Below are 144,179 nucleotides of genomic sequence, written 5' to 3'. Positions count from 1 at the left end.
GCCATCAATACTATCAGAGATCCCAGAGGGATAAATTAAAAATGACAGAAAACAGTCCATACTCATTAGCCATATTCAGGTCTCTATAGCTTTGGAGGCAGAAGTATCAGCAATATAGCATCAGTCTTTGGCAGGCCCATGAGGTGAGAGTTGCTTTTTTTTAAATTAATTCTGTGAAAGAGGGACATGGGGAAGACTGACCTTATTTTGTTTAGGCAAAAGTAGTACAATCACTTCTCAAGTGTCCTGTTGCTTGTCCACAGTCCAGGCCAGGTCCTGGCAACAGGTGTTAATAGGGGCATCTAGCCCAGTGACCAACATTGCCCTAATCCAGGTGGAGACATCATGCTGTCCCATAATCTTCTTTGGAGACCTTTGATTACTTCCAGGATCTAGGAGTCTCTGTCTGATATAATAAGCTTTTTAATCAACATTTTAAATGCCATATTCTACATATCTCTGAAGTATTTGAGGTCTTCCCAGGTTATCCAAATAGATAACTTTGTTTCTAGCTACTTGTTTTAAGATGAACTTTTGAAAACATATACAGGGGGCTAAGTAAGGTATTTCCCTGTAATTAATATATCAGTAGTATTTAGCATATCTACAGTTAACAAACTTGATCACTTATAAGGATGGCTATTAACTTGTCTTTTATAAGACTAGTACTTTACATTACATTTCTGTCAAGTTTATCTTTAAAAATAATGATTTTGAATTGAAGCTAACAAAGAAACTAAATTAGCCATTCTAAGGATAAAATAAGAACAATTTTATATTCAACTATTAATTCTGTCTCACAGGAAGGCAAGGAAAATGTTTCAGGGTGAAATAAGAACAGGAGGGAGACTAAGGGTTAATATTGACCTTGATAAGTTTTTAGGTACCACAGCCATGTATTAATGGAAAGGTCACAAGTTTTTTTGCCAGAGAGAAGGAGGGTGACTCCCTTTTTAGCAAGCAAGGATATTTTTCCAAGCCCCTTAAGGTAATGGGAACTTTATCTGAATACCTGACTTTGGGAAAAGGACTTTGTTGTTTTATCTCTGTTAAGTATTAGCCTTAAAGAACAAGAATCTCTCAATTGCAGCTCTTTTTAGTATCAATATAAAGCATTTTATATGACTCAGTTTATCAAAATAACTTAAGCTTAACAAAGTTAGCAAAGATAATGTTGGTAGACATATATTTTAAGCCTGATTAGACCTTAAGCAAGGAGATACATTCTCTAAGCCATTGGTTCTCAATATGTTTTAATGCTTTGACCTTGCAGTATAGTTTCCCATGTTGTGGTAACCCCCCATTATAAAATTTTTCCATTGTTATTTTACAAATGCAGTTATGCCAATGCTATTGGATCTCAATTCCAACATCTGAAATGCAGATGATCCTAGGCTACCCCTGTATAAGCCCCAAAGGATTGATACCCACATGCTTAGAAACTGTTCCAAACCCTTTGTCAGACTGCTTATGTCATTGTCTTGCTTCATCACAAGAAATGAACATCCCAGTTTCTGGTTAGTATTTGAGGCTTATGGCTGTGATCCTAATTTTTAGCTTTTTATTTTAAGTTCAAATATTAACAACATAAAACCTTTTATAAGCACAAATATCCCACAGTCTTATAAATTTAAATATTTTAAAAGCTGTTCTTAAAAAATGTAAGATCTCTCAAATGTTTTCCTGAAATATCAAAAATAAAGTACCTTTTTCTTACTTCTAGAAGGAGAAAACATGGCATAGCCACAATCTATATAAGTCCAAATCAAGCTCCAATAGTATAAATAATCCAAGGTTCACTATCTGGGGATTCATTCAATTCATAATCCTTTTAATTTTTTTTTCTTTTTGAGAGGCTTGAATCACCTCTTTGGCCCCACACTAGGCAGCATATACATAGCATGCTTTCTAGATCTCAGGCTGCTATATTTCACTATGACTGGTGCTTCTGGTGACTATCACCAGGCACTGGCATTTTGAAAACAGTTAAGTTTCATCCTTGCAACTGGACTATCTTTGGGACTCTAGCCCTGCCATAAATTTGCAAACCTCAGCTATTCCCTATGATCCCTTCATATCTTTCACCTGGGTGACTCTTAAATTACAAAGTTTAGCTACCAGAGCAAAGTACACTTTTGTGTATAAAAGCATTGAGATGTAGCTTTAATACCTGATTAAACAAGTGTGGTTTTCAAATCTTATATGTTATAAACCTTATTTTTAGGACAGGACATTGTCATACAAAAATTTATCTCAGTACAAACTATCTTAAAGACCTGTTGTTGTCTCCTAGGTAGGCCCATTCTACATGGTCACCTGGTGGTGAAATTATATGACATCTATCTTTTTAAACTTTAGCAAAATGGATTCAGCCATGTAGCTGACTGAAAATGATTGCTATCCAAAATCCAAAACGTAATCATACCTTATGGTTTCTTTAAAATTACCCACACATAGATTTTAAGTTATCAATTCCTGTTGTACTTTTAAACTGTTTTAGAATAGCTTTTAAACCATAGCCAATAAAATAAATTTACAAATTTCAATACACAGAATATTCACATAAACCAAGTCCAAATTTTTGCCTGTTCTGCTTTGTTTTCTTCTCCTTGTCACTGTGTCAGGAGCTCAGATTGACAGAGTGACAGAGGAAATTTGAATAAGTGTGTCTGGATCTAGCAAAGGAAGGGACATAATCCAACTCTAGAGCTAGATTTTTTTTTAATAAAGAACAGCATAAAGCAGTTTTTACATTATCTACATCAAAAAGTCATCTGTATTCCTGCTAATCCAAATCTAGTGACCAGAGATCAGAGATAAATTCTGAGCCATGCCCATAAATGTGGCTATGGCAGCAGTAGATGGTGGCTGGCTATTGTCAGCAGCAGAGACAGAAAAAAATATTCAAACCATTTGTGTTTCACCTCCATGCTTGCAACTTGTGAACATGCCAGAAAACATAGGCAAAACCTTCCAACAAAGCAAGCATACACAGCTTTCTTGAGAAATATACAAAACTTTCCAACAAGACAAACAAAACTTTCCAACCAGAATTAACCTAATAGGGTCAAATTTCCAACTAATTTTACAGTTTCCTTTCAAATTTAGTATTTGCAGGTATGAAAAAGCACAGCAAACATAGTTCCTTTCCAGCCTTTCACAACTTTCTATATACCCTCAGTCTATTCCTGATTTTTCAGACATTTTTGCTTCAGACAAATTCCTCTTTCCTTTTCCCGCTCTTCATTACTCCAGTTCCCGCCTTCTTTTTCACTTTCCAGACAGCATATAAACTTTTACCAAAGTCTTTCTTGTGGTTTCCCTCAATAGTTTATAACACATTGTATGACTACAATATTTTAACAAAACAAAGAGAACCATGTATATGCCATAACAAAAATAACTCTAAATTTGCATCAACACATAAAAACTTGTGCCGGCATGAAACATCTATGACCAACCATAGATTTTTTTCTTACCCTAACCAATAATAATTTGTAACCAACGTCTCTAAGTAGTGACAGATATTTATAACTCATTGGTGGCCAAAATGACCAAAGCAACTGTTATTCTTTTTAAAAAATGCTGCAAGATCCTCGCGGCAGTAGGCAGCCGAAATGCTGTAGGTCCCAAATGGTGGTAGCGGGCCATGTGGTGGCAGGCAGCGGGCTCTGGGAGCAGCCAGTCCCAGGCAGAGACGGCTGCTGGTCCCAGAGCGGTGGCCTGAGCAGTGGTGGTGGCGGGCCATGTGGTGGCAGACAGCAGGCCCTGGGAGCAGCCAGTCCCAGGCAGAGACAGCTGCTGGTCTCAGAGCAGTGGTGGCGGGCCATGTGGCAGCAGGCAGTGGGCCCCAGGCAGAGACGGCTGCTGGTCCCTGAGCAATGGCAGGTCCCAGGCAGGGAGACACATGGCCGGCGGGCAGAAGACAGAAACAAGGATAGACACGACATGCAGGGTGAGGTTGAATGTTTATTCAGGGGGTTATGGAGGAGGAAGGGTGAAGGGGGACAAAGAGAGAGAGAGAGAGAGAGAGAGAGAGAGAGAGAGAGAGAGAGAGAGAGAGAGAGAGAGGGAGGGAGGGAGAGAAGAGGAGAAAGAGACAGAGAAGGGGGGAAGCAGAGAAGTGGAGAGGGAGGCAGAAGCGAAGCTGCCTCTCTGAGAGGAAGATGGAAAAGAGAATGAACGAGCTCAGGCCGGAAGCTGAAGATCAGCCTGCCTCAGCGGATTGGGAGGGGAATGGGTGTGGCTTGTCTCTTAAAGGGACCAAAACCATAACATTTTCAGGTCTTCCTTATAATAAAAAGCACACACGTCAAGGAAGCAGAAAAGGAAGGGCCCAAGATGGCGGTGGGCAGGTCAGAGGTAATGGGAGTGGGCGTGGCTTGTCCCTTAAAGGCACAGGAAAGCACAACAGCAGCCCTTGTACAGGGAAGTCTGGCTACAGCGTTACATCACAGCTGCCACAGCTTAACACCTATAGGCAGTGATTCCTTGCCTTTGGCCCTCAGCCAGGTTTGGTGGATCAACCCCAGGGCAGGCCACAGGAACCCCATGAACCAGCAATGGGGGGCAGTGTGCAGCATGGGGGCAAAAGATCGCTGACTTCTCCAGCCATAGCGATTAAACCCAGATTCTCTGTTCAGCATTTGAAATCATATTGGGGCACACCATCCCTTGCAAGATATGTCTAATAGCCCTCCTGCAGGTCACAAGGCTGTGTAGCCCAGCTGTCCCACCCACATGAGTATGCTGCCGTGCAGCCCAACCCATGTTTGTAGAGCTTGCCCGTGGCCCTGCCTGCCGGTGTTGCCCCCAAGCTAGGGGTCAAGGCTATCTCTTTTTAATAAAATGTTGAAGGCAAATGTTGCTTGTCTTATCTTTTTTAGAAAAACATACCACTTTTTAAATCTCAAACCCTACACTTCTGGTCCCACCAGGCAACGGTCCTGGTGGGTTTGAGGATCCTGGATGAGCTCCCAAATGTTATGTCCAGTTCACAGAGTCCACTCCCCTGTACCCTAACCACCAAGGAGTCTGCACTCACACGTAAAATCAAAGAGTCTTTATTCAAGCTTAATCTTGGACTCTCTGTCCAATGCAGAGGTTGAGTGCAGAGTGTGCCCAGCACTGTTAGGGTAGGGTTTTTTTCTGTCATAGTAGAGGTTAAGATGAGGGGATTTTCAGTGTTCAGGGCCCTAATTGGCTGACATTTGTCTAGGGGTCTTGGCAAAAAGGGAATAGGTGAGTCCAGGTTCAGGGACATCTGTTGATCTTATCTAATCTGATCTAATGTTTGGAATGTCAGGCACTTCCCTTTAGTTGATGGCCCTCCCTGGGTGGTGCCCACTTTTGGCTTTCCCTGGAACCCAGTGCTGCCTGCCAGTAAACTGAAATTCAGGCCTACTTTTTAGTTGGTTTTTATTAAGTGTCAAGACAGCAGTGTGGCCAAGCTCTTCTCGGCCCATGTGGCCAAGTTGTTCTGGGTCCCACATCCCCACTTGAACTAGTCTAGTTTATACCTCTTTCATTTGATATTTAACACCAATTTAGTGGACCAGAATGGTTGCTAATCTGGTGTGGACCACCTAGTGACCATTACTGCTTGACAAATTTTCAGCATTTTGGCTTTGTTGATCACAATTTACCAGCACCCTTTTACTTTCATTTTTAATGATTCTGACTATGGGTTGTAGGAGTTCCCTTATGCTTCTTTCTGTGGGAAATTTTATGGGAGCTTTAGTGAAGGATGAAAATGTATACAATCGTAGTCTCTTTAAACAAAATAATTTTTTGGAAAAAAATTCTGCTACTGTGTGATAACTCTGCCTGTTATTTTTTTTAACATATGGGGTGGGAGGATGGTCCCCTGAAGGCAGCAGAGCGGTCAGCCACCTGAGGCCTCGGCAGGACTGCGGCAGGTCACCTGAGGCCTCAGTGGGTGCCCAGAGGTCTCTGTGGATCCCCTTGGTGGGAGAGACCACGAGGGTGAGAGACAGACAGATATACCATGCAGAGAGAGAGTTTGGGTATAGAGTTTATTTAGTGGGTTATGGAGGGAAAGGGAATGGGGAAAGGAGAAGAAGAGAGAGGCAGACAAAGAGAGAGGGAGAGAGATAGGGCTAAAGGCAGTAGTTACCTCTTCAGAAGAAAGACAGGAAGAGAGAGTATACAGGAGAGGAGGCAGGAGATCTGCTTGCCTTGGCATGCAGGAGGTTGGGAGTGGGTGGAGTTTGTCTCCTAAAGGGACAGGTGACAGGGAAAGTCGGCAAAATAATAACACTGCCTACTCACATGCAAGCTATTAGGAAATTTAGATAAGTAACATATGCTTGATAAATATATTTGATAGTCAAAATTTATAAATTTCTAAAGTCTACTTAGGTTCACAATAGTATTTGTCTAGTTTCTTCTTTGCTCATTTTAAGTTTTAGCTATTTGAATAAACTAAGTTATACTATAAGCTACAATACTCTATAATGGAGTGTCTGGTCCCCTGAGAAAGTCGTTTTCCCAAGGTCAAACATTTAGACAAAAGCCTGCAGTCCTTAGAGGATTGAAGAAAGTTCCTGCTTGCTAAAAAGGGAGTCATTCTTATCTCTGGCAAGTGTAAAGAGTGGCCCTCCATTAACATGATTGTGGTGCCTATTGACACCTTGTCAAGTGTCAAGTGTGGTGCCTTGTCAAGATCAATGCTAGCTTCCTCAATTCCTGATCACAAATCACACCCCAACTCACATGTCCCTTTTCTCACATTTAATCCATTGTGTGATTAGAGAGTATAAAAGGTATAACACCGTCCCCCCAATAAAGTGGCAGCCATATATATTCACTCTCAGATCCTATCAGTCTTCTCCTTCCCCTTCCTGACTCCACACATCCTCTTTGGGACTGAACCCTGCTGGAGCTGGACTCTGGCATTAATCCCCACATGATAGATTTTCATGAAGGAATCACATGTGTGAGCATATAATCTAAAATAGGAGCAGAAAGAAAATAGATAAGGCCAGGCTTGCTACTTCAGAAAAACCTTCCACAAGAAATGCCAAAGGAGTCACAGGAGCAATACTTATCTCCACTGACCTAAGGAATCCTGTGAGATTCCACATCTTGAAGTTTTTACCAGTTCTTTCTAGAGCCCACCCAAGAGACAAGTAACTAGTCACAATTGATATTTGTAGGATTCTTCAACACCCAAGCCTCTATGTACCAGTGTGTATGTGTGTGTGTGTGCGTGTGCTGTATACATGCAAGGAGTATTCATCCATGGAGGTGTGTACACATTGCATACAAATAAATACAAAAGCCAAAGGAGGTTTATTCTATTGCTCTACAAAAGCCAGAGGAGGATGTCAGGAGGTTTATTCTATTATTGCTGTTTAGCTTAAGACAGAGCCTTTCATTGAGCCAAAAGCTCACTGTTTTAGCTAGTATGGCTGGCCATCAAGTTCCTGGGATCCACCTGTCTTAACTCTCTAGCACTGATGTTAAAAGCACATATAGTCACGCCTGGTTTTTTATATGAGTGCTGGGGATTTGAACTCTCATCTGTAATGCTCTGTCCTGTCCCTTTAAGAGAAAAGCCCTGCCCACTCCCTTCCCTGTTCACTGAGGTAAATGGATCTTCCTTCTGCTTCCAGCCTGAGCTCCTTCCTTTTCCATCTCTCTCCTGAAGAGGTGGCTGCTGCCATGGCACCTCTCCTCTCCCCATTTCCTCTCCCCCCTACTCTACTCCCTATTTCTCTTTCTCTCTGCCTCTCTCTCCTCCTCCCCTTCTCCTCCTCCCCTTTCTCCTTTCCTTCCATAACTCCCTAAATAAATACCCACTTTCTTTATATGGCATGCCTATCCATCTCTGTCTCTCACTCGCTGCAAGGCTCCCTGCCTGGGACCAGCTGCCTTTGTGGCCTGCCAGGCCTCGTAGCCCACTGCCCACTGCTGCCACTAGGGGAACAGTGCCATTTTATTTAAACAATTACATTTGATGCTTCGTGACTTGGCCAGGCTCTCTCCACGTTCCCTCCCACCCACAGGCATGCCAGCTGAGGACATGTGGAACCCTGGGCTCGGGAACCAGGTTTCTTTACAACAGCTCTGGTTCTATCTGCCAAAACGCTGGTGTCTACACACACCAGCAGCTTCAATGGTATGTTTTCCCCCTCCAGTCAGCCAATCACAGCCTTCATGGCTACAGTTGAGCCCTTCACTGACATTCATCTCTGGTTGCTTCCCATAGCTAAAATGCAGGTTCTCCTGCACTAGCACTGCAAATGCTGTGCAGTCATTTGATTTGGGGCTCAGGGTCCCTCAGATTTTTCTTTCTCCTTTCCTTTCCTTTCCTTTCCTTTCCTTTCCTTTCCTTTCCTTTCCTTTTCTTTCCTTTCCTTTCATTTTCTTTTCTTCTGAACGACTCGTAAGTGGTCCCTGCCATGAGAGATTGCATGGAGCAGCCTCTAGCTTCTGGCTTCTGAGTTCCCCAGACTCGGAGCCAGTCAGGCTTCATCCACACCCTGCCTGTAGAGAAAAGACCTTTTCCTATAGGCTTTGTGGTGTCACTGTTTCATTAACACCCCTCCTGTAGAGAGGAGACATCCTCCTATAGGCCCTATGGTGTCATGGGTTTTCACGTTTTTAGCTATGGAATATAGCCCTCAAACCATCAGCCACTGGCCTGTGAATACTCTGTTGGTATCGCACCAGCTCCACTTTTTCTCAAACTATCCGTGCCACTACTACTGCTGGTCCCGCAGAACCAACAAGATTACTTGGATTTGTGAGGCAGCTGTTTTCAATTTCAGGCTTTGCTCCCCACCGCGGCTTGTGGTGCAGCAGCTCATCAACAGGGCAGATCATGCCTCTAGGTCTCTCTTGTTGTTATGTTTAAAATTCCCACAGCTCAAAAAATCATGGCTTTTCCATACAACACGTGAACACTGTCATTTTTACTGAAGTCAGGTGATCTTACTGCCATATTAACGGAGGTCAAGTGACTTCACCACCATGTTAACTGAGAACTTGGTCAGGTGACCAAGTCCTGCCATCTTTACTGAGAACCCTGCTTGGTTCCCCAGTGCTGACTCTGTTGCATATGTGTTTTGAGCAGTGGCATGCTTTTGATAGGGTCCAACAAAAGCATCCCTTTTGCCTAATTCCTGTTCACTCTGTGTGTGTGCATACATTTAACTTAAATACACCTATGTTTACAGTTAAATGTTATAATTGTTCACTGTATCTCATTCCGGACTACAAAAACAATGTCTCATGTTTTAAATTGGTATGTACTTTTAAGTCTCTTACAAAAAATACTATATATGTAATCCAACCCTGATTTAAAATATATTAAGCTGTTCTAACTATTGTTAGCTCTGTGGTGTAAGAGTTTCTTTTGTATTTGTGTTGCTTTTATTGGTTAATAAAGACACTGCCTTGGCCTAGTTGATAGGGCAGAACTTAGGTAGGTGGAGAAGAGAAGTCAAAACTCAATTCTGAAAGGAAGAAGCAGAATCAAGAAGAAACACCATGGATCCACGGCCAGATATAGACGTGCTGAAACTTTTCTGGTAGGCCACGACCTTGTGGTGATATACAGATTAATAGAAATGGGTTAAATTAAGATTTAAGAATTAGCCAATAAAAAGCTAGAGCTAATGGACCAAGCAGTGATTTAATTAACAGTTTCTGTGTGGTTATTTTAAGGCTAAGCTAGCCAGGTGGCCAGGATGAACAAGCAGCCCCTCCTTGCAACAACTGGCACCCAGTAAGGACAAAACTGTGCCCATATTCCCAGATATTGTTTATAAATGTTTCTTTGCATTTAAAGGGGGATATGATATAGATATGAATAATTTGCATTGGTATGGATCTTGGCTTATTGATGCAAATTTAAGGTAAATTTTGTTATATTGTATTTGTATATTGTATTTCTGCTCTTGATTGGGGTATTGTGATTGTGTAGCTTATTTGAAAATGTAATGTATAATTAAGAAATATAGCATACTAGATAGTCATCTATAATAGTCAAAATTGTAGTCATGTTAGTTAGATTTTCTAGATGTATAGAGATATTTCAGTTAGTTAGGTATTCTTCAGATCTTTCAGAGACCTTCAGAATATGCCATTTAAAATGTTTTAAAAATTTCGGACTTTTCATGACAATGAGACACATCTGCTCCTGGCAGCATCAAGCTACTTCAAGAGGAAGATGGGCATCAAAGAGGCTCCTTATGGAGTTGGTTAGCCATTGGGCAAGAAACTGCTCTTGCCTGGACTGTTGAATAAACTGAACATGAAGAACCTACAGAGAGATGACTGCTGAACTTGCCTAAAGGTGAGATGATCCTTCGGGATTCCTGCTTCATGAAAGAGTCTGCGAGACATTCTGCAGAATACAGAAGTGGCTGAACTGTCTTTGTAATTTCCTGCTTCATGGAAAAGTCTGCTGGATGTTATGGGCCTGTAGGCTGAAAATGGATGCCTCAATGCTACAGAAAAACTTTGGGTGACTGTCCCGGCAGCAAGATGTCTCTGTCAATTCTAGAAGTTTGGAAGTTGCTTGCAATCTACTTCCTGTTTACTTAGGTAATGTTATATCCTTCTGGAGTCTTGATGGAGTTAAAAATAGTTATTATTATATTTTTCCTTGGTTATGACACAAGATAAAATAGATATGAATATTGTAACTGCAGTTTTTGCTTGATACTTGTTTTGTTATATGTAATTTTACTATGTTAAAGTTAAAGCCTTTCTTTTTGTTTAAACAGAAAAAGGGGAAATAGTGTAGGAGTTCCTTCTGTCTTTGTGTTGCTTTCATTGGTTAATAAAGAAATTGCCTTGGCCTAGTTGATAGGGCAGAACTTAGGTAGGCAGAAAAGACAAAACTGAATTCTGGGAGGAAGAAAAAGAGTCAAGAAGGGAAGCCATGGATACATAACCAGAGGTAAACATTCTGAAACTTTTCTGGTAGGCCACGACCTCATGTTGATACACAGATTAATAGAAATGGGTTAAATTAAGATTTAAGAATTAGCCAATAAAAAGCTAGAGCTAATGGGCCAAGCAGTGATTTAATTAATACAGTTTCTGTGTGGATATTTCGGGGCTAAGCCAGCTGGGTGGCTGGGAAGAACAAGCAGCCCCTCCTTGCAACAGTTCTGCCATTAACCTTCTATTGCAAGAAGTTTTTTCTTCTTTCTGTCTTTTTACAAGTATAAGTCTTACCTGCTAAGTTAAGAGTCTGAACAGTCAAGCTCAGATCCAGCTCTCTAGGCAGATTCTATACTGTAGTTATATCACATCTATACTCAGTAAACAGCCCTCACCTGTTCAGAGATCTGGGGAATAGGGTATTTAAATATTTAATTATTAAAAACTTTTCCTAACAAAAAGAGACAGGTTGGCTCCTAGCAGCAACACTCTGTTTCCTCCAAAGAAGACAGAAGACAAATGGTCACAAAACATCGTCCATCTGCAATTCATTTCAACTGCCAAGTGCTGACCACTGGGAAAAACTGCCTTTCTTTCAAACTGAAAATTTCCAGACAGTGGACAGAATCACTCGAATCAATGGTCTAGCTGCTCAGTTCAAGGTAGGCTTGTCTTCCTGCAGATTTCTTAGCACAGGATCTTCTGGATCCTGGCAGGCCCTGCGCTAAACAGCAAAAGAAAAATACGACCCTCAGCGACCATGGAGAACCCTGAGGAGTAGCTCTATGTGCTAACCAAGTAAGTTCTCTGTTGTTTTTAAATCACTAACTCAAATAAAATTTTATCCTTCTCAAAGATCTCTGATGCTCTTTGACAGCTCAAAGGTTTTGTCAGTTTAAAAGGACAACCTCACCAAACAAATTTTAGTAAAATACAAATACAAGTTATTAAGGCATATACCTGCAAGTTATAAAAGTGTGAGGACATGTGCATGCTATCAAATTTCTCTCTCACACTGCCTTTCATAGTCTTAAAGATACTTTTTATTATGTAAAAATATCTGTCACCATCATTCTGATATAAATATACTGCTATTTAAAACTTATGTTATTATAAAACCAAAAAATTCTTGTGAGTTCCAAGGAGCCAAATTGAAGGATCCACTTTAAACAAGTCAGATACACCCCTCTCAATACTCTGATCCTAATTTTTTTTCCTAAACTTAACTTTGCCCTCTGTTCTGCCAATACCTTAAACAGGTGTAAGAGACACCATACATTTTTCCATACCACAAACACCCAACAGAAGCAGAGACCCCAGGATGTGACCAGAACCCAGCTTTCTCAGCCTCCCCCCCAAGACAAAACCCACAAATAAGCAGGAAGAAGTCTTGAGAATCTGCCATCCCAATTCCTTTAACCTGCTTTGCCTAACCTTCCCCTTTTTATTATAAAAAAGAGATGAGAGTGTAATGGTCTGTCCTGTCCCTTTAAGAGATAAGCCCTACCTACTCCCTCCCCTGTTCCCTGAGGCAAGTGGATCTTCCACTTGCAGCCTGAGTGCCTTCCTTTTCCATCTATTTCCTGAAGAGGTAGCTGCAGCCATGGCTCCTCTTCTCTCCTCTCCCCCCTCCTCTCTTCCTCCTCTGTTTCTCTTTCTCTCTCTCCTTGTCCCCCTTCTCCCTCCCTCTCCCCTTCCCTTCCATAACTTACTAAATAAATACCCACTTTCTCTGCATGGCATGCCTATCCATCTCTGTCTTTCACCAGCTGCCCGGCTCCCTGCCTGAGACCAACTGCCTTTGTGGCCTGCCATGGTCTTGTTGCCCACTGCTGCCACTCAGGGAACGGCACCATTTTATTTAAATCATTAAGCCATCCTCATGCTTATATGAAATGTTCTTAGTCAGGGAGGCATTTCCTCAGTCCCAGTACCAGTTTGAGGAACCTGTCTGACTCCATTTCAAAGGCAAGAACCATTATGCTGTATTTTAGAAAATAAGTTTTTATTTTCTGTGAGAGTTGAGTGGCTCTGTTTCCTGGTACCTGACCTTCCCCAACTCATGACCTTTATTTGTTTTTGAGAATACCTTGACCCTCCCTGACTCTTCCTGGCCTTCTCTGACCCCTCCTAATCATATGATGGGTGACCATGTGATGTTTTTCTAAGATTTTTGTATTTTCTTATTGTCCAATTGTCTCCCTTCTGTAAACTACTCTGTAAAACCCATTAAAAGGGGCCAAAGACGTGAATTTGGGGCTTTTCTCTTTAACCCAACATAGGAGGCAGTAACTGACCAGCTTGGGTGCGCCACAATAAAAATTAAGCTTGCTTCAAATTCAGCTCAAATTGTGGTAAGTGGTATTTTTCTCATTTGACATTTTCTGGAGAACCCGAGAGAGATTCAGGCCACCCACCCAAATTTTAATCCCAGACCTTGTGTCTGGCATGATGGGGGCTGAGGGGCACTGCCTCAGGAGATATTCCAAAGTCCTGAGACTGCCTTCAGTTCAATGCAAGGAAAGCAGTAAGCATCTAAGGAGGCCTCCTGGTGAGTTATAGTCTGGTTCTGTTTTATGGAATCCCTATCTAGGATATGGAGGGGGTTCAATGGGGCCCCAATATTCTCCCATTCAGAGCAAAAAGTGAGACATAACACCACCTACCTGAGGTTCTTGGTCTGTTTTTACGACCTGTTTATCTTGTCTGTGTATGTCTTGTCTTGACTTTGGCTTCATTTTTACTATCCTCTTTCTGCCATTTGTACTTTCTGTGTTAATTGGTTTATTTTGGATTTGTGGCAACTGAACTTGTGGATAGTACGGATAATAAGACTAACAAGCCTAGTAGCCCTCTAACCTGCCTAACTGCATCAGAGATCTTTGAGAAGGCTAAAATTTTACTTGAGTTATTGATTTAAAAATGATAGAGAACTTACTCGATTGTTAGACCCAGGGCCTGTCAGGCTTTAGAAGATCCCGTGGGTTAGGAAATCTGTAGGAAGACAAGCCTACCTTGCCCTGAGCAGCTAGGCAAGTCGATTTCACTTATCTTTTGTCCACTGTCTAGAGATCATCAGGAGTTTAGATGAAAGGCAATTCTGCCAAGTGGTTAGTGCTTTCACTTGAAGAAGCTAATTTTGGATGGACATTGTTCTGTGCCCACTTTGTGCCCATTTGTCTTCTGTCTTCTTTGGAAGAGAAGGGGTGCTGCAGCTAGGAGTCAACCTGTTTCTCTGTTGTGAAAAGTCTTTTAATAATTAAACATTTAAATGACATATTTCCCAGATCTCTGAGCACTTGAGGGCTGTTTATTGGGTATAGATAAGTTATAACTGCAGCACAGGATCTGCCTGGAGAGCTGGGTCCAAGCCTAACTATACTGGCTTTTAACTTAACAGGTGAGATTTATACTTGTGAAAGACAAAGAAGAAAATATTGTTTGCACTAGAAGCTTAACATTAGAACTGACAATAGTGGAGAACAGCTTACAGAAAAGCCTGTAGGTTAGCTTTAAAACATTTTTAACAGTAAGTATATGTACAGATATTCATAGTTGAATTTCAGTTTTATACACATATACACACAGAGTTAAAGCTAACTTATATTAATACATAGTTAACTCAAAAGTCACATGCATGCATATACACATATATTAAACAGGAGTTGAATGATATGGATGCTTTGGTGGGCCCTGCCAAAAGCATGCCACTGTGCAAAACACACATGTAACAGAGTCAGTAAGAAGAATTTAGAGACAAAAACGTAAGTAAACGGCAAGACTAGGCAAGGAATACCTCAGTAAAGATGGCAACTTGGTTACCTGACCTGTCCTTAGTCAAGATGGCGGCAGTCATGATTTTCACAGAGAAACCATGTTTTCGGAGCCATGGTGGGAATTTTATACAGATATGAATAACAAGAGAGACATAGAGGCCATATAGAACACACATTTAAAAATAGAATCACATCTGTGTGTCCACACCATTTACACATACTTTCATACATGAAGTAGACAGGAAAATTACCCAGTGCTGCCAGATACCACAGGGAGCAAGGGCTAGGACTGGAACAGCTGCCTTGGATCTGGCCAGTTTTGCTGGTTCTTATGGGCCCAGCAACTATAGTGGTTACAGATACAGAATAGGAGAAAGATAAGGAATAGGAGGAAGATAAGGAACACTTATAGGCAGGTAAGTGGTGCTACCTAGCTAAAGGAAAAGCGGGCAGGCATGGGATGCTGATGGGACATTGGCAGCATGGAGCATGGGTGGATAGAAAATTTCATCTGCCAGTGTGCTGATAGTAATTAGAAAGTTTCTGTGTTTGGGTCTGCTTATAGGTCACTTTAGATAGTTAATTAAGGGGTGAGGAGGCCATTTGTTAGTGCAAAGGTAAGGTTAAAAATCTGTAAGGCATTAAGCTTAGAGATATTAGGGTCTGTAAACGACATGGACAGATAGTATTTTACGTGGCCAAGGATGTGAAAAAGAGATGAGACCAATGGCTGGCTGGCTGGCTGTGAATGTCTTTGAGACAGAGTGAGAGTCAAGTGAGTGGTAATGTCAATCTGAGGCTCATCAACACAGGGATTTAGGACAAATGATGACCACTCCGAGTAGCCCAAGACTAGGACAACAGACCACACTGAAAAACAAGATCTCAGTCCTCAGCCATGGGGAATCACCAGAGATGAACGTCAGTGAGAGCTGACTTGGAAAAAGGGACCTTACCATTTGCCATGATGGAGAGGGCACAGAAAGCTGGAAAGTGGTCCAGGTCCAGGGTCCCCATGTGCCTCAGGCCACCCACCCATGGGCAGAATGTACTGCAGAGAGAGCCTGGCCAAGTCACACAACAATATTGTAAAAGTAAATCTGCTGGCCTAGCCTGTCACCTGGGTGTCTTGTCCCTTTAAGAGACAAGCCTCACCCACTTCCAATCTCCATCTTTCTGCCTAGGCAAGCAGATCTCCCTCCTCTTCTCCAGCCTGCTTTCTCTCTGTCCACCCTTCTTCTGAAGAGGCAGCTTCTGGCTCTCTCTTCTCCCCCTTTCCCCTCCCCCTCCTTTTTTTCTCTTTCCCTCTCTTTTCTTCTCTCCCTCCCCCACTAAATAACTTCTATACCCAAGCTTTCTCTGCATGGCATATCTGTGTCTCTCCTGCCTGCAGTGGCCTTCGATCACCAACCACCACCCCTCATGGGACTGGCCTCCAGTGACTCTCATGAATGATAACACAATTATTTCCCCATGTGGAACAACTGTCAGCAGATCCTCTGTACCTACCCTCTTCACTACTGAAGAAAGGGAATGGATTCTTATGAAAGCAAATGAAGCGCTCCCTGGATTAGCTTCAATGGCTGATGCCCAGAGGGCAGAGGTAATTGACCATGCTCTGCCAAGAAGGAGACCCCCAATGGGACTACAACACAGAGAGAGGTAGAAAATCACTCAGTGAGCACCACCAAGTCTGCTAGAAGGAAGGAAACAGGCATACCAGAAGCTTGTTAACTTATCTAGAGTAGCAGATGTGAAACTGGGCTCTGATGAATAGCCTTCGGCTTTTCTGGAGTGCTTCCTGGATGCCTATTGGTTATACACTCCTATAGACCCAGAGGACCTGGAAAATCTCAAGGCAGTTAGTCTGGCCTTTGTTACTCAGTCAGCCCCTCACGTACATAAACAGATACAAAACATGGATGGGTTTGTAGGAAAGAACAGGTCAGAGCAATTAGAAATAGCCCAAAAATTATTTGATGGCAGAGATAGCAAAGAAGATCTTCCAATAAGGAAGATGGGGCATGCTACTGTAGCTGTACTACAAGTCCCAGCCACTCTTAACTCTGCCCATTCACACCATGATAAAAGGAGGAGACCTTTACTAAAGAACCAATTCACTTACTGCAAAGAAATGGATTGTTGGGAAAATGAATGTCCATACCAGAAACAGGTAGCTTATCCCGCATACCCAAGCCAATCCTAACTATGGGGAATTCATGAAGCTGAAGTTCCTTCAAATTAGTAACTCAGGAGCCTATGGTAACTTTTATCATTGGGGGCCAACCTGTAAAATTTTTGGTGGACACAGAGGCTACTCATTCGGTATTACATGAGTCCCTGGGCCCCTTACCAACCAAACAATGAATTATGGGAGGTGGGGCAACAGGGACATCAAAGAATACAAATGGACCCCTGACTGGACTGTTAACCTAGGACAAGGAACTGATACTCACTCTTTTATTGTTATTCCTGAATGTCCCTTTTACTGGGGAAATACTTCTTGAACAAACTGCAGGCAACATATTGTTCTCAGGAAACTCTCCTAGGTTACAATTGGGAGGAGCTGCTAAGGCTTTAAGTATAAACTGCCCAATAAGTGAGGAATATCTTCTCTCCAAAATCCAACCCATTCCTTGGAAGGGGAATGGAAAATTTGCTGATCCAGGTAATTCCTACAGTTTGATCAGAAGGCAATCCTCCTGGCTCGGCAAAATGTGCCACCATCGTAGTGCAACTAACATCTGGAGCAATGCCCATTCAAGTCAAGCAGTAACCCATCAGTTCAAAAACCAGGGAAGGGATTAAGATTCTCACCAGGTGCCTCCTTTGTTGTAGGAAGTCTTACAGGAAGTGGTTACCCACCCACTGGGGCATGGCCTCTTATACTATATAAGCCAATGTAGAGCATGTGTCTGCTCTCTTTTTCTGGCTGCAGGATTCGGTTTCTGATCTCTGTTCAAGCAGAGGATTCTGATTTGTGAGTCTACCCCTAAATAAATAACCATCTATTACTCAATTCTGAGCTAGTGTGGTATTTCTTTTAAGCCTCCTTCTTTATTTGGTGCCCATGTGGATTTGGACTCCATTCCTACCAGGTGTACAGCCTAGTGGCCTAGCAGGTCCACAGCCCAGACAGTCTCCCAACCCTGCCTGCTTGGCTTGCTTTTACCTAAATGGAATAGGTTAGTATGAGCTTACTCACACTAATAATAATAATGAGTAATAGAGTGAATTCTTTTGAGTTATTATTTATAGGCAATTACATTGGTACAGATTCTTGTATATTGATACAAATTTAAATTATGTTAAATATTGTATGCATGTATGCTTCTACCTCTACTTAAAACATTTTTATATATTGATATATATTTATTATATTGCAATGTACATTTCTATGCCTGATCAAGATACTTATACATTGTTTACATTTGTTTATTGTATAATATCCTAATATGAAGTCTTAGTCTTTAAGTTATATAGGTATTAAGAATAATAGATCAATAGTCATCTATGTTTTTCATACTTATAGTTAGACTAATCAGGTTCTTTAGATACATAGAGATTATATTCTGCATAGATAAGTAATCTTCACCACTTCAAAGAGCTGTAAAATATGGCGTTTAAGTAACTCAGGGTTCTGTTGAAGTGAGACACAATTGCTCCTTGCAACACCAATCTATTCCCAAGGAATGTTGAGCACCGAAGACACTCAAGCTTGTTTTCTTCTTGGCAAAACTAGCCTTTGGGAAAAGAAATGCCTATTTCTCAACCACTGACAAGATACATGGTATCCAGAAATGGATAAGCAGAACTGTCAAATCTTGCCAAGACAGGGTAAGGTGGTTTTGAAAAATTTCCTGCCTCTAAAAATGATCTGTCAGTCATTTTAGGCCTTTGCCAAAGTTGGTTGCTTTAATGTTGCAAATGAAATTTTGGGTGATTGCCCAGGTAGCCAGTTGTCTCTGTCATTTGTTACACATTTTGGAAGTTGCTTAATTGCACTTCTTGCTTAATATTATTTCCCTTCTTGGGTCTTTGGTGGGGTTGAAGACTAGATAGTTGTAGTTACTTTCCTCTTATGACTTGGCCAACTTATTTATTACACAAGACTTAAACTAGTTAGGATAGGATAATTATTGAATATATTTATTCTTATTGTATATAATTTTGTATTAGGCTTAGAACTCTCTTATTTAAACAAAAGGTGGAGGTGCTGTAGGAAGTCTTACAGCCAGTGGTTACCTGCCCACTGGAGCATGGCTCTTTTATACTATATTAGCCAATGTAGAACATGCATCTGCTCTCTTTTTTTCTGGCTATGGGATTCAGTTTCTGATCTCAGTCCCTGATCTCTGTTCAAGCAGAGGATTCTGATTTGTGAGTCTACCCTTAAATAAATAACCATCTATTTCTCAATTCTGAGCTAGTGTGACATTTCTTTTAAGCATCCTTCTTCATTTCTTGAAGCAGGCATACGTATTCCTTGACAGCCAGCTGGAAATACCCCCTTGTTGCCTGTCCAAATGCCTGGAACTTGAGACTATAGACAAGTTCAAGACTTGAGGGAAGTGAAAAGGAGGGTAGAATCCATTTATACAAGTGCCCAAATCCCTATACTTTGCTCAGTTTATTACCACTAGAGAATAAAGTCTACAATGTGTTGTACTTAAAAGTTGCATTCTTCTCCATTTTTTTTGTTGAAATTAAGTTAGCCTATGTTCACATTTGAATGGGTTGAACCTGGACCGAGGATATAATGGCAACTAACCTGTAGTAGACTGCCTCAAGGGTTCAAAAGTTCTCCCACCATCTTCAATGAAGCAGTCAACCAGGATTTAAGGATATTTCATAGTAAGTACCCTGAGGTAACCTTGGTCAAATATTTGGATGATTTATTATTAGCTGCTTAAGATGAGGAGGACTGTTTGAGAACCCCCAGAGGCCTTTTGGAAACTATAGAATTTCAAAAAGAAAAGCTCAAATTTGTTCACCAAGGTTCCTTACTTGGTATAAGAACTGAGAAAAGAAAAAAGACTGGTCCCAGGCCCACATAGTAGTCATATAGTAAATCCCAACTCCAACCACTAAGAAACAATATTAGGGAATTTCTGGGAGTTGTTGGATATAGCCATCTTTGGATACAAAGATTCACTGAAATTGCCAAACTCTTGTACTCTTCTATGGTCAGAGGCAACACCCTTTTGGAATTTCCCATGAGTATCAATAAAACATGACATATCGAGTTGCAGTAAGACTACGCACCTCCCTTGTATTAAGGCTGGGCAAATTGACTCATTACAGAATCAATAATAATTTTAAATATATATTTGCTTTATCAATATTTAAGTGTTATACTAAAACCATTATTCTAAATGCTGTGCCAACTTTTTAAGGGTCTACTCAAAAGACTATGAGTGCACAGAGTATACAGAAAAAAAGGAACAAATTTCTACAGTTTCAAACTATTCTGGTGGCTTTTTAAGCAATAGTCATAAAAAAAACCAGAGTCCCAGTACAGTAGCTCTTCTAAAATATATTACTCAGCCTATTAAAAAACATTACTAGATCTTATATTATAAAAATACCCTAACATTTTCACTAAAAAATGTGGTCACATTAGCACCCTCCACCAAGTGGTACAAGCTCTAACTGCTACCATCAATTACCAACAGTCTTATATTAACACTTAACTGATCAATATGGGAGTCTATGCTGTTATTAATAAATGTTTCTCTGGTCAACAATTCAATAATACTACAGATTGGATTTTAGAACATTATCCTCAAGTCTAACCTACACAAATCTCTTCAAAGTGATAGTTGTCATTCTTTTAGTTTTATTATAGATTGCTCACCTTGTAGCTAAGCCTCTGGGACTTAGTTATTATCCTCATTCTGCTTATAGACTTAAGTCCTCTTAGAAGGTCAAATGTGTTAATCAGACCCTAAGATCACGCATTAGAAAGCTTTGCCAGGAGACTCATCTTACCTGAAGGAAAGTCTTATAAATAACCCAAGTTAGAATCCATGTAAACCCCCATTCAGCTCCTAGCCCTAGTACTTTGGAAGCTGCTTCAAGATACTCTTTTCTGTATTTAGGTCTATTTATAGATTACAAAGTGTTTTTATAACTTACTATTCACTTTTTGATGTGGAAGAATTGTCTGTATTCTGTCAATCATGTTATAAATAAACACTGATTGGCCAGATAGGAAATATAGGCGGGAAAACCAGACAGGAAGTAGAAATGATGTAATGAAAACAGGAGAATTCTGGGAAGGAAGAAGTTGATTCCTCCCACTCCTGCCCAGACCACCAAAGCAGCAGGATGTGATCTGCCCCACTGAAAAAAGGTAGTGAGCCACATGGCTAACATAGATCAGAAAAATGGGTTAATCAAGATATGAGAGTTAGCCAATGAGAGGCTAGAGCTAATGGGCCAATCAGCTTATAATTTATGGAAACCTATGTGTGATTTTCTTTGGGGCTAAACACTTGTGGGGTACTGGGCAGGACAAAAACCCCAACAACAATCAAGCCAGCCCTTCATGTTACAACTTTTCAAATTTTTTATTTTATTATTTCATTTGTATTTGTGTTTTTCTTGCAGTTATGGCTGAGTATTGGATCCTATGGAACTGGAGTTACAGTCGTGAGCTGCCATGTGGGTGCTGGAAATTGAACCTAGGTCCTTAGAATGACAGCTACTGCTCCTAACCACTGAGCTATCTCTCTGGCTCCCAAAGTTTTTTGTTTAATTTTTTTTTCATTTTACATAACAACACCAGTTCACCCTCCTTCCCCTCCTCCCACCCCCCTTTCTTCCCCCATCCACGCCTCAGAGGGAGTAAGGCCTCCCTTGAAGGGGGGGTATCAACAAAGTCTGACTTACCAAGTTAAGGCAGGACCAAGCCCCTCTCCCCATATAAAGACTAAGCAAGGTATCCCACCATAGGGAATGGGCTCCAAAAAAGCCAGGTCATGTACACGGGATAAGTCCTTGTTCCACTTCCAGGGACACCCCAACAGATCAAGCCATGTAACTGTCACCCACATTTAGAGGGTCTAATTCAGTCCCATGCAGGTTCCCCAGCTGTCAGTCCAGAGTCTGTGAGATCCTACTAGTTTGGGTCAGCTCATGTTTTCCCCATCATGATTTTGCTCCCCATTGCTCCTATGATTCCTCCTCTCTCTCTTCAACTGAACTCCAGGAGCTCTGCTCAGTGCTTGGCTGTGAGTCACTGCATCTGCTTCCATCAGTTACTAAATGTAGGTTCTATGATGACAGTTAGGTTAGTCCCTAATCTGATTATAAGGGAAGGCCTGTTCAGGCACCCTCTCCACTATTGCTAGGAGTCTTAGTTGGGGTCATTCTTGTGAATTCTTGGGAATTTCCTTAGCATCAGTTTTCTCACTAACCCCAATAATGGCTCCTCCTATCAAGATATCTCTTTCATTGCTCTCCCCCTCTCCCAACACAATCTTCTTAATCCCTCCTGTTCCTTTTCCTAATAACCCCCATCCCAGTATACCCAGGAGATATTAACTATTCCTCTTCCTGGGACACTCCATGTGTGTCACTTCTGGGGTCCTTCTTTTTACCTAACTTCTCTGGGGTTGTGGATTGTAGTCTGTTTATCTTTGTTTTACATCTAATATATATGAGTGAATACATACTGTTTTTATTTTTCTGGGTCTAGGTTACCTCACTCAGGATGGTTTTTTCTAGTTCCATCCATTTGCCTGCAAATTTATGGTGCTGGCACAACTGGATGTTGACATGTAGAAGAATGAAATTAGATCCATATCTTTCCCCAGGCACAAAACTCAAGTACAAATGGATCAAATATCTCAATATCAATCCAGTTCCACTAAGCCTGATAGAAGAGAAAGTGGGAACTAGCCTTGAATGCATGGACACAGGAGACCACTTCATAAATATCACACCAGTAGCACAGCTTCTATAAGGCAAAGAACTCGGTCAACAAGACAAAATGGCAACCTATAGAATGGAAAAAGATCTTCACCAACCCCACATTTGACAGAGGGAAGATCTCCAAAATATATAAAGAACTCAAGTAACTAGACACTAAGGTACCAAGTAATCCAATTTAAAAAAAATGGGATAAAGATCTAAACAGAGAATCTGGTTTTATCCCATGCTTTTACAGTCCCTGTCCAGCTGGCCTCAGTGAGCTCCCAATAGACCAGCCCCATTGTCTCAGTGGGTGGGTGCACCCCTTGTGGTCCTGACTTCCTTATTCATGTTCTCCCTCCTTCTGCTCCTCATTGGGACCTTGGGAGCTCATTCCGGTGCTCCAATGTGGGTCTCTGTCTCTATCTCCATTCATCGCCAGATGAAGGTTCTATTGTGATATGCAAGATATTCATCAGTATGGCTATAGGATAGGGCCATTTCAGGTTCCCTATCCTCAGCAGCCCAAGGAACTAACTGGGGACATGGCCCTGGGCACCTGGGAGCCCCTCTAGGTTCAAGTCTCTTGCCAACCCTAAGATGGCTCCCTTAATTAAGATATATACTTCCCTGCGCCCATATCCACCCTTCCTTTATCCCAACCATCCCATTTCCCCAAGTGCCCACCATCCTCCCCTTCTCACTTTTCTCTCCCCATCTCCCCTTACCCCCATCCCACCCCACCCCCAAGATCCCAATTTTTTGCCCGGTAATCTTGTCTACTTCCAATATCCAGGAGGATAACTGTATGTTTTTCTTTGGGTTCACCTTCTTATTTAGCTTCTTTAGGATCACAAATTATAGACTCAATGTCCTTTATTTATGGCTAGAAACATGGCGGACAATGAGGGCTGATGAGAAGCCAAGGACAATGGCACAGGGTTTTGATCCTACTTCATGTTCTGGCTTCGTGGGAGCCTAGCCAGTTTGGATGCTCATCTTCCTAGACCTGGATGGAGGGGGAAGGACCTTGGACTTTCCACAGGGCAGGGAACCTTGACTGCTCTTCGGACTGGAGAGCGAGGGAGAGAGGAGTGGGGGGAGGGGGAGGGAAATGGGAGGCTGGGAGGAGGCAAAAATTTTTTTTCAATAAAAAAAAAAGGATCTAAACAGAGAATTCTCAATAGAAGAAATTCAAAGGGCCAGAAGACCTTTAAGGAATTGTTCAACATCCTTAGCTATCAGGGACATGCAAATCAAAATCACTCCAAGATGCCATCTTACACCTATCAGAATGACTAAGATCAAAAGTACTGATGATAGTTTATGCTGGAGAGGACATGGAGTAAGGGAAACACTCCTTCATTGCTGGTAGGAGTGCAAGGTACAGCCACTTTGGAAATCAGTATAGTGGTTTCTCAGAAAATTGGCAATCAATCTAACTCAGGGTCCAGCAATACCAATCTTGGGCATATACCCAAAGGACGCACAATCATACCACAAGGACATTTGCCCAGCTATTCTCATAGCCACTTTATTTGTAATAGCCAGGACCTGGAAACAACCTAGATGCTTTTCAATCAAAAAATGGATAAAGAAAATGTGGTACATTTGCACAATGGAGTATTAGTGGTAAAAGCAAAGTTTGTTTTTTAAGTCAGAAACATGAGACTTGAGTCATAGTTTTGGCCCTGGGAGGACACATGAATCCTAAAGTACCCATAACATAATGGATAATAATCTAAACCTAGGTTCTAGAACTCTAAAACTTTTTTTTTTATTATTTTTTTTATTGATAAAAGAATAAAGAAAAAAAAACAAATTTCCACCTCCTCCCAGCCTCCCCTTTCCCTCCCCCTCCTCCCACTCTTCTCCCCCTCCTCCCACTCTTCTCCCCCTCCTCCCACCCCTCTCCCCTTCCCCCCACTCCTCTCCCCCTCCCTCTCCAGTCCAAAGAGCAGTCAGGGTTCCCTGCCCTGTGGTAAGTCCAAGGTCCTCCCCCCTCCGTCCATATCTAGGAAGGTGAACATCCAAACTGGCTAGGCTCCCACCAAGCCAGCAGATTGCGTAGGATCAAAACTGCGTGCCATTGTCCTTGGCTTCTCATCAGCCCTCATTGTAGAACTCTAAAACTTTTAAAGTTATTATTTAGCAGGAGCCTTTATGATATAAAAATAAAGGCATGGTTTGTGAAGCAATTTCCTCCAAGGTAAAATATTCGATCTTGGAGAGAAGTTCATTAAGAGAGAAGATGTAAGTCTGGCGGTGGTGGCACACACCTTTAACCCCAGCACTCAGGAGGCAGAGGCAGGCAGATCTCTGTGAGATCGAGGCCAGCCTGATCTACAAAAGTGAGTTCCAAGACAGGCTCCAAAGTTACAGAGAAACTCTGTCTTGAAAAACCAAAAAACAAACAAACAAAAAAAAGAGTGAAGATGTTCCAAAGGGGCATGAAGCATTCTAATAAAGCATTCTATCCTGCAGGGAAGCTGGTTAAGACCAAATAAGTAAACAGTTCCAAATTTTTGGAAAGTCCCTGAATCTGAACAGATGCACTAGGCCCCCACTTCCCCAAGCATATATGAGCAGCAAGGACTGCTGGAATGCTCTCAGACCAGAAGAACTTCCTGGAAGTGACACTCTCTAAACTATGGAGCTGCCTTCAAGTTGTGCAGTGTATTTCAGATTCCCAGCTTTAGTGAGCTATCATCCATGGGTGGGCTTTTGGTGATACAGCAGCTTTCATGTCACCTCTTTGCTGTAAGTAACTCTGATACAATTCATTGGTTCACCATGTTGAACTTAGGAGGTATCCTTAGTTTGATCTGTTGTTGGTTCCCTGTGTGGCATAAGTGGGTATTTGTCCAATTTTCTCTAGGAAAAGTGTCATACAACAACATACCCATGATCCCTCCTGTAAGAGTTAATGCAAAAAGCCTGTCAATCACTTGGAAAAGATAAAGTCCCTTAGGATAAGCTGTTTGTTCTAGGTACATAGATATAGCGTAAAGCCATTGTTCACTTTCACCTGCTGAGACTCCACTCTCCTCTGCAATGTCCCCTTTGGCCTTTGGCCATCCTTACCTCTTGATACTGGATTTTGCTCTACAATGGCCCCTTTGGCAACTGTCTACTTTCACCCTTTTGAGAATGCCCTTTGCTCTGCAATGATTTCTTTAGCCATCTGCTCTGATCTTTTGAGAGGTATTTCTACAGTGTAATAAACTGCCCATCTTCTACACTGTACTCTATCAATCTCATCTGAATTCTTTCAACAGTGATCACAAGGACCAAGGAGCTAAGGGGCATCCAGAGAGAGAGATACTGCTGACATTGTTGAGATCTGCTTTTGCAGTAATAGTGAATATAATTTGTAGGGTTTTGATTTTTTTAAATCTATTTCACCGTTGCGTCTAAAGTGAGTTTCTTATTTTTTCCCACCAAAATGGAAACTCTGTGAAGTGATACATATGTTAATTAGCTTGATTACATTATTCCAACATGTATATGTATATCAAAACATTGCATTAAGGTCTGGCTATGGTTTAGTGACAGACAAATCCCTTAGTATTGATGAGGCCCTGGGGTCTATCCTTAGTAGTATAAAAGAAATTGAACACCACACTAAATATTTACAACTTTTATTTGTCAATTATATCTCAATACATGTGTTATGGTATATCTGTTTTCTTTTCTTATAATTTATCTTATTTTTTTAAAAAGAAAACAAGTTATCTTTTTTTTTTTCATTTTACATACCAATCCCAGTTCCCACTCCCTCCCCTCCTCCCATTCCTTCCACCTTACTCCCACTCCAACCCCATCCACTCCTCAGAGAGGGTAAGGCACATTGCTTTGGGGAAGGTCCAAGGCTCTCCCTAATATATCTAGGCTGAGTAAGGTATCCATCCAAAGAGAATGAATTCCCAAAAAGCCAGTACAAACAGTAGGGATAAATCCTGGTGCCACTGCCAGTGGTCCCACAGTCTGCCCCAGTCATATAACTGTCACCCACATTCAGAGGGTCTAGTTTAGTGCTATGTTGGTTCCTTCTGTGTCTGACTGAAGTTGGTGAGCTTCCATTAGCTCAGGTAAACTGCTTCAGTGGGTGTCCCCATTATGGTCTTGACCTCTTTGCTCATATTCTCACTCATCCCACTCTTCAACTGGACTTTGGGAGCTCAGCCCACAGCCCCACTGTGGGTTCTGCCTCTGTTTCTGTCAGTTGCTGGATGAAGGTTCTATGGTGACATTTAACATATTCATCAGTCTGACTACAGGGCAAGGCCAGATCCTAGAGAAGCTAAGTAACAAGGTGAACCCTAAGAAAAATACACATAAATCAACCTGGAAAGGAGAAATAGATAAGACTGCCTGACAAAATTGGGAGCATGAAGATGGGGGGAGAAGAGAAAGCAGAAAAGGAAGAGGAGGGGAGAAGGGGAGGAGAACTTGAGGGAAAAGGATACATGAGATGGAGGAAGGACAGAGACGCGATCAAGGAAAGAGATATTTTGATTGAGGGAGCCATTATGGGCCTAGAAAGAAACCTGGCCCTAGAGAATTTCCCAAGAATCCACAAAGATGACCCCAGTTAAGCCCCTAAGCAATAGAGAAGAGGGTACAGCTGTTTTGTACAAGTACAACATGACTATCACCTTCATAAAGCCTAGATTGTTGTGACGACCTATCGAATACTTTAACTCCACAGTCATAGTAATAAAATAATCAAACTAACATATTAATAGCTAGGTTAATAATAATTATAATTGGATTGTTAGCATTAACTCTTAGAAGGAAGGTAACTACACCTTAACCCACTATTCCATACCTCTTGCCTGTATGTGGTCTTGGGAAGTTCTAGAGAATATAGGAAGGGAAAGGATGACTAAAGGCAAAACTCCAGCTATGAAGCATCTGTGAGTGGTCACACATGCTAGAGTGGATTCTTCAGTGAAATCAGTTGCACAAATAACCCATGCAGTGGTGACTCATGTTGGGATTGGACTTTGTTGATGATGCAGCTGCCCAATCACCCATGTTCCTGTAAGTAACTCCAATAAATCCATTGATATACCAAACTGAACTTAGGTGGAGTCAGGCTTTTACTTTCTAAGGGATACCCTATGTGGAATGAATAGTCATTTCTTTATCCCCACCCCACCCCAGGAAAAGTCACACAACAATGTAGTTTGATGTTTAATCCATTTTTTTCCAGTCACTTCATTTTTAGGGTCAGTGATGAATTTAACGTATGTATAAAACATCTTTGATGCTTTAAAATGAATAACACTAATGTTAACAGTATTCACATTATGGGAACATGGAATTTCTTAGAAAAGTTTAATGGTGTCCCCTCCACTTCTTTTTATGAGATTGTTTAAGAAGTGCTGATGCTAGACTTCCTTAAAGATTTATTAGAATTCAATAGTGAATCCATTCAGCCCTGTCTTTCCTTTCCTCTTTTTCTTTTCTTTTCTTTCTTTCTCTCTTTCTTTCTTTCTTTCTTTTTCTTTTTCTTTTAGTTTTTCAAGACAGGTTTTCTCTGTAGCTTTTGGAGCCTGTCCTGAAACTTGCTGTGTAGACCAGGGACTGGCCTTGAACTCATAGAGCTCCTCCTTTCTCTGCCTCTCAAGTGCTGGGATTAAAGACATGCACCAGTACCACCCAGCATCGCCTGACTTTCTATGTGGAAAGACTACAAACTCATTGCTTATTTTGAATTTCTTGAAGTTGTTCGTATTTCCTTGAATTCATGTTGGCAGGTCACATGGGTTCAGGAATATATCCATTTCTTTTAAGTTTTCTAACATTTTTTTAACAGTGCTAGGAATCAAATTTAGGGTTTTGAACACGCCAAACAAGCAGTCTACCACAGATCTACATCTCCAGTCCCAGTTTTCTAGCTTTTTTAGAATGTAAGGTAATAAAGTATCCCCTAAAGTCTCTCTGGATTTTATTAGAGTCTACTGTGAATTCAGAAATATATTGCTCAGTACTAAGTATTTTTGTAACTTCTTTTATTATACCATTATCTGATAAAATGTAAGTAATTCGATCTTTGCTTTGTTCCTGAATAGTTTTAGATAAAGGCCCCTGTGCTGCTGAGATTAATGCGTAGTTTCTATTAGTTGGATGGAATACTTTGTAAGTATCTGGAAAATGCGACTGCTCTATGGTGTTATTTACTCACGCCATTTCTTTGTAGATTTTTAGTTTGAAATGTGTCTAAAGATAAGAGTATTGAAATTTCTCACTGACTGGATCTAATATTTGGTGCAAAAAAATTGATAACATTCTAATATTCTTGACAAATTGTTCCTTCTATTAATGAGTAGTGATCTTTAGGTTGTCAAACCACATTTTCACTACTCACAGCCTGTTTTATATAAGGGATTTTTACCCATTCAGTTGAGTTTACACAGCCCAGGCCTTCTCTCCTGCGTTTTCATGGTGAGAATCCGTGGCTGGCAGCTACAGTTAGTAGGAGTAGTACCACAACTGGTTTCTGCTGGACCTGGCTCCTTCATTGTAGAGAAGTTTAGACTTGGCCTTTTTAGTTTTTTAGTCTTTCTTGCACATAAATAGGATGTATTATGTTTTTATCATGACATTTTTTTACTCACTGGCTCAGATATAGTGTTTAATCCACTATTTTACTTGTAAATTCTAATCCACCAATCTTACATAACTTAACGGAAAAGATATACACTGAACCATCAGTATACTACAAATAACAATATCAGTCTAAAATGGCACAAATATTATCTCATCACGCACATACATAAAAGTATTTCACCTATTACAAAAGTTCACTCAAGAATGCGTGTTATTAAGAATGAGTATTTTGATGGCTTAAATAATAAAATACAATTAATATAAAATATTAATGGCATTATCCCTTAACATTTAGCAATACAATCCTTTTCCTCAGCAAGCTCACTAAAAAGTTTATGAATATCTTTTCTGGAGTTTGGTTGGTTTTGATTTGAAATAAGGTTATACTGTGTTGTTCAGGATGGTCAACTTGTTTCTTTGACTCAAGTCTCCCAAGCAGCATGGATTACAAGCACAACCAAACTAGCATTTATGGAAATATGAAGAAATGACTCTTGATGTCCAGATGGTCTTGGGACTTCAGCTTGTCGCCAGATCCTAGGCAAGTTTTTCCAGTGTGGTGACATGTTGAATGTTGTTCCTCTTGACAGAGCTAATGGGCGGCATTTCTGGTTAAAATCACCTGATAGAAACAAACAAGTGTTACGATATGGCAGTCATAAGCCAAAAATAATGATTTCACTCCAATTGAGAAAATATCTTCCCACATACTATAGAATAAGCAGGACCACGTCTCTAAATAAACACCTCCTTCAGTCGTCAAGTTTCTAGAAATACCAGCTTTTCAGAGGCACACTTTATGAATTTGAGTTTTACTAGTTCTTTGAGACTTTGATCACATTTATCCCTCCTCCCCTAATTATTCCCACACATACCCACACATTTATCCCTCCCCCAACTATTCCAATATTACTCGAATATTTATTGCCTCCCAGAACTATCTCACACCTTTTCTCTCCACCTGACTTTTTGTCTTTTCAAAAGCACCTTAAGACCAGCTTATGCTACTCAAGTAGTTTCGGATATGAGGTCTTCCGATGGATCATGGTCAACTTATCAGGGGCTCCAGTCCTAAAAGAAAACTGTCCTTTCCTCGCCCAGAAGCTAACAATTGCCAATAGTTCCAAGTAATAGAGATTAATACCCACATATTTTCAACTGCATAGTATTTGTAGTACTTAATAAAGATGCCAGTCCATAGGATATCCCAGTTTTCTTTCCTGTGAGCTAGAGCTAGACATTGAAAGTATTGTAGTGGGTTTACGAGAAGCTAATGGAGAAGATGGATTGGTTCTAGCTCTCTTTGATCTGGCAATAAGTGTGTATTTCCACAGTTAGGTTAGTATTATCCCTGCTTTGTGCAGTATATCCATGCTTTTTTGGTAGGTATTTTAGGCAAAAAGACAGGCCAGACAGTTTGGTAGAAGTCACGAAAACTACTTACCTGTAATTACGGTGTGGAGGTCTATAAGGAATACCAAACGTCAAGCCTGAAGGAAATCCAGGTACAAATGTCCCAAGATGTTTCTCAGAGTATAAGACGACATAATGTTGAGTAAAGTGGAGTTCAGAGATCCAGGGATATTTTAAAGAAAAAAGAGCAAGTATGAATAAAAGTAATACATAATAGTCATTTTTAGACAGATTCTTATCATGCAACCTACACTGGGCTGTAGTCCTATTGCTGTGGTCTTTTTAGTGCTAAGATGACAGGAGTATACCACCAAGGTGAGCACTCATAGTATTCATATGAAAAGAGTATTTCAGCCACAGGTGACTTTTTACAAGGTATAAGCCGCAGTTTTCTTGGTAGGTTTGGTCTGATGAGGGGGCTGGGTTGAGACAGACAGACATCCCCAGATCCTTTATCCTAGGCAGTCATTGGCTTTGCCCCCAGAAAGCCTCACTCTACTCTAATGAATTCCTGATATTTTAAGGGGGGAGGTTGATGATTGTTTCTGCGATCTCTTCACCTTTTAGAGAATAGTTCCTGACTTGGCCATTGTCTTACCACAATTACAATATGTTCTCCATGCTACACTTGCAGTCCTCTTCTCGGCTTGAATACAGTCAGGATACAGAGTAAAAAGCCAAAACATACAGCATGAAAAGGGGATACATACATATAAATAGGCGTAGGTAGAAATGCAAAACCCCACAGAAGAGAACAAAGTGGGTTCATCTACTTGGCTGTCCTTGCCTAGAACTTTGTTCCAATTAGTGTATTCTTTATGTTTCTCTATATTCTCTCAAGCCATGGGTGAAGCTAGAAAAGTGGGAAGCAGCAGGATAGAATCGCACTTTCACTACAAGGAAACCTTCCCTGTACTGAAGTGGTGAGAACTGTTGTAAAGGAATCCTGAGGTAGAAGAGGTGTAGGAGGAGCAAGTGCAGAGACTTTATGTATGGCAGCATAAGTACTAGAGTTAATAAGACCATATTGTATTTAGTTTTTTTATGAAATAAGTGGATTTTAGCTGCTTTCATCACAAAAAAGCAGGTATGCAAGATAATATATCTATTAATTCATCTTGCTGTAAAGATTTATTTATTATGTGAATGTCATAACGCTCAGATACATGTATCAAAGAGCTGCTAGCTAGCACTGTAGTAGGATAGTGAGTTCAAGACCACCCTGACTGATGAGATAATATCTCAGTACAAACACACAAAGAGCTGCTATGGTCAAATAAGATACACAATCAAAAAAATCTTCAGTGATCAGAGCAGAAATGGCCAGAGAGGGAAGAGAAAACTTTCTGTGGTCACCAAAACAGACACACTGACAGCAAATCTAACAGGAGAAATCCTAGATTTAAAATCATTGTTTACTTGACAAAGTAGCTATGGATGCAGAAACTGAGGAAACCAAAACTAGAATGTGACAAAAATAAATAAGACTGAACAGGAACGGAGTAAGAAGTTTTCCTAAATCGTAAACAGCAAGGACTGTTCTGTGGGAAGTCTGCTCTCATGATCAAAGCTGCCATGATTTGAAAAGCTATGATAACAGGGAAAAAAAACCAATTCTGTAACAAAGACAGCTGTAGTTTTGGGGATACAAAAAGGTATATGGTTTTTTATGGAAGGAACTATAGCATATAGCATTCAAAGGTCAAGCTCATAACCAGAGCAGAGAGCCTTTGAAAGGCACGAGCAAGGAATGGCTTTTTACATTATCAAAGTAGATGCGCACGAGAAAAGCATGAAAATGAAGAACTTATTTCTTGGCCAGAGATGGAAACTTTTTTCTGACCAACTTTGTTGAGCCTATGGAAGAGGAGAAGCAGGAAAAATTCCTTAAGGAGAGTGGATACAAACTGGGAAGCTATGGTAATGGAAAACTTCTTGTTTTACCAATCAACTTTAGCTCATGATGAAATAGATTTGGAAGGCATTTCACAGCTACAACCTTGCACTGAATGACACAACATAGAAGTTGAGCATCACTTTCTTGTCAACAGCATCTATATCTAGGGAAAGACATAGTGATAGATGACTTATTCCAGTACTAAAGCAGCAACAGGGAGGATGTGACTGCAGAGAATGCACTTTATTGCCAGAGTAGTTGTGAGTTAGAAACATATAGGCATGGAAAATTATAACATAATTTTTAAAACCCGTATGAGTGAACAAGTCATGTTCTCTTTGCAACTAGAATTTTTAATGATTATACAAGAGTGAGGATTGGATTCTTTCTCTTATGGATACTCATTTTGAGTAATAAATTGATATGAAAAATGCACCAAGGAGCTGTGGTTAGTAAAGACATGAGATAGAAGGTTTATTTCCTAACAATACTATCTATGGTAGAAAATATAACATGCAGAATATATTTCATGGTGCAGATAGGAAAATGGTAGCTGCTTTTCATCACCAAATAGTTATTGCTGTGGTAAGGGAACATTAAAAAAATATGGCATTGAAAGATGTGGATATTGAAGATTTCCATAGGTATCAGAGAAATTTATCTGGGAAAGACAAGAATATGGAGTAGATATTATTATTTGAAGTCAGCTATAACTTGAGAAGACATAAATATTGAAGATTGTTGTGCAGCCAAAATGAATACAGCCAAGGAAGACATATAAATACAATAATTCCTTCCTGACTAGAATAAATAATGATGGTGAAGATGCAGAAATGGTAAACTTCCTTTGGAACCTACATGACATGACCTCTTTGGAAGTGGCTGAGTTTAGAGATTTACTTCCTGGCCAGAGCAGATAAAAGCTGGCTACGGAACACTTTTTTAATAATCAAAGCAGAAAGAGCTGGAATAGTAAAATGCAGAGACTATCTTTCATGATTAATACAGCTTTTAATGTGGAAAACATCACATGGAAACCTTTTTCTTTAAAAATAGAGTAAAAAAGAGATGAAGGGGTCATGGAGATCAGACCAGCAATGCCTATGAAAAACATGACAGAGGAACCATTAAACACCAAACAGGTAATCATTATGTCCAAGGAAACTTTGTAATAGCAAAGACACACAGCTGAAATGTGTCTTTCATTGTTAGACCAGACAATGTAGGGAAAAACATGGAAATGAAAGATATCCTTCGGTCAAGAATTTATAGTTGAAAAACATACAAAGCTGGAACAACTAGAAAATTCTATTCCTACACAGGAGTGTTAAGACAGAAAACTTGGAAACTGTCTGGCAGATACTGGAAAAATAATTTCACAGGAACCAAGCAAATGCTAACCAACAAAAAAGACCTGGTGATGGACCCCAAATAATTAGCTACCACAATTAGCCATATACACTAACCTCAGCATGGCCATGTATCTGGCATCTGCCTAACCTGAAGAGTGATCCAGATGTTCACCCACCTGTTCGGCCTAAAAGTCCCAGGTCTATTCTGGTTCTCATAGCTTGTCAATCAAATGAGCCAGGTAAGTGCTCCTGAACCCAGCATGACCCTGTCCTTCATATTCCCAGGCATAGAAAACAGCAATCAGCACACTACCACAGCAGACTGAGAGACTCCTACAAAACTGACCAATCTTTATATGCCTATGATTAGCTGGTATCTTGCACTCTGCACACTAGACAATCAATGAGACTGATCCAGCATCCTGCTTTCCAACAAATAACCATCCACCATCATTGACCTCATTCACTAGGACAGAGACCTTGCTGTGGGCATAGACCTTACACTTTCCATTCATGGAGAGTAATTCAGGCCCTGACCTACATACTGTCTGATGACCATAACAGAGTAGGTTTTAACCCTCCTCATGCTGAGACCATTTAGCAAAATTTCTCGTGTTCTAGTGAACACAGACAGTAAAATCATTTCCATTGGATCGTCCTAACATCAGTTTTGCTGGTGTTATGAATCGTCATGTAAATTGCATTGCTTCAGATGGTCTTTGGGAGGGTGACTTCCCACAGGTTGAGTATAACTGCCCTAAGAAAAGGTCTCTATAGGATTTCACAGCACCAAGCCAGGTGAATGTCCAGATCAGATGATTTCGCAATCAGTCACTTTGACACTGAGTTGATGTAGTCTGAACACCAACACAGTCTAGAGAGAAATCAATAACCCTGTGACTGCCCCGGTACCTTGAACTCCTAGGCCGAACTGGAGTATTGGAGTCTGCATGGATGCATCTGGCATATTTTCACCCACGGTCTGGCCTTCTTAGAATGTGACCATAACACACATGTATGTGGCACCAAAAGAACTGTGCAAAATGCTGTCCGGGTGACTGTCAAACATGTCACAGTCACTCTACTATATGGGAATTTTTAGAAAGTGCTGCTGTAATACAGACTGCATGCGAGCTTAGCCATGGAGTCTTCTAGTAATGGATCCTCCCTCAATGGCTCACTCTCTTAGGTGTAGCTGGGCTGTCCTCTATTCATTTTTGTCCACAAAATGAATTTTGCTCATTTAAGCCATGAGCAGTGAGTGCCACATGTCCACAGCTTCTCACAGTGCCATAGGCCCACATCTCACAGATCCTCAAAATCCTGTGATCCATTCCAGCAAAGTGAGGATCCTAGAACTGCCTTCATAGGCCATGTTCCCATTCTCCCAGTCTAGATGGCTATGCACACCATGGGCACTAGACCAGCAAGGGGAGAGCTCTAGTCACATACATGGCTTTCCCTGAACACAACACAAAGCAGAGTTGAGGACCCAGGTTCTGTAGGCCAGTCCAGTATGATGAGACCAGGACACATGATTGCAGGCCACCAGCACAGGGCAGGGCCTTTCCTTGGTCTCACAACATGTGCATCAGTCAAGCCAGATTTGAACCTGGTTCCTCTCATGCTCATGAATTTTCCCCTCAGTAGGTTGTGTTGAGACCCACAATTCCTCCTGCATCCCAAAACCCAGACAAATTTTCATCCTCCATGTACCCATCCTCACTAGGTGTCCCAGCTGGTATGGCATAGTTTTTGAACCTTACCATTGAGTTGGGGTATTTTGGTCCTCACCTTTCTCAAATTTGAATCATTTAAAATCAGCTGGGATCCTTTGGTTCCCAGTCAGACAGGCCTCAATCATTGTCTGAAGCTTTAACCTTAGTCATTTTATCCATATCCTCTCGGGATACCTGTCTATGGTCCAGGAACGTGTGCAACACCAAAGCCTCCTGTGTGACCCAAATAACCATCACCCACATTGACCTGACTATCCCAGGACAGAGACCTTACTGTGGGAATAGGCCTTACACTTTCCATTCATGGAGAACGACCCAGACCCTAACCTATCAACTATATGAAGACCATAAGACAGTGGGTTTCAACACTCCTCATGCTGCTACCCTTTAGCAAAATTTCTCGTGTTCTGGTGAACACAGAGAGTAAAATGATTTCCATTGGTACATCCTAACTGCAGTTTTGCTGCTGTTATGAATCGTCATGTAAATAGTCATTGCATTGCTTCAGATGGTCATTAGGAGGGACGCTTCCCATAGGTTGAGAACACATCCCTAAGAAAATGTCTCTGTAGGATTTCAGAGCACCTAGCCATGTGAGGGTCAAGATCCCATGATTTCTCAATCATTCTCTTTGACACCAAGCTGATGTAGTTTGCACACCAACATAGTAAAGAGAGGGACCAATAAGCCAGTGTCTCCCTGACTACCTTAAACTCCTAGGCCAAGCTTGAATATTGAAGTCTGCATGGCTGCATCTTGTGGATTCTTGCCCACAGTCTAAACTTCTTAGAATGTGACCTTAGCCCACATGTTTGTGGAACCAAAAAAACTGTGCAAAATCCTGTCTGGGTGACTGTCAAATATGCCACAATCACCCTACTTACTGTATAGGGATTTCTAGCAAGTGCTGTTGTCATACAAATTGCATCCCAGCTCAACCATAGAGTTTTCTAGTAATGGATCCTCCCACACTGGCTCACACCCTTAAATCTATATGGGGCTATGCTCTAGACATTCAGGCCATGAGCAGTGAGGGCCATATGTCCACAGCTAATCAATGTGCCATAGGCCCAGGTGTCAGTGATGGCCCATATTGTGCAATCCATTCCAGCAAGGTGAAGATCCCAGAACTGCCTTCACAGGTCATGTTCCCATTCTCCCAGTCTAGATGGCCATGCACACCTTGTGCACTAGACCAACAAGTGGAGAGCTCTAGTCACAAACATGGCTTCCCCTGAACAGAACACAAAGCAGAGCTGAGGACCCAGGTTCTGTAGGCCAGTCCAGTATGATGAGACCAGGACACATGATTGCAGGCCACCAGCACAGGGCAGGGCCTTTCCTTGGTCTCACAACATGTGCATTATCCAAGCCAGATTTGAACCTGGTTCCTCTCATGCTCATGCATTTCCCCTCAGCAGGCTGTGTGGGGACCCACAACTCCTCCCAGACACATTTTCACCTCCCATTTTTCTGTCCATCATGAGGTACCCCAAGGATGTTGCACAATTTTTTGAACCTGACCACTTAGTTGGGGGCATTTTGGCTCTCATCCCCAAATTTTAATCATATAGCATCACCTGAGATCCTTTGGATCCCAGTAAGACCAACGTCAGAGTTTGTTTGAAGCTTTGCCTTCACCCATAAAATCCACATCCTCTAGGGATGCTCGTGTGTGGTCCAGAAGTTTGTGCACACCAATGCTTCTCGATTGACCAAGAAATTCAACCACCATCATTATCCCCACTCTCCCAGGACAGAGAACTTGAGGAGGCATAGGCCTTACACTTTCAATTCATAGAGAGCGTTTCAGCCTGTAAACCACCTACTTCATAAAGAACTAAAGACAGTGGCTTTCAACCCTCCTCATGCTACAACCCTTTAGCAAAGTTTCTCATGTTCTGGTGACCACCAACTGTAAAATTACTTTCATTGAAACATCCTAACTACAATTTTGCAGTTGTTATGAATCATAACAGACATATCCTAACTGAAATTTTGCTGGTGCTATGATTCATACCAGACATATCTTTACTTCAGATAGTCTTTGGGAGGGTAGCTTCCCACTGGTTGACAGAAATTGTCATAAAAAGGGCTCTGTAGGATTTCACAGCAGCGAGCCAGGTGAGTGTACAGATCCCATGATTTCTCAGTCTCTGTTAAACATACTCCATGCACATGTATTCTGCACACCAGAAGAGTTCTGAGAGGGACCAATATGCCCTCGACTCTGCCACTAGCGTAAACTCTTAGGCCAAGCTGAAATCTTGGAGTCTAACTGCCAGCATTTCGAGGATTCTCGTCCCTGCTTTGGCTTTGTTACAGTGTGACATTACCACATATGTTTGTGGCTTCAAAATTACTATGCAAACTCTTGTCCTGTAATGGCCTTATGTGCCACAGTCAACATTCAATGTGGGGACTTCAAGGAAAGGCTGGTGTCATACAGACTTCATTCCAGCTCAGCCTTGGAGTTTTCTGGATACATAACTTCCTACACTGGCTCATGCTCTTAGGCCTAGCTGGCACAGTTCACCAGGCATTCAGGCTCTGAGCAGTGAAATCTGTGTGTGCATAGCTCCTCATATAATTCCCTAGACCCAGTTCTCACAGATCACCCTTATCCTGAGATCCATTCCAGCAAAGTGAGGATCCCAGAGCTGACTTCACAGGCCATGTTCCCATTCTCCCAGTCTAGATGGCTATGCACACCGTGTGCTCTAGACCATCAAAGGGGAGAGTTCCAGTAACAAACATGGCTTCCCCTGAACACAACACAAAGCAGAGCTGAGGACCCAGGTTCTGTAGGCCAGTCCAGTATGATGAGACCAGGACACATGATTGCAGGCCACCAGCACAGGGCAGGGCCTTTCCTTGGTCTCACAACATGTGCATCAGCCAAGCCAGCTTTAAACCTGGTTCCTCTCATGCTCATGTATTCTCCCCTCAGCAAGCTGTGTGGGGACCCACAATTCTCCCCCATAACAAAACCCAGACACATTTTCATCCTCCATGTACGCATCCTTCACTAGGTGGCTCAGCTGGTGTTGCACAGTTTTGAACCTTAACATTGAGTTGGGGCATTTTGGTCCTCACTTTTCTCAGATTTGAATCATTTGAAATAAGATGGGATCCTTTGGTTTCAAGTCAGACAGGCCTCAATCATTGTCTGAAGCTTTAACCTTAGCCATGTCATCTACATCTTCTTGGGATGCCTGTCTATGGTCCAGGAGCCTGTGCAACACCAAAGCCTCCTGTGTGACCCAAATAACTGTCCACCACTATTGACCTCATCCACTAGGACAGAGACCTTGCTATGGGCATAGACCTTACACTTTCCATTCATGGAGAGTGACCCAGGTCCTAACCTATGTACAATCTACTGTCCATAAGATAGTGGGTTTTAATCCTCCTCATGTTGAGACCATTTAGCAAAATTTCTCATGTTCTGGTGAACACAGACAGTAAAATCATTTTAACTGGATCGTCCTAACATCAGTTTTGCTGGTGTTATGAATTGTCATATAAATTGCATTGCTTCAGATGGTCTTTGGGAGGGTGGCTTCCCACAGGTTAAGTATAACTGCCCTAAGAAAAGGTCTCTATAGTATTTCATAGCACCAAGCCAGGTGAATGTACAGATCCCATGATTAGGCAATCAGTTACTTTGACACCAAGTTGATGTAGTCTGAACACCAACACAGTCTAGAGAGGAATCAATAAGCCGGTTATTATCCCACTACCTTAAACTCCGGGTTCAAGCTGGAATATTTGAGTCTGCATGGATACATCTCATGGAATCTCACCTACGGTCCTGAATTCTTAGAATGGGACGATTACCCAAATGTATGTGGAACCAAAGAACTGTGCAAAATACTGTCAGGGTGATTGTCGAAAATGTCACAGCCACCCTAATTTATAGAAGTTTCTAGAAAGTACCGCTGTCATATAGACTGCATGCCAGCTTAGCCATGGAGTCTTATACTAATGGATCCTCTCACATTGGCTCACACACTTATACGTAGCTGAACAGTACTCTATTCATTTTTGCCTACAAAAATGACTTTTGCTCATTCTAACCATGAGAGTGAGTGCCACATGTCCACACCTTCTCACAGTGCAGTAAGCCCAGGTTACACAGATTTCCAATATCCTGTGATCTATTCCATCAAATTGAGGATGCCAGAACTACCATCAAAGGCCATGTTCCCATTCTCCCAGACAGGATGGCTATGCACAACTTGTGAACTAGACGAGCAAGGGAGGAGCTCTGGTTACAAACATGGCTTCCCCTGAATAACACACAAAACAGAGCTGAGGACCCAGGTTCTGTCTGCCAGTCCAATGTGATGAGACCAGGACATATGATTGCAGGCCACCAGCACAGGGCAGGGCCTTTCTCTGGTCTCACATCATGTGCTCATGCAGGCCAGTTTTAAACCTGGTTCCTCTCATGCTCATGCATTCTCCCCACAACAGACTGTGTGGGGACCCACAATGCCTCCCCGATCCCCAAACAGGCACAGACACATTTTCACCCCCCACATACCCATCCGGCACTCGGTGGTCCACTGGTGTTGCACAGATTAATTTTGAAACAGACCACTGTATTTAGGCATTTCTGGCCTCACTGTCACCAAATTTGACAATTTAGAATCAGCTGGTTTCCTTTGTTTCACAATCAGACAGTCCTCAGAGGTTGTCTGAAGATTTGCTCTCACCCATGGCATCCACATCCTCTAGGGATGCCTGTCCATGGTCCAGAAGTCTGTGCAACACCAAAACCTTCTGAGTGACCAGGATATTCAACCACCACCGTTGTCCCCACTCTCCCAGGACAGAGTCCTTGATTACGGCATTGGGCTTACACTTTTATTCATAGAAAGCGTTCCAGTCTGTAATCCACCGAACTAACGACAGTGTGTTTCAACCCTCCTCATGCTGTGACCCTTTAGCAAAGTTTCTCATGTTCTGGTGACCACTAGCCGTAAAATTATTTTCATTGGAAAGTCCTTACCGCAATTTTGCAATTGTTATGAATCATAACAGACATATCATAACTGCAATTTTGTTGGTGCTATGAATTGTCACAGGCATGTCTTTGCTGCAGATGGTTTTTTGGGAGGGTTGATTCCCACTGTTTGACAGCAACTGCCATAAAAGGGCTCTGTAGGATTTCACAGCACTGAGTCAGGTATGTGTCCAGATCCCATTATTTCTATCTCTGTAACAGATACACCTTGTACATGTATTCTGCACACCAGAGAGTCCTGAGATTGTCCATTATCCTCTCAGTCCCCAACTAGCCTAAACTCCTAGGCCAAGCTGGAATCTTATAGTCTATATAGCAGCATTTCAAGGATTCTTGTCCTTGCTTTGGTTTGGTTACAGGGTGAGTATACCACACATGTTGGTGGCTTCAAAAGGACTATGCAAAAGACTGTCCTGTAATGGCCTTATGAGCCATAGTAACCTACAATGTGGGGATTTCAAGGAACGGTTGGTGTCACACAGTCCTCATACCAGCTCAGCCTAGAAGTTTTCTAGATATACAACTTCCTACACAGGCTCACGCTCTTAGGCCTGGATGGCACAGTTTACCAGGCACTCGGGCTATGAGCAGTGAGATCCAGGTGTCCACATCTCCTCATATAATCCCCTAGTTCCAGGTCTCACAGATCACTCTTAACCTGAGATCCACTTCATCAAAGTGAGGATCCCAGAACTGCCTTCACAGGCCATGTTTCCATTCTCCCAAGTCTAGATGGCTATGCACACCATGTGCACTAGACCAGCAAGGGGAGAGCTTAGTCAACAACATGGCTTCCCCTGAACACAACACAAAGAAAAGCTGAGGACACAGGTTCTATAGGCCAGTCCAATATGATGAGACCAGGACATATAATTGCTGGCCACCAGCACAGGGCAGGGCCTTTCTCTGGTCTCACATCATGTACATCAACCAAGCCAGATTTGAACCTGGTTCCACACATGCTCATGCATTCTCCCCTCAACAGGCTGTGTGGGGACCCAAACTCCTCCCCGATCTCTAAACAGGCAAAGACACATTTTCACCCCCCACATACCCATCCGGCACTAGGAGGTCCACTGGTGTGGCACAGTTTAATTTTGAAACAGACCACTGTATTTAGGCATTCATGGCCCCACTGTCACTAAATTTGACAATTTAGAATCTGCTGGTTTCCTTTGTTTCACAGTCAGACAATCCTCAGAGGTTGTCTGAAGATTTGCCCTCACCCATGGCATCCACATCCTCTAGGGATGCCTGTCCATGGTCCAGAAGTCTGTGCAACACCAAAACCTCCTGAGTGACCAAGATATTCAACAACCACCATTGTCCCCACTCTCCCTGGCCAGAGACCTTGATGAAGGCATCTGGCTTATACTTTTATTGTTCCAGTTTGTAATCCACCTACTTCATAAAGAACCAAAGACAGTGGGTTTCAACCCTCCTTCTGTTGCGACCCCTTAGCAAAGTTTCTCATGTTCTGGTGACCACCAGCCGTTAAACTATTTCCATTGGAAAGGCCTTACCGCAATTTTGCTGATGCTATGAATCATAACAGACATATCTTAACTGCAATTTTGTTGGTGCTATGAATTGTCACAGACATGTCTTTGCTGCAGATGGTCTTTGGGAGGGTTGATTCCCACTGTTTGACAACAACTGCCATAAAAGGGCTCTGTGGGATTTCACAGCACCGAGCCAGGTGAGTGTCCAGATCCCATGATTTCTCAGTCTCTGTTACACAAACACCATGTACATGTATTCTGCACACAAGCAGAGTCCTGAGAGGGACCAATATCTTCACGACTCACCCACTACCGTAAACTCCTAAGTCAAGCTGGAATATTGGAATTTAACTGCCAGCATTTTGAGGATTCTCATCCCTTCTTTGGTTTTGTTATAGGGTGAGTATACCACACATGTTGGTGGCTTCAAAAGGACTATGCAAATTTATGTCCTGTAACTGCCTTATGTGCCACAGTCCACCTTCAATGTGAGACTTTAAAGAAAAGCTGGTGTTGCACAAATTTCATACCAGTTCAGCCTAGGAGTTTTCTGGAAACACAACTTACTACACTGGCTCACGCTCTTAGACCCGGATGGTACAGTTCATCAGGAACTCAGGCTATGAGCAGTGAGATCTATGTGTCCGCATCGCCTCATATAATCCCCTCATCCCAGTTCTCACAGATCACCCTTATCCTGAGATCCACTTCATCTCAGAACTGCCTTCACAGGCCATGTTTCCATTCTTCCAATCTAGATAGACATGCACACCTTGTACACTAGACCAACAAGTGCAGATTTCCAGTAACTAACATGGCTTCTCCTGAACACAACACAAAGCAGGGCTGAGGACCCAGGTTCTGTAGGCCAGTCCAGTATGATGAGACCAGGACATATGATTGCAGGCCACCAGCGTAGGGCAGGGTCTTTCCTTGGTCTCACAACATGTGCATCAGCCAAGCCAGATTTGAACCTGGTTCCTCTCATGTTCATGCGTTCTCCCCTCAGCATGCTCTACTGGGGACCCACAATTCCTCCCCCATCCCAAAACAGGCACAAACACATTTTCATCCTCCATTTCTCTGTCCATCACTAGGTGACCCAAAAGTGTTGTACAATTTTTAAACCTGACCACTTAATGGGACATTCTGGTTCTCAACCCCAAATTTTAATCATATAGAATTACCTAGGATCCTATGGTTCACATTAAGACATCCTCAGATATTTTCAGAAGCTTTGCCCTCAAGGAAGGAATCCACATCCTCTAGGGATGCCCGCGTATGGCACAGAAGAATGTACAAGACCAAAGCCTCTTGAGTGACCACCACTGTTGTCCCCACTTTCTCAGGACAGAGACCACGATGAAGGCATTGGACATACAATTTCTATTCATGCAGAGCATTCCAGCCTTTATACCACATACTTCATAACGAATCAAAGACAACAGCTTCTAACCCTCCTCATGCTGCAACCCTTTAGCAAAGTTTCTCATGTTCTGGTGAACAAAATTCAAAAAATTATTTTCATTGAGACATCCTAACTACAATTTGTGGTTGTTATGAATCTGAACAGAAATATGCTAACTGAATTTTTTCTGGTGCTGTGAATTGTCACAGACATAACTTTGCTGCAAATGGTCTTTGGGATGGTTGCTTCCCACTGTTTGAAAACAACTGCCATAAAAGGGCTCTGTAGGATTTCACAGCACCGAGCCAGGTGAATGTCCAGATCCCATGATTTCTCAGTCTCTGTTACACATTCTCCATGTAGATTTTTCTACATTCCATCAGAGTACTGAGAGGGACCAATATCTCCTCGAGTCCCCCACTAGCCTAACTCCTAGGACAAGCTGGAATCTTGTAGTCTATATTCCAGCATTTGGAGGATTCTCATCCCCGCTTTGGCTTTGTTACAGGGTGAGTATACCACACATGTTTATGGCTTCCAAAGGACTATAAAAAATCCTGTCTGTAACGGCCTTATGAGCCACAGTCACCATACAATGTGAAAATTTTAAGGAAAGGCTGATGTCACACAGACTTCATTCCAGCTCAGCCATGGAGTTTTCTGGACACATAACTTCCTACACTGGCTCATGCTCTTAGGCCTAGCTGACACAGATCCCCAGACATTCAGGCTATGAGAAGTGAGATCCATGTATCCACATTTCCTCATATAATCACATCGTTCAGGGTCTCACAGATCACCCAGGCCCTGAATCCACTCCAGTAAGGTGAGGATCCCAGAACTGCCTTCATTGGACATGATCCCATTCTTCCAGTCCAGATGGCTATACACACCATGTTCACTAGACTAGCAATGGGAGATTTCGAGTAACAAGCATGGCTTCCCCTGAACACAACACAACACAGAGCTGAGGACCAAGGTTCTGTATGCCAGTCAAATATAATGAGACCAGTACATATGTTTGCAGAAACGAGAGAAGAGCAGGGCCTTTCCTTAGTTTCACAACATATGTTCAGCCAGGTCAGTTTTAAACCTTGTTCCTCTCATTTTCGTGCATTATCCCCAAAACAGGCTGTGTGGGGACCCAAACTCCTCCCCGATCTCTAAACAGGCACAGACACATTTTCACCCCCCACATACCCATCCGGCACTAGGAGGTCCACTGGTGTTGCACACTTTAATTTTGAAACAGACCACTGTATTTAGGCATTCATGGCCCCACTGTCACTAAATTTGACACTTTAGAATCAGCTGGTTTCCTTTGTTTCACAGTCAGACAATCCTCAGAGGTTGTCTGAAGATTTGTCCTCACCCATAACATCCACATCCTCTAGGGATGCCTGTCCATGGTCCAGAAGTCTGTGCAACACCAAAACCTCCTGAGTGAACAAGATATACAACCACCATCATTGTCCCCACTCTCCCAGGACAGAGACCTTGATGAATGCATCGGGATTACACTCTTATTCATAGAAAGTGTTCCAGTTTGTAATCCACCCACTTCATAAAGAACCAAAGACAGTTGGTTTCAACCCTCCTTCTGTTGCGACCCCTTAGCAAAGTTTCTCATGTTCTGGTAACCACCAGACATAAAATTATTTTCATTGGAAAGGCCTTAGTGAAATTTTGCAGACGCTATGAATCATAACAGACATATCCTAACTGAAATTTGTTGGTGCTATGAATTGTCACAGACATGTCTTTGCTGAAGATTGTCATTGGGAGGGTTGATTCCCACTGTTTGACAACAAGTGCCATAAAAAACCTCAGTAGGATTTCACAGCACCGAGTCAGGTGAGTGTCCAGATCCCATGATTTCTCAGTCTCTGTTACACATACTCCATGTAGATGTTTTCTACATACCATCAGAGTACTGAGAGGGACCAATATCTCCTCGAGTCCCCCACTAGACTAAACTCCTAGGCCAAGCTGGAATCATGGACCTATATTCTAGCATTTTGATTATTTTTGTACCTGCTTTGGTTTTTTACAGGGTCAGTATACCACACATGTTGGTGGCTTCAAATGGACTTTGTAAAATTCTGTCCTCTAATGGCCTTATGAGCCACAGTTACCCTACAATGTGGGGATTTCAAGGAAAGCCTGGTGTCACACAGTCCTCATACCAGCTCAGTCTAGGAGTTTGCTAGATACACAAATTCCTACACTGGCTCACGCTCTTAGGCCTGGATGGCACAGTTCATCAGGCACTCAGGCCATGAGCAGTGAGATCCATGTGTTCACATCTCCTCATATAATCCCACCCGTTTCTCACTGATCACGCTTATCCTGAGATCCACTTCAACTCAGAACTGCCTTCACAGGCCATGTTTCCATTCTCCCAGTCTAGATGGCTATGCAAAATTTGTGCAGTCGACAAGCAAAGGGAGATTTCCAGTAACTAACATGTCTTCCCATGAAGACAACACACAACACAGCTGAGGACCCAGGTTCTGTAGGCCAGTCCAATATAATGAGATCAGAACATATGTTTGCAGGCCACCAGCACAGGGCAGGGCCTTTCTCTGGTCTCACATCATGTGCTCATGCAGGCCAGTTTTAAACCTGGTTCCTCTCACGCTCATGCATTCTCCCCTCAACAGGCTGTGTGGGGACCCAGAACTCCTCCCCGATCCCCAAACAGGCACAGACACATTTTCACCCCCCACATACCCATCCGGCACTAGGAGGTCCACTGGTGTGGCACAGTTTAATTTTGAAACAGACCGCTGTATTTAGGCATTTATGGCCCCACTGTCACTAAATTTGACAATTTAGAATCAGCTGGTTTCCTTTGTTTCACAGTCAGACAATCCTCAGAGGTTGTCTGAAGATTTGACCTCACCCATAACATCCACATCCTCTTGGGATGCCTGTCCATGGTCCAGAAGTCTGTGCAACACCAAAACCTCCTGAGTGACCAAGATATTCAACAACCACCATTGTTCCCAATGTCCCAGGACAGGGACATTGATGAATGCATCGGGCTTACATTCTTATTCATAGAAAGTGTTCCAGTTTGTAATCCACCTACTTCATAAAGAACCAAAGACAGTGGGTTTCAACCCTCCTTCTGTTGCGACCCCTTAGCAAAGTTTCTCATGTTCTGGGGACCACCAGACATAAAATTATTTTCATTGGAAAGGCCTTAGGGAAATTTTGCAGATGCTATGAATCATAACAGACATATCCTTACTGCAAATTTGGTGGTGCCATGAATTGTCACAGACATGTCTTTGCTGAAGATTGTCATTGGGAGGGTTGAATCCCACTGCTTGACAACAAGTGCCATAAAAAACCTCAGTAGGATTTCACAGCACCGAGTCAGGTGAGTGTCCAGATCCCATGATTTCTCAGTCTCTGTTACACATACTCCATGTAGATGTTTTCTACATTCCATCAGAGTACTGAGAGGGACCAATATTGCCTCGACTCTCCAAAAGCGTAAAGTCCTAGGCCAAGCTGGAATTATGGACCTATATTCTAGCATTTTGATTATTCTTGTCCCTGCTTAGGTTTGTTACAGGGTCAGTATACCACACATGTTGGTGGCTTCAAATGGACTTTGTAAAATTCTGTCCTCTAATGGCCTTGTGAGCCACAGTTACCCTACAATGTGGGGATTTCAAGGAAAGCCTGGTGTCACACAGTCCTCATACCAGCTCAGTCTAGGAGTTTGCTAGATACACAACTTCCTACACTGGCTCACGCTCTTAGCCTGGATGGCACAGTTCATCAGGCACTCAGGCCATGAGCAGTGAGATCCATGTGTTCACATCTCCTCATAATCCCACAAGTTTCTCACTGATCACGGATATCCAGAGGTCCACTATATCTCAGACCTGCCTTCACAGGCCATGTTTCCATTCTCCCAGTCTAGATGGCTACGCAAAATTTGTGCAGTAGACCAGCAAAGGGAGATTTCCAGTAACTAAAATGTCTTCCCATGAACACAACACAAAACACAGCTGAGGACCCAGGTTCTGTAGGCCAGTCCAGTATAATGAGACCAGGACATATGTTTGCAGGCCACCAGCACAGGGCAGGGCCTTTCTCTGGTCTCACATCATGTGCTCATGCAGGCCAGTTTTAAACCTGGTTCCTCTCATGCTGATGCATTCTCCCCTCAACAGGCTGTGTGGGGACCCACAACTCCTCCCCGATCCCGGAACATGCACAGACACATTTTCACCCCCCACATACCCATCCGGCACTAGGAGGTCCACTGGTGTTGCACAGTTTAATTTTGAAACAGACCACTGTATTTAGGCATTTATGGCCCCACTGTCACTAAATTTGACAATTTAGAATCTGCTGGTTTCCTTTGTTTCACAGTCAGACAATCCTCAGAGGTTGTCTGAAGATTTGACCTCACCCATAGCATCCACATCCTGTGGGATGCCTGTCCATGGTCCAGAAGTCTGTGCAACACCAAAACCTCCTGAGTGACCGAGATATTCAACCACCACCGTTGTCCCCACTCTCCCAGGACAGATACCTTGATGAAGACATCGGGCTTACACTCTTATTCATAGAAAGTGTTCCAGTCTATAATCCACCTACTTCATAAAGAACCAAAGGCAGTGGGTTTCAACCCTCCTTCTGTTGCGACCCCTTAGCAAAGTTTCTCATGTTCTGGGGACCACCAGACATAAAATTGTTTTCATTGGAAAGGCCTTAGGGAAATTTTGCAGATGCTATGAATCATAACAGACATATCCTTACTGCAAATTTGGTGGTGCCATGAATTGTCACAGACATGTCTTTGCTAAAGATTGTCATTGGGAGGGTTGAATCCCACTGTTTGACAACAAGTGCCATAAAAAACCTCAGTAGGATTTCACAGCACCGAGTCAGGTGAGTGTCCAGATCCCATGATTTCTCAGTCTCTGTTACACATACTCCATGTAGATGTTTTCTACATACCATCAGAGTACTGAGAGGGACCAATATCGCCTCGACTCTCCAAAAGCGTAAAGTCCTAGGCCAAGCTGGAATCATGGACCTATATTCTAGAATTTTGATTATTCTTGTCCCTGCTTTGGTTTTTTACAGGGTCAGTATACTACACATGTTGGTGGCTTCAAATGGACTTTGTAAAATTTTTTCCACTAATGACCTTATGAGCCACAGTTACCCTACAATGTGGGGGTTTCAAGGAAAGCCTGGTGTACACAGTCCTCATACCAGCTCAGTCTAGGAGTTTGCTAGATACACAACTTCCTACACTGGCTCACGCTCTTAGCCTGGATGGTAAAGTTCATCAGGCACTCAGGCCATGAGCAGTGAGATCCATGTGTTCACATCTCCTCATATAATCCCACAAGTTTCTCACAGATCACGCTTATCCTGAGATCCACTTGATCTCAGAACTGCCTTCACAGGCCATGTTTCCATTCTCCCAGTCTAGATGGCTATGCAAAATTTGTGCAGTCGACAAGCAAAGGGAGATTTCCAGTAACTAACATGTCTTCCCATGAACACAACACAAAACACAGCTGAGGACCCAGGTTCTGTAGGCCAGTCCAATATAATGAGACCAGGAGATATGTTTGCAGGCCACCAGCACAGGGCAGGGCCTTTCTCTGGTCTCACATCATGTGCTCATTCAGGCCAGATTTAAACCTGGTTCCTCTCACGCTCATGCATTCTCCCCTCAACAGACTGTGTGGGGACCCACAATGCCTCCCTCATCCCAAAAGAGGCACAGACACATTTTCACCCCCCACATACCCATCCGGCACTCGGTGGTCCACTGGTGTTGCACAGTTTAATTTTGAAACAGACCACTGTATTTAGGCATTCATGGCCCCACTGTCACTAAATTTGACAATTTAGAATCAGCTGGTTTCCTTTGTTTCACAGTCAGACAATCCTCAGAGGTTGTCTGAAGATTTGTCCTCACCCATAACATCCACATCCTCTAGGGATGCCTGTCCATGGTCCAGAAGTCTGTGCAACACCAAAACCTCCTGAGTGACCGAGATATTCAACCACCACCATTGTCCCCACTCTCCCTGGCCAGAGACCTTGATGAAGGCATCGGGATTACACTCTTATTCATAGAAAGTGTTCCAGTTTGTAATCCACCTACTTCATAAAGAACCAAAGACAGTTGGTTTCAACCCTCCTTCTGTTGCGACCCCTTAGCAAAGTTTCTCATGTTCTGGTAACCACCAGACATAAAATTATTTTCATTGGAAAGGCCTTAGTGAAATTTTGCAGATGCTTTGAATCATAACAGACATATCCTTACTGCAAATTTGGTGGTGCTATAAATTGTCACAGACATGTCTTTGCTGAAGATTGTCATTGTGAGGGTTGATTCCCACTGCCTGACAACAAGTGCCATAAAAAACCTCAGTAGGATTTCACAGCACCGAGTCAGGTGAGTGTCCAGATCCCATGATTTCTCAGTCTCTGTTACACATACTCCATGTAGATGTTTTCTACATTCCATCAGAGTACTGAGAGGGACCAATATCTCCTCGAGTCCCCCACTAGACTAAACTCCTAGGCCAAGCTGGAATCATGGACCTATATTCTTGCATTTTGATTATTTTTGTCCCTGCTTTGGTTTTTTACAGGGTCAGTATACCACACATGTTGGTGGCTTCAAATGGACTTTGTTAAATTCTGTCCTCTAATGGCCTTGTGAGCCACAGTTACCCTACAATGTGGGGATTTCAAGGAAAGCCTGGTGTCACACAGTCCTCATACCAGCTCTGTCTAGTAGTTTGCTAGATACACAACTTCCTACACTGGCTCACGCTCTTAGGCCTGGATGGCACAGTTCATCAGGCACTCAGGCCATGAGCAGTGAGATCCATGTGTTCACACCTACTTCATAAAAACCAAAGACAGTGGGTTTCAACCCTCCTTCTGTTGCGACCCCTTAGCAAAGTTTCTCATGTTGTGGTGACCACCAGACATAAAATTATTTTCATTGGAAAGGCCTTAGTGAAATTTTGCAGACGGTATGAATCATAACAGACATATCCTAACTGAAATTTGTTGGTGCTATGAATTGTCACAGACATGTCTTTGCTGAAGATTGTCATTGTGAGGGTTGATTCCCACTGCCTGACAACAAGTGCCATAAAAAACCTCAGTAGGATTTCACAGCACCGAGTCAGGTGAGTGTCCAGATCCCATGATTTCTCAGTCTCTGTTACACATACTCCATGTAGATGTTTTCTACATACCATCAGAGTACTGAGAGGGACCAATATCGTCTCGACTCTCCAACTGCGTAAAGTCCTAGGCCAAGCTGGAATAATGGACTTATATTCTAGCATTTTGAGAATTAATGTCCCTGCTTTGGTTTTTTTACAGGGTCAGTATACCACACATGTTGGTGGCTTCAAAAGAACTTTGTAAAATTCTGTCCTCTAATGGCCTTGTGAGCCACAGTTACCCTACAATGTGGGGATTTCAAGGAAAGCCTGGTGTCACACAGTCCTCATACCAGCTCAGTCTAGGAGCTTGCTAGATACACAACTTCCTACACTGGCTCACGCTCTTAGGCCTGGATGGCACAGTTCATCAGGCACTCAGGCCATGAGCAGTGAGATCCATGTGTTTCATCTCCTCATAGTCCCACCCGTTTCTCACTGATCACGGATATCCAGAAGTCCACTATATCTCAGACCTGCCTTCACAGGCCATGTTTCCATTCTCCCAGTCAAGACGGCTATGCAAAATTTGTGCAGTAGACCAGCAAAGGGAGATTTCCAGTAACTAAAATGTCTTCCCATGAACACACACAAAACACAGCTGAGGACCCAGGTTCTGTAGGCCAGTCCAATATAATGAGACCAGGACATATGTTTGCAGGCCACCAGCACAGTGCAGGGCCTTACTCTGGTCTCACATCATGTGCATCAGCCAAGCCAGTTTTAAACCTGGTTCCTCTCATGCTCATGCATTCTCCCCTCAACAGGCTGTGTGGGGACCCGCAACTCCTCCCCGATCCCCAAACAGGCAAAGACACATTTTCACCCCCCACATACCCATCCGGCACTAGGAGGTCCACGGGTGTTGCAGAGTTTAATTTTGAAACAGACCACTGTATTTAGGCATTCATGGCCCCACTGTCACTAAATTTGACAATTTAGAATCTGCTGGTTTCCTTTGTTTCACAGTCAGACAATCCTCAGAGGTTGTCTGAAGATTTGTCCTCACCCATAACATCCACATCCTGTGGGATGCCTGTCCATGGTCCAGAAGTCTGTGCAACACCAAAACCTCCTGAGTGACCGAGATATTCAACCACCACCGTTGTCCCCACTCTCCCAGGACAGAGACCTTGATGAATGCATCGGGATTACACTTTTATTCATAGAAAGTGTTCCAGTTTGTAATCCACCTACTTCATAAAGAACCAAAGACAGTGGGTTTCAACCCTCCTTCTGTTGCGACCCCTTAGCAAAGTTTCTCATGTTCTGGTGACCACCAGCTGTATAACTATTTTCATTGGAAAGGCCTTAGTGAAATTTTGCAGATGCTATGAATAATAACAGACATATCCTAACTGAAATTTGTTGGTGCTATGAATTGTCACAGACATGTCTTTGCTGAAGATTGTCATTGGGAGGGTTGATTCCCACTGCTTGACCACAACTGCCATAAAAAACCTCAGTAGGATTTCACAGCATGGAGCAGTTAAGTGTCCAGATCCCATGATTTCTCAGTCTCTGTTACACATACTCCATGTAGATGTTTTCTACATACCATCAGAGTACTGAGAGGGACCAATATCTCCTCGAGTCCCCCACTAGACTAAACTCCTAGGCCAAGCTGGAATCATGGACCTATATTCTAGCATTTTGATTATTTTTGTCCCTGCTTTGGTTTTTTACAGGGTCAGTATACCACACATGTTGGTGGCTTCAAACGGACTTTGTAAAATTCTGTCCTCTAATGGCCTTGTGAGCCACAGTTACCCTACAATGTGGGGATTTCAAGGAAAGCCTGGTGTCACACAGTCCTCATACCAGCTCAGTCTAGGAGTTTGCTAGATACACAACTTCCTACACTGGCTCACGCTCTTAGGCCTGGATGGCACAGTTCATCAGGCACTCAGGCCATGAGCAGTGAGATCCATGTGTTCACATCTCCTCATAATCCCACAAGTTTCTCACTGATCACGGATATCCAGAGGTCCACTATATCTCAGACCTGTCTTCACAGGCCATGTTTCCATTCTCCCAGTCTAGATGGCTATGCAAAATTTGTGCAGTAGACCAGCAAAGGGAGATTTCCAGTAACTAACATGTCTTCCCATGAACACACACAAAACACAGCTGAGGACCCAGGTTCTGTAGGCCAGTCCAATATAATGAGACCAGGACATATGTTTGCAGGCCACCAGCACAGGGCAGGGCCTTACTCTGGTCTCACATCATGTGCTCATGCGGCCAGTTTTAAACCTGGTTCCTCTCACGCTCATGCATTCTCCCCTCAACAGGCTGTGTGGGGACCCACAACTCCTCCCCGATCTCTAAACAGGCAAAGACACATTTTCACCCCCCACATACCCATCCGGCACTCGGTGGTCCACTGGTGTTGTACAGTTTAATTTTGAAACAGACCACTGTAATTAGGCATTTATGGCCACACTGTCACTAAATTTGACAATTTAGAATCAGCTGGTTTCCTTTGTTTCACAGTCAGACAATCCTCAGAGGTTGTCTGAAGATTTGACCTCACCCATGGCATCCACATCCTCTAGGGATGCCTGTCCATGGTCCAGAAGTCTGTGCAACACCAAAACCTCCTGAGTGACCAAGATTTTCAACCACCACCGTTGTCCCCACTCTCCCAGGACAGAGACCTTGATGAAGACATCGGGCTTACACTCTTATTCATAGAAAGTTTTCCAGTCTGTAATCCACCTACTTCATAAAAAACTAAAGACAGTGTGTTTCAACCCTCCTTCTGTTGCGACCCCTTAGCAAAGTTTCTCATGTTCTGGTGACCACTATGCATGAAACTATTTTCATTGGATAGGCCTTAGTGAAATTTTGCAGATGCTATGATTCATAACAGACATATCCTAACTGCAAATTTGGTGGTGCTATGAATTGTCACAGACATGTCTTTGCTGAAGATTGTCATTGGGAGGGTTGATTCCCACTGCTTGACAACAAGTGCCATAAAAAACCTCAGTAGGATTTCACAGCACCGAGTCAGGTGAGTGTCCAGATCCCATGATTTCTCAGTCTCTGTTACACATACTCCATGTAGATGTTTTCTACATTCCATCAGAGTACTGAGAGGGACCAATATCGCCTCGACTCTCCAAAAGCGTAAAGTCCTAGGCCAAGCTGGAATCATGGACCTATATTCTAGAATTTTGATTATTCTTGTCCCTGCTTTGGTTTTTTACAGGGTCAGTATACCACACATGTTGGTGGCTTCAAATGGACTTTGTAAAATTCTGTCCTCTAATGGCCTTATGAGCCACAGTTACCCTACAATATGGGGGTTTCAAGGAAAGCCTGGTGTCACACAGTCCTCATACCAGCTCAGTCTAGTAGCTTGCCAGATACACAACTTCCTACACTGGCTCACGCTCTTAGTTCTGGATGGCACAGTTCATCAGGCACTCAGGCCATGAGCAGTGAGATCCATGTGTTCACATCTCCTCATATAATCCCACAAGTTTCTCACAGATCACGCTTATCCTGAGATCCACTTGATCTCAGAACTGCCTTCACAGGCCATGTTTCCATTCTCCTAGTCTAGATGGCTATGAAAAGTTTGTGCAGTAGACCAGCAAAGGGAGATTTCCAGTAACTAACATGTCTTCCCATGAACACAACACAAAACACAGCTGAGGACCCAGGTTCTGTAGGCCAGTCCAATATAATGAGACCAGGACATATGTTTGCAGGCCACCAGCACAGGGCAGGGCCTTACTCTGGTCTCACATCATGTGCTCATGCAGGCCAGTTTTAAACCTGGTTCCTCTCATGCTCATGTATTGTCCCCTCAACAGGCTGTGTGGGGACCCACAACTCCTTCCTGATCCCCAAACAGGCACAGACACATTTTCACCCCCCACATATCCATCTGGCACTAGGTTGTCCAATGGTGTTGCACAGTTTAATTTTGAAACAGACCACCTACTTCATAAAGAACTAAAGACAGTGGGTTCCAACCTTCCTCTTTCTGCGACTCTTTAGCAAAGTTTCTCATGTTCTGGAGACCAAACGCCATAAAATTATTTTCAATGAGACATCTTAACTACATTTTTGTGGTTGTTATGAACATGAACAGACATATGCTAACTGAAATTTTTCTCGTGCTATGTATTGTACCAGACATATCTCTGCTGCAGATGGTCTTTGCGAGGGTTGCTTCCCACTGTTTGACAACAACTGCCATAAATAGTCTCTGTAGGTTACAGAGCACCGAGTCAGGTGAGTGTCCAGATCCCATGATTTCTCCGTCTACACATACTCCATGTAGATTTTTTCTACATTCCATCAGAGTCCAGAGAGGGACCAATATTTCCTTGAGTCCCCCACTAGCCTAAACTCCTAGGCCAAGCTGGTATCTTGTAGTCTAACTGCCAGCATTTGGAGGATTCTCATCCCCGCTTTGGCTTTGTTACAGGGTGAGTATACCACACATGTTTATGGCTTCAAAAAACTATACAAACTCCTGTCTGTAACGGCCTTATATGCCACAGTCAACATACAATGTGGGGATTTTAAGGAAAGGCTGGTGTCACACAGACTTCATTCCAGCTCAGGCTTGGAGTTTTCTGGACACATAACTTCCTACACTGGCTCATGGTCTTACGCCTAGCTGGCACAGTTCCCCAGACATTCAGGCTATGAGCAGTGAGATCCGTATGTCCACATTTCCTCATATGCTCCCATTGTTTCATATCTCACAGTTTACCCTGACCCTGAGATTCATTCCAGCACCGTGAGTATCCAAGTACTGCCTTCACAGGCCTTGTTCCCATTCCCACAGTCTAGATGGCTATGCACACCTTGTGTACTTGGAAAGGGGGAGAACTCTAGTCACAAACATGGCAGAATACAAAGCAGAGCTGAGGACCCAGGTTCTGTAGGCCAGTCTCACAACATGTGCATCAGCCAAGCCAGATTTGAACCTGGTTCTTCTCATTCCCATGAATTCTCCCCTCAGTAGGCTGTTTGGGTACCCACAAATCAATCCCCAATCCAAAAAAGGAACAGACATGTTTTAATCCTCCATTTCCCTTTCTGACACTAGGTAGCCGACCGGTGTTGCACAGTTTTTTGAACTTGACCACTTAGTTGGGGCATTTTGGTTCTCATCCACAAATTTGAATGATTTAGAATTACCTGGGATCCTATGGATCCCAGTCAGACCATCTTTAGATGTTGTCTGAAGCCCTGCCCTCACCCATGGCAACCACAACCTCTAGAGATGCCTGTCTATGACCGAGAAGTCTATGCAAATCCAATGCCTCCTGAGTAACCAAGATATTCAACCATCATTGTAGTCCCAACCCTCCCAGTACAGAGATCGTGATGAGGACATAGGCCTTACATTTTCAATTCCCAGAGAGCATTCCACTGTATTCAAGCACCTACTGCATGATGTACCAAAGACAGTGGCTTTCAACCCTCCTTATGCTGCGACCCTTTAGCAAAGTTTCTCATGTTCTGGTGACCACCGTCCGTAAAATTATTTTGATTGGAAAGGCTTTAGTACAAATTTGCAGATGTTATGAATCATAAGCGACATATCCTTACAGAAATTTTGTTGGTGCTATGAATTGTCACAGGCATGTCTTTGCTGCAGATGGTCTTTGGGAGGATTGATTCCCACTGTTTGACAACAACTGCCATAAAAGCTCTCTGTAGGATTTCACAGCACTGAGTCAGGTGAATGTCCAGATCCCATGATTTGTCCGTCTCTGTTACAGATACACCATGTACATGTATTCTGCTCACCAGCAGAGTCCTGAGGTTGTCTATTATCATCTCAGTCTGCCACTAGCCTAAACTCCTAGGCCAACCTGGAATCTTGTGAACTATATGCCTGCAATTCGAGGATTCTCACCCTTGCTTTGGTTTTGTTACAGGGTGGGTATACCACACATGTTGGTGGCTTCAAATGGACTATGTAAAATCCTGTCCTGTAACAGCCTTATGAGCCACAGTCAACCTATAATGTGGGGATTTCAAGAAAAGGGTGGGTCACACAGACTTCATACCAGGTCAGCCTAGGAGTTTGCTAGATACCTAACTTCCAACACTGGCTCATGCCCTTAGCCTGAATGGCACAGTTCACAAGGCACACAGACTATGAGCAGTGAGATCCAGTTGTCCACATCTCCTCATATAATCCCCTAGTCCCAGGTCTCACAGATCACCCTTATCATGAAATCCATTTCATCAAATTGAGCATCCCAGAACTGCCTTCACAGGCCATGTTTCCATTCTCCCAGGCTAGATGGCTATGCAAAATTAGTACACTAGATTAGCAAGGGGAGAGTGCCAGTAACAAACATGGCTTCCCCTGAACAAAACACAGGGCAGACATGAGGACTCAGGTTCTGTAGGCCATTCCAATATGATGAGACCAGGACATATGATTGCAGGCCACCAGCATAGGGAAGGGCCTTTCCTTGGTCTCACAACATGTGCATCAGCCAAGCCAGATTTAAACCTGGTTCCTCTCATGCTCATGTATTTTCCCTCAACAGGCTGTGCGGAGACTCACAACTAATCCTGGATCCCAAAACATGCACAGACACATTTTCACCCCCCACATACCCATCCGGCACTAGGTGGTCCACTGGTGTTGCACAGTTTAGTTTTGAAACAGACCACTGTATTTAGGCATTTATGGCCCCACTGTCACTAAATTTGACAATTTAGAATCTGCTGGTTTCCTTTGTTTCACAGTCAGACAATCCTCAGAGGTTGTCTGAAGATTTGCCCTCACCCATTGCATCCACATCCTCTAGGGATGCCTGTCCATGGTCCAGAAGTCTGTGCAACACCAAAACCTCCTGAGTGAACAAGATATTCAACAACCACCATTGTCCCCACTCTCCCAGGACAGAGACCTTGATGAGGGCATTGGCCTTACACTTTTATTCATGTAGAGCTTTCCAGTCTGTAATCCACCTACTTCATAAAGAACCAAAGACAGTGGGTTTCAACCCTCCTCATGCTGCGACCCTTTAACAAGTTTCTCATGTTTTGGTGACCACCAGCTGTAAAAATTATTTTCATTGGAAAATCCTTACTGCAATTTTGCAGATGCTATGAATAATAACAGACATATCCTAACTGCAATTTTTTTGGTGCTATGAATTGTCACAGACATATCTTTGCAGCAGATGATCTTTGTGAGGGTTGATTTCCACTAATTGACAACAACTGCCATAAAAGGGCTCTGTAGGATTTCACAGCACCGAGTCAGGTGAGTGTCCAGATCCCATTATTTCTCAGTCTCTGTACACATACTCCATGTGATGTTTTTTGCATTCTAGCAGAGTATTGACATGGACCAATATCTCCTCGAGTCCCCCACTAGCCTAAACTCCTAGGCCAACCTGGAATCTTGTAGTCTATATAGCAACATTTCAAGGATTCTCATCCCTGCTTTGGTTTTTTTTACAGGGTGAGTATACCACACATGTTGGTGGCTTCAAATGGACTAGGTAAAATTCTGTCCTGTAATGGCCTTTTGAGCAACTGTCAACCTACAATGTTGGGATTTCATGGAAAGGCTGCTGTCACACAGTCTTCATACCAGCTCAGCCTAGGAGTTTTCTAGATACACAACTTCCTACCCTGCCTATGCTCTTAGGCCTGGATGGCACAGTTCATCAGGCACTCAGGCCATGCGCAGTGAGATCAATGTGTTCACATCTCCTCATAGTCCCAGTTCTCACAGATCACGCTTATCCTGAGATCCAATTCATCAAAGTGAGGATCCCAGAACTGCCTTCACAGGACAACGTTTCCATTCTCCCAGTCTAGATGGCTATGCATACCGTGTGGACTAGACAAGCAAGGGGAGATTTCCAGTAACAAACATGGCTTCCTATGAACACAACACAAAGCAGAGCTGAGGACCCAGGTTCTGTAGGCCAGTCCAGTATGATGAGACCAGGACACATGATTGCAGGCCACCAGCCTAGGGCAGGGCCTTTCCTTGGTCTCACAACATGTGCATCAGCCAAGCCAGATTTGAACCTGGTTCCTCTCATGCTCATGCATTTCCCCTCAGCAGGCTGTGTGGGGACCCACAACTCCTCCCCCATACCAAAACAGGCACAGACACATTTCATCCCTCATGTCTCTGTCCATCAGTAGGTGGCCAAATGGTATTGCACAGTTTTTTTTAACTTGACCTCTTAGTTGGGGGATTTTGGTTCTCATCCTAAAATTTTAATCATTTAGAATTACCTGGGATCCTATGATTTCCAGTCAGACCATCCTCAGATGTTGTCTGAAGCATTGCCCTCACGCATGACATCTACATCCTCTAGAGATGCCTGTCTATGATCCAGAAATCTGTGCCAAAGCAATGCCTCCTGTGTGACCAAGATATTTAACCACCGTCGTTAGCCCCACTCTTTCCGGACAGAGACTATGATGGGGACATAGGCCTTACATTTTCAATTCATAGAGAGCGTTCCAGCCTGTATTAAAACCTACTACATGATGTACCAAAGACAGTGGCTTTCAACCCTATTCATGCTGTGACCCTTTAGCAAAGTTTCTCATGTTCTGGTGACCAAAAGTCATAAAATTATTTTCATTGAGGCATCCTAACTACAGTTTCACAGTTGTTATGAATCTTAACTGACATATTCTAACTGAAATTTTTCTAGTGCTATGAATTTTCACAGACATATCTTTGCTGCAGATGGTCTTTGGGAGGGCTGATTTACACTAATTGACAACAACTGCCATATAAGGGCTCTGTAGGTTACAGAGCACCGAGCCAGGTGAGTGTCCAGATCTCATGATTTCTCAGTCTCTGTTACACATACTCCATGTAGATTTTTCTACATTCCATCAAAGTCCTGAAATGGAACAATATCTCCTCAAGTCCCCCACGAGTGTAAACTCCTAGGCCAAGCTGGAATCTTGTAGTCTAACTGCCAGCATTTCGAGGATTCTCATCCCCGCTTTGGCTTTGTTACCGGGTGAGTATACCACACATGTTTATGGATTCAAAAGGACTATACAAAATCCTGTCTGTAACGGCCTTATGAGCCACAGTCACCATACAATGTGGGGATTTCAAGGAAAGGCTGGTGTCACACAGATTCATTCCAGCTTAGCCTTGGAGTTTTCTGGACACATAACTTCCTACACTGGCTCACGCACTTAGGCCTAGCTGGCACAGTTCCCCAGACATTTAGGCAATGAGCAGTGAGATCCATGTGTTCACATCTCCTCATATAATCGCATCGTTCCAGTTCTCACAGATCACACTTTTCCTGAGATCCATTCCAACAAGGTGAGGATCCCAGAACTGCCTTCACTGGACATGATCCCATTCTTCCAGTCCAGATGGCTATGAGCACCATGTTCACTAGACTAGCAAGGGGAGATTTCCAGTAACAAACAGGGCTTCCCCTGAACACAACACAAAGCAGACATGAGGACCCAGGTTCTGTAGGCCAGTCCAATATGATGAGACCAGGACATATGATTGCAGGCCACCAGCACAGGCAGGGCCTTTCTCTGGTCTCACATCATGTGCTCATGCAGGCCAGTTTTAAACCTGGTTCCTCTCATGCTCTTGCATTCTCCCCTAAACAGGGGACCTTGATGAAGGCATTGGCCTTACACTTTTATTCATACAAAGCGTTCAGTTTGTAATCTAACTACTTCATAAAGAACTAAAGGCAGTGGGTTCCAACCCTTCGACTGCTGCGACCCTTTAGCAAAGTTTCTCATGTTCTGGTGACCACCAGTCATAAAATTATTTTCATTGAGACATCCTAACTACAATATTGTGGTTGTTATGAATCTGAACAGACATATGCTAACTGAAATTTTTCTGGTGCTATGTATTGTACTAGTCATATCTCTGCTGCAGATGGTCTTTGCGAGGTTTGCTTCCCACTGTTTGACATCAACTGCCAAAAGGGCTCTGTAAGATTTCACAGCACCGAGTCAGGTGAGTGTCCAGATCACATGATTTCTCAGTCTCTGTTACATAAAAACCATGTACATGTATTCTGCACACCAGCAGAGTCCTGAGAGGGACCAATATCTCCTCAACTCTTCCACTAGCCTAACTCCTAGGCCAAGCTGGAATCTTGTAGTCTAACTGCCAGCATTTCGAGAATTCCCGTTCCTGCTTTGGCTTTGTTACGGGGTGAGTATACCACACATGTTTATGGCTTCAAAAAGACTATACAAAATCCTGTCTGTAACGGCCATATGTGCAGTCAACCTACGATGTGGGAATTTTAAGGAAAGGCTGGTGTCACAGAGACTTCATCCCAGCTTAGCCTTGGAGTTTTCTGGACACATAATTTCCTAAACTGGCTCACGCTCTTAGGCCTAGCTGGCACAGTTCACCAGACATTTAGGCTATGAGCAGTGAGATCCATGTGTTCACATCTCCTCATATAATCCCATCGTTCCAGGTCTGAAAGATCATCTGACCCCGAGATTCATTCCAAGAAAATGAGGGTCCCAGAACTTTCTTCACAGGCCATGTTCCCATTCTCCCAGTCTAGATGGCTATGCACACCATGTGCACTAGACCAGCAAGGGGAGAGTACTAGTCACAAACATGGCTTCCCCTGAACACAACACAAAGCAGAGCTGAGGACCCAGGTTCTGTAGGCCAGTCCAATGTGATGAGACCAGGACACATGATTGCAGGCCACCAGCACAGGGCAGGGCCTTTCCTTGGTCTCACAACATGTGCATCAGTCAAGCCAGATTTGAACCTGGTTCCTCTCATGCTCATTCATTCTCCCCTTAGTAGGCTGTGTGGGGACCCACAAATCATCCCCAAACCCAAAACAGGCACAGACAAGTTTTAATCCATTTCCCTCTCTGTCACTAGGTGGCCGACTAGTGTTGCACTGGTTTTTGAACTTGACCACTTAGTTTGGGCATTTTGGTTCTCCTCCACAAATCTGAATCATTTTGAAATTCCTGGGATCTTATTGTTCCCAGTCAGACCATCTTTAGATGTTGTCTGAAGCCTTGCCCTCACCATTGCATCCACATCCTCTAGGGATGCCTATTTATGATCCAGAAGTCTGTGCAAAACCAACGCCTCCTGAGTTACCAGGATATTTAACCATCATTGTAGTCCCAACTCTCCCAGTCTCTTGATGAGGACATAGGCCTTATGCGCCACAGTCAACCCATAATATGGGGATATTAAGGAAAGGGTGGGTCACACAGACTCCATACCAGTTCAGCTTAGGAGTTTGCTAGATACCTAACTTCCAACATTGGCTCATGCCCTTAGCTTGGATGGCACAGTTCACCAGGCACACAGACTATGAGCAGTGAGATCCATGTGTCCACATCTCCTTATATAATCTTGTAGTTCCAGGTCTCATAGATCACCCTTATCCTGAAATCCACTTCATCAAATTTAGGATCCCAGAACTGCCTTCACAGGCCATGTTTCCATTCTCCCAGTCTAGATGGCTATGCAAAATTTGTGCACTATACCATCAAACAGAGAGTTCCAGTAACAAACATGGCTTCCCTTGAACAAACCCCAAAGCCGAGATGAGGACCTAGGTTCTGTAGGCCAGTCCAATATGATGAGACTAGGACATATGATTGCAGGCCACCATCATAGAGAAAGGGCTTTTCCTTGGTCTCACAACATATGCATCAGCCAAGCCAGATTTAAACCTGGTTTCTCTCATGCTCATGCATTCTCCCCTCAACAGGCTGTGTGGGGACCCACAACTCCTCCCCGATCCCCAAACAGGCACAGACACATTTTCACCCCCCACATACCCATCCGGCACTCGGTGGTCCACTGGTGTTGCACAGTTTAATTTTGAAACAGACCGCTGTATTTAGGCATTTATGGCCCCACTGTCACTAAATTTGACAATTTAGAATCTGCTGGTTTCCTTTGTTTCACAGTCAGACAATCCTCAGAGGTTGTCTGAAGATTTGCCCTCACCCATAACATCCACATCCTCTAGGGATGCCTGTCCATGGTCCAGAAGTCTGTGCAACACCAAAACCTCCTGAGTGACCAAGATATTCAACCACCACCATTGTCCCCACTCTCCCTGGCCAGAGACCTTGATGAAGGCATCAGGCTTACACTTTTATTCATGGAGAACATTCCAGCCTGTAATCCATGTACTTCATAAAGAACCAAAGCCAGTGGGTTTCAACCCTCCTTCTGTTGCGACCCTTTAGCAAAGTTTCTCATGTTCTGGTGACCACCACCCGTTAAATTATTTTCATTGGAATGGCCTTAGTGAAATTTTGCAGATGCTATGAATCATAACAGACATATCCTAACTGCAATTTTGTTGGTGTTATGAATTGTCACAGACATGTCGTTGCTGCAGATGGTCTTTGGGAGGGTCTCATGGTCATGCATTCTCCCCTCAGCAGGCTGTGTGGGTACCCTCAATTCCTCCCTCATCCCAAAACCCAGGCACATTTTCCTCCTCTATGTACCTGTCCTTCACTTGGTGGCCCAGCTTGTGTTGCACAGTTTTTGAACCTTACCAATGAGTTGGGGTATTTTGGTCCCCACCATTCCCAAATTTTAATCATTTAAAATCAGCTGGGATCCTTTGGTTCCCAGTCCTACGGGCCTCAGACATTGTTTGAAGCTTTGACCTTACCCATGAAATTCACATCATCTAGGGATACCTATCTATGACCCAGGAGCCTGTGCAACACCAAAGCTTCCTTTGTGAACTATATAACTATCCCCCCATTGACCACACTCTTGCAGGACAGAGACCTTGTGAAAATAGGCCTTACACTTTCCATTCAAGGAGAGTGACCCAGACCCTAACATACCAACTATTTGAAAACAATATGACAGTGGTTTTTAACCCTGCTCATGTTGTGACCATTAGGCAAAATTTCTAGAGTTCTAGTGAACATAGAATGTAACATTATTTCCATTGGTACATCCTAACTGCAGTTTTGCTGCTGGTATTAATCGTCATTTAAATTGCATTGCATCAGGTGGTCTTTGGAAGCATTGTTTCCCACAGGTTGAGAACACCTTCCCTAAGAAAATGTCTCCATAGGATTTCACAACACCAAACCACGTGAGAGTCCAGATCCCAAGATTTCTCACTGAGTCTCTTTGACACAGAGCTGATGTAGTCTGCACATCAACACAGTCAAGGGAAGGACCAATAACCCCGTTTCTCCAAGACTACCTTAAACTCCTAGGCCAAGCTGGAATATTGAAGTCTGCATGGCTTCAACTAGTAGGTTCTCACTCACAATCTGAACTTCTTAGAATGTGACCATAAGCAACACTTATTTGTCATAAAAAGGACTGTGCAAAATACTGTCTCGTTTACTCTCAAATGTGCCACAGTCACCCTACCCTATGGGGAATTCTAGAATGTGCTGGTGTCATACAAACTGCATCCCAGCTCTGCCATGGAGTCTGCTAGTATTGTATCTGCCCACTCTGGCTCACACTCTTAGGCATATTTGGGACAGTCTTCTATTTATCCAAGCCACTAACAGTGAGTTCCATATATCCACAGCTTCTCACAGTGCCATAGGCCCAGGTCTCACAGATTGCAATACCCTGTGGTCCATTCCAGCAAATTGAGGATCCCAGAATTTCCTTTACAGGCCATGATCCCATTCTCCCAGTCTGGATGGCCATGCACACCATGTTCACTAGACTAGCAAGGGGAGAGCACTAGTCACAAACATGGCTTCCCTTGAACACAACACAAAGCAGAGCTGAGGACCCAGGTTCTGTAGGCCAGTCCAATATGATGAGACCAGGACACATGACTGCAGACCACCAGCATAGGGCAGGGGCTTTCCTTGGTCACTCAACATGTGCATCAACCAAGCCAGATTTGAAACTGGTTCCTCTCATGCTCATGCATTTTCTCCTCAGCAAGCTGTGTGGGGACCCACAATTCCTCCCCCATCCCAAAACAGGCACAGACATATTTTCATCCTCCATTTCCCTGTCCATCACTAGGTGGCCCAATGGTATTGCACAGTTTTTTGAATTTGACCACTTAGTTGGGGCATTTTGGTTCTCATCCCAAAGTTTTAATCATATAGAATTACTTGGGATAATTTGGTTCCCACTCAGACCATCCTCAGAGATTGTCAGAAGCTTTGACCTCACGTATGGCATCCACATCCTCTAGTGATGCCCGTGTATGGCCCAGAAGAATGTGTAACACCATGCCTCTGAGTAACCAAATATTCAACCACCACCGTTGTCACCACTTTCCCAGGACAGAGACCATGATGAGGGCATTGGCCTTACACTTTCAATTCATAGAGAGCGTTCCAGCCTGTATACCACCTACTTCATGATGAACCAAAGACAGTGGCTTTCAACCCTCCTCATGCTGCAACCCTTTAGCAAAGTTTCTCGTGTTCTGGTGACCACCAGTCATAAAATTATTTTCATTGAGACATCCCATCTGTAATTTTACAGATGCTATGAATCCTAACAGAAAAATCATAATTTCAATTTTGCTCTTGCTATGAATTGTATCAGACATATCTTTGCTTCAGATTGTCATTGGGAGGGTTGATTCCCACTGTTTGACAACAACTGCCATAAAAGGGCTCTGTAGGATTTCACAGCACTGAGTCAGGTACGTGTCCAGATCCCATTATTTCTGTCTCTGTTACAGATATACCATGTATATGTATTCTGCACACTAGCAGAGTCCTGAGATTGTCCATTATCATCTCAGTCTGCCACTAGCCTAAACTACCAGGCCAAGCTCGAATCTTGTGAACTATATGCCCGCATTTCAAGGACTCTTGTCCCTGCTTAGGATTTGTTACAGGGTGGGTATACCACACATGTTGGTGGCTTCAAATGGACTATGTAAAATCCTGTCCTGTAATGGCCTTATGAGCCACAGTCAACCTACAATGTGGGGATTTCAAGGTAAGGCTGGTGTCACACAGACTTCATACCAGCTCAGCCTAGGAGTTTTCTAGATACCTAACTTCCAACACAGGCTCGTGCTCTTAGGCCTAGCTGACACAGTTTGCCAGGTATTCAAGCTATGAACAGTGAGATCCATGTGTCCACATCTCCTCATATAATCCCATTGTTGAAGGTCTCACAGATCACCCTTATCCTGAGATTCATTCCAGGAAGGTGAGGATCCCAGAACTCCCTTCACAGGCCATGTTCCCATTCTTCCAGTCTAGATGGCTATGCACACCATGTTCACTAGACCAGCAAGGAGAGAGCTCTAGTCACAAACATAGTTTCCCATGAACACAACACAATGAAGAGCTGAGGACCCAGGTTCTGTAGGCCAGTCCAGTATGATGAAACCAGGACATATGATTACAGGCCACCAGCTCAGGGCAGGATCTTTCCTTCGTCTCACAACACATGCATCAGCCAAGCCAGCTTTAAACCTGTTTCCTCTTATGCTCATGTATTCTCCCTTCTGCAGGCTGGGTGGGGACCCAAAATTTCTCCCTCATCCCAAAACCCAGACACATTTTAATCCTCCAGGTACCCGTACTTCACTAGATGTGCCAGGCGGTGTTGCACAGGTATATTTTTAAAGATTTACTTATCTCTTTATTATGTATTCAGATTTGGCATCAGAGCTCATTACATATGGTTTTGAGCCACCATGTGTTTGCTAGGAATTGAACTCAGGACCTCTGGAAGAACAAGCAGTGCTCTTAACCTCTGAGCCATCTTGCCAGCAATATTCTACAGTTTTTGAACCTTATCATTAAGTTGGGGTATTTTGGTCCCCACCTTTCACAAATTTGAATCATTAAAAATAAGCTGGGATCTTTTGGTTCCCAGTCAGACAGGCCTCAATCATTGTCTGAAACTTTGCTCTTACATATGTCATCCACATCCTCTCGGGATGCCTGTCTATGATCCAGATGCCTGTGCAATGCCAAGCTTCCCTTGGGACACAGATAACCATCCGCCACCATTGACCTCACTCTCCCAGGAGAGAGAGCTTACTGTGGGCATAGGTCATGCACTTTTCATTCAAGGAGAATGACCCAGACCGTAACATATCTACTATTTGAAAACAATACCAGAGTTGGTTTCTACCCTTGTCATGCTGCAAACACTTACAATAATTTCTCGTGGTCTGGTGGACACAAGCCATAAAATTGTTTTCATTGGCTCATCCTAACTGCAGCTTTGCTGGTGTTATGAATCGCAATATAAATTGTGTTGCATCAGATGGTGTTTGGGAGTTTGCCTCCCACAGGTTGAGAACACACCTTTAAGCAAATGTCTCCATAAGATTATAGCACGGAGCCAGGTGAAGGGCAAGATCCCATAATTTCTCATTCATTCTCTTTGACGCTGACCTGACATAGTCTGCATACCAATACAGTAAAGAAGGGGGCCAATAACAATGTGTCTGCCCAACTAACGTAAACTCATAGGTCAAGCTGGAACATTGAAGTCTACATGGTTGAATTTCGTGGATTCTTGCCCACGGTCTAGACATCTTAGAATGTGACCATAGCCTATATAAATGTGGCACAAAAAGAACTATGCAAAATCCTGTCTGGTTGACTGTCAAAGATATGTAAGTCACCATCCTTAAGTAGAGGGAATTCTAGCAAGTGCTGCTATCATACAGATTGTATTCCAGCTCAACCAGAGAGTCTTCTAGTAATAGATCCTACTACACTATCTCACACCTTCAGGTCTACCTGGAACTGTCCTCTAACATTCAAGCCATGAGCAGTGGGGGCCACATGTCCACAGCTTCTCATAGTGGTATTGGCACAGATCTCAGAGTACACCCTAGTCCTGTGATTCTTTGCAGCAAAGTGAGGGTCCCAGAACTGCCTTCACAGGCCATGTTCCCATTCTCTCAGTCTAGATGGTTATGCATACCGTGTGCACAAGAAAAGCAAGGGAGGAGCACTAGTCACAAATATGGCTTCCCATGAACACAACACAAAGTATAGATGAGGACCAAGGTTCTGTAGGCCAGTCCAGTATGATGAGCCCAGGACACACGATTGCAGGCCACCCGCCCAGGGCAGGGCCTTTCCTTGGTCTCTCAACATGTTCATTATCCAAGCCAGATTTGAACCTGGTTCCTCTCGTGCTCATGCATTATCTCCTCAGCAGGCTGTGCTGTGTCCCACAACTCATCTCTCATTTCAAAATAGGCACAGACACATTTTCATCCTCCATTTCCCTGTCCATTACGAGGTGGCCCAATGGTTTTGCACAATTTTTTGAATTTGACTACTTGATTGAAGCATTTTTGTTCTCACCCCAAATTTTAATTAGATAGAATTACTTGGGATAATTTGGTTCCTACTCAGATCATCCTCAGAGATTGTCAGAAGTTTTGACCTCACGTATGGCATCCACATCCTCTAGTGATGCCCGTGTATGGCCCAGAAGAATGTGTAACACCATGCCTCAGAGTAACCAAATATTCAACCACCACCGTTGTCACCACTTTCCCAGGACAGAGACCATGATGAGGGCATTGGCTATACACTTTCAATTCACACAGAGCGTCACAGCCTGTATACCACGAACTTCATGATGAACCAAAGACAGTGGCTTTCAACCCTCCTCATGCTGCAACCCTTTAGCAAAGTTTCTCGTGTTCTGGTGACCACCAGTCATAAAATTATTTTCATTGAGACATCCTAACTACAATTTCGCAGTTGTTATGAATTTTAACAGACAAATTATAACTGAAATTGTTTTAGTGCTATGAATAGTCACAGACATATCTTTGCAGCAGATGATCTTTGTGAGGGTTGCTTCCCACTGTTTGACAATAACTGCCATATAAGGGCTCTGTAGGTTACAGAGCACCGAGCTTGGTGAGCGTCCAGATCCCATGATTTCTCAGTCTCTGTTACACATACTCCATGTAGATTTTTCTACATTCCATCAGAGTACTGAGAGGGACCAATATCTCCTCGAGTCCCCCACTAGCCTAAACTCCTAGGCCAAGCTGGAATCTTGTAGTCTATATAGCAACATTTCAAGGATTCTCGTCCCTGCTTTGGTTTTGTTACATGGTGAGTATACCACACATGTTGGTGGCTTCAAATGGACTATGTAAAATCCTGTCCTGTAATGGCTTTATGAGCCACAGTCAACCTACAATGTGGGGATTTCATGGTAAGGCTGGTGTCACACAGACTTCATACCAGCTCAGCCTAGGAGTTTGCTAGATACACAACTTCCTACACTGGCTGACGCTCTCAGGCCTGGTTGGCACAGTTCACCAGGCACTCAGGCCACGAGCAGTGAGATCCAGTTGTCCACATCTCCTCATATAATCCCCTAGTCCCAGGTCTCACAGATTACCCTTATCCTGAGATCCACTTCATCAAATTGATGATCCCAGAACTGTCTAAACAGGCCATGTTCCCATTCTCCCAGTCTAGATGGCCATGCACACCATGTGCACTAGACCAGCAAGGGGAGAACACTAGTCACAAATATGGCTTTCCCTGAACACAACACAAAGCAGGGCTGAGGACCCAGGTTCTGTAGGCCAGTCCAGTATGATGAGACCAGGACATATGATTGCAGGCCACCAGCACAGGGCAGGATCTTTCCTTGGTCTCACAACATGTGCATCAGCCAAGCCAGCTTTAAACCTGGTTCCTCTCATGCTCTAGTATTCTCCCCTCAGCAGGCTGTGTGGCCACCCAATTCCGCCCTCTTCACAAAACCCAGACACATTTTCATCCTCCACATACCCACCCTTCACTATGGGGTCCAGGTGGTGTTGTACAGATTTTGAACTTTAACGTTGAGTTGGGGTATTTTGGGCCCCACCATTCACAAATTTGAATGAGTTAGAATCAGCCGGGACCCTTCAGTTCTCAGTCAGTCCGGCCTCAGACATTGTCTGAAGCTTTGACCTTATCAATGGAATCCCCATCCTCTAAAGTTGCCTGTCCATGGTCCAGAAGTCTGTCCAACACCAAATCGTCCTTTGTGACCCAGATAACCATCCACCACCATTGATTTCACTCTCTCAGGACAGAGACCTTGCTGTGGGCATAGGCCTTACACTTTCCATTCAAGGAGAGTGACCCAGACTCTATTGTATCTACGATTTGAAAACCATAGGACAGTAGGTTTCAACCCTCCTCATGCTGCGACCATTTAGCAAAATTTCTCGTGTTCTGGTGAACACTGATGGTAAAATTCCATTCATTGGGAGATCCTAACTGCAGTTTTCCTGGTGATATGATTCGCCATATAAATTTCATTACTTCAGGTGGTCTTTAGGAGGGTTGCTTCCCACTGCCTGAGAACACCTTCCCTAAGAAAATGTCTCTATAGGATTTTACAGCACCAAGCCAGGTGAGAGTCCAGATCCCATGATTCCTGCGTCATTCTTTTTGACACCGAGCTGATGTAATCTGTACACCAACACAGTAAAGAGAGGGACCAACAACCCGGCAGTTATGCCACTACCTTAAACTCCCAGGCCAAGCTGGAATATTGAAGTCTTCATGGCTGCATCTGTGGATTTTTGCCCTCAGTCTGGACTTCTTAGAATGTGACCATACTCCACATGTATGAGGCAGCAAAAGGACTGTGCAAAATTCTGCCTGGGTGATTGTCCAATATAATGGAGTCAACATCCTTAAGTAGAGGGATTTCTAGCAAGTGCTGCTGTCATACAGATTGCATTCCAGTTTAACCATAGAGTCTTCAAGTAATCGATCCTCCTACACTGGCTTACACCTTTAGGTCTACCTGAGACTGTCCTCTACATTGAAGAAATGAGCAGTGAGGGCCACATGTCCACAGCTTCTCATAGTGGTATTGGTCCATTTCTCACAGTACACCCTAGTCCCATGATCCTTTGCAGCAAAGTGAAGATCCCAGAACTGCCTTCACAGGCCATGTTCCCATTCTCTCAATCTAAATAACTATGCATAGCGTGTGTACTAGAAGAACTAGAGGAGAGCGCTAGTCACAAACATGGCTTCCTCTGAACACAACACAAAGCAGAGATGAGGACCCAGGTTCTGTAGGCCAGTCCAGAATGATGAGCCCAGGACACACGATTGCAGGCCACCCGCTCAGGGCAGGGGCTTTCCTTGGTCTCAAAACATGTTCATTATCCAAGCCAGATTTGAACCTGGTTCCTCTCATGCTCATGCATTCTCTCCTCAGCAGGCTGTGCTGTGTCCCACAACTCATCCCTCATCCCAAAATAGGCACAGACACATTTTCATCCTCCATTTCCCTCTCAATCACTATGTAGTCCAATGGTTTTGCACAATTTTTTGAACCTGACCACTTGGTTGGGCATTTTTGTTCTCACCCCCAAGTTTTAATCATATAGAAATACCTGGGATCATTTGGTTCCCAGTCAGAACATCCTCAAGGAGTGTCAGACGCTTTGCCCTCATGCATGGAATCCACATTCTCTAGTGATGCCCGTGTATGGCCCAGAAGAATGTGTAACAAACACCATGCCTCTTGAGTGACCAAGATATTCAACCACCACCGTTGTCACCACTTTCCCAGGACAGAGACCATCATGAGGGCATTGGCCATACACTTTCTATTCACACAGAGCGTTCCAGCCTGTATACCACCTACTACATGATGAACCAAAGACAGTGGCTTTCAACCCTCCTCATGCTGCAACCCTTTAGCAAAGTTTCTCGTGTTCTGGTGACCACCAGTCATAAAATTATTTTCATTGAGACATCCTAACTACAATTTCGCAGTTGTTATGAATTTTAACAGACAAATTATAACTGAAATTGTTTTAGTGCTATGAATAGTCACAGACATATCTTTGCAGCAGATGATCTTTGTGAGGGTTGCTTCCCACTGTTTGACAATAACTGCCATATAAGGGCTCTGTAGGTTACAGAGCACCGAGCTTGGTGAGCGTCCAGATCCCATGATTTCTCAGTCTCTGTTACACATACTCCATGTAGATGTTTTCTACATTCCATCAGAGTACTGAGAGGGACCAATATCTCCTCGAGTCCCCCACTAGCCTAAACTCCTAGGCCAAGCTGGAATCTTGTAGTCTATATAGCAACATTTCAAGGATTCTCGTCCCTACTTTGGTTTTGTTACATGGTGAGTATACCACACATGTTGGTGGCTTCAAAAGGACGATGTAAAATTCTGTCCTGTAATGGCATTATGAGCCACAGTTACCCTTCAATGTGGGGATTTCAAGGAACGGTTGGTGTCACACAGTATTCATACCAGCTCAGCCTAGGAGTTTGCTAGATACCCAACTTCCTACACTGGCTGACGCTCTCAGGCCTGGTTGGCACAGTTCACCAGGCACTCAGGCCACGAGCAGTGAGATCCAGTTGTCCACATCTCCTCATATAATCCCCTAGTCCCAGGTCTCACAGATTACCCTTATCCTGAGATCCACTTCATCAAATTGATGATCCCAGAACTGTCTAAACAGGCCATGTTCCCATTCTCCCAGTCTAGATGGCTATGCACACCATGTGCACTAGACCAGCAAGGGGAGAACACTAGTCACAAATATGGCTTTCCCTGAACACAACACAAAGCAGGGCTGAGGACCCAGGTTCTGTAGGCCAGTCCAGTATGATGAGACCAGGACACATGATTGCGGGCCACCAGCACAGGGCAGGATCTTTCCTTGGTCTCACAACATGTGCATCAGCCAAGCCAGCTTTAAACCTGGTTCCTCTCATGCTCTAGTATTCTCCCCTCAGCAGGCTGTGTGGCTACCCACAATTCCGCCCTCTTCACAAAACCCAGACACATTTTCATCCTCCACATACCCACCCTTCACTATGGGGTCCAGGTGGTGTTGTACAGATTTTGAACTTTAACGTTGAGTTGGGGTATTTTGGGCCCCACCATTCACAAATTTGAATGAGTTAGAATCAGCCGGGACCCTTCAGTTCTCAGTCAGTCCAGCCTCAGACATTGTCTGAAGCTTTGACCTTATCAATGGAATCTCTATCCTCTAAAGTTGCCCGTCCATGGTCCAGAAGTCTGTCCAACACCAAATCGTTCTTTGTGACCCAGATAACCATCCACCACCATTGATTTCACTCTCTCAGGACAGAGACCTTGCTGTGGGCATAGGCCTTACACTTTCCATTCAAGGAGAGTGACCCAGACTCTATTGTATCTACGATTTGAAAACCATAGGACAGTAGGTTTCAACCCTCCTCATGCTGCGACCATTTAGCAAAATTTCTCGTGTTCTGGTGAACACTGATGGTAAAATTCCATTCATTGGGAGATCCTAACTGCAGTTTTCCTGGTGATATGATTCGCCATATAAATTTCATTACTTCAGGTGGTCTTTAGGAGGGTTGCTTCCCACTGCCTGAGAACACCTTCCCTAAGAAAATGTCTCTATAGGATTTTACAGCACCAAGCCAGGTGAGAGTCCAGATCCCATGATTCCTGCGTCATTCTTTTTGACACCGAGCTGATGTAATCTGTACACCAACATAGTAAAGAGAGGGACCAACAACCCGGCAGTTATGCCACTACCTTAAACTCCCAGGCCAAGCTGGAATATTGAAGTCTTCATGGCTGCATCTGTGGATTTTTGCCCTCAGCCTGGACTTCTTAGAATGTGACCCTACCCCACATGTATGAGGCAGCAAAAGGACTGTGCAAAATTCTGCCTGGGTGATTGTCCAATATAATGGAGTCAACATCCTTAAGTAGAGGGATTTCTAGCAAGTGCTGCTGTCATACAGATTGCATTCCAGTTTAACCATAGAGTCTTCAAGTAATGGATCCTCCTATACTGGCTTACACCTTTAGGTCTACCTGAGACTGTCCTCTACATTGAAGAAATGAGCAGTGAGGGCCACATGTCCACAGCTTCTCATAGTGGTATTGGTCCATTTCTCACAGTACACCCTAGTCCCATGATCCTTTGCAGCAAAGTGAAGATCCCAGAAATGCCTTCACAGGCCATGTTCCCATTCTCCCAGTCTAGATGTCTATGCACACCATGTGCACTAGACCAGCAAGGGGAGAGCACTAGTCACAAACATGGCTTCCTCTGAACACAACACAAAGTAGAGATGAGGACCCAGGTTCTGTAGGCCAGCCCAGTATAATGAGCCCAGTACACATGATTGCAGGCCACCAGCCCAGGGCAGAGCCTTTCCTTGGTCTCACAACATGTGCATTATCCAAGCCAGATTTCAACCTGGTTCCTCTCATGCTCATGCGTTCTCTCCTCAGCAGGCTGTGCTGTGTCCCACAACTCATCCCTCATTTCAAAACAGGCACAGACACATTTTCATCCTCCATTTCCCTGTCTGTCACTAGGTGGCCCAGCTAGAGTTGCACAGTTTTTTGAACCTGACCACTTTGTTGGGGCATTTTTGTTCTCACCCCCAATTTTAATCATATAGTATTACCTGGGATACTTTTGTTCCCAATCAGACCATCCTCAGAGATTGTCAGAAGCTTTGCCCTTACCCATGGCAGCCACATATTCTAGGGATGCCCGTGTGTGGTCCAGAAATCTGTGCAACACCAATGCTTATTTAGTGACCAAGATATTCAACCACCACCGTTCTCACCACTTTGCCAGTACAAAGACCTTGATGAGGGCATAGGCCTTACACTTTCCATTCATGCAGAGTGTTTCAGCCTGCATACCACCTACTTCCTGATGAACCAAAGACAGTGGCTTTCAACCTTCCTCATGCTGCGACCCTTTAGCAAAGTTTCTCGTGTTCTGGTTACCACAGCCATTAAATTATTTTTATTTGGAAGTCTTTACTGCAATTTTGCTCATGCTATGAATCGTCACAGACATCCTAATTTTAATTTGTCTGGTGCTTTCAATTGTCACAGGCATATCTTTGCCTCAATTGGTCTTTGGGAGGGTTGCTTGCCACTGCCTGACAACAACTGCCATAAAAGGGCTCTGTATGATTTCACAGCACTGAGCCAGGTGAGTGTCCAGATCCCACGATTTCTCAGTCATTGTTACACATACACCATGTACATGTATTCTCAAAACCAACAAAGTCCTGATAAAGACCAATATCTCCTCGACTCCCCCACTAGACTAAACTCCTAGGCCAAGTTGGAATCTTGTCACCTAACTGCCAGCCTTTTGAGCATTCTCATCCCTGCTTTGATTTTGTTATATGGTAAGTATACCACACATGTTTCTGGCTTCAGAAGGACTATGCAAAATCCTGTCCTCTAACTTCCTTTTGTGCCACAGTCAACCTACAATGTGGGGATTTCAAGGAAAGGCTGCTGTCACACAGACTTCATACCAGCTTAACCTAGGAGTTTTCTAGATACCTAACTTCCAACACTGGCTCATGCTCTTAGGCCTTGCTGACACAGTTTGCTAGTTATTCAAGTTATGAGCAGTGAGATCTATGTGTCCGCAGCTCTTCATATAATCCCCTAGTCCCAGTTCTCACAGATCACTCTTATCCTGTATTCGACTTTCAAAGTTAGCATCGAGTACTGCCTTCACAGGCCGTGTCCCCATTCTCCCAGTCTAGATGGCTATGCACACCATGTGCACTAGACCAGCAAGGGGAGAACTCTATTCACAAACATGGCTTCCTCTGAACACAACACAAAGCAGAGCTGAGGAACCAGGTTCTGTAGGCCAGTCCAGTATGATGAGACCAGGACACATGATTGCAGGCCACCAGCACAGGGCAGGGCCTTTCCTTGGTCTCACAACATGTGCATCAGTCAAGCCAGATTTGAACCTGGTTCCTCTCATGCTCATGCATTCTCTTTCAGCAGACTGCGTTGTGTCCCACAATTCTTCCCCCATCCCAAAACAGGTACAGACACATTTTCATCCTCTATTTTCCTGTCCATCACTAGGTGGCCCAGCTGGTGTTGCATATTGTTCTGAACCTGACCACTTAACTGTGGCATTTTGGTTCTCATCCCCAAATTTTAATCATTTAGAATTAACTGGGATCCTATCATGCCCAGTAAGATCAGCCTCAGAAATTGTCTGAAGCTTTGCCTTCAGCCACATCACCCACATCCTCTAGGGATGCTCGTCTATGGGCCTGTGCAACATCATTGCCTCCCAAATGACCAAGATATTGAAGCACCCCTGTTTTCCCAACTCTCCCAGGACAAAGTCCTTTCTGTGGTCATAGATCTTACACTTTATCTTCATGGAGAGTGGCCAAGATCCTAGCCTATCTGCTATTTGAAAACAATACGACAGTGGGTTTCAACCCTCCTCATGCTGTGATCATTTAGCAAAATTTCTCATGTTCTAGTGAACACTGACCGTAAAAGTGTTTTCATTGGAGCATCCTAACTACAGTTTTGTTGTTGTTATGAATCATAATATAAATTGCATTGCTTCAGATGGTCTTTGGGAGGGTCACTTCCCACTGCTTGAGAACACCTTCCCTAAGAAAATGTCTCTATTGAATTTCACAGCACCAAGTCAGGTGAGAGTCCAGATCCCATGATTTCTTAGACATTCTCTTTGATACCATGTTTATGTAATCTGCACACCAACACAGTCTGCAGAGGGACTAATAATCCGGCAATTATCCCACTACCTTAAACTCTTAGGCCAAGCTGGAATATTGAAGATGCATGGCTACATCTCATGGATTCTTGTCAATGGTCTGGATTTCTTAGAATGTGACCATAACACGCATGTATGTGGCACTAAGGGACTGTGCAAAATCCTGTATGAGTCACCATCAGAAATGCCACAGTCACACTATTTACTGTAGAGGGATTTCTAGGAAGTGCTGCTGTCATATAGAATACATGTATTGTATAGAATACATTTCAGTTCAACCATAGAGTCTTCTAGTAATGGATCCTCCCACACTGGCTCACACCCTTAGTTCTCACTGGGGCTGTCCTCTAGACATTCAAGCCATGAGCAGTCAGTGCCACATGTCCACATCTTCTCACAGTGTCATAGGCCCAGGTCTCAGTGATTGCCCATATCTTGTGGTCCATTCCAGCAAAGTGAGGATCCCAGAACTGCCTTCACAGGCCAGGTTTCCATTCTCCCAGTCTAGATGGCTATGCACACCATGGGCACTAGACCAGCAAGGGGAGAGCTCTAGTCACAAACATGGCTTCCCCTGAACAGAACACAAAGCAGAGCTGAAGAACCAGGTTCTGTAGGCCAGTCCAGTATGATGACGCAAGTGCATATGATTGCAGGCCACCAGCACAGGGCAGGGCCTTTCCTTGGTGTCACAACATGTGCTCAGCCAAGCCAGCTTTGAACCTGGTTCCTCTCATGCTCATGCATTTCCCCTCAGCAGCCTTTGTTGGGTCCCACAACTCCCCTTCCATCCCAAAATAGGCACAGACACATTTTCATCCTCCATTTCCCTGTCTATCTCTAGGTGGCCCAATGGTGTTGCACAATTTTTTGAACCTTACCACTTAGTTGGGGCATTTATGGCACCACTGTCACCAAAATTGACTATTTAGAATCAGCTGGGATGTTTGGTTCACTGTCAGACCATCTTGAGCGATTATTTGAAGCTTTGCCCTCACCTCTGGCATTCACCTCCTCTAGGGATCCCTGTCTATGGTCCAGAAGTCTGTGCAACACCAAAGCCCCCTGAGTCACCAAGATATTCAACCATCACCATTGTCTCCACTCTCCAGGACAGAAACCTTGTTGTGTACCTAGGCCTAATAGTATCCAATCCTGGGGAGCACAAGCTCTAACACGCCTATTTTAAAACACGTGCAAGTGGATTTAATCTTCATAATTCTTTGACCCTTTAATAGAGTTCCTCATGTTGTTTTTATCAGTAACCATGCAATTATTTTTGTTGAGACTTCCTCAATGTTATTTTGCTACTCATGAATTTTAATGTAAATATCTGATGATCTTTGAGTATTACTATCCCCATGTTGAGAACCTCTGCAGTCATAAGAGGTCTCTGTTGCTTTCTTTGCACAGCCCCAAACCAGGTGAGTCTTTCTGATCATATCATTTCTCAGCCTCTCATACACAAAGGCCTAACTGATGTAATCTATACTCCAACCCAGCTATGAATGTCACCAATAACCCAGAATCTCTAATCCCTGCACTCCTAGGCCTAGCCTGAACCTAGTCATTTGCATGCCACCTCTTCATAGATTTCTGTCATAAGTGTCTCGCCTTCTTACAATGTGCCCATCCTTCACATCTATTTGGTATCCAATTACAAAATCCCATCTGCTGACTACGTCACATGACAGTCACTATGCTTCATTGGGACTCACAGAAAGTGCTGGGGTCAAGCAGTCCACATACCAGCTTAGCCATGGAGTATTCTTAGACTTTATCCAGCCACACTGCCACATGCTCTTTGACCTAGCTCAAGTCATCCTCCATATAAAACAAGCCAAGATAGCTGAGTGCCTTGGCCCTAAGCTCCTCACACTATCCAATCTCCCAGGAATCCCTGGTCTCCCACGGATATATGTAGTTCTCACCCTTCATTAAAGAAGCTTTTTTTTTAAAAGAAGAGGAAACTAAAGAGATCCACAACAGGTCTAAATATGGAGAAAAGTAACCAACTGATACATCTATAATTAATCAGGGAAGATTGCAGAAGAGGAACTGGAAAGAATATAAGAGCCAGAATACTAGGATGCCTGTTGCTAGAGGGTATCTTCTACATATGACAGGGATAACATACCCATGAAATCTCAACAATACGGTTGCCTGCACAAGAACTCCATAATGACCATATAAGTTGGCATGCCAACCTGGATGGGGGAAATTTCACAAGGTCCCATCTTTAGATAAAGAACTACAGGCAATTAATGGCTTCTGAGACAGGGAAAACAAGAAAGAATATCGATGTCTATTACTTGACATAAAATGATTATGGAATATATCAACAAAGTTTAGATTAAAAGAAACAGAGACCATGCAAAATGAAGGAAAGTTATTAGACTTTTTAAGTATTATACTTTTAAAATTCTAGGATGAAAGGACACAACTATTGAACTGAAAATATGCAATATCCTTCAAAATGGGGAAGTTGAGCTTGGTGGTGTACATCTTTACTCCCAGTGCCTGAGAGGCAGAGGCAGGTGGATCTCTCTAAGTTCAAAGTCAACCTGACCTACATAGTGAGTTCTAGGCCATGTGATCTACACTATAATACCCTGTCCCAAAATAAAAATAAATAAATATAAATGAAGAAGAATGAGTCAAAGGCAAGTGAGAGATTAGTGGTCCCAATACTCTCTCCAAAGGCCAAACAACATAGGTCCATGGGTCAAACTTGTCTCAGTCTCTGAGGATTGAGCCTCCACTTCATTTTCAGAGGCCAGGCTTCTCTCTCCCAGTAGGTCTACAGGCACACTATTAAACCCAAGAAAATAACTTCTCAAACTCTAGGACAGAATGAAGTCAGACTTACTTGGTGTATTGGATTTGCTTGGGCTGTCACCCTTTTATGTTTCTATGGTCTACTACTTTCCTCTCTACTCTGTCCTAAAAAACTTTGAAATGTATAGATTCATGGATTTACAACTTAGGAGGCATTTGTGCTGGGGATCAAATCCAGGCAAGTGTTTGCATACACTAAACAAGTTCTCTACCACTGAATGGTAGTCCAACTTCTAAAGAAAATGTTTCTTGAGACAGAACCTTTTTTTGAATTACTTTCTGATTGACTATAGATGTGATGAGACTAACTGCTTGCATTCCTGCCTTGACTTCCTGGAAATAATGGACCGGGAACTGTAAGCCAGGTAAAGCTTCTCTCCCTAGAGTTGCTTTTGGACAGGTTGTTTTATCACAGAAGCAAAAATGAAACTAGAACACCAGACCTGTCTGAATGTGGCCCCTTTAATTTAATTCACTTATTCTGATTCTAATGGCTAATAATAGCTATAGGTCAGGATAAAAGGGTCTAAGCTACCTGTCATGACCTTACAGATGCTTTACAATCTTGAAGTGGTCTGAGAACTCCTCTAAAAAAATGGGATACCTGGACTACCAACACGGACAGGGTATCACTGTTGGAAAAAGAAGTATCAAAACTACTACTAGCCTGATCTTACTAAATAAATTAATGAAGACCAAAGAGATGTGGTGACTGACTGACCTATATCTAAGTGGGGCATAGAGAAACTGAAATTGAAACCAATTATTTTCTTTTAATTGAGCTTTCTTTCTCTCCACTACATGGAATGTGTCACACCATCCTCCCTCACTATTATGAGAGTATACTTAGCCTCAATATATTGTTAAAGCTCTCATAACTGATAGAATCTGTTATATATGAAGTTCTGTGATATATTCATTCTTCATTTCAAGAAACACACAATGAAAATGTGCTCTGTTGTACACCCTAAACTAGATGTGGAATTGTGTTAGGTATTCAAGAGAATCACTAATGAGAAATTCTCTCCTTTTTTTCATTTCCTTCTTTCGTGTGTGTGTGTGCGTGTGTGTTGTGTTAGGGGCGGTGGTACTGAGGGCCTTCTGAACACCAGGCAAGTGTTCCTCACCCCTGAATGATTCTTCTTCAATACATATCTAGAAGTAAAACCTAGATTTTTTTCTAATTAAAAATCATTTTATTTTGCTTGTTTGTTTGTGGGAGGAGCCACATGTGGAGGTCAGAGGATATTATGTGGCATTTGGTTCTTTCCTTCTACCATATGGGTCCTAAGGACTGAACTCAGGTCAGCAGGCTTAGTATCAAGCACTGTTACCCACCTGAGCCATCTTGTCAGTCCCAACCTGAATTTTTCTAAAAGACCCAGAATTCTTCATTTGAAAAGGGTTGTAGGAAACCACATTATCCATTTCCTTTCCCTCAAGAGTTGTGCCCAGTTTGAGTCAGTAAAACCAGACCTAAAAGAACAGAGCACGGAAGGACTTATTCGATGTATATGTCTATCTATGAAGGGGGGGACAAGACACATTTTTAATTAACTCAGTAACTCCAAAAGGTAGATCTTATTATCTCTACAATCAAGGAAATCAATCTGTAAAAAATTAAATATGTTACCCATGATCATAATAAGTTTCTGAGCTGAGCTAATGTTTGAACTCATACACTCTGGTGTCAAAATTTCCAGTATTTTAAAATTAAATTTTCACTTAGCATATACAGTAATGGCATCATTATGGCATTTTTTTTATAAGCATTATGCTTTGTTCTTATTTGTTCCCATCCCTACCTTCCCTACCCCTTGTTCCCTGCCCACTCTGGCCGGTTCTCTTCCTTTCCCCTCATGGTTCGCCTATTCTGATTTTTTTAATCACATGTATTCCATTATGCTCTCTTCCAACCCCCTTAAGATCGCTTCATTTTGTGGCTTCTACATTCTTTTATAACTATTAGGCATATTCCCAAAATGTCTATATATAAAGTGGACAACAAAGGGAATTTAAGAGGAAGGAAAGAAAGTAGAACACCAGCTAATTTCCCTCTAAGCTCATAGACCTTATCACATCCTGTGACGCAGGGAAAGCCTGAGTTTTCACAAGGAAGAGATTAAACTTGTACTCTTATTAGAGTCTTTTCAAGGGTAGCAGAATTCAAAGTGTTTAGTTTTTTAAGTATTTTTTTTTTGGTCTTTTTAATTTCATCTCAGCTAGACAGAAAATGGAAAAATTGTAGGGCTTTATGTTCCAAAACTGTTACTCATACTAGCTCCACCCCCACTGCCACTGCCACCCCCATAATACAACAGTCCAAGAAATAATGCAATGTACCTTTTGGGAAAAGTGACTTTATAGTTGTTTTGGATCCTAAGAAATATCCTTTTCTTGTCTGATGATTTCTCACCTTAACTTCCAAGCAAAGTGTTTCCTAATGCAATACTTCTGCTAGGGAAAACTACTTCCCAGTCCTGCCCAGTCTCCAGTGGATAGTAATACTGGAAACCTCCATGGCTCTTCCAGCAAATGGGACAGAGGCGGGCTACCTGGTCAATGGCTTCTGCGATAAGGTTTCTGGGAAAGATGTTATTCTGCAGGAACACAGCTTTCAGACCTGCCTCCTGTCACGGTGGTAAGGGTAAATGTTGGAGGAATAGATGGAAGAGGGTGGACAGAATGAAGACAAGGTATATGAATGTTCCAAGTAGAGGGAGAAGAACATCCTGGGTAACTCTTTTGTCTTGCTCCCAAGTAATAATATCTTAAAATAATTGCAGAGACTCTGATTCGTTGGATATATTGTATGAGATGTCACTACAGAACTTAGCCATCTATCTCAAAAGCTTCAGGTATTTATCTTGCCTTGCCTTTCTTGCTAGGCAGAGAACACTAGAAGAGAATAGGTCTGCCATATTACGGTGCTAGCCTTTTGGTAAAACTTTACATAAGGTTTTGTTAACTGTGAGTCATTCCTCCATTGCCAAAAAGTTCTTTACCTGGCTAAATCTATAGTCTTCTTGGATGCCAACAAAGACCAGGTCCCTTCAGCTGGTCTTCCTGGTTGGACTTTGACTAGGAGTTCAGTAATGTTCAATCATGCTACAGTAATTTCTTGTGACTCAGCCTCCTGAGGAGCCATCAGATGGGATGAGCCTCTGGTAAAAGCCTGAGAGTGAGTAATTCCAACATGCTTATCCTTACTAACTAACCCTGTAAGTAATCTATCCACACCCTGAAGCAAACGTTTCCATTTGTCTGGCATGATCTGGCAAAGCTACATTTTCATTTTTAAGGAGAAAAGGAGTATCAGTAAGCGGCTTCATGGTTTTGAACAAGTTCAGGAGGGAAGAAACCTAAGCCTCATAGCAGAGACGTATAGAGAAACTAGAGGCAGAAGATTTCAGCCGCTGTCATGGCAAACACAGAATGCATTTGAAGGAATAAGGTGGGGGAAGTCCGAAAAAAATGACAAGGACTAAAAAAAGGTTTCATCAGTTGTTTGCTTGTCAGACAGCCCAAGAAATGACTTTGAATTTGGGGAGCTAAATTTCTGCCTCTAATATTTCTACACAATTCCAAAATGCTTGTTCTATATATCAAACCTCACATGTAGTTTAAAGAGTAGAAAGATAGGACTAGAAAACTTCTTTTTGCAACATCAAAAAAATGTGAAGACTAAGGCCCAGGTCTTCCATTATGAGTTCAAGATGAAACATGAAGCATTCAAGATGCAAATGTAAAGTTCGGTTGCATGAACAAAAGCATAATGTTCATCAGTGAGCCAGTATTTATATTCTAGTCTAAGCTGTTAAGGCCACAAGTATGCTGGGTATGGGAGCATCTCCTATAATCCCAGCATTGGCAGAATCTGAGGGGCGAAGCCAGAAAGATCAGGAGTACACAGTCAGCCTTGGGTACACAGGGAGTTTGAGGCCCGCCTAATACATATAAGATCTATCTCATAAGAATATAAGAGAGAAGGAGGGAGGGAGGGGAGAGAGAAAGACAAGGAAAGATGATACTTGATATCAACTGTTTACTGCTAGATATCATACTTCACAAACAACAAAACCAATTCAAAGTGGAATCCCCGACTTTAAAAGCCAAGATAACAGGAACACAGAGTTACAGACAAGCCCACCTGGGAGAACTAAGAAACATACTGCTGCCTGAATACAGCTGATCTTGTCTGATCGTGGAAGCTAAGTTAGGTGGGCCTGTTCAGCACTTGGATGAGAGAAACTGTTGTGGCCAGAACCAACCATGACAATTGAGTTTTACCCAGTAACTTATGGCCTGTCCTTTAATTTAGTCTCAGCTAGACATAAAATGGAAGAGAATACAAATGAAGATGAGGCAGAAACAGATGGGTACTTCAGAGGAAAAGCATTATCAAGCCAACATTCACTGTCCCTTTAAGGTTTTCCAGGGCAAGAAGAAGCAGCACTCTTCCCTCTGTCTTCAGTGGACTCACAACATGAAGAAACCACACTAATCTATAAAAAATTGCATCCTCAAAAGTCCTTGACTCTACTAACCCTTCTAGTCAGTCTCTTTCTTGATGTTCCACAGAATTGAGCATGGAAGAGTCTACACAAAGATACTCCAAGCGAGTCAAGAAGTTTGATGTGGGTATGCTTGTTTTCCCAAGAAAAGATTAGTTTGCTAATCTCTATTAATGAGTCAGGCAGACCTTACTAGGAAGTCCTAAATGAAGTTACACTCTTCTCCAAGCTGTATTCTCAGTTTGCAACACCTATCCCAATTAAGTTCTATTTCTTCGCCATTGTTATAAATTCCCTAAATTTATTTCTCATTCTGTTATGCAAAACCTCTCAGAATTTTGTTTAAATATCTGTCTAATCATACTTTTAAGACCTTCAGTGAAAAACTTCTTTTATATTTGTCTTTCTGGCCACAAGGGCCTCTCTTTTGAATCTTCTCTTACTTGCTGGATTGTATTATACAATCCTTCTACAATGTCTCTCACTACTGCTACTTTCGTTGTCCCTCTTCTTACATTATTTTTATTTTTCAGGACCAATACGCTATTCCCAAAGCACAGTAACATAGCTCTTCATCTATGCCTGCCTATACTAGATACCCCAAAGATAGCTGTACCCTTTACTTGTTACTTGGTAGATGTTACCTTCTGTCTTTCTTTGTCTTCCTATCATCACAATCAATGCTGACTGTTTCAATAGGTCAGAGACATAGTAGGGAATAAGCCTGTGTTTTCTAGAGAACTGCTCATTTCAAATACCCACCTAAATTTTCAGATGGCATGTTCTAATTTTTGTTTGGAAAATATGGTCACCATAAGTGTAAGGTATCCATGAAAAATACATAGTACATAGGTCCATGTAATTCAGTTTGAGAGACAAAATGTCCTTAAAGTTCTAGAGGCATTCAAAGACAATACACCAGAGAGGACCAATACATAGACAAGTTTTAACAGATCGAGTTGAGTTGGGCCTTGGGAGATATCTGGATACAGTATGCATGAGATTTGGGGTCAGGGTCATCATCTCAGCAAATTAAAAAGCCATTTGTATGAGTATAAAATATTGCTAAGCTGCATCTTATGACATTGTCCAGTTTCTTGGCACCAATACTGGATGCTGAGATCAGTTGTCAAAAGACTTTGCCCAATCTCTTGGTATCTCTTGACCCCACACCCCACATAGCTAGCTCATTCCCTGACTTCATCTGAGTGGCTTCCTAGGATGGTCCATTTCCACTAGTCAATTAGAAGTCAAGCAAATTCACTTAACTATATACATCAAAGAATCCCAACCAGTAACTTGATATGATTATAACACTCAAGGCCCAAACTCATTCAAACATTTTACTTTCATCTCTTAATTGATTTAGAGTAGTTACCTAGATATAATATACATCAGTGCTGATGTAAACCAATAGGAAGATTATTTCAAAATAGTAAATGAAAATAGATAAATTCAGATAGTAATCAAGTACATAGATTAAACAATTACATTATATATATATATCATTATATATATATAATGATATATATATATATATCAAGTTCCATTAGTTGATAAGTGAACAAGGCAAGAAAATTTCATGACAGAGTAAGATTGGTAGAAATGATTAAGTTTCTTTGACATGACTTACGAAAGCCCAAAGGAATTAGAATATTAAAAACTGGTTGGAAGTGAGCTGGGGAAAAGGCAATGAAGCTTTGCCTAAACTTTTCATGAAGGAATAATAAAATTTATACAGGGCCTTGACTCACCTGACAAGTACAATTGCCTTTACTCTTCATTGTTTTTTTCTAATGCCTCTTAAAATAAGCATGTCCAAAACCTTGTATCACCAAATTACTGGCAAAAATTGCAGAAATTCTTGGAAACAATGAAAATCAACTAGTACTACTACTATAATTATTAACATCTAGACAAATTAACAGATAAATAAGTAAAATTGATTACAAAAAAAGTCACGCTACAGAGGAATGGATAGTTAGCATCTTGAAGGCTATTTCAGGTATCTTGCTAGCTGCATATATGTTACAGGCATTGTGAACAATTTCTAGGAATGACTTATGAACGTTAAACACATTGCCTAGGAATTGTTTACAATTCCTGATTTAACATTCTTCTGCAAAAGAAATACAAGTTAATTTGATCATACACTGGCTTTAGGGTAGAAGGCAGTATTTCTGCAGGCCTGCTGTGTAATGGGAAAATTTACTTTTATATATATAAAAAGACAATGGCTTCAAAGACTCACATGCAGAAGACTATGCATGAACAGACTAAAAATAGCTAAGAGCAAAGAAAAATTCCTTTCATTAAAATGAATTAATTGTATGACAGTCATAAATCCAAACATATAGTGCATAAATATTTCAATAATTGAATTAAGAATTTAAGTCTACATTTCTTTCTTTTCACTTTTTTGAATAAATTAGGTACTAGCAATGTTTGTTTTTAATAGATCAGGATTTGCACACTCAGATATGTACAGAACTGTCTGAAATAGTCCTTCTGAGGATATGTTCTGATGTTGCCATTGTTGAGAGTATTTTTGAAACCCTGCTCTGAGAACTGCCTTCTGAGCCAGTTTGTGAGACAATAACACAATCACATTGGTTTTTGTCACATTTCAAAACTTACTTTCAACAAAGTAAGTACACAATTTGTATCAACTAGACTAATCTTAGAAATCAAAATGCAATTACATTGTTACTAAAGCCCTGTCCCAGGCCTCCCTTATAATCTTTGCTCAGGATGGATGCAGGACAGTCCCTCATTCTCTACCCAAGTATCCTAAAAGGCATGTCCACTTGAGAAGGACTGACTAAAATTTGTTCCAAAAGTCCAGACTAAACTTTGCAATGAACTTTCATGGCATACTATGTTTGGCCAGACTAGGTGGCTGGACTGTAAGCTTCACAACAGCAGTTCCATGCCTTATTGGTAGCACCTACAGCCATGTTTTGGATGTTGTCATTGCACAATAAATACCTGTTGAATGGTAGGTGGGTGGATGTGGGGGAAGGTGCTAATGGATGTATGGATAGATGGAAAAACTTCCTTAAAGAGTTACTATGGATCCATCTTGGGATGCAGCTCTGTGATAGAGCACTTGCCTAGCATACACAAGTCCCTGGTATCATATCCTCAGCATAGGAGTAAAATAAAATAGCTATCCTGGCACAGCAAGTATTAATGGAGGAGTGAAATACAAATGATAGCTATATGGAAAGTTTTAATTCTGGCAGTGGTATGGGAAGTCCTGCATATGTGTTGCTTTTATTGGTTAATGAATAAAGCTGCTTTGACCTATGACAGGGCGGAATGGAGTAAGGTGAAGGAGATGCCATGTAGCCACCGAAAGAGACAGACAACCTGAAACCTTCCTGGTAAACCACAAGCCTCGTGGTAAAATATGAAATAATGGGAATGGGTTAATTTAATGTGTAAGAGATATTTAATAAGAATCCTAAGCTAATAGGCCAAGCAGTGTTTTAATTAATATAGTTTCCGTGTGATTATTTGGGTCTGGGCAGCTAGGAAACAGACCAGCAGTCTCCACCTACATAACAGTGAGCCCAGGATATCACTGTTTGCCAGTACTTACAAAGATTCTGGTGGTGGCTACAGCATACATGGGGACTGTGAGCTGGGTAGCTTAGAGCCATTAAATGAAGCTAGTCCCTTGCCTCTTTAGGATCAGTTGCTTAGGCACATTCCATTCTCAGACTAGGCCTCTGATGCAGGTCAGCTTACCTGCAAACAAGTGCCACAGGGTAACCAGTAAAACACCATTATCTAAAGTGGCTCAAACTAGGTTACATAGCACACTTGTATCCCAGAGCTTTGGTCTGGGATAAGGAAAATAAACTGTAAGAACTCTGCACTGCTCTCTTTTCCTTCCTTTCAAGTTAGATGTCCTGAGTCTTAGTCCTTGGTGTGCTTACCTTCTCCATAGCCCAGAAAAACAAAGCTGAGGCCCTCTTCAGCTCCCCATCTGATTTTGGAATAGATCCTGTCCTAGAGACAGCAGCAGCAGCAGCAGCTGCTGCTGCTGCAGTGCTGGTAATATAAAGGTAGTAGTAACAGTAAATAGTAAAGTCCTGCAGGTGATAGTGTTGACAACAGAGCTGTACTGGCCGAGTGTTTAATCCATGGTATACACTATATATGTAACATTTTAGTTCTCTTGACAAAAGTAATGACTCAGCATTGTTGCCATTAGTTTTGCAGCTAAACAAAGTGAGCCTATGATAGGTTAAGACACCAAACTAGTCAGGGGTCAAAGCCTTCGCCTGCCTGACTCTAGTGCCAGAGAGTAAATCACAATAGCATGTTGCCTCTCAGCATTATGTTCTCCCCTTGGACACATCCTTCCATGGCCAACAATAAAGATGCAAAAGAAAGCTGAACATACACCCTAGTTCAAGCCTAAAATGATTTGGTCCCACTTTATTGTATGCGATAATAGTAGCTGCAAAGCAACTGAATCCTACAGTCTGAACATCTGTTTTAAGACCTTGAGTGAGTATGTTTTTCTGGAATATCCCTTCAGAAATGTTTTTTGAACATTTGTTCAAACAAGCTGAGGTCTGGACACCCTCTGATGCCTTTCTCGATTGGTTATGCGCCAAGTATGACATGATCTTCCGCATGTGGTTTGAGTTAGGTGGAAGTGTTGCACATGCCTGGGATACTGGGCAAGCCCACTAGAGCTGCCCCTGGATGCAGACAAGGCTGACTCCAGCAGGCCCACTGAAGGGGATGGTAGATCTGTGGTGACTGGGATGGAAGCACCAGTTGGATGGGTCACCCCATAACCCCCATTGAGCTGGGCCCTTTGTATTCCAGCAATTCTTTCCCCCTTCTGCCTGGATATTTAATTGTGTTTGGGACAATTTCCAAAATATCCAGTGGTCTTCTCAAGCCGTATGACTTGAGAGAGTTTCAGAGCACTGAGCCTGAAGGACTTGTTGCTATGGTCTGGCTTTCTTGCTGCAAACCACAGGGTCTCTACCTGCTGTGCCATGAGATCATTAGGGAATTGATCAATGTCTTTGGAAAGTGCCTCCTCATGCACATAACTGGAAGGGACTATAATCCCAGACAGTTTTACAGCTTTGGCAGGATGGAGGTATACACTGAGGATAGATTGAATGTCACCTCTTGGCCTGGGTTTGTGGGAGATGGCTGAAGAGCCCATCAGCAAATCTGCCATGTGGCCAAGTCCATGTGAGTGATGGAAACATGGCTGTGGGAAGAGGCCAAGGCCAGTAATGAAGGAGGAGACACTCAAACCTATGGGGAATCCCTGAATCCCCAACATCTGTGAGAAAGATCAGATGAGGCTTGGGGGTAAAAAGCAACAAGAAGGCATCCAGCAGTTCTAAGTGCGCACAGAAAGAAGTAAAAAGATACCAGTCAGCTGTGGGCAGGGAGATCTACAGGTGTCGGGCCTGCTTGAACATTCAAGTTCAGAGGCACCACATACAGGGCAAGTGCTTCAAGACAAAAACACAATTCTTAATTAGGAGCAAGTGTTTCCTTATGTCACTATGAACTTCTGAAATTGCCTCCAAATATTCTTGAGAAAATAATCCATTCTTCCCTCTCAACGCAAAATGCATATGTACCCTGAAAATCACCTCTCCATATACTTAGTCTAACAATTCAGAGGAAGGAATGCTAAAGGTTGTGTGTGTGTGTGTGTGTGTGTGTGTGTGTTTTGATTGATTGAGGTTTAGAGAAAATGAACTGGGTAGGAGTTAATCACACATTTGAAATGAGAAGTCATGAGGGTTTACTAAAGGATGCTTTGGTGAAATGTGGAAGAGGTTGCCTATTGTGAGATGAAACTGTAAAGGAATAGTACCACAACTTGGCAACCGACTAGATTTATCAGGGTAATGGGAAAAAATGTAAATGCCATCTTTATCATTTTTAGTGATTGATAAGATAAAAGTACTGCCAGTCACAGGGACAGTGAATTCGGGAGAAGAACAGGTTTTGGCAAGAAGAGAAATGTGCTTAGGGTGCCAGACTGAGAACTATGACCCAGGAGGGAGGTCAAGACTAGAGACAGATGTCCAGGCAGCCATAGCTTACATGTTCTTTTACCTAAATCCAAACATGCTGGTTCCCATTCACTATCAGCACAGGCTGCAAACAATGGATATTTGAAAGTTCTGCCTTTCTGCTTCTCATGCTAATTTCCCCTGCTGCCCAGTTTCTTCTGCCCTCTATCTCTAGAATGTCACAATAGGGGAGCATAACTTTTCTCTTCATCTATTGCAAGCAATAACAATACATATAATATCTGTCTTGAAGAATGACTGACTCTATATTTCCAAACACATGTCATGTGTGAGTAACAGATGATCCCAACAGATTATATTAACCAGTTTCCATTTTCTTGGACGTTACTTACTTACACAGATGGAAAATTTGGTATGTATGAGAAAAACCTAGAAAGGAAGATAAGGTGAGCGCTACAGAGTTATGGTGACCATATTTTTTGAAACAAAAATTTGACACTGGTTCTTGTTGAAAAACTTGCTGAAATCTTTTCTGGTTCAATGAGGCAATTTAGGAGATACAACTGAAACAATGAAAATTGCATTTCCCAAGACACTTCAATTGTTCCCTGGGAACAATAGGACAAAATACTTATTGTGGGAAATACACAGAGTAGAATACCAATAACATGATACATGTTGTGGTTTTGTGCTTTAAAGATTTTTCTTTTATTCTTTTCATATTCTTTAACTTCCAGTCTAGATTTAACAGTCTGGGCATTTGCTCCTTCTCTAGAGAACTCAAGGGACCACAAATATACTGAAGGTCAGTGTATGAAGACACTTCAGAAATAAACTGATCTTTTGTTTGTTTCTGAGATAGAGTCTCATATATCCCAGGCTGTCCACAAACTCAAAATATAGCTGATGGTGACTTTGAACTTCTGATTCAAGATTTCCTCTACCACCCAAGAGCTAGGATTACAGACAGACATGTACCACCATGCTTTGTATAGGTGGTTTTGGTGATAGAAACTACTCTGCCAACTGAGCAATAGCATCAGCCTAAAACCACTTTTGACATTTTTTGAGATAGGGTCTTACTATGTATCCCTGGTTGTCCTGAAACTCACTTCATAGACTAGCCTCAAGTCACAGAAATCCACCTGTCTCCTGAATGCTGGGATCAAAGGTATACACTACCACATCTGGCCTCCAAACTCTTTTTTTAAGATACAAAGAAACTGAGATCCAAAACTATGAAATGGCTTGCCGAAGGTCAGAGCACAAGTCAAGGGCAGATCTAAGACTAGAATTTGGGTGCCTTATCGTGTCCTTATGAATATTCTTTTCCAAACACCAAGCTTCAATTTGGGGAGCAGCCTTTCTACTTCTTAATCTTTGCATTTTGTCCCTAACTTTTGCTTTGGAAATCCCTGGAGGAACGGGACCCACTATCAACAGGGCACAGCGCCAAAGTCAGAATAGCCATCATCTCAAGTCCCCTTGATATGCAGTAGCCCTCAACACACATTCCTCAACATCTTTCTCTTTTCTCATCTGGAACATCCACATCTCCATTACACCAAGTATCTTCCTGTCAATGTGGACATAAAGGGAAACAGGTAGAACATGGGAACCTGTTATTCCCAGATGATTAAAGGTAAGACTTTTGCATATGTGTGTGCTGGACCGTTAGCACTTTCCACACATTTCTGAACATCGTTATGAGAACCAAGCATCTTGCTCAGGAACAAAGATTTACTGCTGAGAGAAAATACAGTGCTGATTGTATCTCATTTCTTGAGTTTCCTAAACTCTTCCCTATGGTGAAGCAGAAAAGCCATATTATACCTGCATATGTTCCAAGAAGTGAATTGCTCAAACCCCACACAAGAGAGCTCTATCATAGGACTTAGTACAGTGTGTGGCAGAAGCCTTATCCCTGGTCTTTATTCCTTCTATATGGATGACATAAATGGAATCCCATCATGCACAACTTCTCTATTATGTGAAGCAAGCTTCTACAATGCCATTAACCACGTGAGATACTTTAAAAGACTCCTCTGAGCCTCTGAGCTCCTGGGTGTCTGGAAGAAGGGTCTGTAAATAAGCCTTGTCTTTTAGCCCCGAGGCCTACTATATGGTCCAACAACTGAACTGCAAAGACACAAATAAGGAACTCAACTGAAGTAGGAAGTGTAACAGGAAATTAGACTGGAGAGGGAGGTTGGCACCAAAAAGGAGAGGACTTCACATGAAACCTGTGGAACACACTCTCTCTGACATAGGCTATGAATATGTATCTTTGTGTCCTTCACAGAACAGAACACTTTCCATAGCAGGGTAGCTCTCCACGGCAAGTGAAAACTTTGAAAGCTATCCCCTCCTTAGTTTAGTGCCTGTACAAGAAGTTCTGAGTCTTTTAAAAAATATTTGACAAACTCATAGTTCCCAGGCACTCACTTCAATGTGTCGCAAGCAATTTCATTGAAGCATTGCATATACCTTGGGCCTGGGACCAAGTGCAAGAAATTTCATCCCATCAGAAAAATCATTGAGGCAGCTTAAGGTAATGGAAACTGGTGCTTTGGATTAAACCTGTCTCTTTCCATCTCTGTTTTTGGTGCCTAGATAATGGCTATGAAGGAAAAAAGCTAGAAAGTGTATAGCTTGCATACTTTGGAATTAGCTAGGGAAGAAAGACCAAATGGAGAGAATAAGGAGATAACTCTATTCTATAACTCAGTTCCAAACTGTGATCTAAAGAATAGTAAAAATAAAGTCTTTAAACCAATGGTGCGACACAGGTCAGAGTGCTCCATCATCACTACCCAAGCTTAGAATACTCTTCGGACTGAAATCTGGGACAATTCCTTTCTCTACATTCTCTCTGTAGTGTATTGCCAAATCAGGATTTGTCAGACCTTAGCCATGATGTTGGAAATCAAATGCTAAAAACTAAAGAGAAATGAGTCCCAGGCATACAGTGTAAGTACCTACCCCAGTTTTAAATGTCTTGATGGTGGAAAGGGGGAAATAAGAATAGAAAATACAGATGGCTTTACCATTTTCAAAGATCATTTGCTTCTAAGAAACATTTCCAATATTAAGGAAGAGTTAGATTAGACACCTTGGGATGTCACAACAAGATATCACAAATTGCGCGCTGTAAACAACACATTCATTATCTCACAGTTGTAGAGGCTGAAAACCCAAACTCTCTGTCAGGATTGGTTTCTGCTGAGGCTTCTTTTCCTGGCTTGGAGATAATCAGCATCTTCTCACTGTGTCCTCAAATGGCCTTTCTTCTGTATTTGTGCAGAGAAAGAAGAAAGGGGGAGAAAAAGGGGGAGGTAGGGGCAAGGAGAGGAGAAGGGGAAGAGGGGGAGAGAGAGATCTGATGTCTCTTCTCTTCTTAAATAGATAGCAGTTCTACTAAATTAGGGTCACACTAATATAATCTCATTTAACCTTAATAACCTCCCTAAAACCCCTATTTCCAAATACAGTCACATCAGAACTAGGGCATCAAACTATGAATTTGGAGGAGAACACAATCCAATCTATAACAATACTGTAAAATGTATTTTTTTGTAGACAGTGTATCAGGTTGGCCTTGAAATCCTGACCCTCCATTCTAAACCTTCTGAGTACTTAGACTACAGGTGTGCACCTCCATGTCTAGCTTATTTGCTGAACTTTACTAATAAGGACTGAAACTGAGAGAGGTTTTGTGATTTGCACATATCGGTAAGTAGCTGAGATCAAGACTGTTAAGCCATGGCCCTGTAATTTTTCGGTTATACTATCTTGTCTTACTAAATGAATTAGGGCATACCCCTTCCGCTTTTGTTTTCTTTCTTATGAAGGTTATAGAGAATTGATATAGGTTCTTCTTCAGGGACTTTTGGTAAAATTCACTATGAATCCACCTTGATCTGATTCTTTCAAGATAATTCTTGAACTAAATTTCTTAGTAGATACAGGCCTTTGCAAATAATCAATTCCCTTTGAGCTTTGGTAGACGGTCTTTTTAAATTAAACTTTTAGTTAGGCTAGATATTAAAGCGTTTGGTAGATTGTCTTTTGGGGAATGGTATATTTGTGGTTATGACATTTCCTTATTATCTACAAGATATAGCTTTGCCATCTCCTTACTTTCAGGTTCCAGTCATTTATGACTTTTTCTTTCATATTTTTGTCTGAACTTTCTATTAGTATATATTAATTATACAAACTAATATTCATTATTACATCTTTATATACAATATATATGAAGGGAAATACACTGTTGTTGAAATATTATATAAATGTCAACTAAATTTAGTTGATTGGTGGTCCTACTCAGTTTGACTACATTTTTGCTGATTTTCTGCCTACTGAATCTATTAAGAATAGACTTCTTGTCTACAAGAGCTAGTTTCAGGACAGGCTTCAAAGCTACAGAGAAACCCTGTCTCAAAAAAAAACCAGATTTAAGAAAAATCTTGAAACACAATGGCAGAATTGTCTACTTTTGAGTCTTGTTTTTTATAAACCACAATTACAACCAATGATTTTTTTAAAGATTTACTTTTATTACTTTTAATTATATATTAAATTAATTTTTGTATTTGTGCAGCCGTGTGTACATGAAGGCAGGTGCCTGTGGAGTCTGGAGAGGTTGAATATTTCTAGAGCTGACGTTACAAGCAGTTGTGAGCTGCCTGATGTGTGTGCTGGGAACTGAAATTGGGTCCTCTCCAAGAGCAGCGTATGCAGTTAACCACTGAACATCTCTCCAGTCCCCAACTGACTTTTAACTGGGAGTACTTAATCCAGTTGATGTTGAAATCACCACTGATGGAGTTGGATTAGTATCTACCACATTTCTTACTATTTCTCCATTCCGTTTGTTTCCTTGCTCTTGGTCTCACTTTTCTTCTACTCCATTTCCGCCTTTAGTTAAGCATAATACATGATTCCATTTTGTTTAATTTTTTTTAGTATGTAAGCTATTTTTTTTCTGCTTTTCTTACTTCTGGAGATATAACCCAGGGTATTGCACTAGCTATATCCCAGCCTCACAATTAGTGTTTGCTGTTGACATTATAACATAAATTCCTAACTGGTCAAACTCTATTTTCAATGAACACTGTACCATGTCACAAGTACTACAAATATCTTAGAATAATATTCCCAAATTATTCTTTTCATTTTTTATAATACTGCTGTCATTCATTTCGCCTGTCTATAAGGTAATCACCTAATACAGTGTTGCTGTTCATCTATTAGAAAAAATGAGAATAGCAATAAAAAATTCTTTTGGTTTTTAGTGTATGAGAGAATAAGAAATATATATATCAAAACTGCCTACACTTCACATAAACATGTACCTAATGGTAGAAGCCAGTTAAAGCATTCTCACTAATCGATTACTGTGGCTTTGTTTTAAGTCCAAATAATTAGCTCTACCCGTGTATACATTTCAAGACTCCATTCAATTTTTTGTGTTACCTATAGAATTTGACACATAGTAGGTATTCCACACATGGGGAATTTCTCTAAAAGGATTTTCATAATGAGTGGGGTAAATGTTATTATTCCTATGATCTATTCCATGTGTTTGGAAAGAGCAACATGCTTTGGAATGACCAAGAAAGGCTTCATGATGGGAGCTGAAACTGAATATTACCCTGAAGAATGGATAGGATTTATATTGAATCAGAGGAAAATTAAATGGCATTCCAAGTTTTGGGCACAGCACAAACAAAACTGCAGAAACAGAATAAGAAAACACTCTTTCTACTGTTAAAAACAGCTATCCTGGGACATCTTTGTGACTTGAGATCTTAGAAAACATTGACAAAAACTATAGAACTGATTAAATATGGTTATAGAGGGAGTACACTCAACTTTGAAGATACTAACTAAATAACAATGACTAAACCAAAAAACCTTTAATAGTTAAGCTGTACTTTAACAGCACGCCAATAGTTAAGCAGTACTTTAATAGTACACAATAGTTAAGCAGTACTTTAATAGTACACAATAGTTAAGCAGTGTTCTCTGCTAGTGCTCAGTACTAGGTCTTAATTTTAAATTCAGGATAATACTTGGAGTATTATATGTACTATGAAATTCAAAATATTCGTTACTAGGTCTATAGCAAATTAACTATGGAAATTAAACATAGAAAGATCTTGGTTGTTCTTTATTAAGAGGAGAACATAGACTTTAGAGAAATATCTACAGTGCATATTCTGCCTACTTGCTTTATCTTTTTTAATCCAAGTAAGTGCAAACACAAGAAGCATTCAATATACCTTCTCTTCAAGTATAAAAAATAATTTCAAAAAAGATTTCTTATAATATTTTGAGTCTTTCTATGAGCCCAGTTAAAGGCACATGTGTGAAGGAATTGGCTAACTGAAGTCCTAAGAGAGAACCCAGCTTCCATCCAGTGAAGTGTGGATCCTGGACACAAATTCATCTCTATCTAACTTTAAAAGACCACATTATTTAAGCAACGCCATATTTTCTCTTTCTAAAAAAAAATTTATTTATGTGCACTGGTGTTTTGCCTCCACGTATATATCCGTATGAGGATCTCGGGTACCTGGGAACTGGAATTACAGACAGTTGTAAGCTGCCATGTGGATGTTGGGAATTGAACCCAGGTCTTCTGGAAGAACAGCCAGTACTCTTAACTACTGAGCCATCTCTCCAGCCCCAACACCATACTTTCTCAAAAAAAGTTTAAAAATGGAATGACTTTTAATTGTGTCCCTGGAACTAGATCACTATCAGGAAAGGATATTACAGTTGTAATTCAAACATGGGGTTAAGAAGGTAGATAAACTTGATACTCAACTTCAGAGTCTAATGATCTAATCTAAATGTCTTAAGAACATGCTTTACTGTTGTGTAGAATAGATATGCAAACAGGCATACACTTATATATACACCAAACAACTGGATTTTTGCTTCCCAGAAAAATTCCCCACCATGTATCCTTCCTTTGAAATTTCGCTTCAGCTTCTCAAAGTTCTGGAATTTTCTGGGCCAAAATGTTCTCACTTACAGGCTTCCTATTTTGAAAAAAGGTACTACTACCTATACCCAGGAATGCTAATCCTACAGAATTCTCTAGACAACATTCAAGTTGTCATGGATTCTCCACTGTAAAATGGCTGTCTGCTGAGTACTCTCGAATATATGGAATGGCGATGTATATCACTATAGTAAATTTGAAACACCACGAAGAAAAGTGGGCCATGTACTTGCAAATCAGATAAAAATTGTCAAAGATTTCTCTGAGTTGCAAAATCGCTCAAGTCTTACAATTTTGTTTTTGTTTAATATTCTTAGTAGTTTCCATTGGGTACTTTTAAAAAATATTGACTATTTACAACAGGGCAAATAGCATGCTGTGGTTGTAAAAGTACCTTTGGTACAACCTCTAAGATTCTCTTCTCATGCCAGCTTCAGCACATGCTGCCATTTCAGAGCTACAGGGATCCAATAAAGGGCAATGAAATGGACCTTCTGCTTTAGATAGCTGGGCAGAGATGAAGACAGCTTGAATGGGGCCTGAACTGCTGTCAAAACCAACATCTTGCTTCATCTCCCTTTCCTCTCACCTTCTGAGTTTAGAATCAGTCACCTGGAACTAGAATAACTATCAGAATCAAATTTTTACTCAGGCAACAAGATAGAATTTAGGAATAGTTTCTAAAATGGCAAAGAGATTTTGTTATTTGCTTAGCATAATCAAAGTCCAACATTCGTGTTAGACTTCTTCAGAATTCTATATTGGTTTCACTTCCTTTACTTATTAAGCCACAGAAAAATTTTCTTTCTTTCTTCATCCCTTTCCCTATCAACCTCCATCTATCTCTCTCCCCTCCTTCTCAGCTAGACCTACTAAGCTCCTTTTTGTAATTAATTATGCATGAGAGGTGGGAACTACTTCTCCCCTAACAGACCATAAATCAGTTTAGAAAAGATCAATTACAACTTGATAACTTGAGATTCCCCAGATACCAAAGGGCTATAAATAATTCTTTCAATTAAAAATACTCGTTCTCCATATATGTTCACTCCCTGTATTTTAACTATCTTTATCCTCTTGCATGAAATCTTGGGATATGATGCAGCCTTTGCATCTAGAAGTCTGAAAAACTACTTAGGGTTAACAACCACCACTTGGCTATAAATTAAAGGCAAGTTGGAGTCACAAGTTTTAGGCCTGAGGTGAACGCCTTTGAACCAGGGCAAAATGAAAGCAGTTGTCCATAACCAGCAGCCTTTTCCAGTACTGAGCACAATTGAAAGGCTTCCAGGGAAGCCTTTGAACAGGTTTCTTTGAGGAGTCCTCCAAAGCCTTCCCAAAGGGCTATTACTAAGTCTAGATGGGGACTTCAGTTCTCTGTGTCCAGCTAAAATCCCTCTACTGAATATCAACTTGATATTAGAAAATAGATGAGCTTGACTCTTACCAGCCTTTAAAACTTCTAAGGACTCTGAATTATGTAGTGTGAAACCTATCTAGCAAGGCTTTCAAAGCGAGAGGCATAAGGTCACAGATCTGGGCATCAGAAATAGGGTCTTACTCAATATGTGACTGATTATTTCCAACCACTCTGTATATTATGTTAAGAAGAAAAGAGCGAGCCATAAAAGTAGTTTATCACAATTTTAAACAATTAATTTACCAAGGGGTCAAAACGTTATTTGAAATAAGGAGGAAGTGGGAACAAATTTAAGTCCTCAGTCCTGAACTGCCAGTATGGGACTCATTGTCAATGGAACTACTACATAGTGAATAACAACAACAAAACCTTTTTATTGAGCTTACTGTCTATTTTCAGTTTCTTCTAGGAATACAGGCAAATAAGACACATTTGTATGTGTATTATTAGGATAAATTTGACAAAACTGTATATAGGACAAGAAAAACACACTGATGCTATCTATGTGTTTGTAATGAATGTTTCCCCAACTAAGCTGTGAAGTCTCTGAGGGTAGTTCTTTTAATTGTTACATAGAGCAAAGATAGTAGACACATAGATATCTTTGGATAGGTCAAGATAATAATAAATGAGAGTATCAAAGATTATCTAATAAAAAAATCAGGAACGGTTCAAAGTTGGAAGCATATTATCTCATTTTTCCTCAATCTGCTCTCTCTACTTAGAGTGAACTTTTCCTGAACATATAGTAAGATTACTACATTAGTTAAATGGTTCTGTATTGCCTCGGGGATAAGAACATAAACTTGTTATGAATAATACCAAGGCAATCTATAATGAGCTCTATGCCTATTTCTCACCATAGGAGGGATCATACTACTGTAACCATGGTTTATTTTCCATATGCCCTACAAGTTCCTTGATGGTAAAAATTCCATCCCATTTGTCTGTATGAAACCAATTCTTAAAACAGTGTATCACAGTTACTACTAAATATGCAGTCGTATCTTCTAATGGCATAGGAATAATATTACTACATATTTAATTTTCCTCAGAATCTCTTTCATTTCATTTTGCCTCACAGACCTTGTAAAGATTGTCAAATAATTACATATATTTCTGTATGAGTCTATTAAACTTATCTTCTAGTCCTATCTGACACCATAATTTATCTGCATGCATGTCTTCTCACTTAGAAAAATATTATTATGCATTACATAACTCCTGAGTTATTATACACCCTGGACTAAGTTGATACAAATAAGTAGTCTCCGGTATAAATATTGGGTTGAGCAAAGAAAGTAATTTTATAAAGGCAGACTCAGGGTTATAATGGTAATTATTATGAGCTGAGTATAGAGGCAGACTGCTTGGATTTTAATCCTGGATCAGTCACCTGATCAGGAACTATTTTTATCACTTTCTTCATCTTTGATGTGGAGTTAGTATTTGTACTTTTTCAGGTTCCATGAAGAGTAAATGAGAAAATTTATATGAAGTATTTAAAACATTGCCATAGTGCACTATAAACATTTTGATGCCAACTAACACTTCCAGTTATCTAATATTTGATTGTGGTAGTGACTGTCAAGTCATTTATTAAATACAGACATCAGCTGTACATGCTTTATGGCTGCTGCTCAAACCCCAAGAAGTGAACCACAGCATGCTCAGAGATAGAATTGCCTCTAAATTTTATTCTCAGCCCCAAAATAACATATATGGCCAGTGATTCAGAGCATTCCAACCCCTCAGGTATACTATCTGGTCTTCAAGATTAAGTATATTTTCACTAATTTGGACACACATACACACACACATGATGTGATATAAAGGATTCCACAAAACTCTTACCTAATAAATCCCTACCTACTGAGTTTTTCTGTTTATTGAGAAAACCAGTCGCCAGAACCTCCTTGACTCAGCAAGAGCTCCAGGGAATGAAAGATGGTAGTAGGGACTGCCCCATACTTTTCACATTTGTTGTTGTCTTAGAATTGTAAATAAAAGCAACCCAGCCCCAGATGTGGGATTCCCCTCTATATGCTGTGCATATGTTTTATTATCACTGGTTAATAAAGAAGCTGCTTGGCCTGTGACAGGGCAGAATAGAGGTAGGTGGGAAAACTAAACTGAATGCTGGGAGAAAGTAGGGGAAGTCAGGGAGATGCCATGTATGTGCCAAAGGAAACAGATGCACCCTAGAACCTTGCTGGTAAACCACAAGCCTCATGGTAATGCACAGAAAATAGAAATGGGTTAATTTAATATGTAAGAGCTAGCTAGAATTATACTTAAGCTATTGGCCAAACAATATTGTAATTAATATTGTTTCTGTGTGATTATTTGGGTCTGTGTGGCCAGGAAATGAACAAACAGTCTCTGCTATGACTATGTAACATGAGTTTCCCAAACCTCTTCAGAGGATAGCATAGAGATTTTGACTCAGTATTGAAATAAAATAATGGGCAGGGGGGAGTGATACTCAAAGAAAATGTGTTTAATTTTACACACAAATTCTCAGTGTACAGGGAATCAGAGGTCTTTGTTGATCTTAAAGTCACAGACTCACAGAGATGGAAAATTTTTTATCAGGTCTCAATGCAAAAGGGAATGTGAAAGGTAGGGTATGAGCTAAAGGTGATTAAAGGACAAAAGGAATTTGAGTCTTATATTAACTGCTGGTGGACAGACCTCAAAATGGAGAAGACAGGACTATATCAAATAGCTTTGTGTCGAAAAATTGATCTGAAGATGAAAGGTCATTTGATTGACTGAGCTCAGATTGCCTCATCTCTATGAAAGAGACCCATTCTAACGACAAAAGGAATAGCGTTATTTTAGCTTCTATCAATCTGTTAAAGTTGAATTTATGACACTTGCAGAGAGTTCTAAGTATATTTTTAGTATGTGTATTTTCCTCTACTGTTGTGAGAAGTCATTCTGTATATGTGTTGCTTTTATTGGTCAATGAATAAAAAAGCTGCTTTGGCCTGTGATAGGGCAGAATAGAGTTAGACAGGGAAAACTAAACTGAACGCTGGGAGAAAGAAGGCAGAGTCAGATAGAAGCCATGTTGCTGCCACAGGAGACGGACTCCTCTGCTAGAGCACACTAGAACTTTGCCAGTAGGCCACAACCTTGTTGTGATGTAGAGATTAATGGAGCTAGGTTAGTTTAGGATATAAGAGCTATCTAGAAATATGCTTAAGCTATTGGCTAAACAATATTGCAAATAACATAGTTTCTGTGTGATTATTTCGAGTAAGGGCAGCTGGGAATGAACAAGCAGCCTCTGCCAACACTCTACCCTCCCCCAACACATTTATTTCTGATGTTACTTTTAAAATGAGGTATTTTAGTCACTTCTGTAGATCACACACAATTCCCAATAACTAATTTTAGCCTTTTCATCTGGTTCCAGAAATGAACCAGTGCCCAACAGAGAGTTGCTGTTGCTTTTGGAAAACTGCACTCTCACAAAAGAAAAGTTTGAGCCTCTAGTTCACCAGACCAATGGGCCTGTATGTAAAGTGAGGAATAGTAGGGACTTTGGGGTGTCTTTAAACACCAAACTTCCCAAGCAGACGCTTAATTCAGAAATACTTCTTTAAAATTCCTATACTCAAAGCAGATTTAAAATGTCCAGCTCTTTAAGGGATTTTTAAAACGAACTATTAAATAAACTATTTTAATGAGTTAGTTGTCTCTAGCAAAGAATTGATCCACTCATAAAAACATCCAAGTCTTTTTGTGTCTAAGTACACATTCTAGGTCACTTTGGTCTAAAAGACCATTCTATTATCAGTTCAATTGATGACTTCATTCAAATACATAATTCAGTTTAATAACAGCTTGATTCTGCCTCATAACTAATTAATTCAGTATAATGTCTTAGTTTCATCAATGAATCAATTAATCCATTAAGGCAGACAAGATTTAATAAATTGTATTCATTACATTTGATGAATAAATAAAAACTGCTTAGGACAGGAATGCACAGAGTTCTTGAAAGATTTTGACAAATGAAATAATAAATTAATTTCCTTGTATTAAGGGAGGTCCTTCTGTCTATGTGTTGCTTTTATTGGTTAATGAATTAAAAAAAACTGGCTTGGCTTATAGCAAGGTAGAAGGAAGGCAGAGTCAGAGAGAAGCCATGTTGCCCTGCTGGAGACATGTCGAAACTTTACCCAGTAAGCTGTAGCCACGTGGTAACACAGATTAATAGAAATGGGTTAAATTAATATGAAAGAGTTAGCCAATAAGAAGCTAGAGCTAATAGATCAAGCAGTCATTTAAATAATATAATTTCTGTGTGATTATTTTGGTTTCTGGGCAGCCACGAAACAAACAAGCGGTCTCCTCCTACATCTAACCATATATGCACACACTGTGGGTGCTTTTGAGATGTGGCCCAGTCCTCTTGCCTTGTCTTACAAGTGTTAAGATTTCAGGCATGTGCCACCACACTTGGCTTCCTTGCATGTATTAGTGTGCCAAGTTAAAAAAAAAAACTCATAAAAACCTTAAAGAACAATTTGTAAAAAATAAAGTTTCCAACAATGGCTATTCATTAACAAAAAGTATGAGTTCAAAATAGCCAGTGGGGTTGTTTTTAGTTGTATCTCTTATACTTTGAAATATTACAGTTTTTTAATCCCACTACAAGAATGATTTTTCAATTTTTATCTTTAACAAACCATTCTATAAGTGACTCTCAACATCGTCAGAGCATCAAAGAGTATTTAATAAGAAAGATACCACATAGGGATATGGGACCCAAATTTCCACAGGGTAAAGTACATATACAAACATACTGTATGTAGATATACTGTATAAGCAGATATGCAAGATTACACTAAAATAATAAATTTAGAATGTGCCTAACCATTAACCTGTAGGCTTCCACTTCAAAGGAGAATATACCTCATGAGTATATATCCATGTCATACCAAGGCAGTCTCCAACTCTCTTTGAATTAATTACAGAAGATATTATGAAGTTGGAAACAAAGCAAATGTTCTTACACCTCCATTTTCCCTTCATCTCACCACATGAAGACCACAGAGCCACATGCTAAATATATGGAAACATTGTAAATTCTCTAGGATGCATTTTCTCTGTTTCTGATCTCACCTCCATCTCCAATGTACTACAATTAAGATTTCTGTGATAAAATGCCTCACTTAAGGCCTTAATTTCTCAGCCTATATGACCACTAAAATGTTCTTTAGTAATGGTGAAAAAAACTTTTAGAATTATAAATTCTTTTAGAATGACTAAAGAAGAAAATGTTATGTCCTTCAAGATGACAAAAGAATATGGACATTTTCCTGAATATTATCTTCTTATTCTAAACCATAATAATAGGAGGAATCAGGAAGATGAATAATTAAATATTTATTAAGCTCACCGAGAGGAAAAACTGTGTATTTTCACCAGGAGGCCTCCAACACCAGAATGTCTGGTATACAATATATTTTGAAAATAAATGAATTAATTACTACAAGACACATAAGTCATCAGCAAACATGATGAAGGCATGTCTCAAAGAATTCACAACATAACAATTCCAACAAGTAGTTTAGTTGGATATGAAATAAGTGCTAGAATCGAATACAGAAGGAGGACTGTGGGAGTAGAAGGACAGAAGTTCATTTTGGCTGGGGATATTTTAGAAAGTCCCCTGAAAAAGGCAATACTTATGCATCAGTTCCAATTTTATACACCTATTTTGTGCCAGGAACTTTCTGACCTGACTACTTTTACCCAACCGTTTTGATGTGGCTTAAGATAAATAAACCATCATGCTTTCGTCCGTGGTATAAATTACCACGTAATGTGTAAAACAGATGTCCTTACCCCTTTGCTGAGCCTTGCCCCAATGCTAGCCTTTACCAGAAGGTGACGAGCAGGGTACATGCAGAGTAGGGTTGACATATTTATACTTTCCATTTTACAAAGAATGGTGGCCTAGCTTCCTTTACTCATCGTTATAGTCCAACAGTTCTACTCAGTAAATTATATTCTCATTCCCTGAGAATTTACACGTACCTGGATCTATATACTTCAAATTGTCTTTTTTCCCCTAAAATTCAATGACACCAAAGGGAAATGATGTTGACTAACACTGAGTTCTTTTCTTAGACTCAAAGTATACAGGAAATCTCCAGTTGGATTTCTAATTGCAATTTTACACACAATATTATAACATTCCTTTAACTGGGGGATTTTCAAAAGTATGATTCACACAACCTAGAAGTCAGCTTGTAAATGCATGTCCCTCGGTGGTACCGTGCTTACATTTGCAAAACCCTGGGCTTGATCTGCATCAGAGAGGTGTAGAGAGAAAGGGAAGGAGGGGGGTGGGAAATAAGTTAACCTAGCTGATATATAATTTTTAATTTTGTTTTTTCTAACTATAAAGGTAATGTGCTTGATATTTTTAAAAGCAAGAACTTAACACGGAAGAAGAACTGGAGAGAGGTTCTCAGAAAAGTGGTTGTCATGCAAGCATTAGGACATGAGTTCATATCTACAACATCAATATAAAAAGCTGGGCATGTCCATGTACCTGTTATCCCTAGTTCTGAAGAGGCAGAGACAATCAGATCCCTTGGAACTCCTAGCTGAATTGGTGAGCTCCAGGTTCAGTGAGAGACATTATCTCAACAAGTAAGGTAGAAGGCTAGGGACATAGCTCAGTGGACAATGTGCTTGACACACAAGCATGAGGACCTGCGTTCAAATCCCCAGAACCTACATAAAAGCTGGACATGTGTGACGACCTGTAATCACAGCACTGCTACCAGGAGAAAGAGGTGGAGAAATGGGAATCCTTGGCTGCTAGCAGGCCAACAAACTGGACATGCACAGTAGGGAACAACAGAGATATTGTCTTAAATCAGAAGGCAAGAAATGGCCTACAAGAGTATCCTCTGGGGACTGGAGAGATGGCTCAGAGGTTAAGAGCATTGCATGCTCTTCCAAAGGTCCTAAATTCAATTCCTAGCAACCACATGGTGGCTCACAACCATCTGTAATGGGGTCTAGTGCCCTCCTCTGGCCTGCAGGCATACACACAGACAGAATATTGTATACATGATAAATAAATAAATATTTTAAAAAAGAGTGTCCTCTGACTTCCACACATGTGGTATGGCACATGTACAACCACAGTCACAGACAAGCAGTCACACAGACACATGGCAAACCTAAAAAATACAAGGGTTTGAAGAAATCACCTGCTGACTTCTATCCTCACTCTCACACACACGCATGTGCATACTTACACAAGCATACACACACTTGTGGGTTTCTTCATGATAACATATCAAAAATTTCCTGCTTTAGAATTTTTAGTGCTGGTCATGGAGTCCAGAGCCTTGCCCGTGGTAGACAACAACTCTGTCACTGAGTCATAATTCCAGCCTCCAGTACTGGTCTGGAAAATATGAGGGTCCAGAATAAAAGATGCTCATTAGCTAGTGCTGAGAGCTCTACCAAAGTAATGAAAACCATGTCATCAAATGGGTTGCCATTATGACCAATAGCTGCCTAAAGATGTACCAATTTCATGAAATGGAGCCATAAGGAAACATTTTGGTACCCCATGGAAGTGAGAAATAATAATAAAAGAAGAACTGAATAAAGATACACAAATAAAAGTTGTAAACCTGTATGCATGTTTATATTTGTCTAAACTTTGTTCTGTGTTACATACTACAATAGGTAAGAAAAATGACCTGTTTATGTTTTCATTTTATCTGAAAGGTAATATGCTGAGTGATGTCCTGACCATGTCTAGATAGTGGGTCAAAAGGTTCTAACCATTTCCTGGTCTCCCAACAACTGCATACCAGAAAAACTAAACAGGGGCAAAGCCTGTGAACATAAATGCCTGTACAAGTGGCCCGTATCCTTAGAGAATCTGCTTAACGCCAAGGATGCAAAGAAAAACTAAATATGAATATACACAACTTTTGTCTGTAATTTCTGGAGGTTCACAGGCTTGAAGTTAAGGGCTCCTGTCTTGGTTTCCTTTCTTTTCTAAGCATACAGCAGTCTTAGCTGGTAATTAGCAGCATCACCTTCCAGAAACAGGTTCCATACTCACTCTTGCTCTTTGCCTCAGATGTTATGCTAATGGAGTGTGGATAGTGGTTTAACTCAACTTGACTTGGGGTCCTTGGGAAACTGGCACATTGCCACAACTGTTAGCCCTGTCTTGGAAGCTAATGTGCCATCTCGTGTATAACAATAACACAGTAAAAATAACAGAACAGAAATTCTCTAAACCATTTTTTTTAAACTTAGCAAATTGACAGGCATGCAAAAACCCGACTGGAGGTGTAATTTTTTTCGCCTTCTTTCTACGTTAATTTTTCTTTCTGATTTCAATTAGCCAAACTTGAATGGAGACATTACAGACAGTTCAACCCCACCTCAGAGCTGTGCAGACAGCTCTTGTTGCCAAGCTGTCTATCACCAAGACAACTGGGCCAATGTGCTTTGCTCTGGGTAAATAGCTCATCAGGGCCAGTTGCAGAAGGAGCCATTTTACAATGACCTCCCATTGGATCAAAACCCTTCTACTTGGCGATCTAAAATATGTTTTGAAAGCACATGGGGTTATAAATAAATAATCATTAATATTTCCACAAAATTCTTTACACTGATGAAAGGTGGCTTTGCTCCAGAGGTCGTTTATTTGCAAGTTAATTTGAGGGATCTAGTAAGTGCAGAGTTCCTCTGTTTGTGAGTCATTGTTATTTTTTTTCCTTTGCATTAATCATACGTTTCTTCCAACACTGTCTTGTCAACCACAAACTCCCCTGAAGTCATCAGTAATATAGCAATCTTGCTGTCTCTGGCCTCTTCTCTTGAAAACATTTGGAATTAAAGGCTATGATAAACTGTAAGATGGTTGGCATTCTTGCCTCAGATGAAGCAGTCAGCTGGGGCTCATGCTTAGACACAGTGCCATTTAGCAAAAACATATTTTTGATAAGTTCAGCACATATAAATGAGTCAGAAAGAGAAAAACTCAGCAGATTCAAAAAGAGTTGATTTTTAGTTGTTGTTGTTTTAATTTGGCATACAAGTTCTGAGTTTGGGGTCCTTAGGGATCTAGCAGAGGTGGTAGACCATTGTACTCCCATCCAGCCTCCATTAGCGCTGATCCACCCTCAGCAGCTTTGTGAGCAGCCCCTCACAGCTTTATTGTTCTCTGATCGCATTGGTGGCAGGTGTCTGCTAATCAAAGGCTTAAGAAGGTGTAGGCTTTAGGAGTCAGCTCTGACTGGAAGGAAAACTTTCCATTCAGCCTTGGGCAACAATATTGGAGGGTTTTTTTTTAAATGTTATAATCAACTCTGTGCCAAGTGGGGCCCAAGCTCCCCCTACACAGCCCCAGGAATCCAAAGAAAGAAGTGTTTTCAATTCTCTTCAGAATGTCTGATCTCCCACACTGCAGACCAAATAAAAACAGTCTGGGCCAATTGTGCCTCCTTCTACCCCCATCTATTGTGGAATCCGCCTGGGAGAAACTCAGGAAAGTTGGCCTTGGGCCAGCACTGGCCTTCCATGGCAGCAGAAAATTTCCCTCACCTTCCCTCCATCAACTGTTTTTGGAAAATGAAGGACGAGCCCCCATCTCAGATATCCCATGGGAAGGGACAACTAGGTGAGACAAAGTAGAGCCTAAAATGATTTAACCGGAATAGAACAACCTGAGAAGTTCGAAGGCCTGAGTTGGCATCTCCTGTTTACTTACTGCTTTTTGTTACCATTGCTCCTAGCAACTGGACACTCTGAGAAAGAATGCCCAGTTGCTTGGGAGTTGAACTGGCCACAGAATGACACTCAGTGCCTCGGCTTACTTCCCAACCATAGATTCACACTACTTATTCCACAGACCAGCTCTTGTCCCTGTTCTCCACTGGCTAGCAGTGTGACTCGGCTACACGTGGACTTTCACTTGGTTCTCCCATCATAGTAACTCAAGGTCACTACTAATGACCTCCGCCACTCAAGCAGTTCAAGTCACTTCTGGAGTCCTGAGTTGTGAAAATGTCTAAGTGGGGTGACACCCCTAAGTTACTACCTATCCAACTCCCAACCCTCACCAACCTTAACATTCCTTGGCCACAGGTCCCTCAGGCTATGTTTCTTAGGGGCCTCGAAGTCCTGAGAAGTTTGAGTGGGTCCTGCAGCACCAAGTGCAGGTGGCCATGTTCAAAGCAAGAATAACTTAAAACTCTAGGTTTTCTGGCCAGATACCAGCTTATACACTAATAAAGTTCATAGCAGATTTTTCCCAAAGAATTTTACTAAGCCAACCTTTCTTTCAAGGTGAGTGAGAAGTACCTAGGAGGACATGGCTCAGGAATACCAGGGTTTTTAGTTAAGAGCTAGAGCAGATAGTGATAAAGGCTTGGATAAAGCACAGATAATGGAATGGGAAGTCTGGAAAACCAAAACCTTCTCAAGACCTCAATAAACAGAAAGTAAAAGGGCTAATCCTACAATTGCAGGTGCATCAGAGTGTATCAGGGAAGAGTGGGAAGAAAAAACCCCATATGACCCTCTTTCATTCTTAACATAGAATGGTCCCTACCTAAAGTGGTTGGGGGAGGGCTGTGAGGGAGAATATAGTGGAATTTTAAGCAGTATAATGCTTAGTAGAAATACAGGCTATTTCCATTTTCAAAATATTCTAGTCGGGATTTATTAAAATAAAACTAAATAAAAAAAGAACAAGACTAAACTCAAACTTACGTTTTTGTGTTCATGACATTAAATAAACAGATTTTAGTGAATTCTCCCCCTTTTAACTTGTTGGTTGGTATTGTATAGATGCAGCCAGCATCTAATATGCTTTCAATTGTGTCTTCAGCCCTCAAGACCCTGGGGGTCTGAAATCTCAGCCAACTTTGCAATTTAATCCAAAACCCAAGGCAGTTCAGATTCCAAGTAACCTGTTACCCTCTGCTAGCAAAACATCACTGGTGGTTTGAAAAAGGCCATTTTTAATAACCCCTTTTCAGTTTCCTGGCAGGCCCCCAGCTTTACTTCAAAGTTGATTTTCCCCAGTGAGAGTACAGCTGGAAGAATCCAGAAGTGCACTGTGCCATGCTTCCACTACCCTGGACTTGGAAGGCCCAGCTCTAGGGCAGTGACGAGGGCTGGAACTGGAAGGCAGACAGGGGGCTGGGCAGGCTGTGGCTCACAAGGAAATTTCCCAAAGACAAAACAGCCCATCACCCATAACAGTAAACAACCACAGAACTGAATCCAAATTGAATTTTGAGAGTGTATCACTTTGGCTTATTTTTAAATTTGATAATAAAAAAAAAGAAACAACTGTAATTTGCGTTGCCTCTTAAGTGTCACAGTAGTTTGGGATTTTTTTTTTCTTATTGTTGTCTCTCAGTGGCCCATTATTTAGTTGTCATACAATAAGACGCCAAGCAAACAATCTGAAGAGACACTGGAGGCAGGGAAGAGGCAAGAAAGCAGAATTTCATTTGGGCCGGCAAATGAAGACAACTGCAGACTGAGATAGCCTTAAACTCCAAGACAGTAGCCTTGCAGGCCTGAATTTTCTCTTCTGTTTCTTGCCCAGGACTAGTGAAGTTGGGGTTGCCAGTAAAATGACCACTTAGCTCAAAATGTCTCATTTCAACTCCAAGTCTTCTTAAAACAGCAGAGAAGGACTGGGGCCAGAAAGTGCTTTCTAGTGCAAACACTGGTGCACTTTTACAAGGCAGGTAAAGCCTGAAATTATGTTGCTAATTAATTTTATATTTCCTCCAGCTACCTAGAACCAACTGTAGCTCAACATTCCTCAATTGGGATTTTGCCAAGAATTCAGATAATGCCATTTATGGATCATGCCAACAGTTGAGGTCATGCTTTCTGTCTAAAGTGGAAAAAGAAATAGGGAGGAATTCGTGGAAAGTACATATGGGGGGGACAAAAGGGAGAGAGAAAATAGATGAAAGGTAAAAAATCTTTCTATAGCAACTAAGCCCAAATAGACACATAGAGGAGACAAGGCCCAAGAGGAATTTGTACAACGTGGTGGTGGACATGAAGCAAAAACAGTCTAAAGCAGCATTCACAGGGAAAGTTCAAGAAATAGTGAGGTGGAGTCACAGAAGCAACCCCTCCAAAATTGTGAAGGACATCAAAAAGCCTGTGCCTTGCATCATGGCTGCTGGCAAACACTCTCTGCTTCATGCACGCCAGGAATGTGAACTGCCTGCCACCTGGTTCAGGGTCTGGGAATTAGAAGTGAGGCTTTGTTTCTAGCAGGAATTTAGGGATATGAGGACTAGAGCGAAGCTCTAGGATCAGGCTAGCCTGAGCTTCCAGCTGGATCACCCTTTGGATAGCACTCTGTCTAATCATCCCTATTGTAGAGATGAGAAAAGTGAGGCCCCAAATGGAAAAATAGCGTAGCCAAATGTTGCTGTTAGCCACAGAGAAAAGGCTGGCACCCAGCTCCCAGCTGTTCATATTGAATATTCCATTGTTCCAAAAGAAAATGAGAAAGGCAAGACTATGCCAGATTATTTCCTAAAGTTACAAGTTAAAATCCTGATATTATACCATCTCTATTTTTAAATGTCAAAATACCTTTTTGGGAAACAATGACTCCAAAAGTAACCATTTGTTTTAGGATGTCTTCTATGTTTTATAGTACAACCAGCAAAAATAATAAATTGAAATTCCATGGGACACATCAGTATCTAGGGGCAAATATTTGGCATGGAATAACAGTAGTCTAGTCTGGTCTCTGGCCATGTATCACCAGTCAATCCAAATCATGTGAGCCTAAGCCTGGAACCCATTGGAAAGGCCACTGAGGTGTTATGCAGGGAACAGTGAGTTTGAAAGAGGATGGCTTGGCTGGGATGTGCGTGGAGGGTGAGCTAGGAAAAGGATGAAACACTTGGAAGACTGGAGAACCAAGATGCCTTGGGTTCAAATTCTCAGCCTGTTTTGTTTTCTTTACAGTTACTTTGTGATGACAACTTCTAATTACCATTATGCCCTGCTTTAATTTAATATTTTTGCTATTATATAGTCATATTTTTGATTTTCATCTGTTTTTAAATTTTCCTCATAAGGAAAAAAGTCATAACATTCATTTTCTATGTAGTGTGCTCCTTGTATAGAAGTTTAGAGAGGTTTTGTGACTTGCCCGAAATTACCTGGTTCCTACATGTTCCGCTTCATTCTAGATCTGTAAGTCCTTCCTTTAGTCTACCTGTCTACTCTAGTTTTGTTAACTTAGATCCTCTCAGTATGATCCATCAGCTGGAATACAGCATTCTAACACATACTTTCAGCTCTCCCACCCCCAAATGCTCAGAAGCACCACTCTGTATGCCAGAGCCAAGAAGCACCAGGTTTTAGGTCCCCAAAAAATTACAGACATTCTGGGGGTGTAAAGAATTTTGCCTCCTGACTACTCACTAATGTGACCTGTGGGAAATGTGTGCCCCAGTGTCCCATCACAGCAGCTACCCTATTGCTATTGCTTCTGGCCAGGTAAAGGCCAGAGCAGGAACTCTGCATGTCAAAATGCACACCCAATGTGATGATTGCCGTCAAATTCTCATGACCCTCACTGGGATGACTCGACTAAACAATCATGTTAGAAATGTACTTCCTCCCAGACCACACCATGCACTACCCAGTTAAGTGTCAGTCTGCTCATGAAAAATGATTTAACCATTAATCTTAAGCAAGATTAATTTTAAAGATAGAGCAAATAACACTGACAAAACAACCACAATACTTCAGATCCAAAGCTGAATGTGTTTGAGATCCCTACTTGGAACTGTGGTTGTTTGGAATTGTTTCTAGTTGGGATTCTGGTTGTTTGTGATGACCCCTATACATATACTCCTTCACATGGGGGAGGAATCACATTTTCTAATTGAATAGGAAAGATGCCCTCCGGCTCTTGATGAGTTTGGTGATTAGCAAGTTCCAGAACCCTGACTCAGCAAAAGTACTGGGAGCGAAGACCTAGTAGTCACTTAGCTGTGGCTCGGATGGATCTTGCGTCAGTCAGACTAAATAACTTCCGAAAGAAGTCGAATTAATATCTATCTCTGGGCAGGCAGGAGCCCAGTACAGATCATAGATCCGGCCCATCAACAAATGTTCATCTCTCAGAACCTGGTAAAATAAAACAGGACTCATGGGCTTTGGGTAAAACAGTCAGCTTCCCAGACTCACATGGGAAAAAGTTAATATGGTGGTAATGAGCCACTTAAATGCCTGTCTGCCTATGTTACAATAACATGCCCTTTTCATTCCTTCCAACAGCTCCCAGAGGGCACTGTGGACAGCCATGATTTCTGGGTATTTTGTTCCCACTCCACAAGCCTACCAAAACCAAAGCACTTCCTACTCTCCTGATGTTTTTTTTTAACATGCTGAGTGACCTCCCCATTCTTTTTCCCTTTTATTATGTATTTGTCATGAGTTTTCTTTCTTTTATGTCTTTTATAACTTTTTTCTTTTTATCCTTTCAATGTTTAGGACTTATTTTTCATCAACATTGCTCCTGGGGATATTTTTCCTTTTTCTCTACTCTATTCTTTTTTCTTTTTTCTTTTTTTTTGCTCTTCATGTCATATTTTTAGTAATTTTCTGTTTGGTAGAACTTCCTTTTACTATGTTTTTGTTGGGTTTTACTTTACTGTTTTTATGGATTTTTATGTTTGTTTCTTCTTCTTTCACTTTTAAAAATGGGGTTTGGCTTAATATTCTTTTGCCATGCATTTTTTTTCCTTCTCTTGGGTCTTAACTGATGTGTTTTTCCTTTTTGCTTTTAAGGAGGTTTATTAGGAGGGTACGAGTTGTTTTTAGATATTTTGAGGGAGGTAGAAATTTTTTCTTTTATAATTTTCCTTTATCTATATTGTTTTCTTTAATTAAAAAACTTGTCTCTCAGCCATCTGTGGTGATACACCCTGACAATCTTGGTACTTAGGAGGTAGAGACAGGGAGATTATGAGATCAAGGCTAGCCTGAGTTACACAGCGACATCATCCTGTCTCAAAAAAAGAGTTTCATTTTCTTCTCCTCCTCTACCATTATATCATGTGCTGTCCTTTGTCTTTGAACTTGAAACAGCATCTTTATTTTAGCACTGTTTTAGAGTTGCAGAGATGTTATAAAGACAGCACAGAGGATTCAACATCCTCAACAATGAGTATTCTCTACTACTGTCTCTCACTCATGGTATATAATTTTTATGCATTTTATTGTGTATTACACTTTAACTAAAGCTATTCAAATGTCCTTAGTTTCTGCCTGATGTCCTTTTTCTATGCCTGTATCCCATCCAGGATCCCACATGACATTTACTTGTTACATCTCTTTAGACTCTTCTTGCTTGGACAGTTTCTCTGACTTTTCATCTTTTTGGATTATAGTGATAGGTTCTGAGGCATAGTGGGCAGGCGCCTTACAAAATGTACCTCAGTTGTGACACAGTGATGCTAACCTTAGTCTTGTGCTTTTTGTTTCTCCACTGTGAATTGACTTTCTCCTTTACTCTGACTGCATTTTTTTTAAATCAAATCCTTGCTTGGGATGGAAAGAAATAAGCTCCACCTTCTAGAAGATGGCCAGTGCCACATTATTTTGCTCTGGTTCTTTCAGACTGTCTTTGTATTCCCTTGTCATGTCATGACCCTTCGATATAGTTTTTCACTCATTTAACTTTCTAAGTGATTTTATTTGCCTTTGACACTTGTTCGCTTCATTTTAATTTCAATTTGCTTTCCTCTATCTCCCCCCATCCTTTTTTCTTCATTACCTTTTAATGCTCTCCCCTGTTTTTCTACCATTTACATTTCATTTATTGAAAAATAATAGTCTACATTTATATGTCTATTAATCTCTTCTTTTTACATAACATTTTCTTGATTAAACTAATATACACTATATAGCTAACATATTTTACATAGCTAGAAGAACAATACAACGACGCAAAGGGGAAAATGTACCCTCATTCTCATCCTCTAAGCGGCCTTTGTATTAATGTTCATTATCTACTGGATTTCACACCACCCTTGAAAGCTGTGTCCCCTCCCAGAAATGACAAACAGACCCAGTGTTGTAACTCCTAAGAGTGACTATTTTCTTCAACAACTCTGATCCATCCATGGTCATGGCCATTAAACTGAAAATTAGCTGGAATATCAAGGTGATAGTTATGTATTTTCTTGTATATAAGCATCCACATTAAAATCACCGATGCACACTCTTTTCCTAGATCTCTTTAGCTCTTAGCACCAGGAGCATACATGTGTGTGTGCATGCTTGTGCCTGTTTCCCACACTCAGTGAACATCTAGAAGTGAGTTGGAGCCTAGGGATCTTGGAGGAGGAGCCTCTGAGAGAAGTGAATATACACGTGACTGGAAGGCATCAGGAAGACCCCAGCAGGCGCTTCACAGTTCAGATGGCCTACTTGCAGGCCGCACTCTGTCACCACTCTTCTCTCATCCCAATGATTTCCTCTCTCTCCAGGTATGAGTTCTGGAAAACTGACATTCCAGCCCTGCCCCCTTTTGCAGCAAGGGCAGTGAGTAAAGCTAAGTTGCTGATTACTTTGCTCTTTTGCGCTCCCATTTCCCTGACTGAGAAAAACAACAGGACAGCCTTTCCTGACAAGCCCTGCCTTAGAGAGCTTATTTTAGGTGCAACCCCCACACAGGAGCTTGGAAGGGGTTGGAGGTGTGTGGGAATTAGACGGCCTCATAATTCCTTTCTGATGGTGAGATTCAGTCATCCGAGTACTTCTGTTGTTGCTGTCAATTAAGACTGACACCAGGAGGCGAGCGGACACCGAGCTAGGATCTTTAGATTATTCTAGCCCCTACCAGAGCCCTTTTCCTCCTGTTTGTTCCGTTTCATTATGGCACTACGTGTTGAGAAAATAAGCTGGGGATAATTCTATAAAATGATATGTCCCAGTCTTCCAAGCCAAGGTTTCACGGTAGCCCAGTCAGAGTCGGATAGTGCTGCAGGTCCACCAACCTGGTCTAAAGAGCAGTTGTCTGGTGGTAGAGAGCCACTCTATGTTGTCTCAGAGCAGCTCTTCCTATCTTTTGTGTGCCTCTATACATCAGCCAAGACTGTGCACTGGCACTAGGCAAAAGACCATGCGACTTTATCTTCCTACAATGTGCTATTAATTTTCACCAGGGGAAAAAAGTGGCTAATGGAAATCGGGCATTTAAGGTAGTAAGGGGGACAGTTTTGCCTCAGGGCAACGCATAAGGGTTTGATTTTCTTTGAATTCTCAACCTGATTCTGAGGTTAGCAGTAACTAGTATAAGGGCAGTGCAAATACATGAGGTGAAGCCCTCATCTCAGAGCCAGAAGAACCCACTGGCTCAACAGCACAGTGGTTTTGAGCAGTCCACATACTGAAGGACTTTTCGGCAATGTGGTTCTCATCCACAGTGACCAGACTGAGCATGTCTACTATGCAAAGCAAACTCAAGCAGGCAAAGTAGTATTGGGGTAGAAGGGACATAAAAATGGTTCATAAGAATGTTGGAACTCCTGTTTTTCTGCCTCATTCCTCATGTACAGCAGCAGAGGAAGGAGAGATGTTTACAAGGGCAGACAGATATGGGAGGAGCTCAAAAGGCCTCCACACAAGCATCGGCCTCTTTGAGACTATATGGAGCACTGTTGGTGTTAACCAAGCATCAGGAATTCTCTAGGCTGACCCTGGAAAAAATTATTGACACCATAAATACTGAGGTAGAGAAATAGAGCTAGTGGAGGGAAACTTAACCTTGGAAGTGTAAAGTACTTGCTTCAAGGGAGCCAATGACTTACAGAGCAGGAAATGGTCATGGAGATATGCTAATTAATTTCCAAACCTAACTATAATAAGCAGTTCTCAAAGACTAGCAATTGTAAACGACAGGGAGACTTTGAGTTGAGAGCAGAAAGAGGCCGTAAGCTATGTAGGAAGGTGAACCAGGAAAACTTAAAAAAAAAATTTAGGGGCCTTTATATGTGACCTTGAAGGAAAAAGGCAAAACGGCAATGGGAAAGATGAAGGAGCGTAGGAAATGCCAAACAAGCACACACAGCAGGTATGTTCAGTTCTAATATTAAAAATGAATTTGCAATAAACCATAAAGGCAGAAAGAACATTTTGGAATGCCATGTATATATGTAATTTTTCAGTTCTTTGTAAATGAACTATTATAGGTACTTATAAGATAGAATTGAAATAGGATGCTTCTGTTAAAGCAAACACCCAGCCAGTCAAGCCTGATGTTACAGGACTGTAATCCCAGCTACCAGGCAGGAGGATCATAAATTCAACACTTTACTGAACTACCAGTGGTGGTCGACTTAGTGAACTACCTGGTCTCAACAGAAAATGTTCCAAGAATGCCATGGTTGTGTTTTAATGGTAGATAGCTTATCTGGAATGTTCAGGATCCTCGGTTCATTTCAGTACACACTGAGGTATCTCTCCAGCTCAGGAAAACATTTTATATGTTCCTTATATTGTCTTTCAGAGACAACTGATTTTCCTAGCATGTTCTAGGTAATCATATGTCTTTCTGAAGGCCGCTTTCCTGTCAGGTTTCCTTCATAGAAACAGGTAATTTGCACAGCAAGGCAGGATCACCAAAAATTTCAGCAGGCAACAGTGTATTTCATACACACATGAACTAACTCCCAGGGAGAAAGGAGCAAGAGCTTTGAGGATCCAGAACAAACTTCAAGAGTGTACACTCTATAGTCCACAGAGAAAAAAAGGTCAATATTTGTTACTGTTCGTCCCTATATTTTCATCAGATTGGGCCGTAGAAAGATTTTAATTCTAGTAGGCCCTTGCTCTGTGAGTGTATTTGTCGGCGGTACTAGAGCTGGAACCTATGGCTTTGCACATGCTAGTTAAGCATTTGACCACTGAGTGCCAGCAATTATGGTGTTAATATTCATGCCACTGTGATTTGTATATGGTCTGAGTGTATCTTATAACTTTTTATGTTGAAATTTTCCTCCATGGTAATGTATTAGGAAGATACAAAATTAATTTAGTGATAGTGTTTAGAGACAAGGCCTTTAAGAGGTGACTCCATTTACATAAGGCCGTTAAGGTGGAGCTCTCATGGTTGAGTTCTGGTAAGGTAACTAGAGAGAGAAGATACAGAGTCACACACATGCCTCTTGACCCTTGTCATATGATGTTCTATAAAGCCTTGGGACCCTGGTTGCAAAGTCAAGGGGCCTTGAGCTAAAGTAGTCTTTGGCTTATAAAGTCTCCAGTCTCCTGTATTCATTATATAACAGTAAATGGACTAATATTGATATTTAGACTTCACAGTGCTATTTTAAGTACTAAAGGAATTCATATACATAAAAGTGTTTAGAACAGAGCCTTGTTTACGATTAGACAATATATGTATTAGCTAGTGTCGTCACTATAGCTGTTACTTGTTGTGTCTCCTGGTGCTGCTACTATTAAAGAAAACATCTTAGAGTTTCTGGATGCTATTTCATATTTTCCACAGTTTTTCCTCACAGTTTTCTCCAAAGATTATCTGTCACTGCTCTTTCTCTGAGATACCACCCCCACCACGAGCTTAAACTCTAGAGCCAATTGTTAATCAAAATTGTACCTCAAAAACTGCCCTGGGCACAAGGAAAGCTTGACCTCCCTGCCTGTCATTCCTCTTGAGGGACGGCTATAACAAGCTGCCTCACTCGTTCCTGTTCCTGTACAGATCATGGAAAGAGATGAGCAGGTCAGCAGGCAGTACACTCTCTGGGAATTAACCTGGAGCATACTGTTTCCATTCCTTTGTGTGATTCTGGTCTTCTCCATTCCTTCACTTCCCAACGCTTCTGCGGAGTTGTGTGCTAACTGACTGGCCACAAACAATGCACTGCCTTATCCTTAGCTAGGCTTTTGGCAGCTAAGGCTAGACTGGAACTGCTGAGACAGACTGTACTCCATAGACACTGGTTCCTTCTCACTGTAGCTGGAACCTTTCATCTCATTCCCATAAGGACCTTGTGAAAAGGAGAAGCCACGCTCACAAATACACAACCCACGTTTGCTCACCTCCGTTTTCAGGTAAAGGGTGGCTAAGACATTTACATTCTCCCACCAAGTTTTGTCACTGGCATCCGCTTATGGTCTCCCAAACCTTAATTGTTCCTAGACTCCCGGTGCGAGTCTTTGTATGATTAGAGGCATTTAAATATCTTTGGTTCAACCACCATAACCTCATCCTACACCTACATCATTTATCCACATCCTGGGTCACACCCAGGATCATTTCGTCACCGAAAACTGCCCCACCTGTGTCATCTTTTATATCATACTCTCTGTTCCACTGAGGATTTTTCTTTGTTTCTCTAACTTGCATTCTTAGACCTCTTGATATCTCCCAATTTACCAGACTCATTCAGCATAATTACGTTCTCTGACTGGCCTGGGATCTGTAATTCATTATGCCAGCCACTCCCCTTTCCTTACTCATAACCTTCTCCATCATCTCCTGGTACAACCTGCAAATCCACACTCTCCTGCCTCAGAAGAGTTTTTCCTGGAAACCCTGGCCAGTTTCTACTGTATATCACCTCGATAGCCTCATGTCTTTCCTTTGCTCACTGCCTTAACTCCTGAATCTTTATCCCTGTCCTCTCTAATGGGAACATCATGCTCAAACCTCTCATTTTTTAAGGCAAAGTGATTGAGCCTTACCTCTCCAGTTGCTGCCCCTTTCTCTCCCCTTTTCTTTTGAATAAATGGTATAGTCACTGCCTCTTCCCACAGTGCCACCTGCTTCTGTTTCCTGGGCAAGTTCTCTTATCCCTGTCAATACTGCTATTATTAGTATTAATCAAATAGTATTTTTAATTCTACTGTAGCCACTACTAGACATAAGGGCCTCCAAGAGGAGCATCATGTCTAACTTAGCTATGTGGCCCCAGAGCCTAGCACAGTGCTTGATTGATAGGAGGTGCTCAATAAACGAATTATGTCACAAACACTTACTGAGCACCTACTAGGAACCAAGCACTATATCGGCTCTGTTAGCATCCACAGCACTTGGGTCCTAATCCATCACAAAACCCACATTCAAGAACCATTGATTCTCACAGAAACTTCTCTCCTTTGTCAATGCCCATGACCACTGCTCTGGCTGGATCTTCCTCACAATAGGCATTCAAAGTTTGTTGAAGAAGTTTGATAAAACCCAGCAGATGCCAAAAGACTAGTTTGCTCATATAAATAAATGCCCATGGGTAGGTTTGTTAAAGGGTCTGGTAGCTGAGAGCAGCTTTTCCAGGCTTTCAGAACCATTCACTTGAAACTCTATCTCAACATAGCTCAGCCTTACTAAGCCTCTGCCTGACTTGGCCTTGGCCCTTTTCTTCAGCTTCTCTCAACAAATCTTTGTTTCCAGGTTTTTCTCTTTCATCTTCAAACCAGTGAAGAAATTTCTTGGTCTTCTACTCAATAGTATGAAGAAATACCAATACTAGAAGTGCTGCTGACTTGAGGGTCCCACTTTACGAAATGTGTGTCCCCTTTTCACTCAAAGGCTACCTTTGGTAGCTCTGCTTCATTCTGCCAGCTGGGTTCTATGCCAAGTGGTCAGTAAGAATAGAATTCAGGTTTAATGGCCAGGGAAAGGCTTCATGGATAAGAAAGGGAAACTTTGTGATTATAGTTCAGCAGATGGAAATATTCTGGTAAACATGAAGGTAGGTGTGTGTGTGTGTGTGTGTGTGTGTGTGTGTGTGAGAGAGAGAGAGAGAGAGAGAGAGAGAGAGAGAGAGAGAGAGAGAGAGAGAGAGAGAGAGAGAGAATATGTCTGTGTGTTTCATAGTTTTCTTCTTGGAAGGAGGTAACATGTATAATGCAAGTTCAAGAGGTACAAAATGGAGTAAGTGTTCTCCCCACTCCTACCAGGTTCTCTTCTCTGGGTGTGATCACTGTTTCTTCTGGGTTTTTCTAGAGATGGTAGATACATTTACAAATGTTGGCATAGCTGCATGCTAGTCACTGACTTAGAACATGGCCCAGTACTCCATAAGCAGAGGGAACTAGTATGTGCACAAGTGTAAAGTAGAGAATGCCCTTTCATCCAATATCCTCTTCTTAATTCCCAACCTCTCTTAGTAGCCTTTTCCTGCCAGGGAGAACAAGTTCAAATTTCCAAACCCTTCCTACTGGTACCATGGTCTGCAATTTGCAGGATGGTCATAGTCCCTGTTTCTTGTAACTTTGGTACAGTTCTGTGGATTCATTTTCTCCTTGACTATCTTTGCCTTAGAGTTAGGCCAGTTAATAATCTTCGACCCTCCATTGTAGCTAGTTTTTAAAATCATTTCCATGTGCAGGTGCTTCTAACCATTTCCACTGTCCATTTGCAAGTCTCTCTCTTTATACCTCAGGTCCCCATCGCTTTTCATAGGCAACACTGGAATTTGGAGTGAATGCCTACCTAATGGCCTCTAGCATCTTCGGTAAAATCAAATGGCCTAAGTACTGTGAGAGCTCACTTGTATTCAACCAACATTTGTTTCTTTCTCATCCTCTCTTTGCTATCATCTCTCCACTGTCCTTTATCCATTCTCCATGTTCTATACACACGCACCTTAGTAGATGGTGTACAATTCCTGAAATATTTCTTTATGTCTTTTCTCTATTGAAATCAAATCAGAACAGTGGAACATGACAACTTACCTGGACCCTAGAGTAAAGTACTAGAAAATTCTGGGTATATACATCACAAAGGAGAATCACTTTCAACGCCTCTTAAAGTCATTGACTTCAGAATGGCATCGTTGTCACTTAGAGGCTGAAAAAGTCAATACTTACCCTGCATTTCAACCTTAAAATTCTACATATCCTTTGAAACTCATCTCCAAGTCATCTTCTTCTTGAAGCCTCCCAAAACTGGGGCAGTTCATCTGTTTTCACAGAAGTCTGAATGAAATTTTTCCTTTCTATGCATTGCCAAAGGTGAGTCTATTCCTTCTGGCCTGGTGTAGTACAGTAAAACCCATTCCAACTCATTATCCCACCTCCTAAGGCAAGTCCAACTAAATGAGGTATGTGGCTACTGAGGAGCAAGTTAGGAGGTTCCCTCAACTCATATGTGCTAAAGTAAAGTGTGCTTCACCCTGAAACTGATTGATTTTCAACTTGACTTAGTTCAGTGTATAGGATATAAGTGTAACTTAATTTTTAACTTATATGACATCTGTTTTATTTCAATGGAGTTAAAAATTTTTTCACATCATCAACTGCTCTTTGAAAATAATTTAATAATTTTGGAAGGCTTTTGTCTTCTTTCAATCCATAGTATATCTGTTCCCTCTCTTCAAAGGCTCCTCTATGTTCCCTATTTTTGCTTTTACAGATAACATTATACTAAAGGTGTATAAATCTGTAGCCAAACATATATTTTTCAGAAGATATACTTTGAAGTTCAATTTCTCTGTCATGAGGTACTAAAATTTATACAAGTTTACCAAGCCACTTCCTATGATGTCATGCTGATTTAATCCAGTGGTAGTATACAAGAACGATAAGATCATTGCACTGTGGCCAGCACAGTTCATAAATCCTTTCTAATATGATAGGCAACAACTCTGACCTGTCATTGTTACTCCAACTTGAATTCTTTTATCATTAGTAAAATGGAAGAGTTTTCAATAATGTTAACATGTATGATTTGTTTGTCCCTCTCTAGTCATTTAACCTATATATTTCTACAGCTTGCTTTTTGATGAAGATCACATTGTTTCATTCATAAATTGACAAGTAGTTCATGGAATCAGCACATCTGATCATAATCATGCTTCTTGCTATTCACAATTGATGTTGGATAAAACCATGGCAAACACTGTACTAGTGATTGCTAACTCATAGCATATAGATCTATTATTTATTAACAACAAAATCACAGCCAGCAGCACTGTCGCAAATGGCTGGAGTGCATGTGATACCCATGATTTATGTGTAAGGTATAGCCCAGCCTTCTTAAGTTTAGAAGCACTAGACAGCACTATCTTGGGAAGTATTTTGAACAGTGAAGTCATAAAAAATGTGATGATTGTGGTACTAAACACACCATGCAGAGAGCTTTATTAGCAGCCTAAGATTGGAAACAAAACGCAGAGTTGGGCTTCTGCTAGAAGCCTGCACTGTGGGTATTCGGTCACTGCATTTGTCCAAATATGCCCACACAAATGCAAGAATTGATCTTGGATATATCACTAAATTGCAGCAAATGGGTGATTTTGCAAATATGCAAATCATGTAAGGACAGAATGCACGTTATTGTATTATCGTCTGAGTGCCCAGATGACCAATCATATTTTAATGTCATCTATGATTTCATGGAATTTTACATTTTTAATTATGAATGCATATAACTCTTCCCTCTTATTATTTCATATATTTAGTTCATTGGAAGCTGATATAATATAGTCATTTACATTTTGATATATACATGTGTGTACATATATATATACATGTTTTATTCTAAAAAATTCTTCTTAATAATACACCTGAACTTCATTTGATGGATGACGTGTGAAATCATTTTCACAGGCACAAGTCAGAATTACCGCATCATGACAACTGTGGCATTCCAGCTCCCGGCGCAGGCTTCTCCAAACACAGGTAGGTCAGTTCTGGAATACATGAGCAATTTCCAGAAAATAGAAAAGAAAGGGAGGATGACCTTACCTTCACCACTCCATGAAGGTGCTGGCTCTTAGGCCACTTAGTAGCTGCATTCTGTGGGGCAGCAGGATAACAGGGAAGCCAGAAGCCGATGACTAGCAGGGATCTCTCCAGACCACAAAATGGAGTCAGTATTTTCTGAAACACTTCTAGAGCCGATTCTGTGCCTCGTGGTAAAGCTGTTGAGGCAGAATATGGGCGACTAAGTATCTGAAGTCTGCATTTTTAAATCATGTTAAACTATAGAGAACACAAAGTCTTTTTTAATCACACAGTTCAGTGGCACTTACCACAGTCCCACTGTTCACAGCTGTTCACCTCCAGAGCTTTCTCAGCTCCCCAAGCTGAAACTTTGTACGCAATACACAGAAACTCCCATCCTGTCTCCTGCTTCACCAGCATTAACCACTAGTCTATTCTGTATCTTGAATTTCTATATTCTGGGTAATCCATAGTTGTAGAATCTTACAGTGTTTGATGTTTTATGTAAAAAAAGTTTTGTGTTTTTTTTTTAATAAGAAAATGGTCACTGCTAAAGCACATTTATGTCTCATGCAGCATCGGGTATTTTAGAAAATCTTATATTTCTCAGGGACCTCTGAGGGTACCAAAACTCTTCCAGAGGAACTCATGGAGTCAAAATGACCTAATGTTAAGAAACTACATGAGGGGATGGAGAAATGACTCAGAGGTTAAGAGCACTGACTGCTCTTCCAGAGGTCCTGAGTTCGATTCCCAGCAACCACATGATGTCTCATAGCCATCTGTAATGAGATCTGGTGCCCTCCTCTGGTATACAGGGATAGATGGAAGTAGGATGCTGTATATGTCATAAATAAATAAATAAATTTGCACAGGCACGAGTCAGAATTACCGCATCATGACAACTGTGCCTTTCCAGCTCCCGGCGCAGGCTTCTCCGAACACAGAAGCCTAAAAACGAAACTACGTGATATGACTGGAGAGATGACTCAGAAATTAAGAGCGCTTGCTGCCCTTGCAGAGGACTTAAGTTCAATTCCCATCACCCACATCCGACAGTTCTCAACCGTGTGTAACTCAGAATTCAGGGGATCCAATGGCCTCTATGTGATATGGAAAAAGACTGAATGAGGAAGACACTAAGTACAGTTACCAAAAAAATGAAAGACCACAATTCATAGATTTGGAAAATATTGTTTCTATTCCAAAACAAGTTTTTGTGAACTGTTTTGAATTTGATGAATCTGTTCTTGAATTAGTTGATTTTTTAATTCTGTTTTCAGTTCTAGCATGCAAAATATCAATAGACGTGGCTTAAAAAAACAAAATGTCCAAGGATGCCATGAAACATTTAAGAGGGTACAAGCTAACTGAGGATGGGTAGACAAACCTGTAATTCCAGCTACTGCAGAAACTGGGGCGAGAGTTGAAAGGTTGACCCCAGCCCAAGTTATGTGTATTCCAGGACAGACAAGGTAATTTAATTAGACCCTCTCTCGAAACCAAAATGAAACGAGGTAGAGGTGCAGCGTGCCAGCAGCACTCGCACAGAAGACATGGGAACTTTGGTTTGATCGCCAGTTCTGAAAAAAAATAGTGTGAAAATGGACCTAAAACAAAATTGGTAGCCAAGTACAATGCCATTCACCTGTAATCCCAGAATTCAGGAGGCTGATGCAGGAAGATTACAAGTTAGAGGCCAATATAGGCTATATAGCAAGTTCAAAAACAGCATGAGCTACATCGCAAAATGAGACTCAAAGAGGGAGGGGGATTATATTTTAACCTTTTCTACAAGAAATGACACACAGATTAGCTCAGAATCAGGCTTTAAAAAAAAATAAGATTCCCAGATGAGCTCAGAGTGTCCCTGCCACAAATAATCAGCATATCATAACGACTGAGGAAAATGGGATAGTGTATCAGGTATGCCTGCTAAAGCACTGAGGGGGATTTAGCTCTAATACATATATGCAGATGGCAGTGTTGAGCAAAATATACCAAAAATGAATTAATGAAACCTTGGGATACACCAATAAAAGGATAGTGTCCAGAATGAGGGTGATGGTTTTCCTTTTACTACACACCATTTCGGGAGTACTGAGTTTAGCTTTAGAGTACCGTATACCAAGAATGACAAAACAGAATACAATATGTCCTCAAAAGGACAAATGAGCTAACAAGGAGACTGGAATGCAAGACAAATGTAGAATTATCACATTTGTTAAATCTAGAGGCTAATATCTAAACATATCAGTCCCAGACAACTGGAAAAAATGTGGTTGAATAGTCATCTTGTAGAAGAGATCCTTCTCCCCAGGTAAGGCTATCCACACATGTGGCTTTCTATACCATCCCCTTGGTTGAAAATGAATGAAATTTATGCCCTGCCAATGCTGAAGCATGTATGCATGGGCAGCCCGTATATGAAGGTTCTGTTGAACTTGTCCATATTGGGTTTCATGATCTAAGTTGATGAGAATGATTGACCAGGTTTCCTCCTCAAGAGGGCACCAGATATCATTACAGATGAGCCACCATGTAGTTGCTGGAAATTGAACTCAGGACTTCTGGAAGATCAGGCAGTGCTCTCAACCGCTGAGCCATCTGCCCAGCTCCTTGGCTAGTAATTCTCAAATCTGTTTGTCCAGAAGGCAGCACTCTGCCCTCCCTGGGTTTCCTCTCTCTAGACTGCCTCAGGCACCTTCACCTCCACAGGACTAGATCCAAACTGTTAGTCCTATTTTTGCCTCAAAAAATTCTTAGTGGATTTCCTTCTGGGCTCCAGGAAGGAAATTTGTCCCAGTCTGGCTAACACTGAGTGTGTACCTTTATTTTTCCGTGATGCTAGCTTATACAATAATCAGGAAGAAATGGAAGCAAACCTTCCAAACCTGTCTTGCAGCCAGGTTCACAAGGGATTTGGTCTTCTCTCAAAAATGAATGTGCTTTGAATCCTAAATTTTCTAGATTATATTAAAAATTAATTTCTGGCACTATCAGGGACAAAATCATTAAGTAGAAAAACTTGGAGAGTTCCCTGCCCTTCTCTAGACAACACTTCCCTGATTGTTAAAGGGAAGGTCTCCATGTCTTCCTACAGATGGGTCCTTCCAAGTATCTATAGCAGACATTGTTCTGGGGAAGGTACAGACATTATGAATAAGTGTTCATGCCATTTGGCCTGTGTAATAGCTCAGCTGTGTTCCAACCTCATCCTCCAGGACCTGCTGGGCTGCAGGCTGATCATATATCTTCACAATACTCTCGTCAGCTCCAGGCATCCAGCCCAACATGACGTACTTGTGCACAGTCCTGATGCGCCTCTGGCAATATCAGCATGTTACTCAACTGGAGAAGTGATCAGGTAAAAATGACAACCCTGAGGCACATGCAGTACCCCTCCCCACACCCCAAGACTCTGATGCACTCTGCATGGGTCACTTACAAGATTTATGGCCTTGGACAAATCATGGGACCTCTCTGAGCCTCCGTTTTCTCATCTGTGAAAAGAAGAAGGGGAGGGGGGGAAGAACATACAATGCTATGGATGTTGGTCAACTGGTAGAATGCTTGCTTAGCATGCACAAAGTCCAGAGTTCAAGTTGATGACACACACCTATGATCCCAGCACTTAGGAGCAGAGGTAGGAGAATGAGAAATTCAATGTCATCCTTGGCTACAAAGCTAGTCTAAGGTCAACCTGGACAATGTGTCCAAAAAAGGTTAATAATCCATAATTTACCTAACTGTTGTGAAAACTGACATTTTTGGCTGAGCCAAAATGTACATTTTTTTAAATTTTCCACTTAAAGAAAACCTTGGATTCTGATCAAGTCCCCCTTCTGTGTCCTTCCATTCTGATCATTACCCGATCACCCACCAGCCAAATACTCAAAGAACTAAGGCTACATCTGGGGACTCGCAGCTCAGCCACTTGCACAAGTCAGGTGGCTTCTGCTTCCTTTCACAGGAAGCAAGTTCCTTCCCACTGAGACTGTCCAGGCAGCTCTGCAAGAGCCCCCATCCAATGACTCTCATTCTGCCTCTTGGGGTCAAATTGTACTGATAAATCCTCTTTAGTCATGAAAAGTCTAAAGATATCAGAAGACAACCATCATGGCCTAGTTACTTTCCTGGCTTCTTTTCTTAATCTCCATTTTGTCTCATTCCCCCTTTAGAGACAATATAACCAAGCACAGTACTTGAGATATGGCTCTACAAATGCTGGTCAGAATAAAAGGATTGATTGCTGCAATTTTAGAGCCTATACAATAATTCATAAATATAACCTGAGTTTACATTAACTTTTCCACCTTGGTCATGAGTTCATCCTTTACAACTGTAATTTCTTAAAAGAATGTTGTTTGCTTTATAAAACAAACACAAAATGTCACACTTGCTCTTTTTTTTATTTTTTTATTGAAAAAATTTCCGCCTCCTCCCTGCCTCCCATTTCCCTCCCCCTCCCCCCACTCCTCTCCCCCTCCCCCACTCCTCTCCCCCTCCTCCCACTCCTCTCCCCTCTCCCCCTCACCCCACCTCATTCCCCCTCCTTCTCGAGTCTGAAGAGCAGTCCGGATTCCCTGCCCTCTTATCAAATTTATTTTGTTATTGTTGGATTATCTTTGTGGTCTGGTAAAATTCTTCATAGATTCCTAGTTCTGTCATCCAGCATATTACTTTTCCTTGCATTCCATTTCTGTCTTCCCACCGCATAAGCATGCTATTCTACAGCTCCACCCAAGACATGAACTAGAATGTTGAAGCCAAGCCAGAGCCAGGTAGAGCGCTGCAGGCAGCCTACTACCAAGGACCTCTCCATAATGGTGACGTTCAGCATTTTCCCTAACTTGATGTGCCTGAGAGACCTTGCGCCCACCCATTTCCATCACCACAGTGGCTCACATAGCATCTTAGAGACTCAGGGAGGGGCAGGCCTCCTGAGAAGCAAGCTGAACTGGGAGAAAGGCCTTTCTCCATGTGCTGTTGCTAATTCCAAAGAGAATTAGTTCTGGGAAGTAAATAAGTATGTAAAGTATCCAGCATGTTTGATAGATAGTCAGTATTGAATAAAAGATTGCCTTAAAATGCATTCAGAATCTCGCTGGAAGAGAAATGCTGACTCATAGTTCCTCCATCTTGTTCACAGAGCACCACAACAAAAAGCTTTGTCATGCTCTTCTCTGCCCTGCAGACACATTGTAATCATCAATTAATTAATAGATCTCATTCCTGAACATTGTGTGAGAATTCCTGATCCAGAAAAAATACAGAAAAGAACTGACACCCTTTGTGAATGTTTTCTTCACGTGCATGAGTGGTTCTGGGAAGTAAATAAGCAATGTATGTAAAGTATCCAGCATGTTTGATAGATAGTCAGTATTGAATAAAAGATTGCCTTAAAGAACGCATTCAGAATCTCGCTGGAAGAGAAATGCTGACTCATAGTTCCTCCATTTTGTTCACAGAGCACCACAACAAAAAGCTTTGTCATGCTCTTCTCTGCCCTGCAGACACATTGTAATCATCAATTAATTAATAGATCTCATCCAAAAAGGCCATATTTCCTGGCTCCTACTTCTGACTACATAGCATAGTTCCCCAGTGGGACTATTGTGGCTAACACTATACCATATTATCCACCGCCCCCATCATTGCCCTTCCAGCTGCTCCTAATCCTGCTCTTTACAGCACCAGTAATAGAATCCAGGCAAGGTAGCCAAGGCTGCTCTTGAAACTACGCAGTTCCCACATTTTTACAGCTAAAGGACAGATTGTGATACTCCATTCTCCTCACACCCACATCTCTGACATGATCCCCAAGTCCCCCCCTTCTGCCTCTCCCATCTTGTGTCCCTGTGACTCATGATGCTGCGTACCACATCTCAAGGCTTCCAGTCGCCACAGGTCCAGGTGAAGTCGAGGAGGAAGGGAATCTGAAATCCGAGAAGTCTGTGAGTATGCAACACCAGAAGACATTTTATCCTGAGTTTCTCTAGTACTGCATGGGTGATAATCCATGTATTATTACAGAAATAGCAAATATGTACATGGATGCTTTATATTTTATAAAATTCTACAGTGAATAAATTTCTCTTTGATCCTCAAAATAGTTCAGTGGCTTCATTTGTGTAAAAGCATTGTTAAAAAAATTTAGAAAGAAATTGTCTTTATCAAGCTAAACTATACATACACATACACAAAAATAATCCCTGTCACATAATCCAGTTCAATAAGACAAAAATGTTGAATATCATCTACTTTGCCCCCAAAGGCATTAAACTCTAAGTTTCTATCTTTTAAACAGGATATTAGCTTTATTTTAGAAGTAAGCATAATTCTCTAAAAGGTTAATTTGCTCAATGTTCATATTACAAATAACAGAGACGATCCACAAAGCCTGGGTTATTTGATTCTAAACCTTCTAATTCTTACCTTCTCAGTCCTGGTAAGGCCATTCAACTGCCTTCAGAAAATGGCCGCCATCCTCCCTTTGGAGAAATGGGCAGTGGCTAACGGAAGCCATCTTCCTAAATACGCAGAATCCTAACAAATTCTCCAAAAAAATATTTTTTTAAAAAATATCACCTTCCCTCCCAGGCAGTGGAGTTTCCAAATCGTTCTAGAAAAGCTTTTCTCTTTCTCCTTACAGGTAGGAAGCCGCAGAGAGCCGCATGCACCCCTGCCAGCTGAAGCAGCCAGCTCCAACCCCACCCTCCATTTTGCCGCAGTACATGACTCATCATCGTCATCAAACCATTGGGCCTGCCCACTGTCTCACTGCATCAAAAATGCCGCAGTCTGCGGAAATGTCATTGTTTTCATCCTCCATGTCTCAGCCCCGTCTTTTCCACTGCTGTTCCCAAAAAACAACAGGAACACGCGCACATGACAGAAATTCAGACAACGCAGTCCAATTTCTACATAAAGCCACAAGCCCTGAGGAGAAGCCCTGCCAGAGATGAGAAATGACGTACTTTGCTGAAGCTACCACTTCCCCAACCACCTTGCTAAAAAAATAATTAGGAAGTAAACACTCCGACTCAATTCTAAACAACTCCCTCATTCACACCTTGGCTTACCTATTGTAATTAGCTTTCTTCAAAATCGCTCACTCACTCCTAATTTAAATGGCTATCACAGTTAAAGGGGTGAAAAGCCTGTCATTTGTGGAGTGAGACAATCAACCAAATAGCCTGAGGTGCGTCCCGTACAAAGAATGGCCCTAGGAGCTGGCCTGCAGAGCCAGGCATCATCACTGCACCACAAACCACCCAGTCTCAGCTCCAGCCTGCCAGATGACGTCAGCGTTCAGACTGCCTCCCAGATGCCTCAATTTAGAGCCCCAAACCCTTTTTTATATGTCATATATATTAAATATATATATAAAAAAATTCTTCAGGTTGTGCTAACCTCTTCTGAGCCCTCCCTCTATCAACCCTGCTTCCTGTATTTTCCTGTCTCCTTATCTGATCGCTTTTCTTTTGCCCAGATTATTTTCAACATCTATAAATACCTGGATCCTTGTCTGGGCTTGAGTCAGCATAGTCTTCAGCCATCCTCCTGGCTTTACTGACCTCAGGCTCCAGCTCTGCGCAATCACCTTAAACTGGCTCAAATGGGTTTTTAACTGAACAGAAATTACTTTTTTTTCTTTGTCATAAAATATCTAAAGTAATCAAGATCAATTTCTGTCCATTTTCAATCCATTTGGTCCAGTTTATAGCACTGACGCAGTAGCAAGGCACTGAGGGGCTCAGGATGCATCAGGAAGGAGATGAGGCTGCGTCAGTTCTGCTCAGAAGACCAGTGGGGGACAAAAAGGACCTGATGCTGAGGACCATACCATTAGTAATGGTGACGCTGGAGGGGGAATCAGAAGAACCTAATAGTCCATGAGGTAGGATCAAACCACTGTGGACCCCGGGGGAGGGGCTTAAAGGCCTGATGCTCAATGACGCAGTATCTAATCATTCCTGTGAGAAAGGAGGGGAAAGATGCTGATGCTCAGCAGATAGGAACAAACCACTGCCATGTAGAGGGAGCTGAAAAGGGATGCTTTAGTGCAAGACATCATCAAAGCACTCTTACAAACCAGATAACTAGAAGGAAGGGTAAGAGAACAGAGGGCATAATAATCTATGAGACAGGAGCAGGCCACTCTGGAGGTTTAGTGACAAGGATGATGTTCTGAGAAATAGGACCAAACCACTGGGGGGACGGGGGGAGGAGCAGGAAAGAGCTGAAATCTCCTAAAGCAAATTTAATTCCCCCTAGTGACATAAAAGAAGATTCAATATTCTTAGAGATAGAGTCAAATCCTGTTTTATGATTTATCATGGGTCTGATATACATGATCTCCTTTGCTCTCTACTCCGCCCTGATGGTTGGATCAGACCATATTTCCACAAAAGCTTCTGCACAAATTCTGAGCTGCCCCTTGAGGGTTGCTAGGCAACAGTGCAGCAGCTGCCCAGGGAACCTTGCCCTTTTGACATTAACCCCTTAGTTTCTGAAAAGAAGAATGTACAAAAAAAATGAGGAGCAAGATGAGGAATGCTAGTCAAGGGAGAATGGATCCCGAACAAAGAGCCGTTAAAATTTAAATGTAACTAGTGAGTGGGTGGGAAATGATGGACACAGAAGTGGAAACATCCTTATACAGCAACCATCCTGTAGCTTTTAAAAAAATCAGAGCCAATCCCTGGTCAGACCTTTGAGCCTTCCTGTGACATCCTTAACCAGTGCCTCTTGAACATCATTTATATCTTTCTTTAAGGTAGCTGTTGTAACTTTCTGGGAAACGTACCTGGTTTTCCTGTAACTCTGGTTATTCTTTTCATTCAATCCAAGCATCCCCAAGTTAACCCCATAGTCTGTGTTCTATCTTCTAGAGTGGTGGTTGCTAAAGACAAACTAGGACTCACAGGCCACATCCAACCTACCGTCTATTTTCATGCAGAACACAACTTAAGAATTTTTTTGACATTTTAGCTTTTTTTTTTTAAAGCAAAGAAAGGTGGCATGCTCCTTCATTTACACACACGTAGGAATACTTCTCTGTCACCAAGGTAGAGTTAAATAAGCAGATATAAACCAGGAGAGTTCTCAAAACCATAACATGCAGTGCCTGCCTGGCTTTTTAGATGATAAGTGTGCTAAATCTCAGGAGTCTCCCGTTTTTTGTTGGGAAAAAAAACTGGCCCTATAGTTTAATGGTCTTTCACTTAAGAGACCTCAGGTACTGCGGAGACTCTATCAGCCCTTCCTCCATGCCCACCTTACTAGACTAGAGAGCTAGGAAATAAATGAGGCCTGGCCTGAGATACAGTGACGATGCAACAAGCTTGTTCTTTCTGGTACTGATGCTGCAAGATCCTTAGCTCTCCATTGTGCCTGCCTTCGTGAGCTCAGGGCTAACTAACCTGGTCAGGAAGACAAAGTCCACAGTGATGTCTGCCAGACATCCAGTCCCATTTTCCATGGCCTCTGTTGATCCTGGAGCCAACCTTCAGGCTGGACTCAACAGATTCAGGACGAAAATAGGCGCTTGGCCGGGAAGGCTGGCTTTCCACAAAGTGCTCTTTCCCCCAATGGCCAAAGCAAACGCTGCAGGCTGGGGCTAACAGCCAGCCAGCCGCTCCCGACCTCTGCCGGCCAGCACCAAGGAGGCCCAGAGTCAACAGTGCACGCACAGGTCTTCTATTTCATTCCTCCTTAATTCCTCCAACATCAGATTTCCCTTCAGTGAATCTGAAAAACCAAACAGAACTGAAGGCGGCTCTCGCCTCTAGGAAATCTCAGAGATCTTCTACCAACCCCGGCTTCAAAGATTTACTCTCTTCTGCTTTTCAGTGTTACGCCCAAATCTGCAATCCCCGACAAGCCGACAAGGAAACCAAGAGTCCCGTATGTAAAAGCAAAGAGCCTTTATTTTAATCAAGTTTGCAAACTCGATCTCCCCACATGTCTCACCGGAGAGTCCTGAGCTCAGTTAGAATAGGGTTTAAACTGATTGTTCCTATTTCTTAAAAGAAGGAAGGATGCATGCAGGAATGCACTAACAGCACCCCATGCTCTGGCTGACTCACATGCCAAATGGGGAATCAAAACAGTCAAACCAACTATTCTTCCTGAATTAGGCAGCCACTCTCTCCTTACTGTGAGGAGGGCTTGGGTGAGAGTCAGGATTTGGATACTGGGTAAGGAGGGCATGGAGAAAGGAAGGGGGAAAAGCAAAGAAAAAGGATAGAAAATCCTAAACAATACTAAAGGCAAGCACTCTATCCCTGAAATACATCTCTAGTCCTCTTTTTACTTTTTGTTTTAAAGCAGGATCTAAGTTGCCCAGGGTGGTCTGAACTCAGCCTGTAGCCTAGGCAAGACTTGAATAATAATGTGTATTATTTAATATATAAATTGAATACAATTTATTATAAATATAAATGTGAAACTTCTGTATCAGCCTCCCAAGTATATGGAATTTCAGGCACTGCAAAAGAAAGTACATCCATCTAGCATATGAAATCTCTTTAAAGCAATAACATGTGATCAATGAGCGACAGTGGGGTGGGGGGAGTAAACCTAGAAAATGAAACTGTATTAGGTATAACTGTTCGTGTAGAAACTACTCTTCCAATGAACCTCTTTCTCTAATGATAATAATAGGCATATCTCAATAAAAACCAGCCTGTAATTAAAGAGAAATTTGTCCCCTGAAATTTATTCCTGAACTGGTGAACAACATACCCCAGAATAACATAAACAACTCACAAGATTATTGTAAGATATTTTAAATTTTTGAGGGAAATATACAGCTCATAAACTAGTACCATTGCCATTTTTACACTTAAGTGCTCAATAAGTACAAATGCAACAGAGTTCTCTTCACTTAGAGATGCCATAAAGAAAATTACTGAGTCAGTGAGGGCACAATGAACCAAAAATACGGGACACTTTTATATATGCACTGCAGGTACTATTTCATGTCATCTCCAGCCATTGTGAGGTAAGTCCTAATATTGTTTCTGTTTCTTAAAGAAATGAAGGCTCCAAAAGATATAACCATTTTCCCAGGATACCCAGGCCATTGACACCACGATGGGAGACCAGTTGTAGGAAACTCCGGATATTGTTTTCTTGGCCTGTTCTGCATAATTAGTTCTATGCATATTGAAGCTCTAGGCTCAGAAGAATGTCTTAAGATATTAGTCCTATTCTAGAAGTACAGAAGCATCTTATTTCTAGATTAACATTGATACTATAAGAGGTACAAGGAAAGAGGCACTGCTTAAAACTAAATACTAAGCAGAAGCAAAAATTCAGATACCCTTCTAAGTATTTCAACTATTCAATTGTTTTTGAACAAATTTTGGGGGAATCTCCATGGTTCATAGAATCTGGCCTTACATTTTGTTTTATTAGCATATATTCATTGTATCATGATGGGTTTAGTAAGGACAATTTCCTTCAAGTATATAAAGTACCCTGATTATATCCATTTCCCCGTATCCTCTCTTTTGTCCTCCCTCCTGCAATCTGTCTCTTGCTCTCCCTCTCATCTTCCTCTTTCCAGCAGCTTTGACGTTATACATATGGTCCTGTGTAGCTACCCAAATTATAGGATCTATGAATGACAGAAAACATGCAAGATTTGCCTGGCTCATTTCACTTAATATGATCATCACAAATATGGTCCATTTCCGTTGAACAAAATCATTTTATGCTTCATAGCCGAGTAAAGCTCTGTCATCCACATGTATTGATTCTGTAACTTGGCTGTTGTAAATAGTGCCCCATGACCATGGATGGCAAGTAACTCTGTGATATGCTGACACAGTGTTTTCTGAGTATATAGCCAGTAGTGATACAGATGTTACTCTAAATTCTAATTATCTTGCAGCATTTAAATTCATTTTTACTATAGTGCAAGAAGCCATTATCTTTTAACTGATGGAATATAAAATAGCCCTAGTTACCATTGTTCTCCCCCAAAGTAAGGACAAAACCAAACAACACAGGACAGGAGAATAGAATCAAGAGAAGCACAAAGGGAAGGAGCCAATGGCATAGCTGAACCAGTGGGTAGCCTGTCCAACATCTGGGCTTTCCTGTCATGTAAATAAAAACTCGTCAGCATTTTTTTGTCCATTTTAGTTGGGTTCGCCATAATTTGCAATCAAAACATCCTTTGTGGGAGTTACTTTTCTAAACCACTGAATACAATGCTCAGTATGCCCATGCATGCATATCTAAGAATCTAGTTTCAGTGGCAGCTATCTGCAGAAGACTGATCTGTACCGCAAAACACAATTTATTGTTCAATGCATAATTTTACATAAGCCATTATACATAATTTTACTCTATAAAACATCACAGCGAGTTTAGTTTATAGTTATTTATACTTACCTCTTTAGCTATGCTTTCTCTCACTTACAAGTATCAGAAGATCTTCCAAAAATTGAAGTCAAGTTTTAACCTTTCCATTCCCCTGCCACTGGTGGGCCAAATGATGCCCAGCAAGTCCTATTGCTAAAATTTCTGGTAGCTCAAAAACTTGACCTTTCAGTTCTAGGCACATGCAGAATAACTATGGATAAAAAAGTGCAGTCAGCCAGGCCAGCATCCAATGCTCTACAGCAGACCTGACACAGAAATCCACTGAAGAAATTGTTGGCATGTGTCATGGGTCAGTGAACCCAGCACACAGATGGTAAGAATGTCATGATGACTGCCACAAATGTGGTCAACTAATTACAATCAGAGCAGTGCAAAGACATTTTCAGAGATAGGCAGTAGTGGCACACACCTTTAATTTCAGCACTCACGTGGCAGAGGCAGACAGATCTCTGTGTGTTCGAGGCCAGCCTGGTCTACAGATCAGGTTCCAGGACAGTCAGGGCTACACAGAGAAATTTTGCCTCAGGAGAAAGATAGAAGACATTTCCAGGAAGTCCTCCAAAATGTACCATCAATTTCTCTCTTCTGTCCTAGCTCCAAGACTGTAATTGTATCATAGAAATCAAACTGTTGTGATAGCTGAAAGCTTGAGCCATTTTCACACTCTGATGCCTCTCTGGCCTAGTAATTCCGTCCTTCTAAGCACCCACACGGCTATGCATTCTTCTGCTACCACTTATTTTATTGACTTGTGACTGTCTGTGGATATCTGTCTTTCTCAGGAAACTTTGAGTTTCTTAAGAACAGCCATTGTGTCTTCTCGTCCTCTGTATCCCATTGCCTTATCAGAAAAGTTCAAATAGAACAGTCACCCAGAAAGTGCTTTTTCATTTTTTATACTGGATTATATATTTCTATTTTCATTTCTCAGGTTTTGGAAAGCATTTTTAGCTTAATAAGAACTTCAGAAAGAGTTTAAGTCTGCCATAATATAGTGTTCAAATACAGAACAAAGGTAAAGTTACACTTTTCAAAATATAAAATTCTCTTTAGGCGAAAATTTGTTTATCAATATTGTGTAACAGTCTTGTCAATGTTTTTGTTGTTTTGTGCTTACATGTTTGTGTGTCTGTCTGTGTATGTGTATGTATGCACAGGTATGTGGAGACCAAAGGTCAAGGCTAGGGGGTCTTCCTTAATTACTCTCCACCTTGGTTTTGGGGATGGATCTCCCAGATTCTGCTAATCTCTCTGGCGTGTAAGCACCAGGAACCCATCCTTCTGACTCTGCCTCTGCAGTTGGGATCATAGTGATGCACCACCATGCCCCGACTTTTACATGGGCCCTGGGGAATCCTAATGCTGGTCCTCATGCTTGTGCCTAAGTATTTTCCTGACTGATCCACGTCCTCAGCTCCTAGTGTGTTTACTGAGCACTCTCCTCAGCTGCCAATGCTTTTATTTCAAAGAAAAGACTGCATAAATATTCATGAAAACTAGATACTGATGTAGTGATATTTTGTTCATGTTTTAACAAATAAAGCTTGCCTGAAGATCATAGTACAGAGCTAAGCCACTGGAGACCAAGGAGAGGTGGCACACACCTTTAATCTCAGGACTCGGGAGACAGAGGCAAACGGATCTCTGTTAATTCAAAACTACCGAGAGCTACATGAGACAGAGCTCACACAAAAGTGATTCCAGCACTTGGGATCACACGTGTTGAATCCCAGAACTAGGGAGGCAGAGACAGGAGTGATATGGCTGGGTGGAGAGAGGAATATAAGGCAGGAGGAGAGGGATCTCAGTGCAATCTGAGGATCGGTGAAGACAGTTGCAGTCTGGGAATTACCCCTCCAGTCTGAGGACGAAGTCTAAGGAGGCAGTCTGAGGACAGGATTGCCCCTTCTGTCTAAACTGTGGTAGAGATAAAAGGTCTCTCTATTGGCTAGCTGCTCTGCTTCTCTGACCTCTCAGCTTTCATCCCCTAATATCTGACTCCAGATTTTTATTAAGAACAATTAGAATTCATGCTATATACTGACTCTAATGGAAAACATTTTCACGGTCAATATTTTAAATTTTAACAGAATCTACCAGACATATTTATCCAGTATAGTGCAACATCTATTTTATCTTTAAATCAGGCTGAGAGAATGATGTTTGAGATGAATATTTGCTGACAATATCAATGTGTTTGTTCTGCAGTTGCAAAATTAAAAACAATCTTGAGAACCAGTTGTTCTCAAAATATGACTCTGGGGTCACTGGAATCCTTTTAGGAAAGTTACAAGTTCTCCCTCTTTTGATAAGAATGCTGCAATGTTGTCTTTTTTGCTAAGCCAAGCATACACTGATGTGTCAGAGGCAGTGGTGGTGAAACCATGGGGCCTTACCATGAGTCCAGGTGGAGAACCAAAAAGTGTTAGTAAGCACTTAGGGAATGTTTCATCTTGGAAAGGTTTAGTTAATGTATGAGGCCACTGAAGTGATTTTTAAAAATCATAACCGTTTCAGCCTTGGCCTAGACAGGGGTTTTTTTAGAGCACTGTAGACTGCCACTGTACACACAGATGCCCCCACCAACCCACCTGGGTGCGTTGCTGTTGTTGCTATGTGCCTATTCTCTTCTCTCCCCATTAGACAGTCCAGGATTTTATCCTTCAGTGCTCCTCCTTCAGCAGTGATCAAAGTTGGCGAATGGCAGTAGGGACAGTACAGAATTGCAGGCACCAATATTCCCAGACCCTGCACCACAACGCACTCTTGCAGACGAGAGACCTTTCTCATCCAGCCACACTTTCGTTGATGTTAACATCAATTTCTGTTTCCAGAGCTTCTGCAGTCTGAACAGTGAGAGATGTCACCTAGGAACATACGTGGTGATGGGAAGAAAGTCACCTCTGAATGCCAAACTAAAGCCTGCCAAATTCAACTAGTCACTGCTTTTCATATATGCCCTGTGACCTTTCCACTTTCACATCTTTGCTTTTCCTGGTCTCGAGGTCATAAATGGCTTCTTTCCATTTCTTCTCAGTGGCAAATGCTAATTGACCTTAAAACATAGTCTCCTAGCTCAAAGTCTGCCCATACAGCAGCCTCCCCTAGGTATTGTTTCCTTCTCTTTTGTGCTCCCGCAAAGGACCTGGGTTCTGGCTCTTCCTCTATTTCCATCATCTGCCTCCGTTAACATTTCTACTTTACCCTCTCCTCCCACACACTCATCTCTTGTCTCTAATACCACAGCTGCATATAAAATAGCCTCCCTGCCACCAGTCTTTCTTTCTATCCTACAGGCTTCATTATGCTGGGGCCAAAGGCAGCTTTCTAAAATGCAGAGCACTACTCTAATTTAAAACTTCTCTTTGTATTCACAATCCCAGAGAACCCAGACAACAATGAGGACCCTGAGAGAGATATACACGGGTCTAATCTGCATGGGAAGTAGAAAAAGACAAGATCTCCTGAGTAAACTGGGAGCATGGGGACCTTGGGAGAGGGTTGAAGGGGAGGGGAGCAGAGAAAAATGTATAGCTCAATAAAATCAATTAAAAAAAACTTCTCATTGTAGAAGACTGTAAACTCAGTAACATTATAAACCACAGTAACTCTGTGAACTCAACAGGTCAGAATCATGGGCCGGGATAAATGGAGGAGTAGTAAGTATGTTTAGAAATGTAGATTCCCAACAAGGTTTGGTTTCCTGAAAGTCTGTAATTTTAAAAGGTTCACAAATCTGCCAAGGATGGCAAGTATGCTTCACCTCATGAATCCATTCAAATTGGCTGCAAGTAGCCATTTGGAGTACTGTGCTGTGTCGTGTTGAGGATCTTAAGTCCCATCCAGTTTGAGTGGGAAAAAACATCATGTCTGATTAGCAATTACTGCCAAGAGTAGTGATCGTGCCAGGCATTTACCATACCTTCTCTAGAGAAAGAACACCTTTGTGCACGGTGCCATTTGTCATTAAGAAGAACACCCCCTATTCACACGTCCAGTCCTGTAGTCCCTAGAAAACTCTGAATCATCCTCCAAGTTCAGTTCAGTGTCTTCTAGTCTGGGAAGCTTTGGCTCAATTTCCACATCGTTCCTCCTCCTCTGACCTCTCATAACTATTTGTTCATAAGCAGAATGTACTACGCTTGCCATTTCAAATCCTTTTTTAATAAGGGTAATAGAAATAAACAAAATTTCTTTGAAACAGAGTGTCTCTCTGTAATCCAGGCTAGCCTTATTCTCATAATTCTGTCTCAGACTTGTAGGTACTCAAGTTACAGGTGTGTCCCACCATGCCTGGCCAATAAATTCATTAAGAAATGGTAACTTAAATTGCAAATCCTTATGTATCACTGCCCTATTCAACACTGGTGTGCCAGAGTCAAACTGTTGTACTGTATTCACCTCTTATTTTATACCGAGGCCTCAGCCCAGGGCCTGGTGTTCTCAGAGCACTCAGCAAGCACAGACTAAACTGAAGGCAGACCCCATGTACGGATATCAGTGGAGGAGAAACCAAGAAGCCTAAAACTACCTCAAAAGCATCTTTCCATGGAGAACTATGGACATAGAGGATCAGGTCCATGGGTGCATGTGACCACTTCTAATTGAAGAAACATACTATAACAGCAAGAATACAGCCTGAAGTAGATGCAAAGATCTATTCTTTCCTCTGTAACAATTCCGCTTCAGTCTCAGTAGCCACCCACTATTCTTTTTTTTTTCTGTCCAGAGTACAGAAATTTATTGTAAAATGCAGGATTCACGCAAACAAAGGAACGAAGTTATTAATAGTCGAAAGAAATAAAAACATTAGGATTCATGTTGAACAAAAAGAGAAGATAGCTTTTGGCTTCTAATGCTCTGTCACCTGCGTTTTCCTGGTTTTCCTAAGCCCTGGTATCAATGAATGTGTGATGCTGTTTCTTTGCCTTCTCCCAGCCTTCTGTGGTTAGACGCTGCACACCAGTCACAAGGCCTCTCCTGAGCACAGGTCCCTGTGTGTATTTTACATCCTCCCCTCCATGTTCTTTCTCTGTAATGCAGCCTGCTCTTTTGTTTTGTTTTGCTTTGCCTACCAGCACTTCCTGTCTGTATTTCACAATTTGGAACCCATTTGTCTCAGGCATGTGAGTCTTGCCTCCACTGCCAGACTACTTTTTAAAAATATATGTGTGTGTGTGTGCACGTGCGTGCATACACATGCATATACATGCACATATACAAGTACTGAAGAACACTTTTGACAAAGAACAACTTTGTAGGAATGGGTCCTCTTCTTCCAGCATGTAACTTTCAGGGATGTAGGTCTTCATGAGTTGTGGCAGGCACCTTTACCCTCTGTGTCATTTTGTCAGCTCCTAGCGCACTCTTAAAGAACAAGAATCATCAACAAAATCTTTAAAACTCCCTAAGAAGATAACTCAGGTCCAGGCCCCAAAAATATACCCATTAATATATTAAAACTTGTGTTTAGGTTTCCTAAGCATGTATGCACACACATGCACATACACGTACGTACACAAACACTCGGGCACATAGGCACACACACATTCTCATGCACATACGCACACAAAATTAAAAAGAGATCATGAATTTTAAGGAAAACAGAGGAGGTAGATGGAAGAATTTGGGAGGAGAAAGGGAAGGAGTAAATAATGGCATTATATTATAATCTTAGAAACTGAAAGAATCAAAATGGTTTTGTTTATAGTATAACAATTGAAGAAGTCAGGGAATACTTGCTTCAGTAATTATTGGCCGCCCAAATTAGAAAAAAAAATTAAGGGAAACTATATGGAAAAACCAACCTCTTCCACCTACTTATTTCTCTCCTCAGAGCTTACAGGTCCAGATAGATAATGCCTTGGGTTTTGCCCTGTAGTTGAGAAATAATACACATTTGTATGCCTAACATAGTATAGCAGAAAAACTTTGAATCTAGATTCACATGACTTGAATTCTTCTTTTGACTACCCACAGCTTGCTGAAATGCATCCTCCCCCAGATTCTTACTCTATTACATGAGAGAAATAGATAGAAGATCTATAGGGGGTCCTTTCTACCCCAAGTTTCATTGTTAATTACTCTAACTCCTTACATTATAAATGGGGGAAGATGGACTAAAATCAAATAAACAGACTTATATCATATCAGTGAGTACAATAGAAAAGAACAAATGCAATCAAGAAGGAAAGTGGGTCATATGGAATGTCATTTCAGTTGTGTGGGGTAATCAGGAAAGGCCTTCTTATAAAGTAATATTTGATTAAAGACGTGAAAGAAGTAAGAGACCCAGCAATGTATATGTCCTGAGGAGTATAACTCTAGGATGATGAACAAAATGTAAGAAGTCCTGTGAAACAGTATGCTAGAAGTATTTGCAGAGACTGGTGTGGCTGGAACAGAGTAACAGAAGAACAATAAAACAGGAGAGGGAGGAAGCAGGCAGTATAGAAGACCCTTGTAGGACATCATAAGACTGAATCTTATTCAGACTGAGTATGAGAACTACTGCAAGGTTTACTCATAGGAAGTCGTATGGCAAAACTTGTCTCCTGGAATACAAGGCTTTTTTCGTGAGGCTGGATTATAAAAGAGACAAGAAGGAATTGGAACAAGAAAACCAGTTAGAAGGCTATGTTAAAAGTTTGCTAGCTGGCTGGGCGTGGTGGCACATGCCTTTGATCCCAGCAATGGAGAGGCAGAGGCTGGCTGATCTCTGTAAACTTAAGGTAAGACTAGTCTACAAAGTGACTTCCAGAACAGTAAGGGCTGTGTAGAGAGACACTGTCTCAACAAAGCAAATTATTTTTAAAAGTGTGCTAGAGGAAAGACAGGCATCTATATCTGAATCAATGAGCTACTCAATGATGAACTGACGGAATGTGAAAGAGAGTTCAAATACTGTGATGGAATGCTTCTCTCATAGACAGGCAATGACTCCAACTGTGTCTTAATGGATCAAGAGGAAAGATCTATAAAATGGGTCTGATATAAGGGTACTAGGATCCAGGGAGAAGAATGTTGTCCAGTTACAAAACAAGTTCATGGCCTATACCTAAGTGCCCTAATTCTCTGCCTTTTGCCCTTCAGGCTATAATTCATATGCCTTGTTTTCTTCTAAACTCAGACATTCATCTTTTTTTTTTGGTGATCAGCTCTTACCCATATGGATCCCATATGTGCCCACAGCTCAAGGACATCATTTAGCTTTCCCCATCACTTTTCAAGGACTATTTTCATGCCAGGAAGCCTGGTCTGAACTAGCTAAGTTACTTTGTGTATCTTTGCTAAGTGAAGCATATTTTTGTCAGACTCAAAATAATCGTTTTCCTTTATTTATCCCTCTTCTTTCATTTCATTATTATTTCTTGCTCCATCATGCCCACTACTGGGATTCTGAAACCCTATCTATGATTATAACTCTTACACGTATAAGCTATCTCTTGTCCCTGATTCATCCTCCTCTTTAGCACCAGCTAACACACGGTGATTCACTTATTTATCCTGGATATCTCTCACACCCTCCAGTCACAAGGTAAGCACTATTCTGGCAAGGAACGGTGTTGTCTTTATTGCCCTGTCCTTGGTATCTTCAACAGTGTTCTTCAAATATTAATCACCCAGTGTAGTTTTTGCAGATTTGTTGCGACTGCTGCCTGTTGTGCAGTCCCTATTTCCTGGTAGGACAGGGGGTGAGAAGACATGGAGGGAATGGCACAGACTCTGGGAGATTCCAATATAGAAGCACTTTATTATAAACAGGTTAGGGGGGTTATGGGATTAGGGAAATTAAGCTGCTGCATGAACATTTTTGGTTGGTCCTTTTGAAACTGGAAGTCACTGCTGGCATGTTGTGATTGGCTAGGAGCATGCATCATTAGTTACCATGCTTTGGGTCTGCTGACAGGTTGTCTTGGCCAATTTTGCTTATTCATTGTGAGTTTATATGTGCTTGCTTGTGCTTGCACTATTGCTCTGCCTCAACCCAGTAAACATTAATCAAAGAAACTGAGTGGTGATAATACTATTGAGAACACAAGTTCCCATTTTGTTCTGCCATTTGCAGTATGTAGCCTCTAATTCATGGTCCAAATCAGCAACAGGCAAAAGAAATGAGAAAGTGATGAAGCACATCCCCCAAATTATATACAGTTCTTATACTAGGAAAAATTTAGTAGGACCATCATATCTAGCTACCAGAGAGGTTTGGAGATAATCTAGAGCTACATAGCTTTGTATCTAGTTTAAATATTCTTTAGTACAGAGGAGGATATGTAATATTGAATAATTAATAAGCTATAGTTCACAAAACAAATAACATTAATATTTGTAACAATTTTATAAGCCTAATTATTCTGTCACCTGATGTGGGATTTCCCCTCTGTAAAGGAGGTGGGGCTAAAGAGAAGCCATGTAGTCCCACTGGAGACAGACACCTGAATTTTAGCTGGTAAGCCACAGCCTCGTGGCGATACACAGATTAATGGAGATGGGTTAAATTAATATGCATGGGTTAGCCAATAAGAAGCTAGAGCTAATGGGCCAACCTGTGTTTTAATCAATACAGTTTTTGTGTGATTATTTCAGGGCTGAGCAGCTGGGAACCAACAAACAGCCTCTTCTAACAATCACCTAATCCTTAATATATCCATAGATGTTAGAGATAGCCTCCCTCTTCAGAAAAACATCATAAGTTTAGTAACATTGTATTCTGCTATTTGTATCGCAGTTTTAGTTATTGAGAAATCTGTGAGTTGCCATATTTTATTACCTTGCCCAAGTAACACGGTATCTTTAAAAGCCTAAGTTGTTGTCTATTCAATAGTGAAGATCTAAGT

General features: G+C 41.7%; 2 long non-coding RNA genes across 4 annotated transcripts; both read right to left on the bottom strand.

Moving 5' to 3' along the window:
* Positions 1–28,077: 28,077 nt before the first annotated feature.
* On the bottom strand, positions 28,078–40,003 carry LOC142841814 (uncharacterized). The gene is made up of 2 exons (XR_012909099.1): positions 30,676–40,003; positions 28,078–29,853 (listed from the first exon to the last, which is right to left on the bottom strand). It is a non-coding gene; the product is annotated as an uncharacterized LOC142841814 (long non-coding RNA).
* A 37,142-nt stretch (positions 40,004–77,145) lies between these two features.
* On the bottom strand, positions 77,146–130,838 carry LOC142840716 (uncharacterized). Of its 3 annotated transcripts, none has more exons than XR_012908958.1 (5): positions 130,457–130,838; positions 126,386–126,440; positions 122,959–123,134; positions 92,907–93,021; positions 77,146–80,661 (listed from the first exon to the last, which is right to left on the bottom strand). It is a non-coding gene; the product is annotated as an uncharacterized LOC142840716 (long non-coding RNA). The 3 variants fall into 3 exon arrangements; XR_012908956.1 differs by lacking the exon at positions 77,146–80,661 and adding an exon at positions 128,820–128,876 and having other exon boundaries at positions 92,624–93,021; XR_012908957.1 differs by lacking the exon at positions 77,146–80,661 and having other exon boundaries at positions 92,624–93,021.
* Between the last annotated feature and the right edge of the window lie 13,341 nt (positions 130,839–144,179).

Source organism: Microtus pennsylvanicus, chromosome X (assembly GCF_037038515.1).
Source record: "Microtus pennsylvanicus isolate mMicPen1 chromosome X, mMicPen1.hap1, whole genome shotgun sequence".
Classification (NCBI taxonomy): Eukaryota; Metazoa; Chordata; class Mammalia; order Rodentia; family Cricetidae; genus Microtus; species Microtus pennsylvanicus.
The sequence above is the reverse complement of the archived record's forward strand: the minus strand, read 5'-3'. Positions and strand labels throughout refer to the sequence as shown.